The 144,179-nt window shown below is 43.9% G+C and overlaps 1 pseudogene; it reads right to left on the bottom strand.

Annotated features, from left to right (window-relative positions):
* Positions 1-6,107: 6,107 nt before the first annotated feature.
* Positions 6,108-120,033, bottom strand: LOC115083306 (annotated as a pseudogene).
* Between the last annotated feature and the right edge of the window lie 24,146 nt (positions 120,034-144,179).

The raw sequence follows: 144,179 nt of genomic DNA on the forward strand, positions 1-144,179 counted from the left end.
ATGGGTGGAGCGAGGAGAGAATATCTATAGGCTGCTCTTACCGGTCTGGATGGTGCATGTAGTCAAAAAGGTATGTTGAGGTCCAGTGGGATGAGGTTGTGAATGGATTTGTGTATGATAGTCAGAACTTTGTAAGTGATTCTAAACTTAATTGGGAGCCAGTGTAGGTTCATCAAGACGGGGGCAATATGCTCTCTTATGTTGGTCTTAGTCAGAATTCTAGCCGAAGCGTTTTGGAGCAATTGTAAAGGTTTAATGGTGTTAGTTGGGAGGCCGAATAGAAGTGAATTACAGTAGTTGATTTTTGAGAAAATGATTGCCTGGAGAACTGAGCAGTAGTCTTGGAAGTGGAGGAGCGGTCTGATCCATTTTAGGATTTGCAATTTATAGAAGCCTTCCTTGGTGGTATTATTAATGAATCTCTTTTGGTTTAATTGATTGTCTATGATGACTCTGAGGTTTCTGACTTGTGAGGAAAAGGATGGTTGAGTGAAGTGTGAGTTGGACATTGCAAATTTACCGTCTTGTGAGATGAGGAGTATTTCGGTCTTATTGGTATTAAGAATCAGGTTAAGGCTTATGAGCAGGCTTCTCTCTCTCTCTCTCTTTCTCTTTCTCTCTCTCAAGCAGCTTAAACTACTAAAAATGGTCCCTCCAGTGGTTGTATGTAAGAAATACAATTCTGGCAGTTATCACAAAGTGCAAAAAAGTTATTGCAATTTGTTCTACTACCTATGCGAAATGCTAAGATAGCACACTTTGCAATAAACTGCCTATTACCATAAAACACACCCCTTCTCCTATCGCATGCAATATTTAATGCATTTTGATAAATCCAGGCCTTAGATTGTAAGCCCTCTGGGGATAGGGAAATACCTACAGTAGCTGAATGTAATCCACTTTGCAGCGTTGAAAAAAAAGAGTGAAAAGCGGAATATAAATCTAAAATCTAAATAAAAAAATCTCTCCTCAGCCATTTCTTCCCCAAGCTGAAGAGGCCATAATTCTTTAGCCTGTCTCATAGGGGGGCCCTTTCATTCCTTTTATCATTTTGGCCACACGTCTCTGTACATTTTCCAGTTTCAATGTTTTTTGAGATGCAGCATCCAGAATTACACACAGTATTTTAGGTGAGGTCACAGCATGGAGCAGTGCCGAGGTGTTATGACTAAGGATGTGCACACTAATCATTTTCCAGGGCTGGTGCTTCCATCAGGCAAACTAGGTGGCTGCCTAGAACAGTGCTTCTCAACCTATTCTGTGAAGATTAATCTTTACCCTCTTATTTGCTCCATAATAAAATAAAGACAAGGATAATTTGTTCCAGTACAATGCTACCAAATTTATTTTACATGTAATATTACAATATTACATGGAGAAGGCCACACTTTGAACAGGCTTTCACTGGGTATTCCAAGTTCCAATTCATACAGTCAGACATATATTATTTCTACATACAATGTAGCATGATAAAGCACAATGTTTTATTTCATCTTAACCAATCACAGTTTTATCTTTGCAGTTTATTCAACCAACATATGTTTTAAGTCTTGATTAATCAACAGGTTCGCATGACCTAGGTTCTAAATCATTATCTACAAGCAGAACACATTTTGTAACTGATAGGAAAGGAACATATGTCTTTGTCTAATTAGGAAACCTTGACTTTTACTCTTATGTTTCTTCTGAAAACATTGTAAAAATCAGTTTGATGAGTATAACTTTAAAGAATATTATAAGTTAAATTGGACAGGCAAGTATAATAAAAATTTTAGTTTTCCCATGAATTTGCATGAGACATCTGTATATAATGGAAACCATGCGTGCAAAGCTATCTCAAGCATATTCATTGTGCAAATCCTGACAAACTGACTGGCTAGGTTTATTTATTTATTTATTTATTTATTTATTTATTTAACATTTTTTATATACCGAGGTTCTGGTAACAATGTTACCAATCACTCCGGTTTACATAGAACTTAAGGAATGACATAACACAAGTGTCTTACATATAACAAGGAAAAGCAGAACTGGGAGAATAATTAAATAAATTAATTTAAATTGCTTAAAGCATTAGGAGAAACAACATTTAACTTAAGGTTGCCCCAAGGATTGACAGGTTGCCCCAAGGATTGAAATGAAAAGCACTGGCTTAGAGCACCAATATTTTGGGCAAAATCTAGCCACTGCAAGGCCTAGAATAAATATTGCCAAACATGAGGTTGTGCTGGAGCCTCTATAACTGAAAGAATAATCACTGTTCTAGAGCTGTCACTGATAAGTAAGTTGGGTGAGGGGGTGCAAAATCAAAGTTCACCTAAAGCATCAGATTCTCTTTGCAACAGCCCTGTTCTTTTCATCTTCATTTCATTTTTTTTGTTTGTTTTCATTTTAGGGGTTTTTATTTTTTGGGGGAAAGTTCATATTTTTTCATTTTTTGGAAATAATGCACATAACTTACTAATAGTGCAAACTGTATCCCAAAAACAAAACACTGATAAATGTTTTACATTTTTGTTTACATTTTTTGGCTTATTTGAAACAAAATGAAAACACACTTATTCGTAACATTTTACACTTTTTTTTCAAAAGAATGCACATCCCTATTATGACATTTCCATTTTGTTCTCCATTTCTTTCCTAATAATCCCGAACATTGTTTGATTTTTTTTTTTTTTTTACCATTCCCATATACTGAGCTGAGGATCTCAAAATATTGTTCATGATAATGCACTGCTCCTTTTCCAGAGTGGTAAATCCTACTTTGGGATCTAACATTGTGTAACTACACAGAGGATTACTTTTCCTACGTGTTTACTTTGCATTTGTCCACATTAAAATTCATCTTCCATTTGGATGCCCTGTCTCCCAGTCTCACAAGGTCCCCCTGCAATATCTCACAATTCACTTGCATTTTAACAACTTGGAATACTTTTGTGTTGTCTGCAAATGTTATCATCTCACTTGTTCCCTTTTCCAGATCATTTATAAATATATTAAAAAGCACCAGTCCCAATACAGATCTCTCAGCTACTCCACTGTTTACCTTCCTGCATTGAAAAAAAATTGACCATTCACTTCTACTCTCTGTTTCCTTTCTTTTAACCAGTTTGCAGTCCATAAGAGGATATTGCCTCCTATGCCATGACTTTTTAATTTTCTCAGGAGTCTCTCATGAGGTACATTGTCACATGCCTTCTGATAATCCAAATATACTAATAAATCCACCAACTCACCAAAATCCACATGCTCTTTAACCCTATCAAAAAATGGAGCAGATTGTGAAGCAAGATTTCCATTGAGTAAATCCATGTTGGTCATGCCCCATTAAATCATGTCTATCTAAATGTTCTCTAACTTTATTCTTTACTATAGTTTCTATGATTTTTTTTCTGGCACTGAAATCAGCTTGGATTACCAAATTCAAATCTGATGAATACAAAATTGAGTACATGTGGCAGAAATCCCCAAGGTGGCAAAAGCTAGTAGAACTAATTGCAGAAGAAATCTGCTCTTTAGTTCACAGCTTTTAGTCAAACAGCCCCTGGGATTCTATTCTTTCTAATGTAGAGTAAAATAGAGCCATTTCTATGGATCTTAAAATCAGGTTGGGGATCTGAATTTCCAATCTATAGGACTTTATTTTTATTGACATTAAGTTACTATCCCTGCTTAATGAAAAATATGGCAATGGTTTAAGGGTACATTACTTGTAGTTTTGACAGGTGGGCATGCCCAGTTCCAGTTAAGCCCCACCCCTTTCTGCCCCTTGCCCTGCCCCTTTGTTGACATTTGACATAGCCCACCCATTACTGCATATGTGTGGTAGTGATGTCTTTTCTAGCCCATCCACAACAGCCCCCATCTTGGATACACATAATTTCCTGTTTCCAGACTTCCCACTACCATCTTGAAAAAATGTATTTCCAATTTCAATCTGTGCCATCCATAAGGGCCAGATAGGAAGTGCATCCAGAAGTGACATCATCAAAAAGAGACAAAAGGGGCTGGGCATAGGCAGGGCTATGATGGATGACAACATAGGGGTGGGGCTAGGGCAGGGAAAGGGACAAGGCTTTACCTGGAATTGAATGCTAATCGGCTGAGAGGGAGTCAGTGGATAGGGCTTAAGCCAGGAAGTGGGCGTGGCCAACTGCCAAAACAAAGTTTGACAAATATTGCACCCATAATCTATTTATGGCTATACATCATCTGCAAACAAATAATAGTGGAGACCTGTTGACCTATTCATTTGTACATAATGGTATAGTGTAAATATTAAATAGAAACAAAGAGAACACAAATCCCACAGGACAAATTACAAGACACAGAACAGTGTTGACTTAACTGTGACGCACGTTGGCACCACAGTAAAGTTAACTTACCTCTTAACTATCTATCTTTCCTCCACCTATCATTGTAATTTCCTTTCTCAGTTACATGTAAACCAACATGATGTTTTTTTTACGAATGCCGGTATATAAAAGTTATAAAATAAATAAATAAATAAAATTGACTTAACACTACATTTTGCAATTATCCAGTTAAAAGAAAAAGTACAGATTCCCACAGTCTTCTTGGATGACAGGTGCAGCCATACAATTTCTGTTAGGTCTGTACCATGGCCTCTCTATGCAGCTTTATCCTAGCATATTTGGAAGATTAATACAGCCATAATGCTGATTTTAGAGTTGCAACTATACCTGATTCATACAGGCTGCTGAACAACTTTCTTGGAAGCCTGATGCATCTATACCTACACTCTTTGATCAGTGGCTTATATTATCCTCTCTTTGGCCCCCTAAAGGTCTGTATGACTGAACAAATATTCAGTCCTCCCCTTCTTTTCTTCTATTATCCCCAGCTATCATTACCCTCACTCTGTGTCTATTCTAAGCATGTTTAAATTCCAATTCCAAAGCAAAATGTCAATTTCATATATTTTATTGAAGTCAGACAATTATTTGGATAATTCTATCTAATTTGTCCATGCCTTATTTCCTCCCAAGAGATTGAAGAATGCTTTGAGTGCATTAAATCCTTTTCTATTGTTTATGTTTTAGACCTTTTATAATGTGGGCAGCAATAATTTCTAATTCAGTCCTGGTTTTCTTGTAACCTTTGATAGTATTACACACAGTTTCATACACTGACGTGTTAGAAAGGATTTAAAGAAAGGACGATGATCTCAATTTCTAATGTATACTACTTCAGTTTTATTGATTATAAGATTGCAGTCCTTGCTTAATGGAAAGATAAAAGAATTCATAATTTGGGGCCACTGAAAGCACAATACATTTAACTTGAGAGAGAAATGAGAGAATTCCTTCTGGTGACAACAATAAGAGTTGCTGGGGAACCGGATTATGGGAAGAGCAATTTTTTGCAGTGGTCAGTGAGATTGTGATCCAACAAGTAATTTGTACCCATGCACATGCAAATCAGTTTTCAAAGAGAAATGTCCCAGGAGTTTTAAAGCTGAAATCCTCACGCATGCCTAACTGTACCCACCCTGGTCCCACCTACATCCTAAACTCACCTGAATTCTTCACATAGGAGATGGGGAAGTTTCAAAGTGGTTATTTCCATGGTATTTAACACCCATTTATTCATAGAAACCTCAAGGAAATTTTACCCCTTGATGAATGGATACCGGGTAATTACATAATACCTAAAAGGTTATTTTTAAATAGCGCTGGTTTACTTTTCCAAACAATCTCCAAATACAGTCTGCCCACAGTTGGATCTGGGAGAGGGAGTTGGAAAAACAGGAGTGGACCAAAACTTCATTATTCCATGAATGTGGCTTCACTTTATTGATTATAAAACAAAATATGAAATCCTGTGGTATTATATTCAACTCATCTATTTTCCAAATTATTCTAGCCTCTCTTTGAACATGTCCCCTTTCCTTCTATCCCAAAACATTATTCCTCATGCGAACAAACACAAAAGGGTTGAAATTGCACAAGTACTTTCCTCATGTGAGAAAACATAAAGGCAAACTGAATGTAAAATAAAATTACTCTGATTACCTAAAAGAGTAATTCTCATATTGTAAGGAGACAAGAACACCATGTTCATGATCATGAAGAAGAAATTATTTATCAATTAGTTTTGTTAGAATTTTGTTTACCAATTAAATGCTCCCTTGTGTTCAGGTCTGGTCTGAGCAGGATAATGTAGCACTTGGGGATGAATATACAACCCAGCAGTCCAGCACTGGAAGCCAAGATGGCAAAGATCTCCACTGCCACCATGTATTTGCCTTTGGTGCTCAGGTACGCTGGGATGTAGGAGACCCAAACACTGCAGAACACCAGCATGCTGAAAGAGATAAACTGGGCCTCATTGAAACTGTCAGGCAAATTCCTTGCTAGAAAAGCCACAATGAAACTTAAGAGAGCCAAGAAGCCCATGTACCCAATCACAGCATAAAATGCAATGGTGGACCCCTCGTTACACTGAAGTATCATCTTCCCAGGTTCAGATTGTGTGTCATAGTCTGGGAATGGAGGAGAGATGAGCAGCCATGCAGTGCATATCACAACTTCACCCAAGGAGCAGAGAAGGACTAGAGAGCTGGAGACTCTTCTCCCTACCCACTTCCTTAACTTGCTGCTAGGCTTGGTGGCACTGAAGGCAATGACAACTGTGACAGTTTTTCCCAACACAGAAGAAACTGCAGCTGTGAAAATGATCCCAAAAGCAACTTGTCGGAGCAGACAGGTCACTCTTCCAGGACGGCCAATAAATATCAAAGAGCAGAGAAAGGAAAGCATGAGGGAGAGGAGGAGGACATAGCTAAGGTCCCGGTTATTGGCTTTCACCATGGGTGTGTCCTGGTATTTAAGAAAGATTGCTAGCACCAGGGCAGTTATGATGGAGAAGAGAATAGCAATGGAAGCCAAAGCTGCAGCCAAGGGATCCTTGTAGGACAAAAAGTCTATGACTCTTGGGAGGCAATCATCCTTCTTCTCATTGGGCCATTGATCTTCAGGGCACTTCATGCAATTCTCTGCATCTATAGAAAACAACACATGTAAACTTTTATTTCCATACACAGCTTTATTCTAGGAATTCAGGCTTGTTAAGAAAAAGAAAAATACAAGAGAAGATTTTCAATATTATGTACATATGTAAGTTTCATTTTCATTTATAACAATTTTATATTCTGCTTTTTAAACATGTTATCCAGGCAGCAGTACAATTAAAAAAAAACCAGTCATAATTAGTTAAATAAGCACAAATGAACAATGCAAGAAAAAATACCTAAAATAATAAAATCACCAACAAATCATGTTAGCTCAGCAGCAGGGGCAGATTGCAGGAAAATATCGGCCCGGGGGATTTTTTCAAAACCAGCCCATGCCCTGCAGCACTTTTGTCAAAAGCCCCCAAAAGGATGCCAAGTCAGCCCTGGAGCCCGGCAGAATTGAACCAAAATATCTCCAAAATATACATCATCTTTCCTAAATTGTAGAATATGGAGGCAATGAATACGCATCAGGCAGCTTTCATGGCAGGCAGAAAAAAGACTGAGCACACCTCAGGGCCCTCTTTTATTGTACATTCATACAAAGGCAGATGATGTGTCATTACATGATTGGCTACTTTCCCCATAGCAACAGACGAGTCATTACACCATTGGCTTGGTTCAGGGGGTGTATACGGATCATTTCATTGGCAGCTGAATTCTATACCTCCTGTCTCCGTCCTGCCTCCGACCAGGGAACACCCAGCCCCTCCCCCAGGAATTCAGGGCCAAGCACAAGCCAGAGAAATACATGATAGTCAGGTATCCTTTCCTAGGCAGAGAGGCTTAAGCACAGGTGATGCTTTTATTCAGTGCAAGGCCAGGGAGAAGGGAAGATAGTGTAAAACCCTGACATGGCTTGCTGGCAAGCGCATATTTCCCACATCTCACCCTTTCTGTTTTTGTTTAGGCAGCTCAATAAAGCTTTAGACCCTTACTGAAATCTGTTATGTCTTGGTATGGGCTGGAAATAGGAAAAGGGGGATATGGAGGGAAAAAAGCTGATTCGGCGTGGTGTACCAGCCGCCGCTGAGCTCCTGAAGCTCCATATCACCCAGAGCTGGTGCAGCGTGGTGTGCCAACGGCTGCAGGGCTCAGGATTCCCTATTAAGCATCATACAAGACATCTTTGTATTCGGGCTGAGAGCAAGGTTTCAATATGGATATGAGGTTGGGTATGCACTGAATACAGCAGCACAGGCAAATAATTAAGACAATTACAGTAATTATAATAGAAATCACCCTTTTGAGACCAGAAATATCAGGGAGCCAGGACCATAGCCAATCCCATGGAGAAGTTGGTATTCTGCCTGAAAGTGGTGCATCAGCAACCATGGTTTCTATCTGCTCTATGGTATGTGTGGGGTTTGCTTTATAGTCTGATATGTACACACAGCAATGAGATCCAATTAATGCACAAACACCACCCTTTAAGGCTAAAATAGTGTCTAAGGTATAGCTGTTCTGAAATGCTACTTCTCTAATCTGAGAGACTTCTGTTGTGAGTAGTTTTAATGCATGGACTGTCTGATTAGATATGGCAGTCGTCCAGTTAGCTAGGATGTGTAAGTCTCTGTAATTCATATCATTTGGGTTATATAACTACAAAGGGTAAATCCCTCATCCCCTCTATACTTTCTGCACCTGCTTGGGTCTCCCACTGCACATCCTGAAATCTGCCAATTGCACATATATGTGGTATAATTATGTAAGTGTTCAGTGATTAATACAAAGGTTCAGTTACAATATGGATATTTCCCACCTGAAGCCCCTTTCCATCCCCTGTATCATAGTCCCAACAAAGAGCGGCAGTCTCTTGAATACAGCTGCCGATGTGTAGTATGGTATTATTAACTGGAGAGTTAATGAAAACACCTCTCTGTAAAGGATAATTAGTCCATACTGTAAGGTTAAATGGTACAGCATGCATCAGTCGATTCAACAGGTGTGAAAAGTTCTGTGCATCGAGGATGTACATGTTGTCCTGTCAGAGTCCTTGTTCTGAAATCACCATAGCTGGAGAAATAAGGCAAAGGAGGAGGGTGCAGAACACAATTGTTAATGAGTTGGCATTCAGGCAAGAAAAGGCGGCTAATAAGTTCTCTGGAGTTTTCTCAAGGCCTTGCTGTTCTAAGAGTTGTGCAGATTGGTTGGATAGGGCCTTGATCTGTCCCCAGGTCATGTGGTGCTGCTTTTTGCGAGGAGTCCGGTCTCTGTCCTTCTGAGGGCTGTGGAGGCTCAGGGAGAAGTTGGGGATCGGGTCCTGTAGACCTGGACACCTTTCCATCTTTTCACGGCTTGATATACCTGTGGAAGCAAGCAGAGAAACATATCCTCGTTCCCCATTTTAAGGGAACGGGACCGTACCAGACATTAAATATTCTATACAAAACTGATGGCTGTGGGTGACTAACCCTAGTCCCATAATGATTACTCATGGCTGTGGTCTTAAATTTGATATGTTTAGATGGTTTGTTCAGCCAGTCCTGTTTAGGGGGAAGTCCAGGGGCATTCCCTCCTTTTTGTTTTTGTTTTGTCAAGAGCTCTTAAGGGTATGGTTGGCTCTCTCCACAATGACTTGCCCTGTGGTGTTGTAGGGGATGCCAAATAAGTATTTAATGTTCAATTATTGACGAAATTCATGCAAAGGAATGGCTGCAGTAAATAGAGCCATTATTAGTTTTCAGAACAGAGGGTAACCCCATTATCAAGAAAGTTTTTATGCAGTGATCAATTTTCATTCAGTAAAATAGCATACATGTAAATTAATCGTTTAAAGGAAAAGTCATTTGCAGTAAGCTGAACCACAAACAAGTATTTCAGACATTACATTAAACATATGTTACACAAGACTGACACATATTCATATTCATTCATCCTGCAAATATTCATTTACACAAAACTGACACATTCATTCATCCTGCAAATGTTCATTCATAGTCTTCTTGGCATCAAGACAGACAACAGATAACACATAATATGAGCTAAAAATCTTACAAAAAAGGTATCAAAAACAAAAATAGATCAAGGATCAAAAATAAAAAGTCAAAAGGTGTTAGAAAAATGTTTGAAAAATGTTAAAATAAGCTGCAAAGTGTTCATCTTCACATCTCTCATGGCAGGAAGGCTGTCAATCTGGAAAATATTAAAAACTGGCATACAGCAAAAAATTTACTAAGGTAAGGATTAAAGTGAGATTCTTACTTTTTTAACCTTGGATAAATCAATTCCATCATTCAATTTAATAAAATCAATTTGGATTTGCAAGAAAAGGCTTGGGAGAGATTGCTTTAAATGTAGCAACCTCTGTCAGTAAAAATTTTAAGGTTCAGAATTCTGTATAAATTTTGTGAAAAAGAAAATAAAACTGAAGTTTCCTTAATACAGGAGGACCGCAGATCTGAAAAATAAAAACTATTATACAACAGAATTATTAAAACAATAATATAATATAACTGGTAGAATAGCATAGCGCCTCCTAGTGGAGACACCATCATTACTTTATAGCTTGCAACTATTGTTCCAGGTTGCAATCAATAATACTCTGAGCTTACTTTCAATGTGGAATATCAGAATAGAATTTCTTCTTATAATTATTAGAATAGGAAATTAAACACACTGTTCAGTAATCTCAGTTCAGTATTAAAGAAGTTTGAAAGTATTAAAAAGATTAACAACAGAAAGATGAAGGGCTAGTGTAGAAATGCATTGAAGGTTGAGGGAAAAGATTTGGATCAGCAGGAGATCTGATCTGTCTCGTGCCCCCCTTTGAAAGCTGCAAGCACAGTTTTAAAGAAATGTATCAAGAAATGTATCTCAAAGTTATAAACTAGGGAGAGAAACTGCAGTACTAAGTCCAGTTTTTTCTTTTCAAAAGTTCTTCCTCCCCCCATGAGTAGCAATCAAGAGTTAGTAAGAGGGGGAGGAACAGGGTTTCTCAAAAGAAAAGAAACAGAGCAGAGAACTCCACCCAACGAATTAATCCTTCAGTCAATAGGAACTGAAAGACAGTATTGTTTAACAATAGATAACATCAACCAGAAACAATGACTGGCAAGGACTTGCTAATTTCTTGTGGACTTGCTGATTCCTTGCAGACAGATACTATTTTTCTCCTATAGGGAAAATTACAATAAGAATACAAGTTCTGTGCACTGGCAATTCAAGCTATAAACTTAAATCTCAGAGAAATGGAGTCATTTTAAATGTGAGCCAAATTAACTTTGCAAAAGGGAAATTTTCACATGTAATTTACACAGTATATTGTTCAAATTTCAGTACAGTTTTAACATAAGGCTCTGCATACACTTTCTGTGGGGGAAATACTCTCAAAGTATGCAGATTTTTTGTAACTGAATTCAAAGACTAAGAGAAACCATTTTTTCCAAATCTGTCCTGTTTGTTCAATTACTCTGTTTAATCTGGTCTGCAATAGGTCATTAAAGTATATAATTAAATCATTTTTTTCATATTGATATTTTTTTTGCTTGTAACGCAGGAGTGCAGCTGCCTGGCCCAAGGTCTTATATGCTGATTTCTTTGAAGACCTGGGGGCATAGCCACTGCTCATGGCACTCCGGGTGGCACTCAAGTCTATTGCTGCCCCACCTAGTTCTTTGTTCCTTTCTGTAATGGGAAAGGCTTGAATCCCTTCCAATAATTCCTCCCTTGTGAGATTTCCATGTTCTAGGTGAAATCCCATGCTGACCGCGGCACATAAATTGTTACTGGGAGCAGCGGTTTGAGATGGTAATTTACCTGGACAAATTGGTGATGCAGAATTAATGACTGTCTCAGGCAATGGCAAATGAGGGTACAGGGAGTTGGTGATTGGTGGGGGAAGGGCTTGCAGGCAAGATGGAGGGAGGCTAGTTTTTCTGACCTCAGTGTTTTCAGTTTCCTGGGACCTTTTCTATGAGGTGGACGCAGAGGAAGCCACAGGAGCCATGGTAGGGGACGGTGCCTTGTGAGTGTGTGTCCCCAGATGTTCTATTTCATATTCTGTCCCCCTTAGTTCATGGGTCTTTTCTGTGATGAGAAAGGCTTGAAGTCCTTCTAATTCTTTTCCTGTAAAGTTTTCTTTCTGCTGTTTCTGCTGAAATTCATTGCTAATCACCCCACCCAGGCCAGGTTGTGGTTCAATTGTGCTCAAGGGCTGCTTTTCTGAAGAGGTGTGAATGGGCTTGGGTGTGGGTATGGAGAGCTGATAAAAAGAATTTGCTGTCTCTGAGGAAGATTGAGCATAAGATGGGGGAAGGATATTCTGATTGAGTCTGCCTGCTTCTAAAAGCACATGGTTTGGAAATGCTGTCTTGAAACTTTTTTTTCCTATGTGTTCTATGGCCTCTGTACATTTTTGCCATATTAATAATAGCTTTATGGGAGCTCTTGGAGCTGTATGAAGACTATTGCCTATTAAAATCCAGTCCTGGATATTCAGAGTTCCAGCCTCTATTGAATACCATGGGCAGCGGCAAGCTATTTCACTTATCAATTCTTCTAAATCCCCTATTATGACTTGCGCTATTTCCCCCCTGGTGACGAAATAATGATTCTTGATTATTTTCTGCAGCTTTCTTGCATGACACGTCTGCTTAGCTGACAGATTTCCCCCCATACTCACGATTGTTGGGAGCAGATTTGCTGAAAAATTACTTACGATTAGGGAGCAAAATTCTGCTGCTTCGGTAGCTACCTAGGCTGTTCCAGCCGAGTGAGCAGGGAGCATCACGGCGCGGGTCACCAGATGTAGAATATGGAGGCAATGAATATGGATCATTTCATTGGCTGCTGAATTCTATACCTCCTGTCTCCGTCCTGCTTCCGACCAGGGAACACCCAGCCCCTCCCCCAGGAATTCAGGGCCAAGCACAAGCCAGAGAAATACATGATAGTCAGGTATCCTTTCCTAGGCAGAGAGGCTTAAGCACAGGTGATGCTTTTATTCAGTGCAAGGCCAGGGAGAAGGGAAGATAGTGTAAAATCCTGACATGGCTTGCTGGCAAGCGCATATTTCCCACATAAATAACTAAGAAGTTGAGCACATTCTAGAACGGGGTGAGCAGAGCTGCAGCCCCAGTTTCATCCATGCACATTGGTTGGGCCCTCTACACATCTGCTTATATCTTTTACAGAGATATATCCTGGATTCCCTGTCTGGCTCTTGAACCAGTTGCAAGTAATGACACAGCCAGCCAATGTCAGACACATGTACACTCAGTCACAAACAGATTTTTAGATTGCAGAAACTTTATTGGCACATACACAAATACCTGCCAAGTACTTGGGACCTGGATTGGCCAGTTAGAAAATAAACAGGATACTGGGCTCGATTGACTTTTGGTCTGACCCAACATGGCAAGCCTCATGTTCTTATGTTAAGACATATACTCTTTCTCAGCACCAAAGATACACCCACGTACTGAGAGTATGTGCATCTGTGTCAGAGAGAAAGATACCCACACACATGCTCTCTCTCACAAATTGTGCATGGGTATGTATCTCAATCTCACTCTCCCTGACACAGACGCACAAACACTCTCCTTGACAAGCTAATGTTGTGCCGGCCATCCATTGCTCCTACCATGTGACAGGGGCCTACCAATGGCACTGGTAGCCCCTGTGACATCGTAAGGGCAAAGGGCAATCGGCACCATTTTGATTCGTAGCAGGCCGACAGCCCAATGGCCTGGAGGGAGAGATCGCTCGCAGGACCCCGCTGGACCACCAGGGCTTTTAGTAAGTCTTGGGGAGGGATCGGGATGGTGTGTGTGTGGGGGGGGGGGGGGGGGTTGTAATACAGTAAATTTGAAGGGTTGGGGTGGTTTTTTTTCCAATTCAGGTTTTTTTTTCTTTGATTCATTTTTCCTGGTTTGGGTCAGGTTTCAGCTTTGTTTTTACCGAAAAATGATCCGTGGGAAAAAGAGTTTTCCCATGAAGCGCCCGAACTGAAACCCGACCCCAACCAGAACAACAAAACTCATCTTTACTGCTTATGTGCTCACACAATGTGTGCCCCCAGTCCAGCAATGCTGCATCATGGTGTAAAGTTCTTGCTTGCTGACAGCAATTCCCCATTCTGCAGCAGCCCCTTCCCTTTCCTAATCCCATTCTCTAGGACAGTGGTTCTCAACCTTTTGTTGGCCGGGACACACCTGACAGATGGTTCTCACATGCGTGAAACACTGAACATGTGACCATCATGGGGCTAAATGTAAACATGCACTCTGCATCCACAGGAAACCCCTCAACCCCCCAAAATAGGTGCAGAGCAGAACTAGGGCATTATCCATTAGGGATGTGAATCGTTTTTTGACGATTTAAAATATCGTCCGATATATTTTAAATCGTCAAAAAATCGTTAGGGCCACGATACAATACCAATTCCCCCGATTTATCGTTAAAAAATCGTAAATCGGGGGAAGGGGGAGGGCAGGAAAACCGGCACACTAAAACCCCCCTAAAACCCACCCCGACCCTTTAAATTAAATCCCCCACCCTCCCGAACCCCCCCCCCCAAATGCTTTAAATTACCTGGGGATCCGGCGGTGGTCCAGAACGGCGGCGGTCCGGAACGGCCCCCTCAATAGAATCGTGTTGTCTTCAGCCGGCGCCATTTTTCAAAATGGCCGCCGCAAAATGGCGGCGGCCATAGACAAAAACGATTCGACGGAGGAGGTCGTTCCGGACCCCCGCTGGACTTTTGGTAAGTCTTGTGGGGGTCAGGAGGCCCCCCCAAGCTGGCCAAAAGTTTCCTGGGAGTCCAGCGGGGTTCCGGGAGCGATTTCTTGCCGCGAATCGTTTTCGTACGGAAAAAGGCGCCGGCCATACGCGTATGGCCGGTGCCATTTTCCGTACGGAAAATGGTGCCGGCAGGAGATCGACTGCAGGAGGTCGTTCAGCGGGGGTTCCAGACCGCCGCTGAACGACCTCCTGCACTCGATCTCCTGCCGGTGCCATTTTCCGTACGAAAACGATTCGCGGCAAGAAATCGCTCCCGGAACCCCGCTGGACTCCCAGGAAACTTTTGGCCAGCTTAGGGGGGCCTCCTGACCCCCACAAGACTTGCCAAAAGTCCAGCGGGGGTCCGGAACGACCTCCTCCGTCGAATCGTTTTTGTCTATGGCCGCCGCCATTTTGCGGCGGCCATTTTGAAAAATGGCGCCGGCTGAAGACAACACGATTCTATTGAGGGGGCCGTTCCGGACCGCCGCCGTTCTGGACCACCGCTGGATCCCCAGGTAATTTAAAGCATTGGGGGGGGGGGGGGGTTCGGGAGGGTGGGGGATTTAATTTAAAGGGTCGGGGGTAGGTTTTAGGGGGGTTTAGTGTGCCGGCTCACGATTTTAACAATTTTTCACGATAGTTTACACACCCAAACGGCAACAATACGATTCCCTCCCCCTCCCAGCCGAAATCGATCGTTAAGACGATCGAGGACACGATTCACATCTCTATTATCCATACAACTCACCATATAAAAAAAGATATTCTGGTTCTGATGACATCTCAGTAAAAGCAAAACAAACTCCCTTTACTTGCAGGCACAATACCCCTCTTATAAAAAGAGAGTAATTTACCACTAATGCATGTCCTGTTGAGAAAACACAACAAATAAGATTCATACAAATGCCTACATGCTAGTAAAATACCTCACTTCAGTCACACACCCAGAACTGACCTTCACCACAAATTATAAATATGGAGACAAACTGGAATGGGAAACTAAAACAACCACTCTGCATGCAGTGCAAACCTGGAGAAATGGAAAGAGAAATATAGCACCTAACATAGTCCCAGGATCTGCAATAATGCACACAAACTAACCTGCACAAAGTTACACCTGTATTATGGAACACACTCAAACAGTAACAACCCTACCTATGAAAAGGCAACACTACAAATATTTAACCAGGCCTTAAACACTAATACACCTCCTATTAGGAAAACAGAACAAGCCAAGCTGCTATAGATCCCTACACAAAAATAATTGTAAAACTATACTAATAAATGTTACAAAACAGCTGATGAACAGAATAACTCCACCAATTAAAAACTCATAAAAAGTATGAAAAATTGTCCAAATATCAATAAAATATTTCAAAACTGCAGACATATCACACAATACCCAATAATTAAAATGGCAGTCAGTCAAGAAAAATAAACTTAAAAAGCCACCTTTACTTACCCTCTCCAGCAACTCTCGTACTCCTTTCCCTTCCAGGCCAATAGCACTCACCAGAAGCAGCAGTGGCTGCTGAAGCTCTGTCCTCAAGGTCCTCTTCCTTAGGGCCCACAACCAGCCACTCATACACAGTCTCTAAGACCAGTCACATCCCTGACCAGTCTCTGTTTCACACACACACACACCAGTCACTAGGGATGTGCAGACCAAAAGTTTATGTTCATAAGTCCATAAGTCGAAAGGGGGGGTCATTTGCGGTCAATATGGACATATGGAGAATTCCATAAGTTGAGTCTATGTCCATATGTGCAAATAAAAATTTAAACCCCTCACCCTCCTTAATCCCCCCCCCCCCAAGACTTACCAAAACTCCCTGGTGGTCCAGCGGGGTCAGGACGCCATTTCTGAAGTCCTTTGCAAGGAGCACGTGACGTCGGCGCCTCGTCGGAGTGATGCAGCGTCACATGATTCCCCCCGGATTCGCTCCGGGACCCTCGTTCGACCCAAAAGGAACTTTTGGCCAACTTGGGGAGGTCAGGAGGCCCCCCCAAGCTGGCCAAAAGTTCCTTTTGGGTCGAAACTTTTGGGTCCCGGAGCGAACCCGAGGGGAATCACGTGACGCCGCGTCACTCCGACGTGGCGCCGACGTCACGTGATTCCCCCCGGGTTCGCTCCGGGACCCTCGTTCGACCCAAAGGAACTTTTGGCCAGCTTGGGGGGGTCAGGAGGCCCCCCCAAGCTGGCCAAAAGTTCCTTTTGGGTCGAAACTTTTGGGTCCCGGAGCGAACCCGGGGGGAATCACGTGACGTCGGCGCCACGTCGGAGTGACGCGGCGTCACGTGATTCCCCCCGGGTTCGCTCCGGGACCCTCGTTCGACCCAAAAGGAGCTTTTAGCCAGCTTGGGGGGGGGGGGTCAGAATTCAGAAATGGCGTGCTGACCCCGCTGTACCACCAGGGAGGTTTGGTAAGTCTTTGGGGGGGGGGGGGGAATTAAGGAAGGTGAGGGGTTTAAATTTTTATTTTGGATCAACAATCGCGATTTCCAACGTATTCAACATAGCTATGTTGAATAAGTTGGAAATCCGATCGTTTTCGCCTCATCACTTTTTTAAGTTAAAAAAAAAAAAGTAGCGTTTTACATTTAAGTTCAAAACGAATGCACACCCCTACCAGTCACCTCCCTGACCAGTCTCTGTCTCACATACACACACACCAGTCACCTCCCTGACCAGTCTCTGTCTCACATACACACACACTCACCAGTCACCTCCCTGACCAGTCTCTGTCTCACATACACACACACCAGTCAATCCCCTGACCAGTCTCTGTCTCACACACACACACACACACACACACACACCAGTCATCTTCATGACCAGTCTATCTCTCTCACAGAAACACATCACCTCCGACCATGGTCTCTCTCAATCATACACATGCTCTCTCACTTGTATACAAGCTCTTAATCACACATAAATACTCTTGTTCCCATTCTACCACACACCCACAAAGCTGCCACTCACATACTCAGGCACCCATTCTACCACACACACACACACACACACACACACACACACACACACAAAGCTGCCACTCACGCATCCAGGCACTCATTCTACCACACACACACACAAAGCTGCCACTCACATACTCAGGCACCCATTCTACCACACACATACTTACACACACACACAACTGCCACTCACGCACTAAGGCACCCATTCTACCACACATACACACAAAGCTGCCACTCATGCACTCAGTCACCCATTCTACCACACACACACACAAAGCTGCCACTCAAGCAGTCAGTCACACATTCTATCACACACACACACACACACACACACACACAAAGCTGCCACTCAGGCACCCATTCTACCACACACACACACAAGCTCTCACTCACGCACCCAGGCACCCATTCTATCACAGGCACACAAAACTGCCACTCACACACATATGCTCACATGGAGCCTCTTCTTATTGCTTGGCCCAATAAGCCTGGCCTCCGCTCTTCAGCCGCCGCCGGCCTGTCCTCCGGCGGTGGCACTCCCCTATCAACTGCATCGGCCAGTCCACCCCTGGGGCGAAGGGAAGCACAAGTGAAGCAGTGGAACACCGGGAGCTGCAACACACCTGCCGGTGCTTGGCGACACACTGGTGTGTCGCAACACACCAGTGGAGAATCGCTGCTCTAGGAGACTCACTGGTTCCACAGCCAACTGCTTCTCTCAGAGCTCTGAACAGTCACCTCTCCAACACTGCATAGGCACTTCGTCCTGGCTTACCCCTTCCTTCCTGTACCTGTAGCTTGCCTCCACTTCTCTGCAACCCTCCCACCACTCTAGTGCATTCCCATTGTCTGCAGGCTACACAGTCTGCTGCTTTTATGGTTCTCCAGAGTCTGCTCTATCTACTAACTCCAGTGGAGGAGGGATCAGAGATCACCTATACTGTTCCCTAGGCTTACAAAAAGAGAAAATTAAGCACTGGCTGAAATGGGGAGAGCCATTAACCCAAAGTAGCACAGCTCCAGATGGAATCTTGCTTTCTCTTGTGGAACCAGTGCAGCTAGAGCTGGTGCAAGGGTATTAGGTGTCATAGGTGAACCTTACAGCCTTGCACACACTCCTCGCCCCACCCTTCCCACAAAAATTTAAAAATATGCATTTATATAACGGATTTTACATAAAAAAGAACATTAAATGGCGGATTTTCTGAAGGCCACATGTGTAAAATCCCACTTTTACTTGCGTGGCTGTGCCTAGCATGTGCTGAACCTATTTTCAAAAAGGCCCTGCCACAAGCATAAAGGCTGGTATGTGCATAAGCGTGGGCCTTTCTGAAAGGGACAGGCTGGGGGGCATTTTCTAGGTGGGTGGGGCGGTCTGGGGGCATGGTGGGGCTAGAAGCACCCGGTACAGCAGCCATTTGCATAGTGCCGGCACATGCAACTTGCTCCTGCTCCTTGGTGGGAGCAAAAGGTAAAATAAAACAATTAGGGGTAGTTAGGACAAGGATAGGGGAAGGGCAGGATAGGGGAAGGGGAAGGGAGGTTAGGGTAGGAAGTTGGGAAGTTAATTGAAGCAGACAGGGAGGGAACTGGGGATGGCCCTGATGCATCGCTGCACATATTTGCAAAAGTAGACACCCCCCCCCTCTTTTATGCGCCGACCTGGCCAGGTAGCACACACACATGGACATGCACGTGTATGTTTTGAAAATCTACCACTAAGTGTTCTAAGGTAAAAATATCACTTATAATGTGTATTATTTATATGCATTGCTGTGGTACCAACCAGAAAATTCTGCAAAAAAGACACCTGCAGCCATATGGACTGTTGTAAAGCATGGTGGTCCTCAGAAAGCTTTAAATAAACTGAATTTACAGTACAGTAAAACTCCCATACAAAAACAGCACTAACTGCCAGCACTCAAACAGTAACAACTCTACCTATGAAGAGGCAACATTGAAGATATTACCAGCCCCTAAAACACCAATACACCTCCTATTAGGATAATAGAACAAGCCAGGCTGCTGTATATCCCTACACAAAAACTACTTGCTATCAGAATACCTCATCTCTGTCACATATGCAGAACACAGACAAACCTTCACCAAATATGGAATAAAGAGATCATAAAATATAAACAGAAACATGCAGACAAAAACTGAATTGGAAACCACAATAAGATACACTCTATATGCAGTGCAACAATGGAAAAACTGAACCATGCCATATAAAACATCTGTTACGGAAATATGTGGAACCTTGGCCGATGACCGCTTACCTTATCTCTCCAGACACGGAGGATGGGAATCTGGAGTCAGACAGCAGGCAGAATAGTTCCTCAAGCAGTCCAGCTCAGGACAGGCAGCAGACAACGAATACAACAAGGCAGTCCAGGTCAGGGCAGGCAGCAGACAACGAATCCAACAAGGCAGTCCAGGTCAGGGCAGGCAGCAGACAACGAATCCAACAAAGCAGTCCAGGTCAGGGCAGGCAGCAAACGAATCCAACAAGGCAGTCCAGGTCAGGGCAAACAGCAGGGAACCAAGAATGCAGCAAGCAGCAACCAAACACTACTTGTGGCCGAAGCAGAGAAAGAGAGAGAAGACTCTCTTTAAATCCCCAAGCTTTCCCACGTAGGACGACGCTCCTGTCGGCGTCTGACGTCATAAGGGGGCATGGCCGCATCCCGATTCGCGCGGAGCCGCGCCAAACAGGACGTCAGTCCCGGGAAGGAGCGCCGGCGCCCAGGAGTTCTCTTGCAGGTAACAGTACCCCCCCCTGCAAGGCCCTCCTCTCCTCTCTCTGGGTCTGGGCTTGAAAGGAAAACGCTGATGGAATTTCTTGAGTAGACGAGGTGCCTGGATATTATGAACAGGTTCCCACGTGTTCTCCTCAGGTCCAAAGTTCTTCCAAGAAATTAAATATTGTAATTGTCCCCTGCATCTTCTGGAATCCAAAATTTCCTCCACCTCAAATTGATTATCATTCTGTATAAAAGTGCATCCTAGCCTTCTTCCTTCTGGAAGGCCAAGAAAAAATTGCAGGTTTGAGCAGGGACACATGGAAAGTGTCATGAATGCGCAGAGAGGAAGGTAAACGCAGCTTGAAGGTGACTGCATTAATCTGCTTCTCAATAGGGAAAGGACCAATAAAGCGCGGTGCTAATTTTAAAGACGGCATGCGCAATCGAAGATTACGTGTGCTCAACCAGACGAGATCTCCGACCTGGAATCGAGGAGCCGGACTTCTCCTTTTATCCGCTTGGACCTTCATTTTACAGACATTCTTTAACAATAATGCTCGTGTCTCTGTCCATAAACGAGTTAGGGACTCAATGGTATCATTGACAGCCAGACATACAGAAGGCGTGGCAATGGGTAACGGGAGCCGAGGGTGTCTACCAAATACTACAAAGAAAGGAGACCTCCCTGTAGCTTGAGCCAGATGATTATTGTGACATATCTCCGCCCAAACCAACATGGAGGCCCAATTATCCTGTCGTTTATTGACATAAGAACGAAGGAAGGTTTTTAAGGATTGGTTTGTATGTTCCGTGAGTCCATTAGTTTGAGGGTGATAGGCGGAAGAAAATTCAAGTTTAATCTTTAGAAGTTTACACAGTTCTGTTCAAAATCGAGCTGTAAATTGCACACCCCTATCAGAAACAATGCTGAGAGGTAGACCATGAAGGCGAAAAATGTGTTGAATGAAAAGTTGAGCTAGTTCTGACACAGAAGGTAGACCTGGAAGTGGAACAAATGAGTCATTCTGGAAAAACGATCAATCACCACCCATATTACAGTATTATTATCGGAAGGCAGAAGATCAGTGATAAAATCGGTGGCAATGTGGATCCATGGTTTCGTGGGAACTTGTAACGGCTGAAGAAGGCCCAAGGGTCTCCGCCTAGGAGTCTTCTGAGCTGCACAAACAGAACAGGAATCTACATAAGCCTTGATATCCTTTTTCCATTGAGGCCACCAATAATATCTGGATACCAGATCACTGGTACATGAGATCCCAGAGTGGCCTGCCAATTGAGCATCATGTGCCCAACGCAGCACCTTTAACCTCAGACGTTTGGGAACCACAGTCTTACCAATGGGCACCGTAAAAGTAGCGGCCAGCTGAATCTTTGCAGGGTCTATTATGTACTGAGGAGGTTCGGGCATATCAGTAAGGTTAAAGCTTCTCGAAAGAACGTCCGCCCGCAAATTTTTTTGTGCAGGTCGGAAATGGAGGACAAAATTAAACCTGCTAAAAAAAATGCCCACCGAGCCTGCCGGTGATTTAACCGTTGAGCTTTCGCTAGATATTCTAAATTTTTATGATCCGTATAGACAGTTACAGTATGTCAGGCTCCCTCTAGGAGATGACGCCATTCCTCAAAGGCTAATTTTATGGCCAAAAGTTCCCGGTCTCCAATGGTATAATTCTTCTCAGCTGATGAAAATGTTTTTGAAAATAAAAGTGCAAATCATCAATTTCCCATTGTCCGTCGGCTGTAACAAAACCGCCCCAACCCCCACAGCAGAAGCGTCAACTTCGAGAATAAAAGGTTTGTTGGAGTCGGGGCGCCGAAGACAGGGATCCTTAATGAATTCCTTCTTCAAGTTAAGGAAAGCATGAACAGCCTCCTCAGGCCAACTCTGAATGGATGCCCCTTTTTTTGTGAGGGCAGTCAGAGGAGCCACCAATGAAGAAAAATCTGGAATAAAATGTCGATAGTAATTAGAGAATCCCAGAAATCTTTGCAAGGCTTTCAATCCAATAGGTTGTGGCCAGTTCAAAATGGCTTTAAGTTTATCCGGGTTCATGGATACCCCTTTATTGAAGATAATATATCCCAGGAATGGTAACTGGCTCTTATGAAACACACATTTCTCTAATTTAGCATAAAGTTTATGCTCTCTAAGGCGTTGAAGAACCTGTCGCACATGCTCCTGATGTTGTTCCATATTGTTGGAGTAGATTAATATATCATCCAAATAGACAATGACATGAGAATAGAGAATGTCACGAAATATATCATTGATCATGGCTTGAAATACGGCCGGGGCGTTGCAAAGTCCAAATGGCATTACCCTATATTCGTAATGTCCATCATGCGTGTTAAAGGCCGTCTTCCATTCGTCCCCTTCTCGAATTCTAATTAAATTGTAGGCCCCTCTTAAGTCCAACTTAGTAAAAACTTGAGCTCCTTTGATTCGATCAAATAGTTCTGAGATGAGAGGACTAGGGTATCTATTCTTCCTGGTAATGTTATTTAACTCCCGGTAGTCGATACAAGGTCTTAAAGTTCCATTTCTTTTTGACAAAAAAGAATCCCGCCCCAGCAGGGGATGTGGAAGGTCTTATAAATCCCCGAGCTAAATTCTCTTGAATATATTGAGTCAAAGCTGCTGATTCGGGTTCAGATAGAGCATAAATCCTGCCTCTGGGAGGAATCTTCCCTGGAAGAATGTCAATAGCACAATTGTAGTCTCGATGAGGTGGTAACGATTCCGCCTGTTGTTGGCTAAAGACGTCAGCGAATTCCTGATAAGGAGTGGGAATGGGTGAAGAAATCTGTAAATGTTGGATTTGACACTTCTGAACCTTCTTTAAACAGTTCTGAAAACAAAAAGGACTCCAACTAACTAATTGTAGCGAAGCCCAGTCCAGTCAGGGTTGATGTTTGCGTAACCAGGGTAGGCCCAATATCACTTGGTTGACTGAAGATGGGAGTACATACAGTTGAATACTCTCCTGATGAAGAACTCCGGAATTCATAAGAATGGGTTTGGTAATATGAGATATTCAAATGCCCAGCGGCTGTCCGGATACAGAGGTAACTGAAAGAGGTATGGGTAATGATTCCACAGGAATCTGATGACTCTTCACCAGGCTTTCCTCTACGAAATTGTCGGCCGCCCCTGAGTCTATGAAAGCCTGAAATATAATAGGTTCCTCCTTTATGGCGATGGTCACAGGAATCAGTAGCTGGGGAGAGGGAATAGTGGGACCCAGGGAGGCCTCTCCTACCCGTCCTAGGTCCGAGAGTTTCCCGGCTTGTTGGGACATTTGTTAATGAAATGACCCGCCCCCGCACAATACATACAGAGATTTCTCAATCTTCACCGTTGACGTTCCTCCGGGGATAATCGGAATCTGTCTATCTGCATGGGTTCCTCAATGTTCACAGGCTCCTCAGATGACCGTGGAACTACAATAGGTTGTTGAAAGGTAGGAGCCAAACGAAATGTTCTGCGATGGGCCGAATGTTCTCGAGCTCTTTCTTGAAACCGTAAATCCAAACGAATGGCTAAATGAATAAGCTCCTCCAAAGATTCTGGGGTCCCTCCCCACTAATTCATCTTTTATACCCTCAGACAATCCTTGTCGAAAGATAGCGGTGAGACTGTCCTCTCCCCAAGCAAGCTCCACCGCCAAAGTCTGAAATTGAATAGCATAATCGCCTACCAAGCGAGAGCCTTGTTTGATTTGTAATAAATCATTGGCCGCAGAAGTAGATCGTCCTGGTTCATTGAAGATGAGATGGAATTCTTTCAAAAATCTGTCCAGATTGTTAAGAATGGGGTCGTCTCTCTTCCAAAATGGCGAAGCCTAAGCCAAAGCTGGAACCTCCAACAAAGATAAGATGAACGTAACTTTAGTCTTATCTGAGGGAAACGAGGATGGCTGAAGTGAAAAGTGCATTCGGCACTGATTAATGAAGCCTTGACACTGTGCAGAAGTTCCGTTGAAATGTGGTGGAGGAGGTAGACGTATAGGGTTAGGTGAAGCGTCGACAGGGGTTACCGGAACCGCAGGTGTATGAGCAAGAGCATCCATGCGGGCGACTAGCTGGTCCAGAACTCCAGTAACTTGATCGAGGACCCCTTGCTGTTGTTGTAGCCGAGACGCCAAACCGGGAATGGCCTGAAGTGCGGTCAAATCTACAGGTTCCATGGCTTCGGCCAACTGTTACGGAAATATGTGGAACCTAGGCCGATGACCACTTACCTTATCTCTCCAGACACGGACGGGAATCTGGAGTCAGACAGCAGGCAGAGTAGTTCCTCAAGCAGTCCAGGTCAGGACAGGCAGCAGACAACGAATCCAACAGCGCGGTCCAGGTCAGGACAGGCAGCAGACAGCGAATCCAACAGAGCAGTCCAGGTCAGGACAGGCAGCAGACAACGAATCCAACAAGGCAGCCCAAGTCAGGGCAGGCAGCAGACAACGAATCCAACAAAGCAGTCCAGGTCAGGGCAGGCAGCAGACAACGAATCCAACAAAGCAGTCCAGGTCAGGGCAGGCAGCAAACAACGAATCCAACAAGGCAGTGCAGGTCAGGGCAAACAGCAGGGAACCAAGAATGCAGCAAGCAGCACCCAAACACTACTTGTGGCCGAAGCAGAGAAAGAGAGAGAAGACTCTCTTTAAATCCCCAAGCTTTCCCACGCAGGACGACGCTCCTGTCGGCGTCTGACGTCATAAGGGGGCGTGGCCACGTCCCGATTCGCGCGGAGCCGCACCAAACAGGAAGTCAATCCCTGGAAGGAACGCCGGCGCCCAGGAGTTCTCTTGCAGGTAACAACATCAAACTATAAAATCAAGGACATCAAAATAATAAAACCATACTTATAGAGCGATATTTCAAAACAGCTGACAAAAAAATCCAATAATTAAAAACTTATTAAAAATTATAAAAATTTCCCAACCACTAGTAAGATATTTTAAAACATCAAACATCAATTAACATACAATAATGAAAATAAATCAGAATAAAAAAAATCACTTGCTCTCCATACCTGTGAATGTTTTAGTTCCAGTAATCTTGAGATTGTTGCAGACTAAGTGGGGGAGTGGGAGGGAGGCATGCAGACTTTCTCCTGACACATATTAACACACTCATCTATTCATACATGCTCACAAGCTTTCATGCATGCTGTTGCATACACACACACACATGCTCCATTCTCTCTCTGTCCCTGGAATTTGCACAGTACATGTAGCAGTACTCGCCCTCTCTTCAGCAGCACAGCCCAGCTCAATGCAGCAGCCTACTCCCTTAGGCAGTGTGGCCTAGACTGAAGTGGCAGCATCTTCTCATGCACAGGGTCGAGCTGACACTAATCCTTCTCATTCACTCGATTTCATCATCGGCAATCAGTGGCACAGTGGGGCCCCTTCTTCTGCTCCAGGCTTCAGGGGAAATGCTGGCTGCACAGCGGGGCCTCCTCTTCTGCCGCCGGCTGCAGGAGAAATACCGGAAGCCCCGCTGGACCATCCTATTGCTGGCGGAGAGTGGGAACCCCTACCAGCATGTCATTTCGCAGCACTGCCACGGGGCCTCCTCTAGTGCTGATGGGGAGTGGGAAACCCGCCAACACATCATTTTGCAGCGCCATGGGTTTTCCTGTAAGTAGGGTATGGGAACCCCTCTGGCATTAAAAATGAAAAGGCATAATGAGGCGGCTACCACAGGGTTTTTTGGATGAGATACTTGGCTCATTATAGAATCTGGAAGGTGAATAAAAACACATGATGGGAGTGATTGGCCCACGGGGAAAAGCCCGATACCCTGAAAGGCTAATCCGCCCCTGCTCAGCAGAATGGTAATGCCAAGAAAACGAATGTTGGCCCAGACTATGAATGTTGCTTTTGTAAACCGTTGTGATCTTCATTTGGAACGACGGTATATAAAATGCCCAAATAAATAAATAGCCTATCATGGGAAAGAGAAACTGCTGCAAAACTAATGATGTTAATTTAAGTTTAAGTTAATTTAATTTAAGTAGACAAAGGACATTCCTTCTTATTAGTTCTGTTAGACATATCGGCGGCATTTGACACCGTCAACCACACCATCCTTCTGGATCGCCTAGAGGATATCGGCATCTCCGGATCAGCCCACAACTGGTTCAAGTCCTTCCTCAGCAATAGGACTTTCAAAGTCAAAATCAATAACAAGGAGTCACCTCTAACAAAATCTTCCCTTGGCGTACCGCAAGGATCCTCCTTATCTCCAACCCTCTTTAATATATACCTCCTCCCCCTCTGCCAACTACTTACAGACCTCAACCTAATTCACTATCTGTACGCAAACGACGTACAGATTCTAATCCCTATAACAGAATCCATCTCAAAAGCTCTCACCTTCTGGAATAACTGCCTTCTATCCATTACTAATCTACTCAACAGCTTAAACTTGGTCCTCAATGCCTCAAAGACGGAGCTTCTCCTCATCTCTTCAAATGAAAACAATCTTCCTCCACCTTCCCCACACAATGCTCACATCACCTGTACGCACGTTAGAGACCTTGGGGCAATAATAGACAATCGTCTAAACCTTAAAAAAATGGTCAACACAACTACCAAAGACAGCTTCTACAGACTATAGGTCTTGAAACGACTTAGACCACTCTTATTTTTCCAAGTCTTCAGGACAGTCCTCCAGGCACTTCTGTTCGCCAAAATAGATTACTGCAGTGCCCTCTTTCTAGTGTGAGGTGATCAAATTTGCGGATGATACAAAATTATTCAGAATAGTTAAATCACAAGTGGATTCTGATACATTACAGGAAGACCTTGCAAGACTGGCATTCAAATAGCAGATGAAATTTAATGTGAACAAGTGCAAGGTGTTGCATATAGGGAAAAATAGTACTTGCTGTAGTTACACAATGTTAGGAGCTACTATCTAGGAAAGAGATCTAGGCATCATAGTGGATAACACTTTAAAATTGTCGGCTCAGTGTGCTGCAGCAGTCAAAAAAGCAAACAGAATATTAGGAATTATTAGGAAGGGAATGGTTAATAAAACAGAAAATGTCATAATGCCTCTGTATCGCTCCATGGTGAGACTGCATCTTGAATACTGCATACAATTCTGGTCGCCACATCTCAAAAAAGATATACTTGCGATGGAGAAGGTACAGAGAAGGGCAACCAAAATAATGAAGGGGATGGAACAGCTCCCCTATGAGGAAAGGCTGAAGAGGTTAGGGCTGTTCAGCTTGGAGAAGAGAAGGCTGAGGGGGGATATGATAGAGGGCTTTAAGATCATGAGAGGTCTTGAATGAGTAGATGTGAATCAGTTATTTACACTTTCGGATAATAGAAGGACTAGGGGGCATTCCATGAAGTTAGCAAGTAGCACATTTAAGACTAATCGGAGAAAATTATTTTTCACTCAACGCACAATTAAGCTCTGGAATTTGTTGCCAGAGGATGTGGTTAGTGCAGTTAGTGTAGCTGGGTTCAAAATAGGTTTGGATAAGTTCTTGGAGGAGAAGTCCTTTAACTGCTATTAATCAGGTTTACTTAGGGAATAGCCACTGCTATTAATTGCATCAGTAGCATGAGATCTTCTTGGACATTGTTTAAAAATACAATCCTAGAGGCGCAGTCCATATGTATTCCGCGCATTAAGAAAGGTGGAAGGAAGGCAAAACGATTACCATCATGGTTAAAAGGTGAGGTGAAAGAGGCCATTTTAGCCAAAAAAACATCCTTCAAAAATTGGAAGAAGGATCCATCTGAAGAAAATAGGATAAAACATAAGCATTGTCAAGGTAAGTGTAAAACATTGATAAGACAGGCAAAGAGAGAATTTGAAATGAAGTTGGCCATAGAGGCAAAAACTCATAGTAAAAACATTTTTAAATATATCCAAAGCAAGAAACCTGTGAGGGAGTCGGTTGGACCATTAGATGACAGAGGGGTTAAAGGGGCTCTTAGGGAAGATAAGGCCATTGCAGAAAGACTAAATGAATTCTTTGCCTCCGTGTTTACTAATGAGGATGTTGGGGAGATACCAGTTCCGGAGATGGTTTTCAGGGGTGATGACTCAGACGAACTGAACGATATCACTGTGAACCTGGAAGATGTAGTAGGCCAGATTGACAAACTAAAGAGTAGCAAATCACCTGGACCGGATGGTATGCATCCTAGGGTTCTGAAGGAACTAAAAAATGAAATTTCTGATCTATTAGTTAAAATTTGTAACCTATCATTAAAATCATCCATTGTACCTGAAGACTGGAGGGTGGCCAATGTAACCCCAATATTTAAAAAAGGCTCCAGGGGTGATCCGGGTAATTATAGACCAGTGAGCCTGACTTCAGTGCCGGGAAAAATAGTGGAAACTATCCTCAAGATCAAAATTGTAGAGCATATAGAAAGACATGATTTAATGGGACACAGTCAACATGGATTTACCCAAGGGAAGTCTTGCCTAACAAATCTGCTTCATTTTTTTGAAGGGGTTAATAAACATGTGGATAAAGGTGAACCGGTAGATGTAGTGTATTTGGATTTTCAGAAGGCGTTTGACAAAGTCCCTCATGAGAGGCTTCTATGAAAACTAAAAAGTCATGGGATAGGAGGCGATGTCCTTTTGTGGATTACAAACTGGTTAAAAGACAGGAAACAGAGAGTAGGATTAAATGGTCAATATTCTCAGTGGAAAAGGGTAAACAGTGGAGTACCTCAGGGATCTGTATTGGGACCGGTGCTTTTCAATATATATATAAATGATCTGGAAAGGAATACGAGGAGTGAGGTTATCAAATTTGCGGATGATACAAAATTATTCAGAGTAGTTAAATCACAGGCAGACTGTGATACATTACAGGAGGACCTTGCAAGACTGGAAGATTGGGCATCCAAATGGCAGATGAAATTTAATGTGGACAAGTGCAAGGTGATGCACATAGGGAAAAATAACCCTTGCTGTAGTTACACGATGTTAGGTTCCATGTTAGGAGCTACCACCCAGGAAAAAGATCTAGGCATCATAGTGGATAATACTTTAAAATCGTCGGCTCAGTGTGCTGCAGCAGTCAAAAAAGCAATCAGAATGTTAGGAATTATTAAGAAGGGAATGGTTAATAGAACGGAAAATGTCATAATGCCTCTGTATCGCTCCATGGTGAGACCGCACCTTGAATACTGTGTACAATTCTGGTCGCCGCATCTCAAAAAAGATATAGTTGCGATGGAGAAGGTACAGAGAAGGGCAACGAAAATGATAAAGGGGATGGAACAGCTCCCCTATGAGGAAAGGCTGAAGAGGTTAGGGCTGTTCAACTTGGAGAAGAGACGGCTGAGGGGGGATATGATAGAGGTCTTTAAGATCATGAGAGGTCTTGAACGAGTAGATGTGACTCGGTTATTTACACTTTCGAATAATAGAAGGACTAGGGGGCATTCCATGAAGTTAGCAAGTAACACATTTAAGACTAATCGGAGAAAATTCTTTTTCACTCAACGCACAGTAAAGCTCTGGAATTTGTTGCCAGAGAAGGTAGTTAGTGCAGTTAGTGTAGCTGGGTTCAAAAAAGGTTTGGATAAGTTCTTGGAGGAGAAGTCCATTAATGGTTATTAATCAATTATACTTAGGGAATAGCCACTGCTATTAATTTCATCAGTAGCATGGGTTCTTCTTAGTGTTTGGGTAATTGCCAGGTTCTTGTGGCCTGGTTTTTGGCCTCTGTTGAAAACAGAATGCTGGGCTTGATGGACCCTTGGTCTGTCCCAGCATGGCAATTTCTTATGTTCTTATGTTCTTTTTTTTGGGTGATTTCCTGCTTCTTGTGGCCTGGTTCGGCCTCTGTTGGAAACAGGATGCTGGGCTTGATGGACCCTTGGTCTGACCCAGCATGGCAATTTCTTATATTCCTATGTTCTTTCTCTTGTGGCAGTATTCAGGAGTAACAGTAATCATTTCAATTGAATACTTGGAATTCCAAGAAGAGTTGCAAAGGCCAGTTTAGAAATGACAGAAGTGTTGGTAAATAAGTTCAGACCACTAGGATTTAACAGTGAGTGCCGATGATGGATGTATCTAAGATAAAAGAAAATTTCTGGACTATGAGTAAGATATAATGGACCATAGATAGCCGCACATCGAGTTGCACTCTTAAAGCAATTGCTTTACTTTTAGGAGGGATTGTAGTGCTTCACATAACTGGAACTATCGCTGGAATAGATGATCTAGTAATAAACCAGAGTGCTTCCAATATTGCAAGGTTAACTTGTAGGTTGTGGCTTAGTAGCCAAGAAGCCACACAGTCAAGAAAATAATTCAGAGCAATTAAGTCAGAGGCATGCTTAGAAGATAATTTTAAAAAGTGCACATGTGCGCCCATATATGTGTTTTTGTGGGCATGCACAGTTTACTACAGTATTCTATAACATGTTTATATGATGCCTGTGCAGTTTATAACAGGAACCTACATGTGTATGTAGGCTAGCATACATATTTCTGTAATCTATTAAAACCATGTATAGCAATGCAGTGAGCGCACGTACTTTCCCCCGTATTTTAAATATATTTATGCATAAAGTAAGATTTACTCACATAGATCGGGTTTTACATGCGTACATTAGCATATTTTAAAATGATACGTGCATGAGTGAAATTACCAGTTTAACCAATTAGCCCACCAGTTTGCCCAGTTCTCCTGCAGCTCATTGAAACCTCCTGGTTCTTAAGACTTTAATTCCCCCCAGTTCTCCCAGACCTCTCACCCGGCCATTAGTAAACAATAAATGCGTTCATTAAAAATTACACTTGATAATTAGCAGAGGTAAACTTATGCGAGTGAGTGCACAAATATTCACATCTGCATGTCTTTGAAAATATGAAATCTTGCACATAAGTGTTGCCCCCACCCTGGAACAACTCTTTCCTACCCCTTTGTACATGCATATAATAGCACATGAAAGCAGATATATGCACATTTTTTGAACCTTTTCTAAATACTGATTGCTCACGTAGAGGATACTTACGCATGTACATGCTTAATTTTACACATGTACCATTTTGAAAATTCACCTTTTAGTGTTTATGAAAGCTGTGATCTTTATGTCATCACTTAAAAAGATGGTCAGAAGCCACAATCTTGGATGAGAGTTGCTAGTGGAGATAGAAATAGGTTGAAAAGAAGATGAGAAAGAATGGAATCCTGTGGGACAGCAGAAGGCAAAAAGACTGAGTCTGACACCTGATGATTCCATTGTGCTAGGAATGAGCGCCCTGATAGACAGGAGGTGAACCAAGTCAGAAAAACTGAAATAAACTATCTTCTTCATTGTATTTACTTATTTATTTATAGAATGTATATCCCACTCTATCCACTGTACTAGACAGGTTACAATACAAATGTACACAATCAAAGTATTTAGAGTCTGTTAATCAATGTCCCTGTTTATCTAGTCATGCTGTCATTGAATGTCATACCCTGGTTTCAGAGGAGTTACGCTTTAATTAATTTCCTATATACTACCCTTTGCAAGCTGCAGTTTGGTTAATTTTGAGATGTTACAAAAACCTTAAGGAAACAAGAGAAATTTATGAATAATTAGTGATTAAAATTAATCTGGAAGGACTATATTTGAATCTGTAATAAGGACTTGCATGGACGTATCTAGTATTTTTGTGTTTTCTGTTGAGTTTGTATTATATCTGTAGCATGTGCATGTGTGTATCTGTTTGTATTGAGTGTAGATATTTCAGGTTTACCTGCTTTGTTGGAAAATTCTCCTTCAGAGCAAGGGATGCAATCAAAGCAGCAGATCGGCTTCTGACTCTGAAGAACTTTCCTGAATCCAGGAACACAACTTTCAGAGCAGACAGAGCGGGGGGTCTGAGGAGAGACAAAAAAGAGAAATCCACTCATATTCCATGTTTAGCACTTGATTCTCTTTTTGAGAGACTCTGGGCCTGATTTATTGGGGCTTTTCTCCCATGTTGAGTCCATGGGAAAATATCTTAGTAAACAAGGCTCACCATTCTTTCTGCTTTCAGAAATTTTGGGGACTGATTTTCAGTCATTTATGTAGAAATTACCCTCCTATGGGTGTAAATGGCTGTTCTAAACATTACCAGGGCTCAGTACACATAAAAGTACACGTGAGACACAGCTTTAAGTGAACTTTACCCCACTGTGCACTGATATAAAATTACCCTCCCAGTGTACTTATTGCAACATCCTCACATTTTCCACAGTGAAAAGAGAAGCTCTTCTAATGATGTGCAGGTAAGAAAATTTTGGTTCAATTTGTTTTGTTCATTAGTTGCCCATTTTATGGATGAATTTTTGGTAGGGTGGGATGGGTTTCATCATCATCATCTTTATTTATTAGCTGCCTTACCATAGGAGTGCTCAAAGCCATTTACTATAACAAAAATAAATTTCCATAAATCAATAAAATTCAAACACAAAACAGTAAAACAAATGCCCATAACAATAAAATGAATAAAAACCTTTCTCCTCAGGTCAGTTCATGAATGGGTGTCCTGTCTTGTGTGTATTTTGCATGCTGCCATTGCAGTTTGTTATACTTTGAAAATGATAAAACTCAGTCTTTTTGTTTGGAACGTATTGTACTGTTCTTGTGTATTTGTATTGGGATCTCATCAGATAAATAAAATTTAAAAAATTACATCTAAAAGGCGAATTTTCAAAGGGTTACTCACAAAAAAAGTGCCATATATAAGTGTATGTGTGTGGCCTGAGTGCAAGTAATCCTTATTTTAAAAATGGATCACATATGTGTGAACATGTGCATGCTCATGCACTTGCATAAGAGCAAAAAAGGGGTGTTTCGGGGGCGTGGTTATGCAAACACATTTAATGGCCTATTTTTAAAGCAATGTCTGTGTGTATGTTTATACACATATATGCATATCCGCATTTACATTTGCTACAGCTTATTTATGCATACTAATGCTAACTTTCACTTTGCTTAGCAGCTTGGCATTTTGTGGCTTGGCTTCTCCAGGTGAGTGGCTTGGCTTTTCCAGGCCAGAGAGTATGAGGAGGTATATCTGGGACAGACTGGGACTTTCTAAGGGGACAGTGGGAAACTGTAGGGCATACAGAGGATTTTCAAGGTTAGACTGGGGCGGGGGGGGGAGTTGTACAGATCAAACCTGGAATTGTCAGAGCCATACTGCCTGCAACCTAGGACATATATGTTTATACTGGGGTTAGAAGAACACATTGGGGGCATACAGGGACAAGATACAAGGGTTAGCTAGTTAATGTTGCAGAGTCCCTTTTCAAGACGACTCTACTGACACTATGGGTTCCTTGCTCTATACAGCTGAGGAGGAAAACGTACCCCCTTACACAGGGTATACAGGAATAGAACATAGTTTATGGATCTCTCAGAGGAGCAAGTCATGTGTAGGTTCAGGTTCAACAAGGAAACCATAATGTACCTATGCCAGCAGTTAAAGGGGGATCTGGAACCTACCACCCTACACATCAAGGTTACAACTGCCTTAGCATTTTTTGCTACTGGTACTTTTCAAACACCTCATGAGGCCATGGTTGGAATCATACACTTAAGTCTTAGCTGCCTTGCTTAGGAGAATACACCAATCTATATTCTTCCCTCTGAGAATACACCAACAGCATGAAATTATGCATGATTTCTATCAAATTGCCCATTTCCCCTCTATCTCAGGAACTTTTGATTGCACTCTTGTCCCTCTAAGGGCACCAGGGGAGGACGAGGCCACCTATCTCAACTGCAAAGGCTTCCACTCCCTAAATATGCAGGTGGTCTTCAACGCCAAGGACATCATCTTGGACATAGTGCCCAGGTTTCCATAATCTTCTCATGATGCCTATATCCTCTCACAGTCAGGAATACATGACCGCTTCAAGGAATGATAAATTACTATGGGCTGACGTCTACACTACACCAATAATCTCTTCTTATTGTCTCCCTCATATCTAGGTGGACTGAGAGTATTTGACTTGGAGGACTGCTATGACCTTCTCCATCAACTGTCATGCTCACTGCCAAACCGTATATTATGTTTAACTCAGCTCTTCTGCTTTCTTCCCTATAGGTGACAGAGGATATCCACTCAAAACCTGGCTCCTAATCCCCATGGCTTGTCCACAGACCACTGTGGAAGCTCACTCCAACAAGGTCCACCAGCAGATTAGGGTCGTCATCAAGAGAACCTCTGGCCTAATCAAAACCCAATGTCTAAGAAATCTTTCTTGCCTGCTATACACTACATAACCTAGCCAAAACCAGCTGCCTGCCTCCTCTAGAGAAATTGTAAAAAAATTATAATGAAGAAGAGGAGGAAAAGGAACAGGAGCTGAATCATGGGGAACTGCAAGAGATGCAGTGCATAAGTCAATGACAGGCTACAGAGGAAAGGAACACTCCTATACAAAGAGATTTTCAAATTGATTGTGCATTTATTTCTAGGGATGTGAATCGTTTTTTGACGATTTAAAATATCGTCCGATATATTTTAAATCGTCAAAAAATCATTAGGGCCACAATACAATACCAATTCCCCCGATTTATCGTTAAAAAATCGTAAATCGGGGGAAGGGGGAGGGCAGGAAAACCGGCACACTAAAACCCCCTAAAACCCACCCCCGACCCTTTAAATTAAATCCCCCACCCTCCCGAACCCCCCCCCCAATGCTTTAAATTACCTGGGGATCCGGCGGTGGTCCAGAACGGCGGCGGTCCGGAACGGCCCCCTCAATAGAATCGTGTTGTCTTCAGCCGGCGCCATTTTTCAAAATGGCCGCCGCAAAATGGCGGCGGCCATAGACAAAAACGATTCGACGGAGGAGGTCGTTCCGGACCCCCGCTGGACTTTTGGCAAGTCTTGTGGGGGTCAGGAGGCCCCCCCAAGCTGGCCAAAAGTTTTCTGGGAGTCCAGCGGGGTTCTGGGAGCGATTTCTTGCCGCGAATCGTTTTCGTACGGAAAATGGCGCCGGCAGGAGATCGACTGCAGGAGGTCGTTCAGCGGGGGTTCCTGACCGCCGCTGAATGACCTCCTGCACTTCCGTACGGAAAATGGCACCGGCCATACGCGTATGGCCGGCGCCATTTTCCGTACGAAAACGATTCGCGGCAAGAAATCGCTCCCGGAACCCCGCTGGACTCCCAGGAAACTTTTGGCCAGCTTCTAGCGTATAGTGTTTGTATAGGGATCTATAGCAATCGGGTTTGTTTTGTTTCCTCAGTAGGTGATGTATTGGTATTCTAGGACCCAGTGTAATATTTACCCTTGCTTATTCACAGGTAGGGTTATTGTTGTTTGAGTCCTTGGTGTTATTACTGTTATGTTACGATGGGATTGCAGTATAGATTTTGAGTGTCTTTTTTGCGGGGTTTTGTGTTAGTTCACAATGGTCTGGCAGTGGAAGATGTTTGTGCTGCTGTTACTGTGAGGTGACACCAGAATTTGAAAATATGTTTTAGTATGATGAGCTGTAAGGGAAACATCCAAGCTCCATTGTTTGGGGGAATTTCAGTGGATGCACAGAGTTACAGAACTGGAGGTGCAGGATTTGTATTGACATTCTGTCCCTTCCTATATATTCCAGGCTTCACTTTCATAGCCATATAGAATTAGTTGAATGAGGCTATCAAAATAATTTTATAGTATACTAGAAGTGTGAAACTGGCCAGCTTTTAAAAATTACGCAGAAGACCCTTTGGACTTTTTTATTAACACTTTTTTTTATAACCAATTTTAAGCAGGATCCATGCTATGGAGGTGGGTGTGATAAAGAAATGTCATTTTGGCTCCCCCCCCAAAAAAAAAAAATTCTTCTGTCTAGAGATGTCACTGATTTTCTGTGACCTTAAGCATTAGTACAAGAAGGATTATGGGAGGGATGCTGGAGAGAAACATAAATGCATTAGCCCCCGGGCGCTGGAGACCCTTGGTGCGCCACTGGGTGTGAGCCATATGGGGCCGCAAGCGATGGCAAAGAGGAGTGGAGATTTGGCGGGCCGCAAGCAGTGTCCAACCTGCTCGCGACCCAGAAAACCACACAGTCAGTGGGCGAGATCGAGAATGAGGTAGGAATCGGGGCCAATGGGGGGGGGGCGCAAGGGAGAAGGCTCGCCTAGGGCGCCTAATCCCCTTGCACCGGCCCTGTCGGCCGCTGTCCGGATCCTTGGTCGCATAGGATCCCGCCTAAGTCCAAGAGGTCCGGGTTCCTATGGGCTCCTCCTGGGGGGGACCACGGACTTCCAGTGGTGAAGTTTTCTCCAGAGTCTCTTCAGCGCCGCCTCCCGGCTGTGACGCTTCCTGTGGTTTCCCACAGTTTACCATCTACAGTCTCAGCCGGCCCAAGGGTCCAACTGTAACACCTCCACTATCTCTCCCTGTCTCTCTCATCTCAGGGAGTTTCGAGTTCCAGACACTTGCACTCGTGGATTCAGGTGCTGGCGGGAATTTTATTCTGAAGAGATTAGTAGAGCACCTACGGATTCCCACTACGTCCATGGCTATTCCACTGCTGCTGTCTTCAATACATGGCGAGCCTCTACCAGGAGAAGTCTTCCTTATTACACAGCCCATATGCTTACACACTGGGGCTCTACACACTGAGACTATTTTCTTTCTGGTCATCGACAAAACCATTCACCCCGTTGTGCTCGGCTTACCCTGGCTACAAGAGCACACCCCCCAGTTCAACTGGGCTACGATGGAGCTTTCGCCCATTTATCGTCAAAGTCGATGCATCCAATGTCGGCGTGGGAGCTGTGCTGACCCAAAACAGCGATACCAACACTCTTCATCCTTGCTCATTTTTCTCTCGGTGTTTCACTCCAGCCGAGAGGAACTATAGAATTGGAGATAAAGAGTTGTTAGCTATTAAGCTAGCTTTCGAGGAGTGGCATCCATGGTTGGAAGGGGCTCAACACCAAATAATGCTGTATACAGGCCACAAGAACCTGGAATATCTGCGGCATGTGCAGCGGCTTAATCATCGGTAGGCCAGGTGGTCATTATTCTTCAACCAATTTGACTTTCTGCACAAATATCGTCCTGCGGAGAAGAATGTCTGGGCAGATGCTCTCTCGCGTTCCTTTCTACCCAAGGATGTGCCCGACGAACCTTGCCACATCATCAACCCTGAGAAGGTGGTCTTGGCTGCCACTCATGTGGTCCCTGCCGGTAAGACTGTGGTGGCTCGGGGAATGAGGAAGAAACTATTGAGATGGGCTCATGACTGTCGTTTGGCCAGTCACCCTGGATAAGCCCGCACGTTAGCCATACTTTAATGCTTTTATTAGTGGCCCATGATGAATTCAGATGTACAAGCATATGTAGCTTCCTACGCTACCTGCGCGAGACAGAACCCTTGCCAGTGCCTGAAGAGCCATGGACACACATCACCACCGACTTTGTGGTGGATTTACCACCTTCCAGTGGGAACAACACAATACTGGTGACTGTCGATCGCGTCTCGAAAATGGCACACTTCATGGCACTGCCTGGGCTACCTTCCACTGCTGAACTGGCTAAACTATTTGTGAAACATTTCTTCTGTCTACACGGCATGCCCAAGCATATCCTGTCGGATAGAGGTGTCCAGTTCACTGCTAAATTCTGGAGAGCACTTTGTCGAAAATTCGACATCTTGTTGGATCTAATTTCAGCCTATCACCCACAGTCCAATGGACAGATGGAGAGAATGAATCGGACACTCAAACAATTCATACATTCATATGTAAACTCCAGGCAAAGCGACTGGGTAGATTTACTTCCCTGGGCTGAGTTCGCCTTGAACTCTCATCCTGCTTCCGCCACTGGATCTACTCCATTTCAAATTGTTTATGGTCGCCAGCCGTTACCTCCATTGCCTCTGCCTCTATCTGTAGCTTTTCCGGCAGCCCAAACTACCACAGTAGAGTTTTAACAACTTTGGAGGAAAACCAAAGACCTACTGCTTAAAGCAGGGCAGAGGGCCAGGAAGATCTATGATGCTCACAGAATGGCGCCTTAGTTCCAGCCAGGAGATAAAGTATGGCTCAGTACGAGATTCCTTCGCCTCAAGATGCCTTCTGTGCGTTTCGTGCCACATTTCGTCGGACCTTTCTCCATTCTCCAATGCCTAGGAGCATTGACATACAGTTTGAGATTGCCTCCTTCTATGAAGTTACACAATGCCTTCCATGTGGCACTCTTGAAACCGCTTATCCTTTCAGAGTTCTCCACCAAGACTCCTGAGCCAGTACCTCTTGATGCTGAGGAAGATATCACATATCAAGTTAATGACATCCTGGATGTACGTAAGAGAGGAAAACACTGGGAGTACTTGATTTCATGGGAGGGATACGGACTGGAGGAGAACTCCTGGGAACCTGCTGTCAACATTCTTGATAAAGACTTGATCCGACGATTCCATCAGGCCCATCCTAGGAAACCAAAACCCTCTGGGAGGGGCCCTAAGAAGGGGGGTACTGTTGCGCCCATCGGTCGCAGACAGCTGCGCCCTCTCTTGCTCACCTCTCTTATTCTTAATCCATTGACTCTGGGTAAGATGGCTGCCTCCGCCTCTATACGCCAACCTCCCCAGCATCCCTGGGACAGCATGGGCGATTGCGTTCGCCATTTTGTTCCTGGAATCACCTAGGGCACACGCACGTGCGCCAGCCCTCATCTTATGCGCGTCATGGCGGGAACCTCGGGGGCATCCCCTCCACATGACATCACTGCCTACATGTATATAATCTCTTCTCTCATTTCCTCCTACGAGTTAGCAAGGATTCCCTTCCTGCTGATTTTACTTCACTAACAGACGGTCTTAGCTCTGTGTTCCTGCCTTGGACGACTAAGGTACCCAGTCCTTGGGGGCCTTGCCATGCTCCGAATCTGCCCTTCAGGGTTACCTTGTTTTCAGTTCGAATGCCTAGGGTACCCGCTCCTCGGGGGCCTTGCCACGACCCGGTCCTCCGCTCCACAGAGGTTCCTCTCTACGACTGCCTACTGCTATCAGAGTAAGTACCTCTGCTCTCCAGTCTGTCCGTCTCTCTCACTATCTACAGTGTGGATTCACGGCATACCCCACTCTGCGGATCACTACCGGATCTACCTCTCTCTGGCCTTCCATCTACAGTGTGGATTCGTGGCGTATCCCGCTCTGTGGACCACTACCGGATCTACCTCTTTCTGGCCTTCCATCTACAGTGTGGATTCACGGCGTACCCCGCTCTGCGGACCACTACTGGATCTACCTTCTACTACCACTTGGTGAGAGTACATCTCCGCGTTACCCACGCTGCGGAGTACTGACGAGACAATAACATCTGGGACACTCCTCCTCTGTGCAGAGGCTCTTTGCCCGCTCCTCGGGTCATTTCCATCGCTTGCTGTACAATAAAGACTCTCTTGAATCTGTGTGTGTGCTATTGGGAACCAGCCTATTGCATCAAGTCCCCACAGGGCTCCGCCATGTGGGAGGAGCCATCTCTTGTTGTGACCAAGAGCCCACGATTCAAGTCAAATGATAACAGACTGTATTTGAGGTGTGGTTCATGGGGCCTTTATCCAGGACTATCAGCCCAGGTGTTACATATATATTTACAATTTAATATTAAAATCACCCTTGAATTAAGTATTAGTTTAGTATTATGTGCATATTATTATTATTATTTTTTAATTGTTTTCATTTGTACTATTATAAATATAGGATAATATTCAGAAAAGATGCGATCAGACATGATCTGCAGCTAAAGTTACCTGGAAAACTTATCATGGATATTCAGCAGGATAAGTCTCCAGATGAATGTGGTATGTTCACCTAAAATTATTTGTAAGCCCTGAGGGGATAGGAACATACTTATAGTACCTGAATGTAATCCACTTTGATGTACACTTTGAAGTGCCAAAAAGCAGAATATAAGAACCTAAGGGCCTATTTTTAAAAGGCCCGGCGATGTGCGTAAAACCCCGGGACGCGTATAAGTCCTGGGCTTTACAAAAGGAGCAGTCAAGGGGCGGGGCGGGGCAAAAGGCCTCCGAGAGAGCGGCCATTGCCACTGTGTCAGAGGATCGCATGCCAGCAGGCAGGCGCAAAAGGTAAATTAAAAATTTTGGGGGGGGTTGGAGAAGGGCTAGGGGAAGGAAAGTTTAGGGGAAGGGGTGGAAAGGTCAGGTTAGGGGGAGGGAACGTGGGAAGACAGCGCGGCTCGGTGCACACAAGGTGCATAATTGTGCACATGTTATAAAATCGGGCGTACATGTGCACGAGCTGGGTAGCGAGCGCACATGTAGGCCACACGCGCTTCTTTTAAAATCTACCCCTAAATAAGTAAATAAATATATAAATAAATCTGGGTAACATTAGCTGGATAACTTTCAAATCTAACTGGCAAGGTCTGAATATAATCCATTAGGGCTACAGTTATCTAGGTATGTGTAATGGAGAACTTTAACCTTAATTGGCTGTATTCAATATATAGCCACTTAAGAGATGTAAAAATAGTAAACTGAAAAAAATTCCTATGGGCCTGCAGGCCCAAACCCCAACCACCTCCCCAGCTAAATCACTCAAACTGTCAGTCATAGTGCCTAAATTCCAACCCCCCTTCCCCCCCCCCCCCGATAAAAAATATTAATAAATTATTGCAGTCCAATTGGTTCAAGAAAAATCCCCACCTGTAACCCTCGAATTTTGAAATAAACCTTGCCTTCTAGGCCCTTTCTAATCCACACCCTTTTTCCTACTACCTAAAATGTCATCTCAAACCCTCCCACCTCACCAATCACCTCAAAAGGCCCCTGGCTGCTGTGAACACAGTAATTGGTACCAATCCTGGTGCATTCAACATTGATGTGAGGCTTCAAGTCTAGCATCTGAAAGAGGACCCTAAATGTGTGAAATACTCTACCACCTTACATCAGATCTATCCACCAGAAAACTGGTGAAAACAGCTATTTCAAGTAGTAATTGGCTAAAACCAGTATTATAAACCATATTTAATCTCCATATATATATCTAAGCCCTACCAGCACGCTATTAAACTCGCTCTCTTCACATACTGCAACTGATGTTCCTGATGTGCTTCTGTAATATCACCTGTACTGTTTGTTAACTCTGATTTGTACCTCTACTGTACTAAATCGTTCTGTTTTGCTTATTGTATGGGAAGTATTTGCTACAGGCCCTATAACATGCTTTGGATTCTGGTTGGAAAAGCATAACATAAATAAATTATGGCTTGTCTTGCCTTAACAGCAAAGCTGATAGCTAATGATGCTATCCTCCTCCACTTCCTGGTTACTTTCATGGAATGTAATTCATAATCTCCGGTTCGTCTCCCAATCTGTAGTTCTTTCTGCACTGCATTATGGTAATGCTCTATTTCTAGGCCTCCCACATTGACATCGGAAAGTTCTGCAACAAATTCAGAATTCTGATGAACAGCTGTTCTCTGGCATTCCTTTTCATGGACATAATTTCATAATTACTGATGTCCTTACACTGGTTTCCTATGTCGTGGAGGATCAGATTTAAGGTCCTCTTTACTGTCCATAAGGCCTTGCACAACTTTACTCCCCCTTGTCTCCAACTTGCCATCTGCCGATATGTTTCCATGTGCACCCTCTGCTCCTCATCTCAGCATCTCCCTGAAGTGCTTATGATGAAACATGCGCACCTGGCTTCTGCCAGAGAGCAACTGTGTAGTGTAGCTGGTCTGATTCTAGGGAATGAACTTCCTGAACAGCTTAGAGATGAAAATAACCTGCTTCGCTTTAGGAAACAATTTAAATCTCAACTTTTTGCCATGGCTTTTGCGGAAAGAGAACATTGACTGTAGTCTAGGACCCTCTAAGCTTGGTTAAGCAGCCACTTTGTTTCATTTTGGCTTTGCTTTACTGTATTATGTGCTGTTATGTTTAGTTGTTTATTGCTGTTTGATTGTATTTTATGTGTATATTTTGTGGTACCCACTGAGATTTGTGGTTAGAAATTGTATAAATAAATAAATAAATAAAACCGAATATAACATGCCAAACCTGGTTAAAGGAAGGATGCCACAAGATGGCACTTTGGTTCACAAAGAGCTGTTGCCCACTTGAAGGTGAGAAACTGAATTTTCCAACAGTGATGCTGTTTAAGGAACCATTAGGGTACACGATCCAATTTATGATGTCATAGTTAGCTGGACCATTCCCTTTATCATCAAAGAAGATTTCATATCCATCAGGGGTTTTAAAGTGAACCTCCTTGATGTATTGGTTGAGCTACAAAGAGAAAAAAATAGAAAATTCTGTCTTAGACTAGACCTGAAACCTTGACAACTTGTGCTACTGCTCCCTTGATTCAAGCTTTTGCTAATTCAACCATTTGTCTTTTATCATATATCCAATACATGTGCAAATATAATAGACCCTACGGTCATGGTACCAGTAAGCCCTAGGTAAATCCTGATTCAGATTGTCAATGCATGTTAGTGAGTTAGGGGAAAAACCATTCAAATTCAGCTCCCTCCCTTTGATGGTGCTGGAAAAGCCATCCCCTTTGCAAGATTTTTAAAGCTGCTCTTTCCTGAGAGCTCTGGGGGCAGTGTGAATTGTTTTTGAAGTTAGAGGAGGTGTTTGGAGGAGTTCTGCCTGAGTTTTAATTTTGGGCCTGCTCTGCAGGACTCCAGCAAACCCTGCTGGAAGTCAGTGAGACTGGTTGGGGATCTGCCCTGCTTATCTACTTCCTGGAGTATAGGGACTTTTTCCCAGGTTAATTTTAGGCTTAAAGAGACTTTGATTTGTAGGAAGCCTGGTGAAACCCTGTGCACCACCTGGACTCAGGGAATGGGGAACTCTGTTTCTAGGTCTGCTCGTTAGGGAAAACCTGCCCCTCTTCACTTCAGCAAGAATGGAGGAAGGTGGTGATCCGATGCCTGGATATTCCAGTGTTCATCTTAGTTTTGGGGAAGAAGATTTTGTTTAGAAGATGATGGTGGAAGTTTGGAGGCCCCTCTTCCTTCCCTACTCAGGTATCTGAGAGCTGCATGCTCCTTACACTGAGAGCTGCATGGTCCTTACACTGAGAGCTGCATGGTCCTTACACTGGTTTCCTATGTCGTGGAGGATCAGATTTAAGGTCCTCTTTACTGTCCATAAGGCCTTGCACAACTTTACTCCCCCTTGTCTCCAACTTGCCATCTGCCGATATGTTTCCATGTGCACCCTCTGCTCCTCATCTCAGCATCTCCCTGAAGTGCTTATGATGAAACATGCGCACCTCTCTGCCAGAGAGCAACTGGGCTTTCAACAGATAGTGAACTCTCCCACACACAAAGCTGGCCACACCCTTGATCTGATTTTTATCAACTCCCCCATCAGCATAACCAATCCTCCATTATGTATGGCAGTACCATGGTCTGATCACTCCTTAATCAAGACTAAACTTACACTTCCTCAAAGCTCCATTTCTGCGCCCCGTCAGCCCATATCTTTCAAATTTCGTAAATCCTGCGATGTAGAGACCATCACACTAGCATACTCAGACATTAGGGATTTGAAAGAGACCGAGAGAAACCGAGAGACCGAGAGAAAAAGAATGAGCTGTCTCTTAACTGTACGAACAACATTAAAATAGTTAACGACACCCAAACATGTTCTTTGTCCCTAGGGAGAGAGAGGATTTGGACTCTCTGTGCTTAGACAATCTTGCCCAACAATTTGGTCAGGGTTGGAGGAGTATTCCTGCACCACCAAAGGATATTCCAACCACCTGGGGTTTACACTTTTTCCCACTTACCGGAGGGTGGAAGTAACTCTGGTCCCTGGTAAGGGGACCCATGAACAGACAGAGGAAAAATGACTGTAACCAAAAGTCACTGTGGTACTGAGGACCAAGTCTGTTATGCCATTTACTATTTGAAATATTCATCAGTAAAGACATTTTAGTTTTTGGTCACTTCCTCATAGTCTCCAGTGTGGTTCTTGGGCACTATAGCACCCAGTGGGAAGTTACACTTTGCCCAGGAATAGGTAAAACACACCAGGAAGTCATTCCTGTCACTCCAGGCCCTGAAAGTTAAATTCTTTCCCTCACCAAAAAGGACCCAGTCCCTGGGGTAAGAGACTGTGATCCAGCTAGTCTGAGGTTCCAGCCCCAAAGAAACAATCAATATTTTTTATGGCCCCACCAGAATTTAGTAAACTCCCTGGGGTGGGGTTGCACAAATATTTTTGAGCCTAAAATATGAATAGATGTGATACCTCATTGAGTGAGAACAGTAAGAAAACATCAATTTTGAATTTATGAATGATATATCCTTGAATTGTATCCCATCCCTTACTGCTAAATATGTATACTACCTAATCCTCTGAACCATTCCTATCCTCCCTCCCCTTACGAAAGTTAGATTAACAACTTAACTGCTCCTTCCTAAGACCTATCATGCTAGTCTTGCTATTCATTACAACATTAGCTTTTTTGTAAATTGCATATTTTTGGTGCCTTGTGTTTTGCATTCATACCGGTACTCTTACCTGTATTCATACCTGTGTTTTGCATCTGGTTGTTTTGCTTTCATTCCTGTTCTCGCCTAACCCTGCTACTAGCTCTACTCTGTAGTGCAACAATGCCTCCTTTTCTCGGAGATTGCGCCTTAACATATCAAACAGAAGTCCACCCATATGTTTCCCTCTCATCCACTCATCAAACCACACACCACAAAACCCCTCACAAAAACAGAAGACTCATCCCTATACACACCATCACTCGCACTCAAGCTATCAGCCTCTCTCTCATTTCCATTATCCTTTTCAACGCACAATCTCTTCAAAAGAAAACCCATCTTCTACAAGACATTCTCACTGATTCTAATCCAGAAATATGCACTGTCACTGAAACCTGGTTCAAACAACATGACACTCCCCTCATCAACCAATTACCCTTAGATATCTATGATGTTTTCTCAATCCCGAGGAAGAAGAAGAGAGGAGGCGGCTTACTCCTGGCTGTAAAAAAGGACCTCCAACTTTTGTCCCATAAATGTGACATCCCATATCAATACGAAATTGGCTTCTTCAAATCAAAATCACTCCAACTGTGTCTCATTTACCCCCCCCCCCCCCCCCCCCCCCCCCCCCCCCCCCCGGTCTCCTAGAGAAAGATTCATCACCCCTTATTGAATTCTTTGCAAACACACTATCACCTGACGTACCCACGATCCTCCTAGGAGATTTTAATTTACACGTGGATACCTCACCACAATCCCCTGCCTGTGAAGCTTTCCTTTCTTCACTCGAAGCTATGGGCTTTCAACAGATAGTGAACTCTCCCACACACAAAGCTGGCCACACCCTTGATCTGATTTTTATCAACTCCCCCATCAGCATAACCAATCCTCCATTATGTATGGCAGTACCATGGTCTGATCACTCCTTAATCAAGACTAAACTTACACTTCCTCAAAGCTCCATTTCTGCGCCCCGTCAGCCCATATCTTTCAAATTTCGTAAATCCTGCGATGTAGAGACCATCACACTAGCATACTCAGACATAGACAAGCAAATTGACCTATCATCCCCAGATAATGCATTCTCCTCCTGGGTTAACCTCACCCTCAGCATTGCCAATGAACATTGCCCCCTAATAACAAAAACTGTCAACCCCAACCGTAAAAATAGGAAACCCTGGTACACGCCTGTCCTCAGAAATCTTAAAATCCAACTCAGAGCTGCGGAAAGGTCATGGCGCAAACACCAATCCCACGCAACCAAAACTCTCTACTATCAACGTATGCACGAATATAGAAATTCCATCCTACAATCTAAACGGGAATACTACGCCAAAAAAATAAATGATCTGCAATATAACCCCAAGGCTCTTTTCGCTATGGTTGCTGACCTGACTTCTCCCACACACACGCAACAACCGGCTAACTCCTCTAAAAATCGTTGCAACGAGTTAGTACAATTTTTTAAAAACAAGGTATCTTCCATCACGGCACAATTCTCGCACAACAACCTCAATATCTGTCTTCCCAATATCAACTCTCCAGTCTCCCTCTCCTCTTTTGAATCCTCATCCTCCCTAGAAGTAGAGAACATACTAAAGAAAATGAAACCCTCAACACATCCTTCTGAAACCATCCCTTCTAAACTCCTACTATCTATACACAATGTGATCGCCAAACCTCTTTCAAATATTCTCAACTGTTCTCTAGAGCATGGCATTGTCCCTAATTTTCTTAAACAAGCAATAGTGAAACCGCTACTCAAAAAACCGAATCTTGACCCCGCCACCCTTTCTAATTACAGACCGGTGTCCAACCTACCCCTCCTAGCTAAAGTTCTTGAAAAGCTAGTTAATTCACGCCTCTCCGATCACCTTGAACAAAACAACATCCTCCCTTCCACCCAATATGGTTTCAGGAAGCATTTAAGTACTGAAACATTGCTCATCTCCCTACACGATACTCTTATCAGAGGAACCGACTCAGGATCCTCCTATCTGATCGCCATGCTTGACATCTCGGCTGAGTTCGACACAGTCAATCACGATGTCCTACTCAACATCCTCAGAAGTATTGGGATCACTGGCAATGCCTTCGCCTGGATTCAATCGTATCTCCAAAATCGCTCTTTTACTGTCCTAGTGGACAACTATGAATCTGATCCCATCAGTCTTCCCCAAGGTGTGCCCCAAGGTTCTTCACTCTCCTCGACGCTATTTAATATATACATGATTCCCCTTACCACGCTTCTCACTAACCTGCACATCAAGCATTTTATTTATGCTGATGATGTGCAACTCATCTTCCCTTTCTCTGACTCTATCCAAACTGCTTTACAAAACTGGGAATCCTGTCTTTCCTCCATCAACCAACTCCTAAAGGACATGCACCTAGCTCTAAATTCCAACAAGACTGAGCTATTAATCATATCTAATAGGCAACCGCTCCCAGACATCCCACTTGCTTACTCATCCACCAATTTCCCATCGCACACTCGTAATTTAGGAGTCATTATTGATAATCACCTTTCTTTTAAACCATTCATTAAATCCATCATAAGGGATTGCTATTTTAAGCTACAAACGATAAAGAAACTCAGACCCCTACTACACCACTGATTTCCGTACAGTACTCCAGTCTATTATTTTATCGAAAATTGACTATTGCAATGCACTCTTCCTTGGCATTCCCGCAACACACACTAAGCCATTACAACTCCTACAAAATGCCGCCGCTCGGATACTGTCAAACACAAAGAAAAGAGATCACATCACTCCCACACTTATCGAACTACACTGGCTCCCTATACAGTCACGAATTCTATATAAAACACTATCTATCATACACAAGAGTCTATTAAATTCCAACCTCAACAGGCTTAATCCCCCTCTCCTACCTCGCACTTCCAAGAGATCTACCCGCCCAGCCCTCCAAGGAACACTTCGTGCCCAATCTATCAAATCTTTTAAACTCTCCTCTACTATAAACAGAGCCTTTTCTCTTGCCGGCCCCACCATATGGAACTCCCTGCCCCATGATATTCGCATGGAGACATATACCCCCACTTTCAAAAAGAAACTTAAAACCTGGCTCTTTCAACAAGCCTACCCCATGTCACCCCCTATTACATAAAACCCCTCTGTGAATTTTACACTGTTATTTTGTTATGAACGCCTTATGTCCGCTGATTTTGTACTGTGCACTCTCATGTACATAGTTATAGTTACAGTTCTATTGCATTGCATCTACCCATTGATGTTTTTTATATGTAAGGGCTCCTCCCAAAAGTTAATTGTATTTTTCCTAGTTCACTAAGTTATCTGTTACATGTAAGGGCCCTGCCCAAAAGTTTTTGTTTATTGTGAACCGATGCGATGTGCGAACGGATATCGGTATAAAAGAGATGTTAAATAAATAAATAAATAAATAAATAAATTTCAGAAGATGAACACAGTGTAGAGATAATCACCACAATATAGTCTGAACCTTCATAAAAGCTTGTGAAAATAAAACATTACAAGGGAACACAGGAAAGAAAAGAAATGGGTCTGCAGGGCCTCTCCCACCTGAAAGTAATGGTGATCATGCTGTATACCCTCCATAATTAGAGTCAGGATTTCATAGTCCATGGAAATTAACTGCCCTGGACACAAATGCCAAGTTTACAATCAAGGACCGCACATCTCTTTAGATATAATCAAAACCTTTCTTTCTGAGGTTACCAGCCAACAACTATGTACATAATATAGAGGGTAGAAGAATAATACTGTTGCGTCGGTCGGTCTTCGACGGCCTCTATCTCAGCTTCTCCCACTTACCTGGACAAGATGGCTACCGCACTTCGTCAAGCCGACCTCTCTGGTGTCCCTGGAATGGCTATGGTGCAGCCGTACACCATTGCTCTTCCCAGGTACCTGCTAGGGTGTGCACGCGCAACCCATGTCTAAGTACGTCCAGTGGCGCGAACCTCGAGGGCGTTCCCTCATCTGACGTCACGCTAATCCGGGTATATCTACTTCTCAAGATTGCTAGTTCCCTGAGTTGGCAAAGGCTCGAATAGATTCGTATGGACCCGAACTGTTCCTGTCTGCGCTACTCTGACGCTTCCCTGCTGCCTGCGGGAAGCTCTCCTTCTGCCCTTCTGGGTTTGCTACTAACTTGGGTACCCGCTCCTTGGGGGCCCTCTGTTCTATTTTCAGGTGCCATTCAGGGAACAGGTACTCGCTCCTCAAGTACCTTGAGGCTCTCCCTACCTCAGTGCCTGTACCTATGACAACTATCTGGTGGAATCGCAGCCATAACAGCTAACACAGAGTGAGTACTCTAATACCTCATCTGTCTCATCCATTGTAACTCCTTGCTGTGGAACCTCCTGACGTCACCTGGGAGAGAAGGACTCCCTCTGCCGAGGTCCCTGAGACTACAACTCCCCACTGCCACCTGGTGGCTATCTTCAAGCTGTATAATAAAAGAGTTCAATTCCGGTGTTTTGTGTATAGAGTCTAGCCCAATGCTGTGGCTCCACACGGAGCTCCTCCCCGTGGTCATGGTCATCTCCACAGCACCCAAGGATCCACTAAAACACACGTAATAACAAATACTGAATAGATCAGAGTTCACAGTATACTCTGTATCACAAGGCTTATGATACTCTCACCAATAAAGGCCTCCCTTCTCTTGCTCCAGTCCTGTCTTTATTCCAAATTTCCTGTGGTACATATAAATCACATCCCCCAATTTTTCTCTTCCTCCTGCATACAGATTCCTTTATGGGACTCATATCTTTAAAAATGTTCTAGGGGTCACTCAATATGCCCCAACAGCTCTATCCCCATATTCTACTCACTGATCCCTGGACCCACAGGCACCTCTCCTCAGTGGTCCTGTGTCCCTCATTGCAGCAGTGCGCAGATTTTCCTAATCTCCTCCACACTTTGTTCCTCCTCGAGGCATTCTCCTAATGGAAAACCTCTTCTTCATTTCCTGCTCATTTCCTCAGTAGAGGGGGAGGGACCATCTTTTCCATTGCTTGGCCTCAGGCCTCTCCCTTTAAGGGGAAGCATCTCTACAGGACTCACTCCCCATGGAGGGTCTCTGGGCTCATTAGCCCACAGGTTGGATCATCCTACATCCTAGATGTTCCGCTATCTCCTGAGATCCACATTCAAGAAGGCATTTCCCGCCAAAGGAACCCAGGTTTTATGTTTGAAATTTTTAAACAACGATGAAATACAGTACAATATCCATGTATGGTGTGTCAATTGTACCAGTACAAGCAACAATCACATAAACAATATATGCAACTCATTTTTCTCTTTCCCCTTTTCCTCCCTCCCCCTCTTAACGTAGAGGAAGACCCCTCTGCCAAGTCCAAAGTAAGAGATAAAGCCCCAGGGAGCATTGGTTCCTTATGCCTCCCTGAAGCTAAAGTTAATGAGCCCATCAAAGCAGAATAATCCATAACACCCACCCTCCCATATTAGCCCAACCTTCTCAACCACAAGAAGAGAAAATAAATAAGCCACTTGTTAACATCGATCCTCCCAGTAGCTCAGCTATTCTAGCAGGGTACTATCTCAACAATTAAGTACCCAACCTCTAACATGAGAGGAAACATTTTGCACATATTTGTGCTAAACATTCAAAAAAGATCTTCTATGTGCAAAACAAGAGCGGCTTGATAGATTTTCCATTTGCATCAACTAATGAAGTTTATTTTGCTAGTGCCAAAATGAGGGCCCATCAAAACCCTTCCAGACAGATAAGAATGACTTTGTGCCCATAAGAAAAGCTTTCCTCACAAATACCTTTTCCCCCTTGTTTCTGAATTGCAGTTCTGAGGAAAAGTCATCAAATAAAACTATTTTGACAGTGCAGGGAACACTTTGGCCTAGAATTTAATGACGATAATGAGCCACCTTACCCCTTGTTCCTCTGTTTATCCTCCTTGCTCAGAATTGTGTTTGTGATACTTTCATTGAGCTCACTCACGATCCTCTCCTCTTGATTCTTATTTAAACAATTGTTCAGCTCAGACGCTGTTCTTACCTCCTTGTAATTGATCCAATAGTGTCGCTCTGGAATGACCATGAACTGCTGTACATTTTGTATTATAGTTCACCTTATCTAGCATTCTAGCTCATTAGCTTTATATGTAACACATAGCTCCTCAAATTTAACATTTAGTTATTCTACTGTTCCTTATAATTGTTACTGTTCCATGTAAGGGCTCTGCCTATATGTAAATGGCTCTGCCTAAATGTTCCTAGTTATATGTAAACCGATACGATGTGCAAACGGCTATCGGTATAGAAGAAACTCTAAATAAAAAAAAAATAAAATAAATAAAAAAGATTTTATCTGAGGACAAGTCCAAAATACATGTATTAAATAACCTGGGACTGCCATGCTGAGTCCTTCCTTGTCTCCAACACCGTCAGTTGGGTAACACTTCTGCAAAGACACTGCTGCTGCGTCCCACGCCCAAGATGCCTTTATGAGGGCCACATTATAGGAATGTGCAGAAGGAAAAAATTTGTTGCGAATCGGAATTTGTTTCACTGGGACCCAAATCCATTGCATTCATTTCATAAAGGGAAAACCAATTCAATGATTAGTTTTATTCGTTTTCCGATTTCCCATTAAAGTCAATGGGGTAAGTATTTGCAGCCTATTTTTGGCTGCAGAATTGGAGTTCTCATCAATTCTGATGAACCTTCTGTGGAGCAATCATCAGAACGAGAAAAGAGCTCCAAGATACTTAGACTGTGGCAAAGTGGAACCAGAGTGGCATGAATAGCCTAAGGCACTGTAAAGGAGTAAAGGGGTACCAGAAGTGACAAGAGTGCTTTAACAGAGGTGCAAAGCAGCAGCGAGAGTGTCAAAAACACACCACAGCTTCAAAAGAGAGCACCGATAACAGATGCATGAACCGTCGAAGGCAGCACGACAGGCAAAGCGGCAAGACAAGTGGCATCAACATCCTACAGCACAATGAAGGGGGAACATAGCAAGCAGAAAGACTAGCACCATTACCAACACACTGAGGAACCATGATTGTGGCAAGAACACCACAAGGAGATGAGTGAGTCATCTAGTGTATGGCAGCAAGGCAGAGTGGCAGAAAATTGATAGGGGAAAGACAGGCTGGCAGAGTGGAGGTAGTCTGGTCCCTGTAGTTATGATAGGGCCAAGACAGGCTGGCAGAACTGAGGTAGTCAGGTCCCTGTGGTTTTGATAGGGGCAAGACAGGCTGTGTTGCGGCCCCGGTCTCGAGTGCCGCGACCAGGACCTTACCTTCTGTGTCGGGCTCCGGTTCGGGGGGCGCTGCGATAGGCACCGGGTTCCGGTCTCGAGTCTGGGCAGCTGCCGCGTGGCGCTGGCGGGCCGGCAGGATACATCTTCGGCAGCTTCTCCATGAGCGAGACACCGTCGTCTCGCTGAATTAGCCCATCCTTCCTGGGTACGCGCGCGCGTGTGAAAGGCCGGGAGTTAAAGGGCCTCCTCCCTGGGTGTGTGCGCGTGCGAAAGGCCAGGAGTTAAAGGGCCTTTCCTGCCTTGGGCGCCCCACCTCCCTTTCTGATGTCAGATGCCCCGCCTCCCTTTCTGAAGTCAAATGCTGGCAAATACTTAAGGCTGGTGTCTGCCTCAGCTTACTGCCTTGCAACAAGTTTGCTTAGCGTTACAGTGTGCCTCTGGAGTTCCTGCTTGTAATTGTTCCAGTTGCCTGCTTCAGTTCCAGTCTTGATCCCGGTTCCTGTTCCAGTTGCCTGCTTCAGTTCCAGTCCTGGTTCGTGTCCCCTTCGGTGCCAGCCTTGGTCCTGTTCCAGACATGCCTGCCTTGACCTTGGATCTTCTCATCGGATTCTCCTCTCGCCTAAGTCCCAGCGGCCCGGCTCCTATGGGCTCCTCCCGGGGGAGTGCGGGCTTCCAGGTTGAAGATCCTTCTCTTCAATCCGTCCAGTATCTGCTTCCCGGCCTGTTCCGCTAGTCCGGAGACTATTTCCATCTTCTCCGTCAGGCCGGCCTAAGAGTCCACTAAACCGCTCTAACAGTTTGCAAGGCCATGGACTTGGCGGATTTGTCAGGTCTCCAGGCAATACCCGGAATTGCCCAGCGTGTGCAGCAACAGCAGCATTGCATGGATGCAGTTAAAGGCCTTAATCTCTCTTGCACCTGCTCTGCAAAATGTCCAGACAATGCAGCACCTCATCTGCCATTCCCTCTTCCTGTTTAAAGCTCTCCAAATTTTCATCCAGGAAATTAACTATAGGGATGATGTCAGCCAAGGTGGCACTTCTGGAACTCAGCTCCTCCATGACATCCTTGAAGGGCTGCAAGAGTTTTTCCAGCTGACTCATGACTAACCAATCATGATGCCCTAGGGGGTTCTGCACACCTAGGTCCATTGAACCAGAAAGTTCATGAAGGGGTGTCTGCAGCTCCACTAACCTCTGCAGCATTATAAAGGTGGAATTCCACTGGGTGGCAATGTCTTGAATGAGATGCTTGTGAGGCATCTCCAAATCAGTCTGCTTTTGTCGGAGAGCCTGCCCTGCCTTCACACTTCTGTGGAAGTGCGCTGCTATATTCCTGCATTTGTGTGTTAACATATGCAGGAATTCATTCTCTTGGTGATTGGACTCCAACTCCAGAGCTGACTTCACTACCAGGTGCAGAGTGTGTGCAAAACATTGGATGTTCTGAAAGCACCTGTCAGTTATTGCCTTTACCATGTTTGCACCATTGTCTGTGACAAAGAACCCTGCCTGAGGATTCTTGTCTCGCTGGTATAGTTGCCAGCCCATCAACATATGTCTGATGCATGCTAGAATATTGGTTGCGGTATGGGCCTGGTCCATCAGGTGGGTGTGCAGTAAAGCCCACCTCCACCCTGATACTTGTTCACCAATAGAACTGCTGCCTGCCCCTGCCTCAGCCAGGTCCCATCAGTGTGCTGTCAGGAGGGGTAAGAGTGTGCAGCATTCATGGCGGTCCAGATATCGCAGGTGAAATGCACACTCCCCTGTGCCTTAGCTAGCATCGCTTGGATGCGACTGCTGGGGATAACCTTTCTGCTAAATGTGGTTCTGGAGGGGACTTTGTAATTTGTAACTATGACCTTCAGAAAATGCTTGAAACTCACATTCTCCATTATCTGCAAGGGCTGGTCATCAAGGGCAATCATTTCCCCAATGCTCCTAGTTACAACTTTTGAGGCTGCTTGCCTCCTCCCCCGGGATAGTGTTACTGCACACCACCCCATTTTCTCCATGGTGGGTTGTCACTTCTGACACATGGCAGGGGGCTGCTGGCCTGCCACCTGACTGCTAGAAAGGGCTGAGGGCGTGGGTGACTCTGCTCCTTTTCAACCACTGTACGCTGCCTGGAAAAAGGGGTCCCCTGACTAGTACTGCCACCATCCCTAGATGGCAGTACTGTTGTTGGGTGTTGCCTCTTCATATAATGCGTCATGCTAAAATGAGATAGATGTCCCATTTGCTTGCCTCTGCTAATTGCCTGCCACAGTAATTACACTGAGCAAAATGCGGGTCCTCTGTCACTTTAAAGTGGCTCCAGATCTCATATGTCTTTCGTGATCCCTTCTCTATAGCCTTCGGGATGGATGCTGGCACTGGAGCTGAAGTAATGGGTGCACCCTGAGAAGCAATGCCAGGGGCACCAGTCACATTCTGTGCCTGCGCTGACTGCTCTTCCTTCTCCTCATCATCAGTTTCATCTCTCCCTCTGCAGCACTGAAGTGGAGGGTAAGACAGGACTAACAAATCCTCCTAAACCTTCGTCAGCTATTACTTCTTCCATTTCTGATTATGAGAATCCCACACAAGATGATTCTTCATTGGAATCAGAAGTAAACAGTGCCTGCGCTACATTTTCAATGCTAAGTCGAGTCTGCTGTTGCACTGCTGCTTTTGGGTCTCACTCTTTTGTCTTGCATGACTCAGCCTTCCCTTCCCTCACCTCCAAAACTACAGATTCAGAAACAGGTGGTGGCGATGCATCATTTTTAGATTTCATTTTTTTCTGGATGGAACTGCCTGCCCCTCCAGAGATTTTAGATTGGAACAGGTCCCTTTTTAACTTTAATGGGGGACTGTCAATCCCTTTTGAGGTGCCTCCTCTTCCAGTCCCAATCAGTCAACCACGTCTAGCTTTCCCTGATATTATGGATTTCATGTCAGTGCCTACTAGGGATTTCAATTAAAAGAATTATTTCCAAAAGAGGCCCACTGGGGATTTGGCTTCAGAGACCACCGCTGTCCCAATATGCATGAGTCTGCAAAACTGGCTGCCCACAGCCCCAGTGCCTTGATGTGTGCACTAATGTAATGTATGTGCACACAACAAAGTTGTAACTACAAAAGAGGCCCACTGGGGATTTGCCTTCAGAGAGAACTGCTGTTCCAATATGCATGAGTCTGCAAAACTACCCAGTGCCCACTGTACTGATGCCCACTGCCCAGTGCACTGCCTTCTTAGATTAAAAGTGCACCGAGAGACAGTGAGTTCAATAAAAAAAAAAAAAAACTGCAGTTATGCCACTTAACAAAAATGTCTGGCTTGGCACAACAGCAAAATCGATGAAATATCTGTTTCAATGGCAATTCTACCAAACTAGCTAGAAATTGAATATATCTCCCACCCACAACACCCAAATGCTGCTTGCAACCTACCCCAGAGGGTAAAAGAAGAAGCAAAATGCCACTGCTAGTGCTAGCAGCTTCGCTCAGTGGCACTGACAGAGAGACCATCTCAAATCAATTTTTAAAAGTGAGGTTAAAAAAAACAAAACAGGGCTAGCTGGCACTGCAGCCAAATCGAACAAATATCTTTTCTATTGAAGTAGCTAGCAACTGAATACAGATTTGATACACTCAGACTAGTTCTGAGTTCAGCAGCCACCTCCTGGACCACCTCCCCACCATCCCCACCAAGAAAGTGCGTGGCACACCGCGGTCTTCACCAGGAACAGCATCACAGAGCACTGAGTGAGAGCGGCGATTGGCTCATTACAAAAACTGCTTAGCTCTGATAGGTTGCATTCTGGCCTCCTTGCCAACCTGTCTGACCCACTCTATGACAGGGCTGTGAGGTCCCTTATGACTCACAGGCAAGGGCTGGTTTTTGCTATCTCCTATTTCAAATGGCTGCTAAGAAATCACTGTGAGCCAAAAGAATGAAACTAATGATATGTTTGTATTCATGGGGGATCGCGATACCACGAATAGAATGGATAGGGATGTATACGTTGTGGATTGCCAATAAGTTGTAAATGAATGCACATCCCTACCACATTATATCCAATGCTGAGTACCACTATAAATAAGAATACTACTGCTGCCTCTAGGGCCTGAGATGCCATTTCAAGGGCCAGACCACACTGAATGCTGTACCCTACTATATCCCTAACTCCATTATTTGGGCCAGGCATATCTCACTTTATCCTGCCATGTCTTCAAAAAAGGCACTGGGGCCAACTTGCACTGATTCCTTCTCCCTGTCTTACCCTATATACCACTACTGGAGCCAACATGCATGCATACCATCTGCCTACTTGCCCTGTGTACCACCAGTGGGGCTAACATACACTCCATCTTCCTGCCTTGCCCTGTTTCTCACCACTAGGACAAATATGCACTTATACTATCTGCCTGAAGACTGGAGGATAGCAAATGTAACCCCAATATTTAAAAAGGGCTCCAGGGGCGATCCGGGAAACTACAGACCGGTTAGCCTGACTTCAGTGCCAGGAAAAATAGTGGAAAGTGTTCTAAACATCAAAATCACAGAACATATAGAAAGACATGGTTTAATGGAACAAAGTCAGCATGGCTTTACCCAGGGCAAGTCTTTCCTCACAAATCTGCTTCACTTTTTTGAAGGAGTTAATAAACATGTGGATAAAGGTGAACCGGTAGATATAGTATACTTGGATTTTCAGAAGGCGTTTGACAAAGTTCCTCATGAGAGGCTTCTAGGAAAAGTAAAAAGTCATGGGATAGGTGGCGATGTCCTTTCGTGGATTGCAAACTGGCTAAAAGACAGGAAACAGAGAGTAGGATTGAATGGGCAATTTTCTCAATGGAAGGGAGTGGACAGTGGAGTGCCTCAGGGATCTGTATTGGGACCCTTACTGTTCAATATATTTATAAATGATCTGGAAAGAAATACGACGAGTGAAATAATCAAATTTGCAGATGACACAAAATTGTTCAGAGTAGTTAAATCACAAGCAGATTGTGATAAATTGCAGGAAGACCTTGTGAGACTGGAAAATTGGGCATCCAAATGGCAGATGAAATTTAATGTGGATAAGTGCAAGGTGATGCATATAGGGAAAAATAACCCATGCTATAATTACACAATGTTGGGTTCCACATTAGGTGCTACAACCCAAGAAAGAGATTTAGGTGTCATAGTGGATAACACATTGAAATCGTCGGTTCAGTGTGCTGCGGCAGTCAAAAAAGCAAACAGAATGTTGGGAATTATTAGAAAAGGAATGATGAATAAAACGGAAAATGTCATAATGCCTCTGTATCGCTCCATGGTGAGACCGCACCTTGAATACTGTGTACAATTCTGGTCGCCGCATCTCAAAAAAGATATAATTGCGATGGAGAAGGTACAGAGAAGGGCTACCAAAATGATAAGGGGAATGGAACAACTCCCCTATGAGGAAAGACTAAAGAGGTTAGGACTTTTCAGCTTGGAGAAGAGACGACTGAGGGGGGATATGATAGAGGTGTTTAAAATCATGAGAGGTCTAGAACGGGTAGATGTGAATCGGTTATTTACTCTTTCGGATAGTAGAAAGACTAGGGGACAGTCCATGAAGTTAGCATGGGGCACATTTAAAACTAATCGGAGAAAGTTCTTTTTTACTCAACGCACAATTAAACTCTGGAATTTGTTGCCAGAGAATGTGGTTCGTGCAGTTAGTATAGCTGTCTTTAAAAAAGGATTGGATAAGTTCTTGGAGGAGAAGTCCATTACCTGCTATTAAGTTCACTTAGAGAATAGCCACTGCCATTAGCAATGGTTACATGGAATAGACTTAGTTTTTGGGTACTTGCCAGGTTCTTATGACCTGGATTGGCCACTGTTGGAAACAGGATGCTGGGCTTGATGGACCCTTGGTCTGACCCAGTATGGCATTTTCTTATGTTCTTATGCCTCCCTTGCCCTTTATTCCGCCACTGGGGTCAATATGCATTGATACCATCTTCCTGCCTTGCCTTTTTTACCACCACTGGGGTTTCAGTCCTCCTGCTCCTTCCTGTTACACCCCAAGAAACAACACTGGGGCTTCATTCCTGCTTACTCCTGGCATGTCCCCAACAACACTGGAGCTTCACACCTCCTGCTTACTCTTGACGCATTGTGTTAGGTAGTAAGGAACAGTCTTGTGGAAGTCATCTCGATGGATCTCACAAATGGTTAGTTTAGTTCTTTATGAGAAAGAAAATACAAAAATGATTTATTTGGGTTTTTTTTTTGTCAAAATCATTTTTATTAAAGAGCATCACAGGTACAGTTAAAGATACATTCAAGAACTGAACTATGGGATAAAGGAGCACATTACAATATTAATCAGATATTAGCAGCTATATACATGACTAAAACAAGGTAAACTTGAACAATTCCCCATGTACCTTCTTTTTGGAGTCTATGAGACCAAAAGAAACAAAGAAAATTCCAATAATAGCCCACTGCCCAGTCACAACCCAGATAACCACACACAGTCCACACACTACACACAACCACCTCCCCCCCCCCCCCCCCCTGCCCTGGGGAAGACTCCTTCAATGACTAGTATTGCTCACCGTTTAAAACTTAAAAGACATCAACTGCCCTCTTAAAGTGCAGTCCCCACTGCAGTAGTCAGGTCACATAACAAACCAGTTAGCTTAGAATTCCAGTCAATTCCAAGAGGAATGATATCCAGCAACATTTAAAGTAGACTGAAGATCCAACGGTAGTAGGTCATAGCAAGTTGACCAACAAGACTGGTATATCAAATCTCTTTCCTTCTCACTGCTTATGGCAACCATCCGTTCCATTTGCATTGAAAATGCAAGCCGCCCATACCAGGTCTGCAAGTTGGGAGGCATATCTGGTGTTATCCAATCAGCTAAAATAGTACGGCAAGCCAGTAATACGGCAGTGTGGCCAAATTTATCCAAGGACAACTTATAAGAAGGAAGGGCTCCTCTTAAACCAGATAGAAGCAGCTTGCCCGTCCAAACAATAGAAGAACCAGTACATTGAGCGACTACTGCAATCACCTTCATCCAAAAAGGTCTCAGCACCGGGCACAGAAATAACCTGTGTGCCAAAGTACCTGTCACTTGATGACATTTAATACATTTAAGGGAAGATAATCGTCCCATCCGACATCGGCGAACATCATCACAAAAAATATGGTGCAAAATCTTAAATTGCAACTGCTTTTAGGCATAAGTTTAAAACACGAAAGCAAGTATGAAGAAGAAATATCCATAGTCCACGCTTCAGTCCAGTATCGAGCTAAAGAAACTATATGCGGTACTGAGCGATACGTTCTGCCAAATTCACTCCAACCTTTGATGGAATTACCCATTAAAGTCCTATCAAAAAAGCGCTGTGCAAAAGCTGACTCCCTTGTATAATTCTCCGCAGTCCAATGAAAGGATTGAAGATAATGACGGGTCTGTAAATATGCATAAAAGTGCTTAGCGGGTAAATTATAGTCTTGGCCCAAAGATGTAAAGTCCCGCACTACCGGTGAGTCAGTAACATAAAAATGAAAAATGAATGCTAAATATTTCTGTAACCAGGCATCAAAAAGATAATAGCTGTCTTGACTTGGTGAAAAATTCAAATTACCCATTAATAACATGAAAAGAGAAGTGAGACCAGACAGGCCTCCACGGGACCGTACCCAGCGCCAAGCCTGGCGACAAGTTTGCACCAAACTGCGAGGGATATGGAAGGTCCGGTAAGCCTTCGGACTAGCTTGGATCAGGTACAAAGGAGACCAAGGTGCAACCATGCTAATAACCAGTCCATCATCACAGTATGTATATTCATCAAGGATCCATTCCCCCACATATCGGAGTTGGCATGCCGCATTGTATAGCCTAACATCCGGCAAGCCAAGGCCCCCTTCTCCCCGTTGAGACATCAACACCTGATATCGTAACCTCGCTTTTTTTCCCACCCAAAGAAATTTTTGGAAGGAAGACTGCAACCACTTTACATCCCTGCTAGTTAGCCAACAGGGCAACATATGTAATTTATAAAGTAATTTAGGCATGATGACCATTTTAAGAATAGCGCTTCTACCAAAGAGAGATTTGTAATGAGTTACATTTATTAGAATGGAGCTTTGAGCTTTGTGCTTAAGTTCTCAGTGAACATGTCTCACAGCCAACCCTCTTCCCCCCTAGTATGATTAGAATTTAGTTAAGATGGTGAAATATATAGTAAAATGGAGAAATAGGATATTAGAGAGAGAAAAGGACACATTTAATTCCATATTATGCACAAGGTCAGCACGTAACTTGCTTTCAAAGTAATGTTTCTATCAGAAAAGGTAATGGACACACAATACTGCTTAAAGCATTAAGACAAGATTCTGGGCTGTTAGATAGCCCTCCCTTCTCAGCAACCCATAGCCCACAGCCCTTGTCTCCCTTTGCTGCTTCCCCACTAACCCCCTCACTCTCCCTTCACAGCCCATAGTTTCCCCCTTTCCCCTCTCTTCTTCTAGTCTATTAAGCTTGGACTCTAGGTCACATACAGTCAGAGAAGTGCAAAGTACAAAATGGAGACAAGACCTGCTTAAAAAATAAGAAGACCACTTAAAGCCAGCTAGCAGATAGGGAGTTAAATCTCAACTTTGAATAGCAGCAATGCTTCTGACAGAGAAAGAGCTGAAACTGAAAACATCTGGAAACTGCCCAGATTTAGTTTATGGTAAAACATTTTATTAAGTAATGGATTACAGACACAGGATAGACTTCACACGTACCTTATGGTTCCAGTATACTTTTAGCATTTTGGGCACACATATTTTAATATTGTTTTTGACAGTAATGTTTTCTTATTATCTGAGATATCTGGTACACTGTTGATGTTTATAACAGAATGTGTTCAGGTTTAGAGAAAGTGCAGAGTAGGTTATCTTACACGTGGGAGAGAATTTCTGTACAAAATGTCTTTTAGAGGTAGTGAATAAACCACAAGGAATCCACTATTTTAGTTTAGCATTAAGACATGCAGACATTTATCTTATCACTTAAGTTTGGCAATATTTCAGGAGAGTTAGTAGACAAAGAGATTCCCCACAGTGCATGTGCAAATAAAAAGACATATAACTCTGGCACACACAAGGATGGGAGGACTTCTGCTGAAGAGTTATATATAGAGAGAATAGCAAGACCAATCTCAGCAATTCAAAGGGTCCCCTGCATAGTCCAGTCTTCCCAAAAGAGATCCTGCTTAGCTGCCATTGCCTGAGAAGTTGGGGAAGATGCTTCTTTCAGGAAAGTGACAGATTTTCACTAAGCTTTTGTATATTATTAACTCCTTTTGGCTGGGGGAGTATATTTACCTTAGTAATTATGCTCATATATATATATATATATAAATTCTCTGAAATGCTCCCTGTTCCACGCGCAGGTCACCAGAGGCAGGCATAGCTCCGGAGTCTCAATGCGTGGATGAGACGATGGTGCAAGGAAGAGGGATTCAGTTTTGTTAGGAACCGGGGAACCTTTTGGGGAAGGGGGAGTCTCTTCCGAAGGGATGGGCTCCACCTTAACCAGGATGGAACCAGCCTGCTGGCGCTAACCTTTAAAAAGGAGATAGAGCACCTTTTAAACTAGAACAAAGGGTAAAGCCGACAGTCGCTCAGCAGCGCATGGTTCGGAGAAAGGTATCTTCAAAGGATACTAATGATGCATTAGAATTAGGGCATCCCGACAGTGAGGTTCCAATAATAAGAAAAGTAGTCCAAGTGCCTGTAACTAAAAACTCACTTGAGCTAAAAAATTCTAACTTATCCCTATCAATTAAAAAGCAGAATGAAAATACAAACAAAAACCAAACTTTGAAATGTTTGTATGCTAATACCAGAAGTCTAAGAAGTAAGATGGGAGAATTAGAATGTATAGCAGTGAATGATGACAGACTTAATTGGCATCTCAAAGACTTGGTGGAAAGAGGACAACCAATGGGACAGTGCTATACCGGGGTACAAACTATATCGCAATGACAGAGAGGAGCACCTGGGAGGCGGTGTGGTGCTTTATGTCTAGGATGGTATAGAGTCCAACAGAATAAACATCCTGCATGAGACTAAATGCACAATTGAATCTTTATGGGTAGAAATCCCTTGTGTGTCGGGGAAGACAATAGTGATAGGAGTATACTACCATCCACCTGGTCAAGATGGTGAGACTGACAGTGAAATGCTAAGAGAAATTAGGGAAACTAACCAAATTGGTAGTGCGGTAAAAATGGGAGACTTCAATTACCCCAATATTGACTGGGTAAATGTATCATCGGGACACGCTAGAGAGATAAAGTTCCTGGATGGAATAAATGATAGCTTTATGGAGCAATTGGTTCAGGAACCGATGAGAGAGGGAGCAATATTAGATCTAATTTTCAGTGGAGAACAGGATTTGGTGAGAGAGGTAACGGTGTTGGGCTGCTTGGCAATAGTGATCATAATCTGATCAAATTTGATTTAATGACTGGAAGGGGGACAGTAAGCAAATCCACGGCTCTCGTGCTAAACTTTCAAAAGGGAAACTTTGATAAAATGAGAAAAATAGAAAAAAACTGAAAGGAGCAGCTACAAAAGTAAAAAGTGTGCAAGAGGCGTGGTCATTGTTAAAAAATATCATCCTAGAAGCACAAGCCAGATGTATTCCACACATTAAGAAAGGTGGAAAGAAGGCAAAAGGATTTCCGGCATGGTTAAAAGGGGAGGTGAAAGAAGCTATTTTAGCCAAAAGATCTTCATTCAAAAATTGGAAGACGGATCCAACAGAAGAAAATAGGATAATGTATAAACGTTGGCAAGTTAAATGTAAGACATCGATAAGACAGGCTAAGAGAGAATTTGAAAAGAAGTTAGCCGTAGAGGCAAAAACTCACAGTAAAAACTTTTTAAAATATATCCGAAGCAGAAAGCCTGTGAGGGAGTCAGTTGGACCATTAGATGATCGAGGGGTTAAAGGGGCACTTAGAGAAGATAAGGCCATCGTGGAAAGATTAAAGGATTTCTTTTCTTCGGTGTTTACTGAAGAGGATGTTGGGGGAGGTACCCGTACTGGAGAAGGTTTTCATGGGTAATGATTCAGATGGACTGAACCAAATCACAGTGAACCTAGAAGATGTGGTAGACCTGATTGACAAACTGAAGAGTAGTAAATCACCTGGACCGGATGGTATACACCCCAGAGTTTTGAAGGAACTAAAAAATGAAATTTCAGACCTATCATTAAAATCATCCATTGTACCTGAAGACTGGAGGATAGCTAATGTAACCCCCATATTTAAAAAGGCTCCAGGGGCGATCCGGGAAAATACAGACCAGTTAGCCTGACGTCAGTGCCAGGAAAAATAGAGGAAAATGTTCTAAACATCAAAATAAATGATCTGGAAAGAAATAAGACGAGTGAGATAATCAAATTTGCAGATGACACAAAATTGTTCAGAGTAGTTAAATCACAAGCAGATTGTGATAAATTGCAGGAAGACATTGTGAGGCTGGAAAATTGGGCATCAAAATGGCAGATGAAATTTAATGTGGACAAGTGCAAGGTGATGCATATAGGGAAAAATAACCCATGCTATAGTTACACAGTTAGGTTCCATATTAGGTGCTACTACCCAAGAAAGATCTAGGTGTCATAGTGGATAACACATTGAAATCGTTGGTTCAGTGTGCTGCGGCAGTCAAAAAAGAAAACAGAATGTTGGGAACTATTAGAAAGGGAATGGTGAATAAAATGGAAAATGTCATAATGCCTCTGTATTGCTCCATGGTGAGACCGCACCTTGAATACTGTGTACAATTCTAGTCGCCGCTCTCAAAAAAGATATAATTGCGGTGGAGAAGGTACAGACAAGGGCTAACAAAATGATAAGGGGAATGGAACAGCTCCCCTATGAGGAAAGACTAAAGAGGTTAGGACTTTTCAGCTTGGAGAAGAGACGGCTGAGGAGGGTTACGATAGCGGTGTTTAAAATCATGAGAGGTCTAGAACGGGTAGATGTGAATCGGTTATTTACTCTTTCGGATAGTAGAAAGACTAGGGGGCACTCCATGAAGTTAGCATGGGGCACATTTAAAACTAATCGGAGAAAGTTCTTTTTTACTCAACACACAATTAAACTCTGGAATTTGTTGCCAGATGTGGTTAGTGCAGTTAGTATAGCTGTGTTTCAAAAAGGATTGGATAAGTTCTTGGAGGAGAAGTCCATTACCTGCTATTAATTAAGTTGACTTAGATAGCTAATAACCACCGCTATTACTAGCAACGGTAACATGGAATAGACTTAGTTTTTGGGTACTTGCCAGGTTCTTATGGCCTGGATTGGCCACTGTTGGAAACAGGATGCTGGGCTTGATGGACCCTTGGTCTGACCCAGTATGGCATGTTCTTATGTTCTTATACTTCCAGCTGCAGCATGACATACTCCTACCATAATCACTGTGGACTGACACTTCCAGCTGCAGCATACTCCAACCATATCCGCTGAGAACTGACATATCCTGCATAAGCCTATCTTGCTCCAACCACAAACCCTGGGGCCTGACACTTCCAGTTTCAGCATGCCATGCTCCAAGCATATCAAAAAATTCTTAAAAAGGCTCAGGATCCTTAATAATTTTAAATAATAAGAATGCTACATTTTCTGCCTAACAAGGATGGTATTTTCCAAAAGCCATAGAAAACTAACATATATTGCTTTGAAAACTTACTGAAACACTCCTCAAATTTTTAATACCATTCTTATTTTCATCTATGGTACTCATCGTCTTGCTATCTCTTCCTCTTGCCACAGTTATCTGTTGTTCTGCACATTTTCTGCACTACTCCATGAACCATAACTGATTTCATGGCCCATTCGCAGTTCCACTGTACTGTACATGTGGGTAACCATGATATGCGTGGCTTACTCCATGACACAAAAATATATTTCTGGACTGGTGGATCAGCCAAGTTCAGCCATACTTGGATAGGGAGAAGCATACCCCTCTCCAGTTGTCTGTATGCTTGAACAAAATGACTCAAACAAAGTGAAGAATATTCTGTTATATATGTACAGGCTATGCAAGATTTATATAATGATAAGAACGATGACCATCATTTGATGCCCTTTACAATCTTGTGGCTTACGTGAAGCCTTTTAGAGTGCTGGGATTGTCTAATCATAGGTCTCGTTCTTATATGTATAGTTCAAAATTCCCTTAACAGGGCTATTATGTGCACTTATCTTTGAAATTGATTTTTCACAATGCAGTACTTCTTGATACTTCCAGGAGCTTTAAAATGAAAACCACAGAGGATCAATCTATGATATTTAAAAAAAGTGTGGTCAGGTAGTTGGCGGGTTGACATCACTGAATGTGTTTTCAGTGCTTGTCAAAGTACTTCCCCATTGCTGATGGTCATCGTTCTTATCGTTATATAAATTTTGCATAGCCTGTACATACAGGGGCGGATTTTCAGAGCCCTGCTCGCCTAAATCCGCCCAAATCCGGGCGGATTTAGGCGAGCAGGGCCCTGCGCGCCGGTGAGCCTATTTTACATAGGCCTACCGGCGCGCGCAGAGCCCCGGGACTCGCGTAAGTCCCGGGGTTTTCGGAGGGGGGTGTGTCGGGGGCGTATCGGGGCGGGACCGAGCGCAGCGGCGTTTTCGGGGCGTGTCGGCAGCGTTTTGGGGGTGGGTATGGGGGCGTGGCTACGGCCCGGGGCGGTCCGGGGGCGTGGCCGCGCCCTCCATACCCGCCCCCAGGTCGCGTCCCGGCGCGCAAGAGGCCCGCTGGCGCGCGGGGATTTACGCCTCCCTCCGGGAGGCGTAAATCCCCCGACAAAGGTAAGGGGGGGCTTAGACAGGGCCGGGTGGGTGGGTTAGGTAGGGGAAGGGAGGGGAAGGTGAGGGGAGGGCAAAAGGAAGTTCCCTCCGAGGCCGCTCCGATTTCGGAGCGGCCTCGGAGGGAACGGGGGTAGGCTGCGCGGCTCGGCGCGCACCGGCTATACAAAATCAATAGCCTTGCGCGCGCCGATCCAGGTTTTTAGCAGATACGAGCGGCTCCGCGCGTATCTACTAAAATCCAGCGTACTTTTGCTTGCGCCTGATGCGCCAGCAAAAGTAGGCCAATTCGCGCTATTTGAAAATCTACCCCATATAGCGGAATATTCTTTACTTTGTTTGATTCAAGTACTATTTACCGGGTATTCAGTTTTCTGATGAATAAAATGCCTGGCATCGCCCATGCCACTCTGTTTTAATTCTATACCCCTCATTCTACACCTTTGTATTCTTATGCCACTCAGACTTGCTGCCATGTAGATATTTTACACCTTGGGATGTTTAACTTCTTTCTGCCACCTCACCTTCCTGGCATACTCCAGCTCTTACACCTTGAGATCTCCTTGCCAGTCTGGGGTGCTGCAGTGCACCTCTCCTATGGCTTTGAAATCTTGATACCACTCTTTCTAATTCTTGGTCCCTTTATCTATACCTTGGGATTTTTCCTGCCACATTTTCTGCTTCATTCCCCCTTCATGGTGCCTTAGGGTGCTCATGCCATTTTTTGTGCCACTTTGACTCTCATGGTGCCATCAGGGGTTCATGTCACTATTGCTGGCATCTTCTTTTTGCACCTTGGGGTGTTCTTCCTCCTCTTGCTGCTTCTTTGCTCCTCTCATGGTGCGTTGGAGAACTCCTGGCAATGATGGAAGTCTGGTACTCCTTTACAGAGCCTTGGGCTAGTATTTATGCCACTTTTGATGTCACTTTACCACAGTCTAAGTACCTTGCAGATCTTTTCCCCTTCTGATGATTTCTTGTCACAAGTTTCATTAGAATTGGTAAGAAAATCACTATTCTGGAGCCCAGAATAGACTGCAATGCTTCCCCTATAGTTTTTAATGGCAAATGAATAAACTAATGAAATGAATAAAAAAATGTCATTTTGAAGCTAATGAAATGAATTTGAGTCCTAACAAAATGAATACATATTAATTTTTTTCTTCTTTTTTTTTCAAAATAATTTTTATTGCAAGGAGAACAACTTACAGACTCAGGGATCATAAGTAATACAGTAAATAAACAGTCATCCACAGAAAAAACCGCAACAGGGCTAATACAGAACATCAAGAGATCCCTCAGCAGGCGTGCACCTCCGACATTTTCCCATTTACTTGCCCCCCCTGCCACTTTTCCATATCCACGAACCCCAAGCAATCCCCAAAACCAACTCCCTTGCACACCACATCCATACAACAGACTATCGTCATTCATACACTCCCCCCCCTCCCCCCAAACCTCCACTTAAGACCAGGTCGGTTTGTAGCCATTATTACTCCACCCTGCCTGGACGTCATTAGGGAGCAGAGTATAGTATGCATGCCAACAGGCACTGTAGATTTTGTCCGGTCTCCTCGTACCACTGAGACAGTCTAGAAATTCCATCTGCAGTAGAGAGACCATTCTGCCAGACCACGCAGTAATGGTGAGTGACACCGCCGGGTCAATCCAAACTGCCAATATAGTACGACAAACCAACATTACAGTAAGTCGCTCAAATTTCACCTTAGATCTGCTACCAGGAACACTACTTGTGTGCTGACTGGCCAGTAAAATGTGCTCTGTAAAAGCCATATCCAGGTTCATGCACTTACTTATTGTCTGCAGCACAGATGCCCAGAAGGCCTGCAACTTTGGACAAGCAAACAGTCGATGGTATAACACACCGACCACTGCACCACACTTGCTGCAGAGAAGAGAGTGAGTCAATTTCATTATGTACCGGTGTACATTGTCACAATAGAGGCAATGAAGAATTTTGAATTGGAATTCTCGAAGACCAAGGTCTGGTAGCAATTTATAAAGAGCCGTAAAACTGGTTTTCATGTGTGCCGGGGTAATCAGTGTGCCCAGCATAGCAGACCAGCGAGTTGCCAAGGAGTCCAGGCAGTTAGCCTTGCAAAGCAGTTGTCCCAGCTTTTTCTATCCAGTAATATTATTCATGAGACAAGCAGTATCAAAGACTTTAGTAGCATAGACCATAGATTGTTTCAGCCACCATCGCCTCTGAGGACCAAGGAAAGGATTTCAAATAGTGGCGAGCTTGTAAATAGGCATAGAATTGCCTAGCTGGTATTTGAAAGGTACGAGCCAGGGTATCAAAGTCCAATATCAAATGGGACTCAGGGTCAAACAGATGGAAAGCAAACATCACCCCATTATTTGCTCATGACTGAAAAATAACTTTACTATCCAATATCCATACCTGGCAAAAACCTGACATTACCCAGAAAAAGCGTTAGGAGAGAGGCCATCCCGGTCAAGCCATAAAGCCTGCGCAGCCAGCAACAAGCTCGAACACAAGGGTTTAGGAAGACCTTGGGATAAGTGAGGGTGCACCATAGCCCGGGGTGCAGCTGAATGATGCTTAAAGGGGAGCTGAAGCCTGACATGCTATCTAGCATGTCAGGCACATAGTAGTGGTAGGATCCAGTGATCCATTCGCCTATGAAACACAACTGGCAGGCGACATTATATAATCAAAAGTCTGGCATATTGAGCCTGCCCTGTTCCCGGGGGTGCTCCAGAATGGTATAGGCTAGACGGGCTAACTTTCCTTTCCAAAGAAAATTTTGTATACTAGCACGGAGCCTTCTAAGGTCTCCAGCCTTCAGCCAGCAAGGAATCAAGTGCAGTAGATATAAAATCTTGGAGACAAGCACCATTTTAATTAAAGTGCATCTTCCAAAAAGCGACAATGGGAGAAGGTTCCACACTTTCAGCTGCCCCCCCAGGCCAGCGAGACAAGGGGAGATATTCAAGTCGTATAACCACTCCAACCTCCTTGGGATCCAAATGCCTAAATATTTCAGCTTATCCGGGGCCCTTTGGAAGGGAAAGGGTTCAACACAAGTAGCGGGCAAGTGATCATTCAGGGCCAGCGCCTCAGATTTGGCGAAGTTTATTTTTAAACCCGCTACCTGTTGGAACTGTTCAAAAAGAGTAATAATAACAGGTATGCTGGTGTGTGGCCGTCCAACAAATAAGAGGACATCATCAGCAAACATAGCAGTCTTTAACGGATGCCCATCCACACTAATCCCAGTAAACTTTGGCTCTCTCCACAGCCTGATAGCGAGAGGCTCTAAGGCCAGTACAAACAACAGGAGGGAAAAGGGCAACCCTGCCAGACCCCACTGTGTAAAGAAAAGGAATCCGTGGGCTGCCCGTTGAGTAAAATAGAAGCACTGGGGTTACTATAAAGAACCTTGAGCCAATGGAGAAAATCACCAGAAATGCCATATCTCTGCAGTGCCCAAAACAGGTAATCCCATGATAAGGAATCGAAGGCCTTTTTGACGTCCAGACTGAGGACCAGTGCTTCTGCTTCCGGCTTATGGCTAAGCACCACCAGAAGACGACATACATTATGGACCCCCTGTCGCCACTTAACAAAGCCAGTCTGATCCTCATGAATAAGAGAGGGTAGGACGGTGTTTAGTCGGGACACAAGAACGGCGGCTAGGATTTTTACATCAACATTAAGCAACGATATTGGCTGATAGGAGCCCACTTCTAAGGGATATTTTCCCGGCTTAGAGAGGACGACAATGACTGATTGGTTGGATGCCTCAGAGATATTATTAGTTAGCAGCAGTCCATTATAGTATTTGGGTAATGGGGACAAGACCAGAAATTTCAAAATCTTATAAAACTCAGATCCTAGTCCGTCTTGACCCGCTGCTTTACCCAATTTAAGTGTCTGAATCACAGAATAGATTTTATGCTCAGTAATAGGGCCATTGAGGGCAGCCGTTTGCTCCACCGTCAACTGGGGCCATGGGAGGTCTCAGAAGAGAACATTTGCACCATCCAAATCCATAGGCTTAGGACCATATAATGATGTGTAATAGTCCAGGAACCTATTCGCAATAGCTGCAAGTGTAGTGTGGTGCACCCCGTGACCATCTCAAATACCTGCTATAGCTGCTCGATGGCCTCTGGGCCGGATAGGTCAACTCACTCTATTGCTGTGCTTATAGAACTGATCGTGGTAATACCAGAGTGATTTGGACACCTGTTGGTGGAACAAACAGTTTAGGGCTTCCCGGGCTCTGTCCATGTGGGCTTTAGCCTCGGATGTCATCCCCGCCATGTGGTGCTATTGGGCAGCTTTAAGAACAGCAGTCAGCCGCAATATTTCCACATTATGTAGCTAAGCTGAACAAAACACGTAGACTATGATAGCCCCCCGCATAACCATCTTTCCTGCCTCCCACACAGTTGCTGGAAAAACGTCCTTGGTGACATTAAACTCGACGTATTCTTTCCAGCACCCCTGTAAGTATGTATGAAACTCCTTGTCTAAGTATAAATCAGGACGCATGTGCCAGGAGAAGGGGGGGTGAGGGGGTGGGTGGGCACTGGGGCTGCACTGCAAAGTCACCGTCACCGGGGCATGATCGGAAACAGAAATAGTGCCAATACTAGCATCAGTCACCCTGGAGAAGCACTGGTCCAACACCAGTAAGTAATCTAGCCTAGAATAAGTCTGTTTGGGAAAAACGTGTATTCAGTCACCTGGGTGCAAAACCCGCCAAACGTCCATGAGCTACAATTCTTGGCATAACAGGTTAATTCCCATTGTTTGGTCCCTTGTCGAAACTGGTTTGGAGGGGCGGTAATCTAGTAGCTTATTTGCGACCAGGTTAAAATCACCCCCCACCACCAGGCTACAATCAGAGAAATCAGCTATATGACTTACAAAGGAAGTAAAGAAGGCAGGAAAATACACATTAGGAGCGTACATATTACAAAACACCAGTTTCTGCTGGTATAGCTGACCCACAACAATGACATATCTCCCCTCTAGGTCTTGAAGGGTTTGTGCAGGATGAAATGGCAAATTTTTATGAATGAGGATGGCCACTCTCCACTTTCTGGAATTAAAAGAGTAGAAACATTGGCACACCCATTCTCCCTGTAATTTAGCATGTTCTTTATCGCCCAAATGAGTTTTCTGCAGAAATGCCACGTGGGTGTGCACACATTTAAACAAGGTAAATATCTTCTTCCATTTAATGGAGGAATGTAGGCCATCCACATTTAGGGAAACAATTTTAACCTGCGCCATAACATTCACATAGCATAAGAAACAATTCAGAGAAGACATAAATATACCTTTCCCCGAGGCCCCCCAGCCTGGGCCGCAGAGAAGATCGGATCAGACCCCTTGCATATCCAAACAGATATGCCCAGCCTAGTCCCGTAGAGGTTCACCATGTGTTCTTCCCTCCCCCCATCCCATGATCACACATACCAGACATACCAACATGCATTCCAAACATCCACTCCCCACTCACCCCTATCATCACTGTGCACCACCTCTCCCAGAGGCTTAGGGCCCACCCCAAGTCACCTATTAGCATCGGGGTTTGAGGACGCCCCCCTCCAGCCCCACTCCCTCCCCTCATGGTCCCATCAAGCAGTGCAGATACAAGTAATAGGTATCAGAGTCCCAAATTAAGAGAGCAATCGAAAACCTTCAGCTCGCCCCAGAAGAGCCACTCTCATCACAATCAACAAATGCCCTAAGGAGCAAAAGTAAAGAAGATCATCAAGAAAAGTCCCAAGTAGTAGTGTGCTCCAAGCGCTAGCCACGCCACAGGTATCATGGAGCAATAATGCCGCCATTCAGAACACTAGCCCCAAATTAGCTGCTCCGCTTCGCAAGGATGGACAAGAAGGGGCCCAGTGAACCCACCAAGGTACAGCTCATTGAATAATGAGGTGCCAAAATAGAGACAACTGTGGCCCTTCAAACTAGGCCAGAACAAGCTCATTGCGCTAGGAATCGTAGAGCCAGACCTCTCGATCTCACTCCGTGCTGCGTCTCGTAAGTTCATGATGAAGCGGTCTGCTTCTTCCTTGGAGGTTAAGAATAGAACCCGGTTGTCATGATGTATGCATAATTTGGCGAGGTAGAGCAGGGCAAACGATGCCTCGTCTGTAGAGTTCTGTGTAGGCCGGCGCGAGAACCTTTCTCTGAGCCACGGTGCTTGCCGAGAAATTGTTTAACAACAAGATTCTGCAGCTGTGGTACTCCACAGTGGCTTTTTGGCGGTAGGCCATCAGCAGTTGGGTTTTGTGTTCCAAATTCAAGATACATGCCAAAACAGGCCAAGGCCAGCCACTGTCCTCTAGCATGGGGCCCACTTGGTGAACCCGTTCACATTGTAGTCACTCGGCATCAAACTCCAGGCACTCTTGGCCTGGGAGCCATTTTTCCACAAAGTCCCTGAGCTCTCCCTCTTTCACCGTTTTGGGCAAGCCAATGATTTTTAAATTATTTCGCCAACCACGGTCCTCTTGCTCCTCAAGGTTTGTTAGAAGCTCTCACTGCTGGCTCCTGAAATCAGCCACATATCACTCCGACTCAGCCAGCTGGTCTCCAAGGTCAAAGAGATTGGCTTCCGCCGTATCCAGTTGCTTGGAGTGACCTTCCATAGCCGACTTGATATCTTCCATAGCGGTCTGAAGTTTAATAAGTTGGCCATCGAGTGCCTCTGTAACCTGCTGGGATAGTTGTTGCAGCACATCCTCTGTAAAGGAAGTCAACACTTTTCCCCCTGCAGGGGCCTCCGCCATTTTGGTCACACGCAGTCATCGGGCACTTCGGTCTGGGGCGCAGGGTGAGCTGTGATTTCGCATGACCCTCTCTCCCTGCACCGTGAAACAGTGAGGGGAAGATCAAGCAGCCAGCAAATGCCCAAAATTTGGCCGGCAAAATAATTACTTTGTCTGCGTTAGGATCGCTGTGCCCCCGCTATTTTGACTGCACACAGGCGGCAGACGCAGCATCTAGGAGCGCGAGAAGCACTCAGATCACCCCTCTCCTGTACAATTTTGCAGCCTCAATGCCGGACAGTAGCAGAGCCAAGAGCCTTTGGTGAGTGCGGGATCCGAGTTTGGCCAGCGAAAACGGTGTTTTTACCCGATTTTTGGGAGTGGGGCCGCGGAGCTCTGTCCCGATGCTTCCGTATCCCTTATGTCATCGCCAGAAGTCCAATTTTTTTCTTCTATACATCCCTAATTCTTGAGAGCTCTCTGTTGGTCTATAACAGCCACTAGGCCTCAAGATATCTAAACAAAGCACTCCTGATCCCATCCAAAGCTTCCATGGAGTCCTTGATATCTAATGACCTAGTCAAGCTCTTGGTGGAATCTAAAATATCGGGCATGCTAATAACTGCTGCCTGTTGATGAAACAGCAAAACAAAGGGTGATAGTGCAATGGGGGTCCCAGAGATAATCATGTAGACTGGAACTGATCTGTCTGACCCTGAACCAGCTGGCAGCTGAGACAAGAGGTGATTTGGCAGATGAAGGTGTGGAACAGCAAAACCAAAGCAGCAAAAGGAACAGGAGAGATGCTGTAAAGGCACTTTCTCACCAAATCCCCTCTTCTCCTACTATTCCTATTATTCTTAATTGTGAACCTGTCTTTTTAGAAACAGGCAATGCTTTTTTAAATATATATATTGTATAATATTTTAGCTTATCTTCATTGAAACAGATACATGGATATGTTTATTTCTGTAAATCATTATCCAATCATTTTAAGGGGAAAGGCAACCAAAGAGAGCAGTAGAGTAGAGGGAGAAGTGATCTGTTTGCTCAAGAGACAGGGAATGAAGGGAAGGAGAGATGAGCTTCCATCTATCTTTAAAACTCTACCTCCCCCTCCTGCAGCATTCCAGTGATTGGTCAATCGGATCATGGGCTCCAACAGCATTGAGTACCACATAACATGCTGGGTAAAAGATCCAGAAATTGTTGCATGGTCATGCAGTTCTGACAAACATGCAACCAAGTCAAACACTCCTACACCTGACTGGTAAGTACAGACTTAGGGCTTGAAGGGGAGAAGGGAACAGGTACAGGAACAGGTATCAACAACTGCTTGGGCACTTCTAGTGGAAAGGAAGGATCGGTTGTGTCAGACAATCCATAATAGTCCTGGTTCTGCATAGGGATCTATTTTACTCTCCAATGTTTACCAATTTGTACTTCCTTCATCTATGTTACACAAAATAAATATTACAATAAATAAAAAATGTATTATAGTTATTAGAAAAGAATCAATCAGGAGAGTTTACCTGCCATGGTTGAAATTCCAATTTTAGAAGCCCACTAAGTTGAGACTTGGCTGTGTACATGTTGTGCAAAGCATGAGCCAGTGCATAGACTGAGACGTAAAGACTGTAAGTGAACTGAAAATTATGCAAATCAAACTGCCAAAGTGAAAGGTTAGACAGCGACTCCTGCCCTGTGCAATTGGGCAAATTTGAATTTTCAGTCCTGTACAGGAGCTCACATTGGAATGCATCCTTCCACAGATACTGCAGAAAGGAGGGATCTGGAAATGTGGATGGATGGAGATTATAGAGGAAATCCTTGAAACCTGGAATTTTCCCTTTATGAATGGCAAATGCTATGGAGCCGTTCAGTGTGCTACAAGCTAAAAGGGTGCCCGGGGAAGAGATGGCAGCAGAGATGAGCCACACTTTTTCAGCAAACATTTGACACCATATGTAGCAGAAAAATGATGCCATTTCATTCCGAGTACTGTAGATGATAACCACATTGGCTAGTGACTTATAGACTGTGTCTGCAATCCGGTTAAGTCTTGCGAGCTGCTCAGCTGTAGAGTCTAAGATCACAGGTATCATTTCCAGAAAAGCAACACAGCTGCCAGTCCTGATAATCTCCCTCTTCAGTTCCTCACTGCTCCTCTGATCACTCGGGTCATCTGATGTGAGAATCCCCACCCAGTTCCATCCGAAGAGGTTCAGGAACTGAATCAGACCCTGCAACTGAGAATGATCATTAGGAACAGTGCGATAAAAGGATGAGAACTCAACCCGGTCATTGAAGAGCTGGTCCATAGATCCATAACTGATCTGTGATTTAAAAAAATAAAAATAAAGCAGAGTCAAACATTAGAGCTCTTCTGTTTTCTTACTTTAACCATTGTCTCAACCAATTTGTATGCTGCACACAATTTTGAGGTTCAAACTAGGGATGTGAATCGTTTTTTGATGATTTAAAATATCGTCCGATATATTTTAAATCATCAAAAAATCGTTAGGGCCACGATACAATACCAATTCCCCCGATTTATCGTTAAAAAATCGTAAATCGGGGGAAGGGGGAGGGCAGGAAAACCGGCACACTAAAACCCCCTAAAACCCACCCCCGACCCTTTAAATTAAATCCCCCACCCTCCCGAACCCCCCCCCCAATGCTTTAAATTACCTGGGGATCCGGCGGTGGTCCAGAACGGCGGCGGTCCGCAACGGCCCCCTCAATAGAATCGTGTTGTCTTCAGCCGGCGCCATTTTTCAAAATGGCCGCCGCAAAATGGCGGCGGCCATAGACAAAAACGATTCGACGGAGGAGGTCGTTCCGGACCCCCGCTGGACTTTTGGCAAGTCTTGTGGGGGTCAGGAGGCCCCCCCAAGCTGGCCAAAAGTTTCCTGGGAGTCCAGCGGGGTTCCGTAAGCGATTTCTTGCCGCGAATCGTTTTTGTACGGAAAATGGCGCCGGCAGGAGATAGACTGCAGGAGGTCGTTCAGCGGCGGTCCGGAACCCCCGCTGAACGACCTCCTGCAGTCGATCTCCTGCCGGCGCCATTTTCCGTGCAAAAACGATTCGCGGCAAGAAATCGCTCCCGGAACCCCGCTGGACTCCCAGGAAACTTTTGGCCAGCTTGGGGGGGGCCTCCTGACCCCCACAAGACTTGCCAAAAGTCCAGCGGGGGTCCGGAACGACCTCCTCCGTCGAATCGTTTTTGTCTATGGCCGCCGCCATTTTGCGGCGGCCATTTTGAAAAATGGCGCCGGCTGAAGACAACACGATTCTATTGAGGGGGCCGTTCCGGACCGCCGCCGTTCTGGACCACCGCCGGATCCCCAGGTAATTTAAAGCATTTGGGGGGGGGGGTTCGGGAGGGTGGGGGATTTAATTTAAAGGGTCGGGGTGGGTTTTAGGGGGGTTTAGTGTGCCGGCTCACGATTTTAACGATTTTTCACGATAGTTTACACACCCAAATGGCAACAATACGATTCCCTCCCCCTCCCAGCCGAAATCGATCGTTAAGACGATCGAGGACACGATTCACATCTCTAGTTCAAACCAGTAGACATACTAATGAATCTGGTCACAAACCTAAGTACAAGAGCTCAACTGGGGAAAATAAGACTTCTGTTTTCTTCTTTTCTGCAAATAGAGAACTTGGAAGACAAAAGTGGTAAAACCAATAAATTACAATGTGTGTACCATATGGAAGCAAAGACCGGAAGGCTACCACAAATGTATTAAGACAGTCCGATAGAAAAATATCCAAGTTGTATATTGTGGCAGACGTTCTACTGATTTCCCAGACAATGCTGAAGTTATAAGTCCCTATATGCAGTGGGGTAAAACAAGTATAAGACTGCCCTGAAGTGAAAGGAGACAACGGTTAACCCTGTCTGCAGTTGTGCCAGTATATTTCAGAGGCACTTTGTGAGCATGAAACAAAACAATTATTTATTTTTCTGTGCTATTTTTTTTCTTTGAGCCAGTGATATGTTAATATTCTTATAATGATCTGTTGAGGTAAAAGAATGTATTATTTGCTTTAACAAACTTGAGGCAAGTAGTTTATACTTCTTGCTTTCTTTCAGATAGACACAGTGCTGGATTGCCGGGAACAGTTCAATTGAGACCTTGCTCCTAGCAGGGGGTTGGCTTATTGTGACTAAGAATGGTTGGGAGGGACCAGGGAGTGGAAGCAGGATTAATACATGTTAATAGAAATTGATTGGGAAGGAAATAATCTGCTGACCACTGCATGTTTGAATATTTTAGGAGGGAAGAATATTTAAAAAGTTATGAGTTATCCATCTAAATAGCTTTGAATGCTGATATCTTCATGTTCTTAGATTTATTTATTTTATTTAATAGCTTTTGTATACCGTCATTCATAGACCATCATAACGGTTTACATGGTATTAGGTAAAAAAACAATAAGTGCTAAAAGAATACAAAAGGCAATGTATAACAGTAATAAAACAAAAGATAAAAGGAGCAGGCAGCATTAAAAGGAATACAATAATAATATTTTCAACAGAAAATAAAATAAATCATAATTTAAAACATATCTGAATCCTTAGGGAGACATAAGTTGGATCCTGATAGGCCTTCTGAAATAGCCAAGTCTTTACCTCCTTTCTAAATAATTTTAGGTCTGATTGAAGCCGCGTTGCCGTTGGAAGGGAATTCCAAATTCTGGGGCCTGCTAATGATAAAGCACGGTCTCTGACTTGGCTGAGATGTGCTGAGTAGTGAGTACACAGAGGGAATAGTTAGGAGGCCTTTGTTAGCAGAGCGGAGATTGCATTGAGGGGTGTGTAGTCGAATAGCAGTGTTAAGCCAGTCTGCTTGTTCACCAAATATAATTTTGTGTAGGATAGAAAAGATTTTGTATTAAATTTGATATTTAACTGGTAACCAATATAGCGAGATTAAAATCGGGGTTAAGTGATCATGTTCTTGGTTCCTGTTAGAATTCTCGCTGCAGTATTCTGTAAAATTTGGGCATATAGTAGAGGTTGGTAAACCAAGTAGGATAGAATTGCAGTAGTGAGTAATTGCAAAGATAGGGCCTCATTTTCTAAAGTATCGCAGGCCTGCGATACTTTAGAAAATCGCGCTAATGGGGGGCGGGGGGGGGGGTTCGAAACGGGGGGTGGTCCTGCGCTAGCCGGCAGCGATCGCACCGCCGCGGTGCGATCGCTGCCGGTTTCACACCCAATAGCGCCACCGTGAAAGGTGGCGCTATTGGGTGTGAAATAGGATATGAAAATGCTCCTTACCTTTTCGCCATCCGCGCCTTCTTCGTGGGTCGGCCCTGGTGATGCCCTGACTCCTCCTCTTCCGGGGCCGACTCCGCCCCGATGACGCTAGAGCATGTTTGCGCTAGCAGTGCAGGCTTGCACTGATAGTGCAAGCATGCGCTAGTGTTAGAAAATGAGGCCCATAAGTAGCTGGAGTACCATTCTGAAATCGGATGGATTGAGTAATGGTTTTAAATGTTTTAAAATTTGAATTTTGTTGAATCCTTCTTTTAGTTTAGTAGATATGTATTTTTTGAGATTAAGTTCAGTATCAAAGATCACCCCTAAGTCACAAAAATGTGATACAGGGTTTAGTGTAATTAAGTAATCTTCTAATACTAAGGAAGGTGGTTTGTTAGGTGTGGATCTTCTATCTAGTAGGATGATTTAGATGTCTGTGTTTGCTGTGTTCATGTTGACTAATCTGGCCAAGGCAAACCTCCATTCTGCTGATATATTTTGTGTTATCCTAGTCATGCTTTTCTTTGGTGTTCACCAAAATGAATTCCCTGTGAGGTCTGTACCAAGATTAATAATAGCCCTAAATCTAGGTGGTAAATTATTGCAATTTACCACCTAGATATGTGGTAAATTACCTAGTTAGGTATGATAGCTTGCTAAAGATGTACAACTTTAGCGAGCTATCATACCCAGAATTCATCAGCAATAATGCAGGCTATCAAAACAAGGACAGAACAAAGCAGTCAAGGATTCAAACAAATGCTAGAGATTATACAGGGATAAAAATTCTGGCTATACCTGCGGGTACCTATAGATTCCTGTAAGTGTTGCAATTGCATGTGATACCACTGAAGAGAGGCTTCCAATGAAAGCAGCAACTTGTCCTTGATGGTGACAGCTAAATCCAGGAACAGAGTCCATTTCTCCTGATAAGATAGTTAGAGTAGCACATAGTGATAAACCTGTATCAGAGCAAGAATCAGCAATATGGAAGCCTAGGGTGATGTTTGGTAATATGTCCACATTTTGGTTGATCTCCTGAATGGCAAAATAAAAGGCCAACAGATTCCAATAGTTATGTAGATCCCATCTGTGAATAAGTAAAATATATCTTTATCAGATATTAGTAAACGTCATGATTCACTTATATATTCAAAAGGAGAGAAAGCATAAACTATAGAAATGTATGCAAATTCACCATAATCCTGAGCTGTAGCACTCTCTTCTATTTTACTACAGAAACCTAATATCAAAGTCTGCCAGTGTTCGTCAAGCCTCTACTGCAGCATGTTGTGTTTTTTAGGTTTTAAGGCCCCCTCCTCCACCCCTCATATCTGCGGATACATCCCAGTCCCGACCTGCCTCGCCCCTTGTTATTCTGTTTCTAGAACCTTCAAACACACAAGGATTCAGTCCTGATCTGCAGCCCCTCCCCCCTTGCTAGTCCCACTGAAGGACCTAAAATCAATCCTTGTTCCTCAACTCACATCCCAATCCAATCCAATGTAATCCAGTCTGTTTTTAATAGCCCGCTAATCCAAAGTGCCCAACATGTTCAGCATAGCAAATCAGGAAACAACACCTGATCTCTAATGGCTTTCTTAAGATATCTGACCCAAGACTGCTTTTAGTGAATGAGGTCAGAACTGTATTAGTTATTTATTTAAAACATTATTATTCTGTTTTATTCAACTTTCAGTTATTCTAAGCAGATCACAAATTAATTCATACACAATATTTTATGAATAAACATGTTACATTGATTCACAACATTATTCATTCAGACAGAAAAACAATGATCTTTGAAAATGCAATCAGAATGCAGAATAAAATCATTTGATAACCTTTCATAATCTGTTACAAAAAAGGCTTGTCTATACAGGCAAATCTTTTATCTTCCTATCAGCTTCTGCCTTAAGTTCTAGTGGGAGCTTATTCTACTGTGAGTGACACAACTGAGCATGCTTAGCTGTGAGTTGTTTGCAATCATCACTTTCTTGCAGAGGGAACTGATAACAATGACATATCAGTGGATCGTAAAGTCTTGTGGAAAATATATTTCTGCCACAAGGAGAAAGAATATATGCTTAAACTCTTGGACTGTTCGTCACAATAATCCATTTATTGAAAAAGGGTTATGGCGTTTAAATTCCACAAATGTTTTGAAATATATAATTCTTCTAATTCCTTGACTGCTGTGTTTCGTATGACTGCTGCATTAGGAAGAAAGTACAAAGTTCTCATATTTACAAAGAAACAGGTATAAGTTAGAACAGTAGCAGCTACAAAACATGTAAATAGAGATTAAATGTGATTGTTAAATTACAGAAGGAGAGCACATACCAAAGTTTAAGAGTAGAAACCATAAATAAATGGTGCGCTGAGCTGTGGAAGAAACAGGCAGATTGCTATTGAATTAAGCCAGCAAAAATCATAAAGAATAATAAGCTCTCATAAGTTACACAAAAGAAGTACATACCATAATACAAGAAGGTCAAAATAAAATTCACAGATATTTTCAAAGTTTATAATTCCAAAGTATACAATTCTTTGCGATTTGATGGTACACCGTTCTGCAGGAGTGTGATGCCCTTGGAGCAGTCTGTGGCTGGAGTAGGCCGCTGAACAGACCAGGCTAGAGAATGGTCTGCTTTTCATCAGTTTATTTTAAAAATCACATAACAGAAAAGAAGCAAATGGCTGCTTACCTCAGCAGACTGACATGCAAAGCAAAATGTCCAGAACAAATACAGCATTGGATTGTAGCTTCCTTCTCCTTCCTGGGACCTCTCTAACTCTCTCAGAGCCTCGCCTTTGTATCCCTTACCTCAGGGAAATGCCCCCACCCGAGGATCCCTTTCCTGTTTGTCTTAAGGTGGACCGGGCCAGATAGCTGGAGCCGGTCCGTTAAGGCAGTCTGAGGCTTTCTATCACATACTTTATCACAAGGATAAAAACAGGAAGTGGATTACGGAAACAAACTGTTTCAATTAAAATGAAAAATAATAATAGACAAACTTAAAATACACTATTGGACAAACTCCATACAGAGATTTTGAACTTTGGGTTAAGTATGTTCCCTTATTTTACTTATTTTTTGTATCTTATGAGAGCTTATAATTCTTTATGATTTTTGCTGGCTTTCTTCAGTAACAATCTGCCTGTTTCTTCCACATCTCAGTGCACAATTTATTTATGGTTTCTACTCTTAAACTTTGGTATGTGCTCTCCTTCTGTAATTTAACAATCAAATTTAAGCTCTATTTACATGTTTTGTAGTTGCTACTGTTCTAACTTATGCCTGTTTATTTATAAATATGAGAACTTTGTACTTTCTTCCTGATGCAGCAGTCATATGAAACACAGCAGTCAAGGAATTAGAGGAATTATATATTTCAAAACATTTGTGAAATGTAAACGCCATAACCCTTTTTCAATAAATGGATCATTGTGACGAACAGTCCAAGAGTTTAAGCACATATTCTTTCTCCTTGTGATTTGACGCTGCATGTGTGCGTTGCAGACTCCACTTATTGACTGTGCATAAATATATTCCAGCAAGATCTCCTTCAGGTTGAAAGATTTCTCATTGTGTAATGGTTTTGAGACAACTTTATTATTTTAAAACATATTAAAAAACATACTGGGAGCCATAATTATTATTTGCCAGTCTATAAAGCATATCTCTCTAAGGAGAGATATGCTTTATAGACTGGCAAATAATAATTAATCTGGCTGAAGAATTTTGGTTTATTTGGAAAGCATGTTACTGACCTTTGGCAAGCCAACATAAAGCAAATTACAGTAGAGCAATTTGTTCAAAACCTTTAAAGTAAATTTTCAAAAGGAAATATATGTAAAATTAGCACTTAAGTATGTAAAATAGCATGTGCTTATGTGTATATAGTATTTTATATACTCTAACATACATGTGTAGGTAAGCATAGGCGACCAAACGTATGCGAGTAAAAAGAGATGATCCAGGGTGCTCCTGAGCATGCTCAACATTTATGCATATAAGCTGCTATTTTAGATCCTGCAAAGGCGACGCAGGCAAGTCCTTTAATTGTGTATATTTACACCTGCTAATTATCTGCTGTAAGCAAGAATAACATTATTTATTTCCTAATATGGATGGAGTGAGGGGTGTGGGAAAACCTGGGGGGAGTTCAGGCTATAGAATCAGGAGGGCCTCAATGACCTAAAGATGGATTGGGCTAACTGATAGGCTAATTGGTAAAACTGGTAATTTCCTTCCTACTAATAGAATATCCTGACTTACACATGTAAAACCCGACATGGGGGGGGGGGGGGGGGGGAATGAATGTAAATTGCGAAATAAAATATCCACCTAGATATTTTAAAGTTAGAAGCAAAACTACATGAGTATAGGCAGTTATGCATTACTTATCTGGATAAAAATACAATTTATTTGGCAAAGCCTTGAAAGTGACACTTATCCAGACAAGACCCAACTTAACCAGATATGAAGTAGCACTTATCCAGACAAATTCTGTTGTATCCAGCTATTTAGTGGCAAAGTTTATTTGACTAAATAGCACTATTAAGACTTTTCTGGCTATCCAAAGAAGGCTTAAAAGCACTACTTAATCCGGATATCTTACTTATTTGGACAAGGCATTTGACAAAGTTCCTCATGAGAGGCTTCTAGGAAAAGTAAAAAGTCATGGGATAGGAGGTGATGTCCTTTTGTGGATTACAGACTGGTTAAAAGGCAGGAAACAGAGAGTATGATTAAATGGTCAATTTTGTCAGAGAAAAGGGTAAACAGTGGAGTGCCTCAGGGATCTGTACTGGGACCCGTGCTTTTCAATATATTTATAAATGATCTGGAAAGGAATACGATGAGTGAGGTAATCAAATTTGCAGATGATACAAAATTATTCAGTCGTTAAATCACAAATGGATTGTGATGAATTGCAGGAGGACCTTGAGAGAATAGAAAATTGGGCATCCAAATGGCAGATGAAATTTAATGTGGATAAGTGCACCAACCTATATGATATACATTCCATCCCCAGACACAAAAAAAGAGGAGGAGGCCTCCTATTAGTAGCCAAGAAAGAACTCAAACTTATTCAGCAAGTAGTCAACATTGACAATAAATACGAAGTGGGTTTATTTAAATCTCCTCAGTTCTAAATCTGCCTGGTCTATACCCCTCCAGGCCTCCTCAATAACAATGCTTCCCCTCTTATCGAATTCATTGCAGATAAGATTGACATGGACATACCTGCCATCATACTTGGGGACTTCAACTTACACGTTGATTGTATCCCACAGTCACCCTCATGCGAAGCCTTCCTTTCTTCCATCTCAGCTATGGGCTTCACACAATCCATATCCAGCCCCACCCATCTTTACCCTAGACCTGATCTTTACAAACTCCCATCTCCTCACAACTGCACCCCCCACCTGCACCCCCATACATAGAAACATAGAAACATAGAAATGACGGCAGAAGAAGACCGAATGGCCCATCCAGTCTGCCCAGCAAGCCTCACACATTTTTTCTCTCATTCTTATCTGTTACTCTTAGCTCCTTGTTCTATTCCCCTTCCACCCCCACCATTAATGTAGAGAGCAGTGATGGAGCTGCATGCAAGTGAAATATCAAGCTTGATTAGTTAGGGGTAGTAGGGGCAGTAACCGCTGCGATAAGCAAGCTACACCCATGCTTATTTGTTTTACCTAGACTATGTTGTACAGCTCTTGTTGGGTTTTTTTTTCTTCTCCCCTGCTGTAGAAGCAGAGAGCCATGCTGGATATGCCTTGAAAGTGAAGTATCAGGCACATTTGGTTGGGGTAGTAACCGCCGTAACAAGCCAGCTACTCCTCGCTTTGTGATTGCGAATCCTTTTTTTTTTCTTCACCCCTGTCGTTGAAGCTATGCAGGATATGCGTGAAGCATCAGTTTTTTGTTTTGGTTTTTTTTTTTTTTTTTTTTCCCCCTGCCGTTGAAGCAGAGAGCTATGCTGGAAATGCGTGATGTATCAGTTTTTCTCCCATGCCGATGCAGCAGAGAACCATGCTGGATATGCATGGAAAGTGAAGTATCAGGCACATTTGGTTTGGGGTAGTAACTGCCGTAACAAGCCAGCTACTCCCCGCGTTTTGAGTGCGAACTCTTTTTCTTCTCCTTTGCCGTTGTAGCAGAGAGTTCTGCTGGATGTGTGAAGTATCAGTTATTCTTCTCCCCTGTCATTGAAGCAGAGAGCTATGCTGTATATGCATTGAAAGTGAAGTATCAGGCATATTTGGTTTGGGGTAGTAACCGCCGTAACAAGCCAGCTACTCCCCTCTTTATGAGTGCAAATCCTTTTTTCCATTACCTCTTGCTGTTGAAGCTTAGAGCGATGTAGGAGTCACAGTAAGCATGTGTATGTTTATTTAATAAGGGTATTGTGTCAATAGCCATCATTCTGGCGAGTCACCCACTCTTCATTGGCGGCCTCTTGACTTTATGGATCCGCAGTGTTTATCCCACGCCCCTTTGAAGTCTTTCACAGTTCTGGTCTTCACCACTTCCTCCGGAAGGGCATTCCAGGCATCCACCACCCTCTCCGTGAAGAAATACTTCCTGACATTGGTTCTGAATCTTCCTCCCTGGAGCCTCAAATCGTAACCCCTGGTTCTGCTGATTATTTTCCTACGGAAGAGGTTTGTCATTGTTTTTGGATCATTAAAACCTTTCAAGTATCTGAAAGTCTGTATCATAACACCTCTGCTCCTCCTCTCCTCCAGGGTGTACATATTTAGATTCTTCAATCTCTCCTCGTACGTCATCCTATGAAGATCCTCCACCTTCCTGGTTGCCCTTCTCTGTACCGCTTCCATCTTGTCTTTGTCTTTTTGTAGATACGGTCTCCAGAACTGAACACAGTACTCCAGGTGAGGCCTCACCAAGGACCTGTACAAGGGAATAATCACTTCCCTTTTCTTACTTGATATTCCTCTCTCTATGCAGCCCAGCATTCTTCTGGCTTTTGCTATCGCCTTGTCGCATTGTTTCGCTGTCTTCACATCATTAGACACTATCACCCCAAGGTCCCTCTCCTGCTCCGTGCACATCAGCCTTTCCCCCCCCATCGAGTACAGTTCATTCGGATTTCCACTCCCCATATGCATGACTTTGCACTTCTTGGCATTGAATCTCAGCTGCCATATCTTCGACCACTCTTCCAGTTTCCTTAGATCCCGTCTCATTCTCTCCACTCCTTCCGGCGTGTCCACTCTGTTGCAGATCTTAGTGTCATCCGCAAAAAGACAAACCTTACCTTCTATCCCGTCCGCAATGTCGCTCACAAAGATATTGAACAGGACCGGTCCCAACACCGATCCTTGCGGCACACCACTTAAAACCGCTCTCTCTTCAGAGAAGGCTCCATTTACCATCACACATTGTTTTCTGTCCGTCAACCAATTTGCAATCCAGGTCACCACATTGGCACTCACTCCCAAGCTTCTCGTTTTATTCACCAGTCTCCTGTGCGGAACCGTATCAAAAGCTTTGCTGAAATCCAAGTAGATGACATCTAGTGCTCTTCCTTGATCCAATTCCTTGGTTACCCAGTCAAAAAAGTCAATCAAATTTGTCTGACAGGATCTTCCCCTGGTGAATCCATGCTGCCTCTGGTCCATCAATTCTCCAGACTGTAGATAGTTGACTATTCTCTCTTTCAGCAGTGACTCCATTACTTTTCCCACCACCGAAGTGAGGCTAACCGGTCTGTAGTTGCCTGCCTCTTCCCTGTTCCCACTCTTGTGAAGCGGGACCACCACCGCTCTTCTCCAATCATTCGGCACCACTCCCGTTTCTAGGGATCTATTGAACAGGTCACACAGCGGACCCGCCAGAACATCTCTGAGCTCCCTCAATATCCTTGGATGAATCCCATCAGGCCCCATGGCTTTGTCCACTTTCAGGTTCTTTAGTTCTTCCCACACATTTTCTACTGTAAAAGGATTTTCATCTATTCCCCTTCCCTCCAGTTTCTTGTTGTTTAGAGATGGTCCTTCTCCAGGGTCTTCTTTAGTGAACACAGAGCTGAAGTATTCGTTTAATATTTCTGCCATTTCTTCGTCTCTCTCTACACATTGATCATTACCACCTTTCAATTTCACTATACCACTTTGGACCTTTCTCTTTTCGCTGATGTATCTGAAAAATGTTTTGTCACCATTTTTTATCTCCTTGGCAATCCTCTCTTCCGCTTGACTCTTTGCCAACTTGATTAATTTCTTTGTCTCCCTCAGTTGATTCAAATATTCTTCTTTGTGCTCCTCCCTTTGGGATCCTTTATATTTCTTGAATGCTGTTCTTTTAGCTTTAATTTTGTCAGCCACCTCCATTGAGAACCAGATAGGTTTCAGTTTTCTTTTGCTTTTCTTTACATTTCTAACATATAGAGCAGTTGCCTTGGTGATTGCTCCTTTTAGATTGGTCCACTGCTGATCCACATCTCTCTCGTTCTCCCATCCTTTAAGTTCTTCCTCCAGGTAGTTCCCCATTTCCTCAAAGTCTGTGTTTTTGAACTGTAAAACTCGGGTCTTTGTGGTTCTTTTCCCTATTCTTTTAGTGATATTAAACCATACCGTTTGATGATCACTGCTGCTGAGGTGGGCGCCCACCTGGACATCTGAGACATTATCTGCATTAGTGAGCACTAAGTCGAGTATAGCTCCTTCTCTCGTGGGTTCCAACACCATTTGTTTGAACAAAGATACTTGCATGGCATCCACTATCGCTCTACTATTTTTAGTTTCTGCAGATGGGATTTTCCAGTCTACATCTACATGGTCAGACCACTCACTCATAAATTCTACCCTCACGATAAACAAAACTCACAGTTCCAACAAAAAACAAAACAATACCATACACTATAGAAAACCCTGCGCTTTAGAGGAACTTACCTTATCCCTTTCGAAGGACTTACAGAATCTAGACCTCACCGATGAAGTTACGGCCTACAGCTCTTGGAAGAACATTACAAAACATATTGCCGATGAAATATGCCCCTGTATCACCAAAGAAATAACGCCTTCCAACCCCAAGAAGCCATGGTACACCCCTGAACTTAAGGCTCTCAAACTTCAATTACGAGCTAAAGAAAATAATTGGCATAAGAACCCCACCCCAGCCCTTCAATTATCCTCCACACCTACAGAACTTCCATTTTGAAAACAAAAAGAGATTACTATGCTCGAAAAATCCACAATTACCAATATGATGCTAAAGCCCTCTTCGCTTATGTAACTTCCCTCACAAATTCGAACCCTCCTCCCATCACAGATACTGATGCAAAAAACAAATGTAATGAATTAGCTAACTTCTTCCACATCAAAATTACCAACCTTATCTCAACTTTCCCTCCTCCCTCCCCTCTCTCTTTTACCATCCAGAAGAACCCCAACACCACTCTTAACTCTTTCGAACCTACATCCGCCTCTGAGATAACTAGATTCCTAAAGAAAATGAAGCCCTCCACACATCCTGAAGACTCCATCCCTACTAAATCCCTCTTGGCTATCCCTGACATCATAGCCAAACCCATTTCAGAAATCATTAACCGCTCCCTCACTCTTGGGCAAGTCCCCTCTGAACTGAAACAAGCCATTCTCAAACCCATACTAAAGAAACCTAACCTTGACCCCGCAGTTTCTTCCAACTTCAGACCAATATCTAATTTATCATTCATAGCGAAACTTATGGAAAGGGTAGTCAACGCTCAGCTCATAGAACACCTAGAAAATCACAGTCTGTTATTCCCATCACAGTTCGGTTTCTGAAAGTTCTTTAACACCTAAACTCTCCTAATCTCCCTTACCGACACCATTCTCAAAAGTCTGGATAAAGGCCAAACATGTATTCTGGCCATGCTAGTCATCTCTGCGGCTTTTGATACCGTTAGCCACAATATTCTAATCAACCGGCTTTCGGACATCGGTATCTCAGGCCCAGCACTGAAATGGTTTACTTCCTTTCTGGATGATCGCCACTTTAAAGTCAAAATAGGCAACCACGAATCAAACCCTGTTAAGCTATCCCATGGGGTCCCTCAAGGCTCTTCCCTTTCCCCAACCCTCTTCAATATTTACCTTCTTCCTTTATGCCAACTCCTTGCAGACCTCGGACTTACACACTACGTCTATGCAGATGACATACAGGTTCTCATCCCTGTCACCGACTCCGTGACTAACGCCCTCAAAACCTGGGATAAATGCCTCAATTCAATCAACAGCCTTCTCACCAACCTCAAGCTCGCCCTAAACACCTCAAAAACAGAACTACTTTTTATCTCACCTGCCCGCCACATCCCCACCCCCCCTATCCCCTCCCACCCCTCCCACCCCTCTTCAAATCATGTCAGAGATCTTGGGGTCACCCTGGATAACCACCTCAATCTCCAAAAACACATATAGCAAGCGACTGCTTCTTTAAACTTCATATACTGAAGAAACTAAGACCCCTCCTTCACCTCAGTGACTTCCGAACAGTCCTCCAAGCCACCATATTCACAAAGTTAGACTATTGCAATGCCTTACTCCTGGGTCTACCCTCAACCACAATCAAACCGCTGCAGATGCTACAAAATGCAGCAGCTAGAATCCTCACAAACTCACACAGATCGGACCACATAACCCCAATTCTCAAAGAACTTCACTGGCTTCCAATCCCAGCCAGAATCCAACACAAATGCCTAACAATTATCCACAAAACCCTACACAATAAAGAGATGCTTTGGCTAAATGGTTCACTCCAATATCACTCCCCCAACAGACCGACCAGATCCGCCTATTTAGGAACTTTGACAACCCCTTCTCACAAACTCTCACAGCTCGCCTCCACTTGAGAAAGAGCCTTTTCCATAGCAGGACCATCTCTATGGAATTCGATAGGGGTGTGCATTCGTTTTGAACGCATATGTAAAACGCAACTTTTGTTTTTTTAACTTAAAAAAGTGATGAGGCGCAACGATCGCGATTTCCAACTTATTCAACATAGCTATGTTGAATAAGTTGGAAACCGCGATCGTTGATCCTAAATAAACACTTAAACCCCCCACCCTCCTGACCCCCCCAAGACTTACCAAAACTCCCTGGTGGTCCAACGGGGGGTCCGGGAGCGGAGGCGCGGTGAATCACGTGATGTCCGTGTCACTCCGACGTGATGCCAACGTCACGTGCTCCTCGCAAAGGAATACAGGAATGGCTTCCTGACTCCCCGCTGGACCACCAGGGAGTTTTGGTAAGTCTTGGGGGGGGGATTAAGGAGGGTGAGGGGTTTAAATTTTTATTTAGGGAACCGGTGCACATATGGACATAGCCTCAACTTATGGAATTCTACATATGTCCATATTGACCGAAATTGACCCTCACCTTCGACTTATGGACTTATGAACATAAACTTTTTGTCTGCACATCCCTAGAATTCGATGCCACCTGACCATTGCACAACAACCTTCAAAAAAAAGTTGAAAACCTGGTTGTTCAAACAGGCATTTACGTAATCTTAGCATTCCCTGGACTTCTTAGCCTTGTAATAAAGACTGTAATTGTAATGTAATATAATGTAATATACCTACGGATAATGTAATACAATACACTGCTATTGTACCGCATTATAATGTTGTTGTAATGTAATATAGTTTCGATCTCTTAATTTTTTAATTTTTCTTTCCTAAACTCTGTATCTATCTTCCTCTCTCTAGGTCCCTCTGACCATTCTGCTCTCTATCCTGTTCCTTTTGAATCCCCTGTTAGATGCAACTATTATTTTCCTTTCCAACTGTTATAATTGTTACCCCTGTTATTATGTAAACCGATGTGATATCCATTTGAATGTCGGTATATAAAAAAAAATTCTAAATAAATAAATAAATAAAGGTGATACATATAGGGGCGGATTTTAAGAGCCCTGCTCGCGTAAATCCGCCTGGATTTACGCGAGCAGGGCCCTGCGCGCCGGTGCGCCTATTTTACATAGGCCTACCGGCGCGCGCAGAGCCCCGGGACTCGCGTAAGTCTCGGGGTTCTCCGAGGGGGGCGTGTCGGGGGCGTGTCGGGGGCAGTCCCGGTCGTCGCGGCATTTTCGGGGCGTGTCGGCAGCGTTGTGGGGGTGGGTACGGGGGTGTGGCTATGGCCCGGGGCAGTCCGGGGGTGTGGCCGCGCCCTCCGTACCCACCCCCAGGTCGCGGCCCGGCACGCAGGAGGCCCGCTGACGTGCGGGGATTTACGCCTCCCTCCGGGAGGCGTAAATCCCCGGAGAAAGGTAAGGGGGCGGTGTAGACAGGGCCGGGCGGGTGGGTTAGGTAGAGGAAGGGAGGGGAAGGTGAGGGGAGGGCGTTAGAGGATTCCCTCCAAGGCCGCTCCGATTTCGGAGCGCCTTGGAGGGAACGGGGGTAGGCTGCGCGGCTCGGCGCGCGCCGGCTATACAAAATCGATAGCTTTGCGTGCGCCGATCCAGGTTTTTAGCAGATACGCGCGGCTCCGCGCGTATCTACTAAAATCCAGCGTACTTTTGTTTGCGCCTGGAGCGCAAACAAAAGTAGGCCTATTCGCGGAGTCTGAAAATCCGCCCCATAGGGAAAAATAACTCATGCTTTAGTTACTAGAGATGTGCTTCGTTTTTAGGTATTGGGTCGGGCTTTGGTCGGCTTCTTCGTGCAAAAATTTAGTTTTTTCATGTGTCGGTTTTTGGTTTTTTTTTAAGAACTGCATTAGTGCGCACTAACGGGATGTAATGCGCACTAATTCGGTGTTAGTGCGCACTATCCCAATGTTAGTGCGCACTAACAAAAAGTGCAACTTAGAAATGAAAACATATCAATTTATGAGGAGTTCGTTAGCTAGAGGTATGGTTCTGGGTTCCCACTGGTTCGCTCCACCTTGAAGACAGCCAATGGGAATGTAGAATCATTACTTTAACTCATCCGGCATAGTGCGCACTAACGTGAGTCAGTGCGCACTATGGCATACTGTGTGCGCACTAACTAAAGTTAGTGTGCACTAACTTGAGCATGCTCTTTGGTGTCCCCAGGGGCCATTTTGCTTCTACTACATGCACACTAATAAAGCTACAGACAGTCACAGACAGACACAAGTGCAGCAGTGACATAAGTAGCACAAGCAGGACCAGGAGACTCTACAAGTACATAGTACGTAGTACACAGCTCAAATTCTACCACTGTAAGTATATAAGGTTTTGTTTTAGTTTTTCTACAGTATTTTATAGTTATACTTTACTAGTTACTTAGTTAGTTTAGTTATATAGTTAGTTATAGTTAATGCACTTTTTTTCGGTAAAGTAGAATAAAATAAAAATAATATAAAAATAATATTAAATGAAGTTACATTAGGGGAAATTAAAAGTTTAATCCACAAAGTACTTCATTTTATTTTATGCTATTTTAGTGAAAAAAAAAAGTTTAACACAGCAGAGATTGTCAGTGTCACCAGTGGGGGGGGGGGGGGGGGAGGATGGTGAAGGGTGAGACAGCTCCCTCCCTGCATTACTAGTGTGAGGCTGGCTTCTGGACAGACAGCTTTCCTTCACAGAAGGGGGGGGAGCTGCCTGGCCCCTCACTCCTCCCTTCCCCCATGTCCCAGCCAGTGAATGGTGTGTAGGTGAGGGAGGGGGAGGATTGTGAAGGGTGAGACAGCTCCCTCCCTGCATTACTAGTGTGAGGCTGGCTTCTGGACAGACAGCTTTCCTTAACAGATGGGGGGGGGGGGAGCTGCCTGGCCCCTCACTCCTCCCCTCCCCCATGTCCCAGCCAGTGAATGGTGTGTGGGTGAGGGGGGGAGGATGGTGAAGGGTGAGACAGCTCCCTCCCCGCATTACTAGTGTGAGGCTGGCTTCTGGAAAGACAGCTTTCCTTCACAGATGGGGGGGGGGGGGGAGCTGCCTGGCCCCTCACTCCTCCCCTCCCCCATGTCCCAGCCAGTGAATGGTGTGTGGGTGAGGGGGGGGGGGAGGATGGTGAAGGGTGAGACAGCTCACTCCCTGCATTACTAGTGTGAGGCTGGCTTCTGGACAGACAGCTTTATTTCACAGATGGGGGAGGAACTACCTGGCCCCTCACTCCTCCCCCCCCCCCCATGCCCCAGCCAGTGAATGGTGTGTGGGTGAGGGTGGGGGAGGATGGTGAAGGGTGAGACAGCTCCCTCCCTGCATTACTAGTGTGAGGCTGGCTTCTGGACAGACAACTTTCCTTCACAGATGGGGGGAGGGAGCTGCCTGGCCCCTCACTCCTCCCCTCCCCCATGTCCCAGCCAGTGAATGGTGAGTGGGTGAGGGGGAGGGAGGATTGTGAAGGGTGAGACAGCTCCCTCCCTGTATTACTAGTGTGAGGCAGGCTTCTAGACGGACAGCTTTCCTTCACAGATGGGAGGGAGCTGCCTGGCCCCTCACTCCTCCCCTCCCCCATGTCCTAGCCAATGAATGGTGTATGGGTGAGGGGGGGAGGATGGTGAAGGGTAAGACAGCTCCCTCCCTGCATTACTAGTGTGAGGCTGGCTTCTGGACAAACAGCTTTCCTTCACAGATGGGGGGGGGGGGGGGGGAAGCTTCCTGGCCCCTCACTCCTCCCCTCCCCCATGTCCCAGCCAGTGAATGGTGTGTGAGTGAGGGGGGGAGGATGGTGAAGGGTGAGATAGCTCCCTCCCTGCATTACTAGTGTGAGGCTGGCTTCTGGACAGACAGCTTTCCTTCACAGATAGGGGGGGAGCTGCCTGGTCCCTCACTCCTCCCCTCCCCCATGTCCCAGCCAGTGAATGGTATGTGGTGAGGGGGGAGGATGGTGAAGGGTCAGACAGCTCCCTCCCTGCATTAGTGTGTGAGCTTCTGAACAAACAGCTGTCCTAAAGCACATACTTTTTTTTTCAATTTATTTTTTATTTTCTTATGGTAGGATGGAACATCAAAAGGATGATGATGACAGGGATAGGGAGTCTGATTCCTCCCCACCATCCTCCTCCAAGGTGGCAGCTGCAAAAAAAGACAGGTCCAGGAAGCCCCGCTTTACCCAGGCTGATGTGGACCTCCTGGCTCGGCTCATCCTCTTGGATGAGAGTAACCTATACACCCCTAGGCAGCAGGCCTAACCTAGAAAGGGAGTCTGCTGCCTGGGCCTCTCTCCAGGAGGAGTTTTTCCGGCAGGACTCCTACCCTCATGAGGTTGAAGACCTCAAGATGAAAGGTGAGCGATAATAATGTGGGTCATATTATTTAATTATTATGTATATTTTGTAATTGAAAATTGAATAGAGTATGATAGTATTACTAGCTACAGTAGCTAGTAGCATAGAGTGAGTTATATAATTATAAAGTAATAACTACTATAACTAATAACAGTTATAATTTTAAATAAATATATTTTAAAAGAACAGAAATACTAGTAGCTAGCTAGCTACTAGTGTACCACCCTTACCCTAAACTATGCTATTACTTACTAATAACTAGACTACAAAGGAAAGAAAATTATCTGTGGAATATTATTGATATTTATATTTATCATTTTGAAATGTTGGTATTTGGGATTTTGAATGCCACATTGAAATATAAATTAAATAGTATTTTGTTATTACTAACTTTTCTATGTTGCATAAAAAATAATCTAGTAGGTCAAGGCAAAACGTGGTCATGTTGTAATAATTAATCAATGTTATTCTTTTTCCTGTATATTCCTCTAATTCTCAGGTCACCATTTTCGACTGCACCAGGGTAGGTGGCTCGAGGAGATCCGCAGAACCTTGTCCCGTCCCTTCCCTGGTAGGTTGTTTTCAGAATACTACACAAGTACACAAATATTATTCAATTAATTGTAATGGAATTTGTGTTTAATTATGTTTGTTTACTATAACAGTGAATGAATCCTTGTGTCTGATCTCATTCTTGTTTTTAAAATTTTAACTGTTGTTCTCCGAATTTTGATCTGTCTTGTACAGAACCACACCCTGGCAGGGACGAGGCGGGGCTTCCTGGGCCTAGCAGGAGGCAGAGCTGCCACCAGAGGAGGACGTAGGCACCAGCGACAGCTAGTGGTCTAGGTAATAATATATCTGGGCCAGTAGTATATCTGAGGCTGAAAAACAAAATCATTTTTTAATATCAGTCAGTTATAGTGGCTGGGGATGTGTGTATTTATTTATTTATTTGTATATATTATAAATGACACTGAGTGACTACAAGAGAACACTAAGGAATTGAAGGAGAAAGAGAAGAAGAGATTTGTTTGTAGTGTACCTCCTACCATCATATTCTGTCTAGCCTGAGAGTGACTCCATTATTTCTCCTTCCAATCCTTCAAATTATGAACTATCTCTAATCTATGTAGATTGATTTGATATCCCTCCGCTCTCCCCATCTCTCCTTCTCCCCGTGATGGACTGCTCATTTTTCTATAACCCTCAAGGTTAATAAACTAAGGGGTAGATTATTTTATAAACTTGCTCGCACGTGTCCAGTATTTGCTTATTTATTTGCCATATATGACTATGTATGTAATGTATGTATTGTTCTGTGTCTCATGTTGAATTTTTTTTTTTTACATTTCTTTACAGGACAAGAGGAACAACCGGCGGCAGCAGCCCAGCCCAGCACCAGCACCAGTACTGCCGTACTTCCTCCAGGATCTCCTCCTAGCTGTAAATGCTGTGCACAGTTTTCCAAGCTGGAGGAGATCCTGCAGGAAGTAAGGCAGTTCAAGGTGAAATATGATGCCGACTTCATGATGTTGCAGCAGGAGGTCACAGATGTGAAGGACAGCGTCAGAAATGTGGAGAGGAGGTTGTCAGCCCTGGAGGAGGCCCCTCAGGAGCAGAGGGAAATGGCTTTTCCTCCTCACGAGATGCCTCATGAGGAAGAGATGCCAATTCCCTCTGCTCCAGAGCAGGCTCCTCTGGGGTTGGCACCCTCCTCTCCACATGATGATCAGTCTGACTCTGCTGCAACATCATGAAGTCAAGGCATCATATTTCACCTTGGCCTGGACTCCTCCACTCATTTTTTTTTAATAGAAAATTAAAAAATATATATTTTTTTTATTTTAGTTAAATTTGTAAAAATAAACAAGATATTTGTTGTTGAAAATGTTTGTTTGTTCTTTTTTATATATTATTTCTGAGTTATTTAACTATTAATAATTAATTATTCCAAAATTAAATAGTATGGTACTACTAAATTACAGAGAGCAGACATGTACAGATGTACGTCGTATTATAATCCAACAAATTTCAGTGTTTTTGTACTAGTATGGCACTCGGTCAGTCATACACTTCCATAAAACATTCAGTCTGGTTGAATTAGCACAAGTTGTATACTTGTGAGCAGTAGCGCCAACGTCAAGGCTTCAACCATGGCTGCAGACCATTCACACATCTTTCAACCTGGCCAATGCTATATTGTGCAGTGTGCAGCACTCAAGCTACTGCAACGACTCACACTTCGATGCCAAAAATTGCTGCATGACCAAGACAGCCATTTGAAGCAGAAAATGTAATGCTTGTGATACTAAAGTAGGAGTAAGAAGAAAGCAGAATCATGAAAAAGAAATCCTTCAGAAATGTACAACTGCTGGGTGCTCAGTTTTCTTTTTTTATTATGATTTCTTAAGGTCTTTTGTTTGTTCCACATGATTCTGCTTTCTTAGTCCTAGTACTAGTAGTTAGTTAGTTACTGTAGTCTGTTAGTACTTTACTATTAGTCGTATTGCAATGAACAATAATACTGGGACTGGCAGAATTACAGGCATTAAAATACATTCTCTGCTTTAAATGGGCTCCTAGGATACATGGAAAATTTTGGTATCAAAGTGTATCTATTCTGCAATCTGCATACATTACCAGTACACACACACTCGAGGGTGTGTATATTTTTTTTAATCAATGTATTGTTACAGTAGTGGGATATAACAGGCATAGCTAGCTACTACTAGTAGTAGCTAATATCACATTAGTAGCCACTAGCTAGCAACCTCTCTGTGCACTGTAAGTGCAATTTAATATTGCATTGGCCTGAAATTCTTTCATACTTCATTCACACAATCATGCCATCGGAGATGGATGCTGAGGCAGAGGAACCCAGCGAGGACTAGCCTGCCTCAGAGGTGGACACTGGGGAAAGGAGCCTGGGAGTGAGAAGCCTGTGTGTGTGTGTGTGTGTGGGTGCCATGTCTGTTGGAGAGAGAGCCTGGGAGTGAGAAGCCTGTGTCTGGGACACAGCAAGATGGAGTGTTCATGTCTTTTGACTCCCGGACTGGCTTCTCCTGGGGGCCACAAGAGGCATCAGCGGCAGTGTAGTGGTAGCGGTACTGCCGGGTGCCCCAGCGAGCGATGCGGGGAGCACAGCTGCATAGAGCCAAGCCTCTCTTCCAGCCCTTGACCTTGGATCTCAGGCCTCGACAAGATGCTCACTCCTCCCAGTCACAGGGAAAGTCCGGATACCCAAGCAGTGGAAAGTTCATTTTGATGAAAACCAATTGCTCTACTAAGTCTGGAAACAAATGTGCACGGTGTGGACTCACTATGTTCCCTGTCATTGAAAATACTCTTTCACTTTGCACACTGGTTGGCGGGCAGTAAAGAAAGTGCTGTGCTACTATTGCAAGATCAGGCCACATTGAAGCTTTCTGTGCCCAATATCTCAAGAGATCTGAGTCCATGCTCTGAATTGGCTCAGACAGAAAATGCTTAACATGCATTTCTGAAACATTCTCTTGCAGGTAGGTCTCAGTAGTCACTCTTCTGCCAACAGCTGATACGATTGCTTGTGACATGGCAGCCAGTTCATTAAACTTGGAATGACTAATAATTGTAATTGTCATGGAAGGGGTAGGGGAGCAGCTGATACTAGTACTTGAGCAGGATGGTGTTGGAGACTGAGAGGATGATCCTAATTCTTTTTTATCATTTCCAGTGGCACAGACCCTGTTTGACATTATGCTTTCAACCATTGTAATCAACTTTTTTTTCCAGTGTATAAGAGCATTGCACTTGAGAGCAATATTGCCTTTCACATGTGGGTCACACATTGTGGCTAACATATAGCAATCCCTTTCCATGAGAGGTTTCAATCTTTTTTGAACTTGCTCTTTTAAGCATTTAACAAGCAGTAACACTTCCTTAGAGAAATCTGGCTGATGCAGAAATTCCTCTAATACCTCCTCCAGATAGTTTATTACAGGGATGACACCACCCAACGTGGCCATAGCTGAACTGAATGTATCAGTATATACTTTGAAAGGATTGAGGACATGCACCATCTGTGCAATGTTTGTCCAGTCCTGAAATCCAAGAGGATTTTCCAATCCAATTTCAGTTGCCATTGCCAAATCATGAAGAGGTGTCTGCTGTTCAGACAACCTCTCCAACATAAGATAGGTGGAATTCCATCAGGTAGGCACATCCTGAAGAAGGTTGTGCAAAGGTGCGCCAACTACTATTTGCCTCTTTCTGAGTTGCTTCCCACTTTTCACACTGCGGTTGAAATGCCCAGCTATTTTGCGACACTTTTCAATCAACCGCTTCATCTTTAAAGATAGCGCTGGCCATCCAGTGCTCCTACCATGTGACAGGGGCCGGCCAATGGCACGGATACCCTGTCACATGGTAAGGGCAAAGGGCCATCGGCACCATCTTTATGAGTGGCAGCCGATGGCCCGAGAGCGGGAGATCGCTCCCCGTGCCCCCCCCCCCTGGACCACCAGGTAATTTTAAAAGGTTTTGGGGGGGTCGGGAGGGTGGGGGAGGCTAAGGGGGTTGGTTTAAAGGGTCGGGTGGTTTTTTTTTTTTATCGGGCCATCGGCGCCATTTATATTAGTGGCAGCCAAAATGGCGCCGATGGCCCGAGAGCGGGAGATCGTGCCGGGACACCCCCCCACTGGACCACCAGGTAATTTATCATTTTGGGGGGGTTCGGGAGGGTGGGGGAGGGTAAGGGATTGGTTTTAAAGGGTTGGGTGGGTTTTTTTTCTCAGGCCATCGGCGCCATTTATATTAGTGGCAGCCAAAATGGTTCCGATGGCCTGAGAGCGGGAGATCGCGCCGGGACCCCCCCCCCCCCCCCCCCACTGGACCACCAGGTAATTTAACATTTTGGGGGGGTTCGGGAGGGTAAGGGATTGGTTTTAAAGGGTCGGGGTGGGTTTAGGGGTTGTTTTGGTGTGCCAGTTTTCCCACCCTCCCCCAAAATAATTCCCGTGCCCGATTTAATGATTTTTGATGATAAATCGGGGGAATTTGTATTGTATCACGCACTCTAATGATTTTTGACGATTTAAAAATTATCTGACGATTTTTTTAAATCGTCAAAAAACGATTCACATCCCTACTGCTTACAGGTATTAATGCCTCATCCAGCTGCCACCAATGTGTTGTTAGAGACTAATATGCATGTATTGCATTCATACTAGTCCAAACAGCAGTGGTGAGTTGGATGCTCCTCCCCTTTGCCCTTGCCATCACAATCTGCATTTCAGCATGACATTTTCTGTATAGGGAAGGAAGAACCTGGCGGCTAAATGTACTTCTTGAAGGAAGTTTGTCGTAAGGGGCAAAATAATGAAGCATCCGCTTAAATCCCTCATTTTCTACAATCTGCAGTGGCTGATCATCCAAAGCAATCATTAGAGCAATATGTCGTGTACCTCCTTTGGACATTGCCTGCTTCCTACTCTGTGACATTGCAGAAGAACACCACTCCATCTGCTCAATGGTAGCTTGCCGCTGCTGCTGGGGATGAGGAGGAGGAGACTGCTGCTTCTGCAGATGCACACAATCTGTATCTTCTTTAGTACTACTACTTTCCTTCTGTGGCTGCTTCCCTGTTGCTTTACTTGAAACCTGGGCAAACACGGTGGGACCAGCTTCTTCTGCAAGCAACAGTGCTCTATGTTCTCTTTCAAGGTGATATTTCATGTTGCTGTTAGTAAGATGTCCAATAATTCTTCCACGGCTCACCATCTTTTTACAATGGATACATTGTCCAAATCTCTGGTCAGCCACAACATGATAATGATTCCAAATCTTTGATGTCCTTGTACTGTTCCTTACTCTAGGCTGGATACTTGTTGTCATTTTCATACTAGTAGTAGAAATAGTAGTAGTAGTAGTAGTTTTGTCACGTGCAGATGTTCAAATGGTGTAGGGGACAGGGTATTATCAATACTGCTGGCACTGGCAGTAGTTGTTTGTTTTGCAATCTGACTAGTAGCAGTACTAGTCATTCTCATTGGTGTTTTTGCAATCTGACTAACATTGTCATTGCTGGTGTTCTCCTCCTCCTCCTCAGAATGTTTACTAGCCAAGAACCCCTGATCATCAACATCCTCCTCCTCCTCCTCCTCATCAATATCTGATTCATCATCATCATCATCATCCAAGACTTTCTGTAGCACCATTCTTTCATCTAAGAATTTCACCTTCTCACATTTAACTCGTTCCTTCCCTTGCAACAGGTAACCTTGTGCTTCTACATCCTCTTTCTTCTCAAAAAAATCGCAGTTTTTTCCTAGGGACTGGCAGACTGCTCTTTCCAGTAGCACTAGTACTAGCGCCACGTTTTTTTCCAGAGGGTACTGGTAGTGGCATGATGATCCTGTGGTCAAAGAAGGATATAATGATACTATTTTAAGAGGATTTGATAATGGAAAGCAATATCTACTAGTAGTCCTTGACCTCTCTGCAGCTTTTGACACAGTTAATCATCAAATTCTTCTAGAATAATTATCTGAAATTGGTTTAGCTGAGACTACATTACAATGGTTTTTATCTTATCTCTCCAACAGAACTTATCAAGTTTAATTTAATAACATCTCTAAAAAAATTACCCTTAATACTGGAGTTCCTCAAGGTTCAGCGTTATCTGCGACTTTATTTAACATATACCTCTTACCAATTTGCCAGCTATTAAATGATCTGCAAATCACCCACTACCTTTATGCTGATGACATACAACTTTTAATTCCCATTAAAAAACTCCATTGATGATACCTATAAAGACACGTCTTTATTACTTGAAACAATCAAGCAACTCCTTACAAAATTAAAACTCATAATCAACATTGATTAAACTGAAATATTTATAGGGGTAGATCTTTAAAAAATACGCGATCGTGTACTTTTGTTCGCGCACCAGGCGCGTATCTTATAAAATCCAGGGTCGGCGCGTGCAAGGGGGTGCACATTTGTGCAACCTGCGTGCGCCGAGCCCAGCGTGCGCTGCCTGTTCCCTCCGAGGCCGCTCCGATTTCGGAGCGGCCTCAGAGGGAACTTTCCTTCGCCCTCCCCTTACCTTCCCCCCCTTCCCCTACCTAACCCCCCCCCCCCTCCGGCCCTATCTAAACCCCCCCTACCTTTGCGCGCGTCAGCCGGCAGCCCCGCTCCATCCTCCGGTCCTGGGGGCTGGTCTGGAGGCCTCGACCACGCCCCCGGGCCGGCGCCATGCCCCCCGGGCCCGCCCCCGAAACGCCACGGCACGCCCCTAAAACGCTGCATCGTTTCGGGAACGCCCCCGGACATGCCCACTCCCGCCCCTTTTCAAAAGCCCCGGGACTTATGCGCATCCCGGGACTTTACGCGCGTTGGTGGCCTATGCGAAATAGGCGCGCCGGCGCGCAGGGCTTTTAAAATCTGCCCCATAATGAACAAAAAACCCATTGTATTACCACCACCATTATTCACAACTAGCAATCAAATTAAGCCAATATACCCTGTCAATCACGCTAGAAACCTTGGAGTAATAATTAACAATAACCTATCTTATAATAACCACATTACCACCAAAATCAAAGAAGGTTATCACAAACTCCTAATTCTACGGCGGATAAAACATTTTCTAAATTTAGTAGATTTCAGAACAGATTTACAACTAATTATTTTCTCAACCATTGACTACTGTAATTCCCTTATGATTGGCCTTCCATATATCAACATCAAGCCTTTACAGATTTTTCAAAACGCTGCAGCAAGAATTTTAACTGGAAAAAAAAAGAATGATCACATTACCCCTATATTATCTTCACTACACTGGCTCCCTATTAAATCACAAATTGATTATAAGATTTTAATAATTATACACAAATTAATTCATTCTGATCACCACAAACAAACAAGCTTAAAAATCACGTTATAGAAAAACAACAGGAATCTTCGATCAAATAATACCTCTCGTCTAATAATTCCACCCATCAAAGATGCTCATCTTTCAACAACAAGAAATAGAGCTTTCTCAATAGCCTGTCCTAAAAAATGGAACTCCTTACCACCTTATTTAAGAACTCAAACAAATATCAAAACTTTCAAAAAAGATCTAAAGACTTTCTTTTTCATAAAGTCTACGTTAATGATTATTTATTTCAACAATCTAATTTTAACCAAGACTACCAACCATACTCATGCAAAAGAGATAATGAAATATCGTCTGGCAACGACCATCATAATAGCAGTATGAACATAATTAACAACACTAGAAGACCATCCCGAATATGTTTAAATACCAATACCGTTACCACTATCCTTTTCCCTTCTTTTCCTTATGCTCCTTTTTTCACCACCAACCTCTCCCCGATCCCTTCTTCTTTTCCACTATTAATTTATGCATCAATGTTTTTAAAGGTTTATTCTCTGTTTGATTTTTGTAAACCATTATGATGGCTGAACCGAATGACGGTATATAAAACTGAACAAATAAATAAATAAACAAATAATAAATCTAGTAGATTAAACAAGTTAATAAATTAGTTTGGTATTTATTTTTTAAACTTTATTGAGATAATAGCTAATAGGCTAGCCCCAGACCACAGGACAAAGAAGGATATAGTGATTATTTATTAATAGTCAGTGAGTGACACTGACAATTGATAATTTGATATAGTATATATATTATATTGCAATTGCAGTATTATATATTTACCATGCAATGGCCAGAGCATCAAATTGTAGCAGACTGAAACTAGGCTGCAGTAACTCACTCATTACATTAGCCTCCTGGCAGTGGCTAGGCTACTGGCTGCTAATGCTACATGCAAGCATTGAGGTTAGCAGTTGTGGCACTGCAATCCTATTCCTATTTCCTATCCCTTTTAGGCCTATTCTGTTCTTTGGACTAAAATAACTTCTCCCTCCCACTTCAAGTCTTACCCATAAGGGTTTCCCTATCTAACACTTCTCCTTACCTCCCATCCCCCAAATCTCACACACAGGGGCAGAAGCCAAGCACAAGCATCAAAGGGATGACAGGCCATGCATGGTTGGTATCCAGGGAAAGTCTGCAACTTCCAGCCTCATATTTCTGGAAGAATTTACATTAAAAAGCAAGAGTCCCTGCAGACTTCTACAATAGTGGGAAAAAATACTGAACTGGGACATGCCACCCCCCAGGAATGGAAACCAGATGATACACCTGAGAGCAGAGCCGAGACATGAGCTGGAATCAGACTCACAGGACAGGAAGGATACTAACATATATATATAAAAAAAAAAGAGCCAGCTCCTAGAACATGTTAAGATGAAAGTATTATTAGATATATGGCCCAAGACAACAGGGCAGATACATAATATAGGATATTGGATGTATAAGATATAGGTGTTAGGAAAACAAGAAAAAATAGATGCCTCGATCTTTTTCCAATATTTTATTATAGCAGAGACGTGTTCATAAAATGCCCGATTCAGGCCAAGTTTCGCGGCTGACAGCCGCTGCCTCAGGGGCTTGAACACTTCAAATTCAAAGGAAAACTCAGCAATCTTAGTTTCATCCAATGAGCAATAATTGTTAGACCAACTTCCTAGGTAGCATAGCACGCACGGTCTAGCTTTGCATGCTATGCTACCTAGGAAGTTTTATGTCGGGCATTTTATGAACACGTCTCTGCTATAATAAAACATTGGAAAAAGATCGAGGCATCTATTTTTTCTTGTTTTCCTAACGGCTATCATAGATCGCCTACCTCTTTGTTTTCTAAGATATAGGTGTGACACTACACCTATTGGCCAATTATAGGTTTAGTACTAGAATTGATATACTATACTAGTAGTGGCTCACTGGCTTTAATAGCTAGCCACTAGCCAGTGACACTAGGCTAATAGCTTAGCTAGCTATAATAAATCTAGTAGATTAAACAACTTAATACATCTATATAATATTAATAAATATAATATATATATATAATATGATATAATATAAATCTACTAAAACTCTACTGCTGCAATGCACAGAAAGCACCTACCTTTACCTTGTCCTTTACAAGCACTGCTGCTGGTGCCTAGGCTAGGATAATGCTGCAAAATACTCACTCAATTAGAAACAGAAAAAGTAGCAGTACTAGCTAGCAAGCTCACTGGTAGTGGCTACTACTGGCTGCTAGCTATATAGGCTACTGTGGCTACTGGCTGGCTAATATCAGCTAGCTAAGCTAGCTAAGCCAGCTATCCCTTAACAATAAAGACTGCATTAACTATTAGGGATGTGAATCGTTTTTTTGACGATTTAAAACAATCGTCAGATATATTTTAAATCGTCAAAAATCATTAGAGCCGCGATACAATAGCAATTCCCCCGATTTATCGTCAAAAAATCGTAAATCGGGGGACGACCCGTATGACATAGTGAGGGCAAAAGTAGCGCCGGCGCCATTTTGAATATTGGCAATACGGCCCGAGTGCAGGAGGTCGCTCCCGGACCCCCGCTGGACTTTTGGCAAGTCTTGTGGTGGTCAGGAGGCCCCCCCAAGCTGGCCAAAAGTCCCTGAGGGTCCAGCGGGGGTCCGGGAGCGATCTCCTGCACTCGTGACGTCGGGTGACAGGAACCAAAATGGCGCTGGCGCTACCTTTGCCTTTCATATGGTAAGGGCAAAGGGCCACCGGCGCCATTTCTATTAACGCAGCCGTGGCCCGAGAGCAGGAGATCGCGCCAGGACCCCCCCCCCTCCACTGGACCTCAGGTAATTTAAAACATTTTGGGGGGGTTTGGGAGGGTGGGGGATTTGTTTTAAAGGGTCGGGGTGGGTTTTATGGTTGTTTTGGTGTGCCGGTTTTCCCGCCGATTTATGATTTGACGATTTTTTACCAAAAAAACCCATGACGATCAGATTTCCCTCCTCCCCCAGCCAAATCGATCGTTAAGAGACGATCGATCACACGATTCACATCCCTATTAACTATCAATCAACAGCTGCAGCTAATGATTGATTGAATAAAGAGCTGATGTTTTCTCCTCAAACCCACAAAACAAAAGCAACACACAAGCAGAGTAAGTTGAATAGCTATTATAGCTAGTGACTAAAAGTAGGAGGGAAAATAAACCTATAATTGGCCAATTAAAAAATGATGCATATTAATAATGCATATATAATGCAACAACAACCCCCTTTCTAAAATGCAGCACAGGAATTGGCAAATTCAAAACATTTCATCTGCCAGTGCCTGGTAACAGAAGAATAAACAAACACATTCTAGTCACATGACTGATGACATAATCACAATAATCAAAGACACACTACAGTAGGATTAGAACTTTTTTCAAGCTATCCCCCATTCCCATTCCCAATCCCCCCATATAAAACAATCTGTAAAAAACAGCACCTCAGCTGTTGGTAACCTTGGTAACATGAATAAATAACAAGAAGATAACCAATAGGAATACATATTCATCCCTAAATTGACAAAAAAGTGTCAATTTACTATCATTTTATCTTGCTGCGCACTAACATATATCAATGCGCACTGTCATACATATATTGCGCACTGACACAGAGTCACTGCGCAGTATAGTTTGGCGGCATGTACTGCGCAATAAGTCCCGGTACTGCGCACTATCGGATATTCAATGCACACTATTGTCCGTTAGTGCGCAGTAATTCAAAACCGACTTTAGCCTGAAAATTCATTGAAATTTGATTCTTTTTTTGCGATTGCCGAACAATGACGAATTAGACAATGTCGTTGACATTGTCTAATTCGTGAAAAATGAATGCACATCACTATTAGTTACACGATGTTAGGTTCCTTATTAGGAGCTACCACCCAGGAAAAAGATCTAGGTTTCATAGTGGATAATACATTGAAAGCGTCGGCTCAGTGTGCTGCGGCAGACATAAAAGCAAACAGAATGTTAGGAATAATTAGGAAGGGAATGGTGAATAAAATAGAAAATGTCATAATGCCTCTGTATCACTCCATGGTGAGACCACACCTTAAATACTGTGTACAATTCTGATCGCCGCATCTCAAAAAAGATATAGTTGTGATGGAGAAGGTACAGAGAAGGGTGAGCAAAATAATAGGGGATGGAAATCTCCCCTATGAGGAAAGACTAAAGAGGATAGGTCTGTTCAGCTTGGAGAAGAGATGGTTTAGCAGGGATATGGGTAAATGGGAATCTGTTATTTACTTTTTCGGATAATAGAAGGACTAGGGGGCACTCCATGAAATTAGCATGTAGCACATTTAAAACTAATCGAAGAAAGTTCTTTTTCACTCAACACACAATTACCACTCTGGAATTTGTTGCCAGTGTAGCTGGGTTTAAAAAAGGTTGGATAAGTTCTTGGAGGAGAAGTCCATTACCTGCTATTAATCAAGTTGACTTAGAAAATAGCCACTGCTATTACTAGCATCAGTATCATGGGACAGATTTAGTTTTTGGTACTTGCCAGGTACTTATAGCCTGGATTGGTCACTGTTGGAAACAGGATGCTGGGCTTGATGGACCCTTGGTCTGACCCAGCATGGCAATTTCTTATGTTCTTATAAAATGCTATTTAGCCAAATAAGCTGAATAGTTTAAATTTCTCCCCTCACCAGGGCTTACCTGAATATTATAGCAGGGGAGAGTTCAAATAGCCCTTTTCTATAATTGTCCTTCTTGATGCATATATAAGAATGCTCATTCTTTCACAAGGTTTGCACTTTTAGCCTCATTGAGAGGAGGTATACATGGGGTGGAAAGAGAGCAGGGCAGGAATACAACGCACACTAATTTGATTTATTCTGCAAGGAGATTTTGCAATTGCAAAGTCTAACAAGGCAGTTGACTTTGAAAATTAGGTCCAAGATCCATAGGAACAAAAGTATCTATGAAAGGCAGAACCAAAGCAATGAATGGAGAAAATCTCTGGAGACAGTCCACCACTACTGCATATTCATTGCAAGAGCTTCCCAAACCTGACCATTGGACCTCACAGTCACTCAGGTTTTCAAGATATTCACAATGAATATGCATGAGGTAAATTTGCACATCATGAAGATTCAATATATGCAAATCTTTCTCATGCATATTCATTGCTAATATCCTGAAAACCAGGGCCTGTTTGTGGCCCTTGAGGACCGGAGTTGGCCAGCCCTATGTTATTAAGTAACTCCCATATTTGAGAGCGAGAGAGTGCTCTTGGTCACATGAATCCTATGAAATCCTCTCCTATGGCTGTGTTCAGTGTAGCACAATTAATCATGTTATTTCTGTGATGCCCTTCTTAGGTCTAGATTTTTCATTTTGCTATAAAGTTTGCAAGAATAATGCCCGCCATAGAAAAAGGGGGTGTAGTTAATTTCCAAAATACTACAATGTGTGCTATTTTAACACCTGCATAGGTATTTTACTACAACATGCATTGAGAGAGAGAGAGAGAGATGGAGAGTGAGAAAGAGAGAACCTCTGTAGAGGCTCTTAGAAAAACAGAACTATTTATACCACTGTTGCGCGCCGGGTTGCGTGCACAAATCTACCCCCGCACATAGGTATTAAAATCTGGCCCTATGCATCTTAAACTGTGCTGTTTGTATGTCTCACTGTGCATTTATTTATTTTTATAATCTGCTTTTTGGCACTTCAAAGTAGATTACTTTCAGGAATTTCCCTATCCTCACAGGGCTTATCAGGTAATAAGGAATGGAGAGTAAGGTGACTTGCCCAAAGTCACAAGGAGAGTCAGTGGGATTTGAATAGTGACTTTTCTGGGTTATAGTCTTCTGCTCTAACCACTAGGCTATTCCTCCACCCAGATCTCAAACTGCCCCCTAAACCCCAACTCAAAACACAAACCTCACCCTGAATTACTAATGTCTCCTCTTACAGTGGTATATAAAGTTGAGAAGTCAATGGCCTTCCACAAATTATCTCTCTCTTAGATATAAATCCCCTCTCGCTGCCTGAAATGGCATTTGTGATAAATATTTCAAATGCTCTTTCATGCATAATGCACACTATCGCAGGGCATAACGCTTGGGGAAAAGGTGTAGTTATTTCTGGCATTTCTGGCATTAAATCCTGTGATATCATAACGCATGCAGTGTTCTGGACTCCTCATTTTCCTAAAACCCGCCCAAACTCCTTCTCATCTCCTCTCCTTTTCCAGATTTGCATGTGTTTTGCAAACTGTGAAAAATAATGCATGCATTATGACGTTAACATGGGTGTTAGGGCCCTAACGCCCACAATAACGCCCTCAGGACACACTTGGCCAGTCTGGTTTTCAGGATCTTCCACTGAATATGCATGAGATAGATCTGCATACAATAGAGAAAGTGTATGCAAATCTATCTCAATCATATTCATTGTGGAGAGTGCTGAAAACCAGACTGGCTAGATGTGTCAGAGGACTGGGTTGAGAACCACAGTTTTAATGAAATGAAAGTATTTAAAAATTAATGCCAGTGAGGACAACAAATAAAGTTAGAAAACTACTTACATAATACATTCCAGGGTATCAGGGGACGTTCTACAATCTTCCAAATATCCCTCTGTGAAATCAGCTATCTGAATTATCCCACCCAAGATCAGGTCCCTCCACTGAAGTAGGTCTTGGCTCTATTACCAGTTGGGATACAGATAGGTCTGGGTCTCTTATTTTGAGTAAGAACTGCAGAAACTGTCATCAAGACCCCACTCAGTCACCAGAAACATGAGATGTTGAATCATTTCTTCTTTCTCCCAGACTCTGCACTGGTTCCAGTTTCAACCTATGGTTTTTATCATATCTTTGGCCTTTCATGAAGCACAGGTGACAGTAATGCGAGCAGAAAGATATTTGAGGAGACTGTTTTAAAATATGTTTGCCATCTCTCATATAACCAGGGATGTGTTTTCTTGATCCTTATGGATATATAGTTCAGACAGCTGGCTGCTATATGTAGCTTTGGTCCCTGCTGTACTATAATTGCAGGGCAGAGGCAAATAAGGTGCACAGCTGTGATGATATATTTCTTCACATCTCTTGTGTATTGGAGATAAATTGTTAGTTGGATGAACCAATGCAATGATATTATTTCAGAAAAATTTATCAGAGAAGAAACTGAACTTCAAAACATGTTTATTCTCTAAAGTCTGTTTGAATCTTGCATTCTCCTGGATTATGTTTGCGTGCTGAATGACATTGTGACCTTGAAATTGGAGGCAAACACTGTAAACCGGGGATTCCCAAACTGAGTCAGGACCCCCAAATGGGATAATAAAACCTTCAAATGGGATCACAAGTGCCTCAAATGGTAGCATTCTTCAGGCACCAGCAGCAGCAGCAACAGCATTAGTAGTGGAAGTCAGCATGAGGCTTTGATTTGTGATGTGGAAAGGTAGTATATTAAATATTATAAACAATTCTAAACTAAACTAAGCCCTGCAGGGATACTGCCTTGCATGAGTATCTGTGGTAACAGGAGGCCCTGCATGAGGAGGGACTGGGGCCACTGCAGCACCTGGGAGCTTGCACTAGCTCATAGGCCCCATGTTGACTTTCATGATTAATAACTGCTGCCTCTTGCAGATCACCATTGGGCTTGAGATCAGCCATGAGGGGAAGGGAGAGGAGGGCTGAATGTGAATGGGCCAGTGGCGATTGCCATTGCTCTGCTCTCCTCACCCACCACTGAATCTATCCAAGAGAAAATTGTCGCCTCTCAACCGCCTGCCCTCTCTTCCCAGCAGTTGTAATCCACCTTTAGCCTAAGGCCCAAAGGAAAATGTCGCTGACCCCGGCCAGGGGACTATTTGGAAGTTGGGCTGGTTGACGGTAAGGATCAGAAGAAGGAGGGGTTTGAAGGTTGGATCAGGTGGGTAGGGAAGCTGAGATAGGGGAAATGACAAAAGATTGTCTGGGGGATGTAACTATAGGAGCTATAGGTGAGAGAGGATCAGCTTGGGGATTGCCAAAATGGGCTGGAGGGGGTAAGAGGGATTGGATGGGTGATGTAAAAAGGTATCAGCAGGAGAGGCAGATTGAGATAGGGAAAAATGCAGGATAGGAGATGATTAAGAGAGGGGATGGAGGTTGAGAGAAAGGATAGATAGGAGAGGGTAGAGACTGAGAGAGGAGGGGGCTGATATAATAAGCCGCACCAAGCCATCCACATGTTTTTTCTATGATTTTTGCATGGGATTTTCTGCATTAACCCTACTCATGTATTTAATATAGATTTTAGCAGCAAAAATCCCATGCAAAAATCACACAGCTGGCTTAGCATGGTGCATGCAAATGCTATGCCAATGAAACAATTAGCTATTATCAGGTAATGCAGAGAGCCGTGGTAGCAGGGAGACATGTTAGTGCCTATTGTTTTACATGGGATTTTTAGAACTTGGAGCAAAATTAAAGCACATGCCTGGTGGCCATTTTACTCCATTGCTGGGATTTGTGTGGCTGTGTCTGTAGGTGCTCTGTGTAGTAATCATGGATTACGTACATTTTTTTTGATGCTTTTCTACATTTCACAGGCCAGCCAAAGAATAGCAGCGGCAGATTTTTTACAGCAAGGAAGAGAGAGGGAACAAGCTGAGATAATGCAGTTTATTGCTGAAGAATAGAGGAGGGCCTGAGAGCAGCAAGATGTTCTGGCTCAAGGTTTACAAGACTGGTCTTGCAAATATCTGGACCAAGGATGCAGGCCTGGACCACCCCCTGACAGACCCTAAAGAAAAAAAACAGAAGACAAGTAAAATTTTCAGACTGATTATTTGATTTCAAAAGCAATTGCACAAGTAAACATTGGAATTGACTTCGAAGTGATTGCATATGTGATGAGAAGTCCAAGCCATCACTAATATTGCTCCTGTAATTTCAATATTCAGTGGTTTTAGGAGGGTTCAGTATTATTGATTCCTCCTGGTGTGATTACCGCCACGTTTTTGGGAGTATGGCATCTGGGTATATATTGCCAGGAGGATTCTCAGAACTTTGGAGGGTTAGACAAGGCTAAAGAAGCCAGGAGAAAGCAGCTATAGATTCCTTCAGGATCTAAGGCTAGAGGAGATAGTATCTTGATATTCCCCCAGGGTTTCAAATACTTTTTGGAGAGCTTCGGATCCCCTCAGGATCTATGAGTAGGAGAGAGAAGTTTTGGGACTTCTATAGGGTCTTAGAAGGATGAGTGCTGAGTTCTTTTTTGGATGGGCCTCTGTCAAACCCCCGGTATCCCTGAGAACTTGGGACAAGCATGAGGATTTGAAATAAGATTCTGATTGCTGAGTGATCTGAAGAAGCAGGGGTAAGAAGCTTTGATATTTTTGGATACAAGGACTCAAAGGGCTACATCCATTGAGATAATGATACAATTTTTTCCAGTTTGAAGAAAAGTTAAAACTTTGACCAATTGAAATTGGATGTTTTTCTTTTTTTTTCTTTTTATTAAGTTTAATATATTTGAAAGAATACAATATAACAGAAAGAAATGAAAATTCATAAAGTATGCAATTTAGATAAAATTATTTAAACAAATACCTCTTTCTGTAAGTATTGATCACTACATCATAGGAAACTAGAAGCATTTGGAGACTAATCAAGACATAAATGGAGCAGTTATAAAGAAACATTTATCATACTTTCATTATATTGGATGTTTTTCTATGTGAGGGACCATTACCCTACAGGTTTTGTGCTTGGGGATTTTCTTCTATTTGCTGAGTGACTTTATGATGGAACCCTATTCCAGTGTTTCAACATTGCAAGGGGAGCAGTTTTTTTTCCCATGTGTAATGATGCAAGAGAAGGGAGGTAACACCTAAGATAGAGAAACTAACAATCATCTTCATTGCTATTATATTTTTGCTGCTGTTCTGTATTTTTGGCATTATTCTCATTAAGCTGCAGTAAAGACTATTTTATTTGAACTCCATTCTTGGACTCCAGAGAGTGTTATTCCTGATTTTCCTACCATTGTTGCTGTTATTGCCTTCATTGCTCCTCTGGACTGTTTTGCCCTGTTGGAGGTCCTCTAACTTCAGTGCAAGCATTGAGAGACAAGAATGGATAGACAAGTCAGACGGCTCCGTAAAATTATTCTTCCTCCCCGTCCAGATTGAACCTGGACCCATACCACCCCAAACTTAAAGATAAAGCACCCAACTTGAGGACCATTTACACATAACATGCAAGATTGCATGTGCAGAAAAAATTCACAGATGGAGAGACCCCTGCTGAAAGCCTGATGAGGTGGACAAAGCATCCCCATTTTCAAGAAAGATGTAGTCAGCATTTTTATATTTTGCTGCGAGGAGTAACAATGTTGCACCCATCTGCAAAAGAAAGGGAAAAGAGAAAAAAAGTGAGAAAAAATTCTGTAGCAATCCAGCATGCACCGGGAAACCAGAAAGAATGGTGTTGAGCAATGTTGGCATGTAAATACTCACATAATGAGAATAACATCGGTGGCGGGTCAAGCGATGGCAGAGATGATGAGGAGAAATATTCATGCCAGAGGAAAAGTAGGAGTGTAGCTACCATTTGTGCATACTGCAGTGATGAGCAACTACGATGCACCATTTGAAAATAAAGCTTTTCCCACCATGCAGCCCAAAGAAGACAATGCAGTGGGGTTCAGTGACAGTCATTGGTGGTCAGGCTTAGCAGATGACATTGCAGGTCCAACATGGGCCATGTGGAGTTCAGGGACTGCCATTGGTGGTCCAGTGTGGCAACAGAGTGCCAGTGTTTTCCTTTTTTCAGATGGGGCTCACCCAGGAAACATGACGGACAGCTATGTGCCAGCCATCTAGAAGCAATGAGTGAGCTGGGAGCGAGCCACCATCTCCGCACACTGCAGTGATTAGGGGTGTGCATTCGTTTTGAACGCATATGTAAAACGCAACTTTTTTTTTTTTAAAACTTAAAAAAGTGATGACGCGCAACGCATCGCGACTTCCAACTTATTCAACATAGCTATGTTGAATACGTTGAACCGCGAGGCGCGCGCTTTTCTCGCCGCCATTAGCTGTGAGCTCGGAGCCCCGGATTAGCACAAAATGGCGGCGCCCCTGCGGTAACCATGCCAACCTGTCTGACCCTTTCCTGTGAGTCGCAGTGACTCACAGGAACGGGTCGGACAGGTCGGCATGGATACCGGAACGCAGCGAATCTGCGTTCATGTTTTCAGAGAAGCACTGAATGCAGCGAATCGCGCTGTCATTCAGTGATCTCTGAGGATTTTACTGACGAGCCAGCACTATATAAGCAGCAGCACGAGGACTCACGCACATTTCCAGCGATTCTGTGGGGAGGTGGTGGGCTGGGTGGCAGGCTCAGGCAGGCAGGCAGGCAAGCAAGCAAGCAGAAATAGAACCAGAAGCAGAACCAGAACCAGATTTGATAGACAACACAGAACAGATTCTGTGTTAGGCTAGCAAAGGAAAGAAAAATATTCCTGGTCTTGCATTAGTGGCAGGGGTCAGCTACAGTCACTAGTATTCCTATTCCTGTTTCTTTCAAGCAGTGTAGTGGTCTAGTCAGCTAGCAGTGACCAAGTATTCTATTTACCATTGAGGGTGTTGTGCTGGCTTGGAGAGAGATATTAATATTTTCAATGTCATCCATGTTTCTCGAGTGAAAAAAATTCCTGCTTTATTAAATTCCAATTAGTCTGTCAGTGCAGTGGGCATTTTAAACAGACTGAACATTGTCCTTGAGTGGGTCTGTTCATTTGGGAATTTTAAACAGACTTAACAACATTGTTATTGAGAGTGAGTCTGTTCATCTTGGTATTTTCAAACAGACTCAACGCATTGTCCTTGAGTGGGTCTGTTCATTTGGGAATTTTAAACAGACTGAACATTATTATTGTGGGACAGTGGGCACTGTTACCACTAGTACTCAGTGACATTAAATCCATAATGTCAGGGAAAGAGAGATGCAAGCGACTTATTGGGACTGGCAGCGGAGGCACCGCAAAAGACACAAGTGCAACACCACCAGTACAGCTAAAAAGGCAACTGTCACAATCAAAACTCTTTGCAGGGGATGGCAGTTCCATGGCAAAAAAACCGAAATCGGACCATGAAACTTTGCAATCGCCACCACGTGTTTCTGGCCCTGTAGTTTTGGAGGAGAGTGAAGGGGAGGCAGAGTCAAGCCAGACAAAATTTAGACACCCAAGAGCAGCCAGGGGACAGAAGTTTCCAGTAAAACTTAGCGGTCACAAGGTAGCGCTGGCACTGTTAGCTTCTGATTCAGAAGAAGAATCTTCTTGGGTGGGATTCTCATCAGAAACGGAAGATGTAATACCTGACGAATCTTCGGTAGAATCATCAGTTAGTCCTGTTTTAGCCTCCACCTCCAGAATTCTGCAGCAGGGGAGACATTACAGTGATATCGAGGAGGAGGAAGAGCTGTCAGAAGGGAGACAGAGGGTGACTGGTGCCTCCGCTGGCATTGCTTCTCTGGGTGCACCACACCCACTAGTACCTCAACTCCAGTGCCACCATCCACCCCCAAGGTGGTAAAGAGAGGAGGATCACAAAAGAAATCTCCGATCTGGACACATTTTAAAGTGACAGAAGACCCGCGTTATGCTCGGTGTAATTACTGTGCCAGGGATATTAGCAGAGGCAAGCAAATGGGACATCTATCAAACTTTGGCATGACCCATCATATTAACAGGCAACACCCAACAAGATTACTGCCATCTGGGGATGGTGGCAGTTTCAGTCGGGGGACCCCTTCCAACCAGGGTGCAGTTGTAGGAAAGCAGCAGAGTCAGCCCACGCCCTCATACCCTTCTAGCAGTCAGGTGGCAGGCCAGCAACCCACTGCCATGTGGCAGAAGCGACAATGCACCATGGAGGAAATGGGGTGGAGTGCGGTAACGCTATCCCGGGATAGGAGGCAGGCAGCCTCAAAAGTTGTAACCAGGAGCATTGGGGAAATGATTGCCCTTGATGACCAGCCCCTGCAGTTAGTGGAGAATTTGGGTTTCAAGCGTTTTTTGAAGGTCGTACTTCCAAATTACAAAGTCCCCTCCAGAACCACATTTAGTAGAAAGGTCATCCCCAGCCTGTGCAAGCAGTGTCGCAGTCGCTTGCAAGCACTGCTAGGTAAGGCAGACGGAAGAGTGCATTTCACCTGCGATATCTGGACCGCCATGAATGCTGCACACTCTTACCTCTCTCTGACAGCACACTGGTGGGACATGGCAGAGGCAGGGGCAGCCAGCAGCTCTATTACTGAACAAGCATCAGGGTGGAGGTGGGCTTTACTGCACACCCACCTGACGGACCAGGCCCATACCGCTGCCAATATTCTAGCATGCATCAGAAAGATGCTGGAGAGCTGGCAACTACACCAGCGAGACAGAAAACGTGAGCAGGCTTTTTTGTCACAGACAACGGTGCAAACATGGTTAAGGCAATAAGCGATGGGCGGTTTAAGAACATCCGATGTTTTGCACACACTCTGCATCTGGTAGTGAAGTCAGCTCTGGGCTTGGAGTCCAAGGACAAGGAGAATGAATACCTGCGTAGGTTAATACATAAGTGCAGGAACATAGCAGCACACTTCCACAGAAGTGTCAGGGCGGGGCAGGTTCTCCGACAAAAGCAGACTGATTTGGATATGCCTCAGAAGCGTCTCATTCAAGACATTGCCACCCGGTGGAATTCCACCTTTATGATGCTGGAGAGGTTACTGGAGCTGTAGACACCCCTTCATGAACTTTCTGGTACAATAGACATAGGTGTGCAGAATCCTCTAGGGCATCACGATTGGTTAGTCATGAGTCAGCTGGTAAAAATCCTGTAGCCCTTCAAGGATGTAACGGAGGAGCTGAGTTCCAGAAGTTCCACCTTGGCTGACATCATCCCTATAGTGAAATTCCTGGATGACCATTTGGAGGCCTTTAAACGGCAAGAGGGAATGACTGCTGAGGTGCTGCAGTGTGTGGACGTTTTGCAGCAGCAGGTGAAAGACAGATTAAGGCCTTTAACAGAGGACAGCACATACATGCTCGCCTCTGTCTGTGATCCCCGTGTGAAAGGTAAACTTGCCCTACAGACCAATTGTCTGTCATTTGTGAAGGAGCTGTTGTTAGCAAAGGTCCGTGAACAGGAGCGCCATAGGCGGAGACAGATTAGGCTTCAAGCAGAGGTGGAAACAGCAGGCACGTCACAGAGTTGTGCTGCTGCTAGCCCAGGCAGGAGAAGCACTGTGTCAGTTACAGATACTATTATTAGTACCTCCTCCTCCACGTCAGAACGCCCAAGGCATGTTGGCCATAAAGATTCATCAGTTGTGCAACGGGAGAGAGAGAAAGTAACTGGATTGAGTGACTCTCAGCCCTCCCAAGCACAGTAGGAGACAGCAGCACAGGTGTCAGTGATACGGAATCTCTCAGAGCCGATAGAGAACATGGAGACAGATCCGCTGGCATATTGGGCACACAAGTCCACTGTCTGGCCACACCTAGCCAAAGTGGCTGAATGATATCTGTCATGTCCACCAACCAGTGTGCCCAGTGAATGTGTCTTTTCAATAACAGGGGATATCATGAGCCCTCACCGCTCAAGGCTGGCACCAGAGTTGATGGAAATGCTAGTGTTTTTGAAAGTAAACCTGCCATTGCTTGGCTTTCCCAAATTTTTCCTTGTGAATGGCAAGATGAATAAAAGCTATTGAAAGCCTTGCATAGCAGCTCCAATTGCCTCCTATGCTCAAGATAATGTAAGCACTGCAGCACATGCTCTTGACATGAATCGCTGGTGCCTGACCGGCGTCTACTGTTGCAGCCCTTGTGTTCCTACAAGTGTTATACCTCGATTGCTGTGCCTGTTCATCCAGGCCTTGGTGTCCCTAGCTGGGATTGACCTCTCTCCTCGAATGATGTGCCTGTTCATCCAGGCCTTGTGTTCCTACTGGTGTTTTAACTCAATTGCTGTGCCTGTTCATCCAGGCCTTGTGTCCCTAGCTGGGATTGACCTCTGTCCTCGAATGATGTGCCTGTTCATCCAGGCCTTGTGTTCCCACAAGTGTTTTAACTCAATTGCTGTGCCTGTTCATCCAGGCCTTGTGTTCCTCTGGGGATAGGGAAATACCTACAGTACCTGTGTGTAATCAAGTATGAAGTGCTAGAAACGTTTTAAAATAAGAATATAAATACATTAAAAAAAAAAATTGCTATCCGAGTATCCGTGTTCATCCAGGCCTTGTGTCCCTAGCTGGGATTGACCTCTGTCCTCGAATGATGTGCCTGTTCATCCAGGCCTTGTGTTCCTACTGGTGTTTTAACTCAATTGCTGTGCCTGTTCATTCCAGGCCTTGTGTCCCTAGCTGGGATTGACCTCTGTCCTCGAATGATGTGGCCTGTTCATCCAGGCCTTGTGTTCCCACAGGTGTTTTAACTCCATTGCTGTGCCTGTTCATCCAGGCCTTGTGTTCCTACTGGTGTTTTAACTCAATTGCTGTGCCTGTTCATCCAGGCCTTGTGTCCCTAGCTGGGATTGACCTCTGTCCTCGAATGATGTGCCTGTTCATCCAGGCCTTGTGTTCCTAGAAGTGTTTGACCTCTACGGTACAAAGTCAACATAGGTTGATATTGCAGATTTTGACTGGAGTAGCAGTATTCTTATTTCTGAGAGATTTTCTTCAATTTCCTTTGTCATCAGCTGAAGTGCGTAAGTACAGTCGGAATTCACTAGACGCCAACGGAATTCACTAGATGCCAACGATATTCACTGGACGCCAATGTAAACATCGGGTACACCCAACTCTAGGGGTGGACCCGTTCCAGGGAGTCCTTCCCTGCACAAAGGAAAGGGAACTCTCTCCTGGGCCAGCCTGTCTTTCCCCTATCAAAACCACAGGGACCAGACCAGACTACCTCCACTCTGCCAGCCTGTCTTGCCCCTATCAGCTTTCTGCCACTCTGCTTTGCTGCCATACACCAGATGACTCACTTAACTCCTTGTGGTGTTCTTGCCACTCTCATGGTTCCTCAGTGTGGTGGTGCTACTCTATCTGCTTGCTATGTTCCCCCTTCATTGTGCTGTTGGATGTCAATGCCACTTGTCTTGCCGCTTTGCCTGTGGTGCTGCCTTTGATGGTTCATGCATCTGCTATCGGTGCTCTGTTTTGAAGCTGTGGTGTGTTTTTGACATTCTCACTGCTGCTTTGTGCCTCTGTTAAAACACTCTTGCCACTTCTGGTACCCCTTTGCACCTTTCCAGTGCCTTAGGCTATTCATGCCACTTAGGTGCCACTTTGCCACAGTCTAAGTACCTTGGAGCTCTTTTGTTGTTGTGATGATTGCTCCCCAGATGTTTCATGACAATTGATAAGAAAACCCCAATTCTGCAGCCAAAAATAGGCTGGAAATCCTTCCCCCATTGACTTTAATGGGAACCGGTCAACTTATGGACAGACCCTCAACTTATGGAATTCTCCATATGTCCATATTGAACGAAATCGACCCTCAACTTCAACTTATCAACGAAACCTTTTGTCTGCACATCCCTATCAGTGATCAGGGCTGCTGACAAAGATGCACCCACCTGCAAAAGAAAAAGATAAAAGATAAAAAAGAAGAAATGAAGTCTAATGCTGTTCAGTCCAAATTTGAATCCATAGGAAGAGTACTATGGTATTTGGGAGTATAAATACTTATGGGAAGAGAAGAGATGAGCATCGTTGTGCAGTGGATCAGGCAATGGCAGAGATGAGGCATCTGAGTGGGAGAAGCATGTGCACCAGAAGGAAGAGCGGGAATGCAACCATCATCTCTGCACACTGCAGTGATGAGCAAAGACAAGGCATGGTTCAAAGACTGTCACTGGTGATCAGACAGGGCAGCAGACTGCAGGATAGTCAATGGTGTTCCGGCATGGGACTAGGATGGGACCAGATGGAGTCAACAAATTGTGCAGAATAGTGTTGAGTTCAGAAAAGTCTCAAAGGTTGTCTGGCCTTGACATAAGAACATAAGAAAGTTCCATACTGGGTCAGACCAAGGGTCCATCAAGCCCAGCATCCTGTTTTCAACAGTGGCCAATCCAGGCCATAAGAACCTGGCAAATACCCAAAAACTAAGTCTATTCCATGTTACCATTGCTAATGGCAGTGGCTATTCTCTAAGTGAACTTAATAGCAGGTAATGGACTTCTCCTCCAAGAATTTATTCAATTCTTTTTTAAACACAGCTATACTAACTGCACTAACCACATCCTCTGGCATCACTGCTTGTATCCACTACCTCTACCTCTGAGTGAGGGGTTGCTGCCCTCTGATTTCTGAGGAGGGGGATATCTTGCCTCCTGGGAAACATGAGCCCAGTCAGAACATTTGGTGTCTGATTTACATCCTGCAAAGTGGAGTCAAGGACATGTAGGACACTAGCAAAGTCATCAGAAGTAGCATGAATGCAACACAACATCACATTGGCTGCAGCTATGCTCTTTCTCGCTGACATTCTGGCCTCTCTAATCATATGGTGCATTTTCTTTAACATGCTCTCCATCTTTGTATGTATAACGCTCTCCATCTTTATATGTATAGCACTCCATCTAGTCTTCATATTGGGTTCAACAAGTTCCTGCCCTACGATCAGTTGCACTGCCAGCTGGTCCGTCATCACATCCAAGGAGGAGGGTGGTGCTTGTATCAGTGAAACAATACTGGCATCTGTAGACCCACCATCAGACACAGCATCGCCTGGAGACCCCACCTCTCACACAGGTGCCAGGTATCACTGATACATCTGAGATTTCAGGCAACAATGTGTCTGGCCACATAAGGTGGAGCTCGAGTAACTGACTGTCCTCTTGTGAGGCTACAGGTGTCTCTCTTAATGATTGCACACTTATGGTTGGTTCTTCATTTATACCCATAGGTGCATTCTGGACCTGGCTCCTTTTTGCCATGACAGACCCCTCTGCAGCAGGTGCCTCTGTCTCCAATGTCTGCTGACCACCTCCTTCCACAGCATCCAAATCCGTGCCCTCAGTATGGACACTGTCACATAATCCTGCTGTAGAGTTGCCGTTCCAAGTCTTTTTCAGCATCAGCTGCCCCTCACATGGGGGGCTCCCTACCTTTTGGTTCTTAGATAGCTCAATCTGTGCCAGCTTGGCCTTGAAAGCCAACCAGGTGTCCCACCAATGGTGCTTGAGTTGCTCCATTGAGAGTCTTCTGACATCCTTCGCAATGCTCTCCCAGATCTTCCTCTTTATCTTGTTGGATGTCTTCTGACCAAAGATCACAGTGCACTTTTCACAGATCTGCCACTCAAGAAGGTCCTTGTTTTCTTCCGAGACGTGCAAATCACACTGTCATCACTTCTCCATCTGTTAACTCCCACCTGTTCGTCGCTATCAGATGAATGGTACTAGATCCTATCTTCTTGGGCACTACTGCCACTTCCAGCTCCTATCCCCCTCCCCTTCTCCTTGTTTTAGCATCTTCACTCACCTTTCTTTTCCTCCCCTTTCTAGCTGCACCTACTACTTCATGCAAACCCCTCTCCCGCTCCATCTCCTCTCCCTGGATACGCACAAATGACTCATCCACCACACTCCTCCTATCTACTCCATCACCACTCACCTGCACGTCTTGCTGATCTTCTCCCCAGCTCACACTCCCTCTGTTGCATTCCATTCTTACTATAGCCACGAACAATCACTCCACTCTTTCAAGAACCTAAACAAGTAGACAAGAAAGACAGACAATTTGTTAAAGTTACAATTGCTGTACAGCCTCCCCTCCACCAGGGGATCCCAGGGAGCATTCCCTTCAGGCTGGGCAGGCCTCTTTCTTTCTGCCTGCATCACACCCAGACTCCAGCTCTACTTAATTGTTTGACCTTTACTTCAGTGCTTCTGCATCGAGTCTCCATTGGCTCCTTGCCCTAGCCATTTTTGCCTTGTAGCCTTCTCAGGCCTTTCCTTGTTTTGCTTTGAGGCCTAAGGGCCTTGTGGCCTATAGGCCTTACCTTGTCTTGACCCTCATGGCTTTCCTGCAATGCTGCCTTTAGGTCTTTATGTTTTAAGCTCTGTGTTGTCCTTGTCTTGTTCTGTCCTGTCTTATTCCATTCCTGTCCCAGCCTGAGTTCCAGTCTTGCCTGCACGCTTTCCTGAATTCCAGCCTTACGTGCACTCCATTCCACTCCAAGCCTTGATTTCAGCCTTACCTGCACTTTGTTCCAGTACAAGCCTTGCCTCAGCCTTGCCACACTGCCCAATCCTTGTTCCAGTCTTGCCCTGCATCCTGCGCCACATCACCATGTTCCCTACGATTTGCCTGGATCAGAGCCACAACAGGATGCAGAGGCTACCATCATCTTCCCGAGTGGGGCCAAGACCCCTAACCAGGCAGGTGAGTCCTATGAACATTTTTCTATTTTTAACTGCTCCTTAGCTATAGCCAGTCCAATTTCAAAGCTGCTAAAGAGAATCCAGAATCACCCAATCCAGCCCTATGGGAGTGCAAGGGGTGCAAAGGTATAAAGCCCATATCTATAAGGACTTGTCTAACTATGATGTGCTAAACCAGTTTTCAATAAAATACCTGCTCTTCCAAAAGCTTTACAAGAAAAACCTGTTTCAATATTGTTCTCATGTAGCATGCACTCATGGAGATCCCTAGTTCACCCAGTGAATATTTTACAGCACCAAACACCAAAAGCAGTAGTGATTTCGGTTCAGCCTTCGTTATCGGCCTGCCATGGGAAATTTTGTTTCCCGTGGTTCGGGACGATTTTTTTCAGCTGTCCCGAACCAAAAAAAAGAAAAATCACCCCAAACCTTCAGATTTAATTAGTTATAATCCCCCCCAAAACTTGCCTAAAGTCCTTGGTAGTCCAGCGGGGGTCCTGGGAGCAATCTCCCACTCTCAGGCCGTCGGCTGCCAGTAAACAAAATGGCGCCAGTGGCCCTTTGCCGTTACCATGTGACAGGGCTATCAGTGCCATTGGCCGCCCTATGTCACATGGTAGGAGCAATGGACAGCGGGCGCCATCTTAAAAAATGCACGTATTGTCGGTTTTGCACGCACATTTACCTGCGCAAAGAAAGCGGTCTAGAGACGTTTCAAGGTGGGACCAGGAGGCATGCATATAACATGCTATTTTATAAGAGATTTACATGAAAACATTAGGTAACTTAATTGTGCAGCTTTACACCTGCTAATTTACTGTTCGATTAATAATAGACTTATCTGTTTTCTGCTATTTTTGGGTGGGATTCTCTGAGTGAAAAGGAGAAATTTGTGGGAGTAAGGTTTAGCCTGTCTAAAATTGGCTCTTTTCCAGAATTATAATTAGTACAAGTAGGGTAAAGTTCAGTCGGGCTAAACACCAGACTGAATACTGTCAGATCGGAACTGCTGCACCTGCGGCAGGGCTCCAGACCCCTGATGGATTACGCTACCGACTTCTGCACGATGGCCACGGAACTAATTTAGAGGGTAGACAGTCTTCAGAGCATTTCTTTAGAAGGATTATCCTTCCAAATCAAAGATGAGCTAGCTGCCAGAGGACTGCCCAACTCCCTAGAAACACTCATTGATCTGACCAGGAGGACTGACTGGCATCTTCAGCAAAATGCTTGGGAGTTGTGAGCACCACGCAGGCAGGTGCCAGTGGCCCCATCCTTCTCGCATCCCCATCATCAGCTCCTTTGACAATGCCTGCTTCAGCTCATCCGGAGGAACTCAAGCAGCTTGGATGGAGCCACATCATGTTGGAGGAGATGAACAATCGCCATACTAAGGGTCTCTGCTCTAATTGAGCAGGAAAGTGGCAACTTCTGGCACAATGCCCAGTGAAACTGGGAAACTGCTGAACTTAGAAGCCAGTGGGGAGATGTACCTAGGCTATACTGTTCCTACTCGCCAACTCACTCTTCCTGTGGAAATCACCTTGGAAGATTGCATATTCTCCACCCTTGTACTAGTGGACTCAGGTGCAGGTGGGAACTTCATCATGAAGGTCCTTTCAGATCACCTGAAGCTACTGACGGTTCCCAGGCACTCACCATTAATCATCTCCTCTATCTATGGGGAACCTCTTCCAGGCTGGATCACTTCGACGACTGCTCCATTACGTCTCCGCATTGGTGCCATAAAGATGGCACTTGATGAATGGCGACAATGGTTGGAAGGTGCACAACACCACATCATACCGATCATGAAAACTTAGAACACCTTCATCCTGCCCAGTGTTTGAACACCTATCAAGCCCGGTAGTCCCTGTTCATCACCCACTTCAATATGATGGGAGAAATAGGCCGGCAATTAAGAATAAATGGGCAGATACCCTATCCCGGTCATTCAAGGTAGAAGATACATCTGACCCTTCTTGTCACATAGTTGACCCAGCACAAATCCTTCTGGCTATCACCATGACCGTTCCTCCAGGAAAAATGGTCGTTCCACAACAACTCCATCAAAAGATTTTGGAATGGTTCCACGATTCTATGGTCGCAGGCCATCCTGGTCGAGCCAGGACTCCTGCACTTCTCCAGTGCTATTACTGGTGACACCAAATGCAAAAAGATGTCAAGGCCTATGTGTAAGAGATAACCTTGTTCATTATTGAGAAGGCTGTATACCCGATCATGCTGGGGCTGCCCTGGATGCAGCTTTGTTCTCCCAGTTTTGACTGGGGAACTCTGCAAATAACAAAGTGGGGTTGTTGCTGCCATACCTCTTGCCTCATTGCCATACCTCTTGTCTCCATCCAGTTCTTCTGTTCCGCTAGCCATGGCCTCTGTGGGAATACCACCACAGTATTCTGATTATGTGGATGTGTTCTCTAAGAAGAAGGTGGAGACTTTACTGGAGCATCGGTCCTTCGATTGTGCATCAACCTTATACCAGACACTGTCCTGCCTTGGGGAAGGGTATACCTCGTCTCTACCTGAAACTAAGGCTATGTCTCAGTACATTCAGGAAAACCTTGAGAGAGTGTTCATCTGACTATGTCCCTGGCCGGGTCCTTATTCTTCTTTCTGTCTAAGAAGGATGGTACACTATGACTGTGCATAGACTACCGGGATCTAAATGCTATAAGAAAGAAGGATCACTACACCTTGCCTCTTATTTCTGAACTTATTGATTATCTTCAAGGAGCCAGGATATTTACAAAACTTGACCTCCCTGGAGCGTACAACTTGATCCGCATTAAGTCAGGTGATGAATGGAAAACAGTGTTCATCACGCGGGATGGCCACTATGAATACCTGGTAATGCCCTTTGATCTGTGCAACACCCCTGCTGTATTTCAAAATATGATGAACGAGATTTTCAGAGACTTCTTGTACGTCTGCGTTGTAATCTACCTTGATGATATTCTCATTTTCTCCGAAGACCTTTCTTCTCATTGTCAGGACGTTTGGCAGGTTCTCCAATGCCTTTGCTCTAACAAGCTGTTTACTAAACTCGAGAAGTGCATTTTTGAAAAGGAAAGCTTACTCTTCTTGAGATATATGATTTCTAGAGATGTGAATCGGAACCGGAATCGGTTGGATTCTGGTTCCGATTCACATGTGGGGTTTTTTCATCGGGCCCGATTGTGGTTTTGTTTATCGGCTGCGCCCGAGCCGATAAACAAAAAACCCACCCGACCCTTTAAAACTAATCCCTTTGCTTCCCCCACCCTCCTGACCCCCCAAAAAACATTTTACAGGTACCTGGTGGTCCAGTGGGGGTCCTGGGAACGATTTCCCGCTCCCGGGCCGTCGGCTGCCACTAATAAAAATGGCGCCGATGGCCTTTGCCCTTACCATGTGACAGGGTATCCATGCCATTGGCCAGCCCCTGTTACACAGAGGGAGCACTGGATGGCAGGTGCCATCTTTAAAAATGGCGCGGGCCATCCAGTGCTCCTACCATGTGACAGGGGCCGGCCAATGGCAAGGATACCCTGTCACATGGTAAGAGCAAAGGGCCATCGGCACCATTTTGATTAGTGGCAGCTGACGGCCCGGGAGCGGGAGATTGCTCCCGGGACCCCTACTGGACCACCAGGTACCGGTAAAATATTTTTTGGGGGGTCGGGAGGGTGGGGGAAGCAAAGAGATTAGTTTTAAAAGGTCAGGGTGGGTTTAGGGGTTATTTTTGTGTGCCGTTTTTCCCGCCCTCCCCCAAAACGATAAGAGAACCCCCACAAACAATATCGTGGGGTTTTCCTATCGTTTTGGGGAGCCCCCGATTTCTGACGATTTTGAAAATATCGTCCGATATTTTCAATCGTCCGAAGCCCGATTCACATCCCCAATGATTTCCAGCAGCGGCTTCCACATGGACCCTGGGAAGATAAAAAGTATTCTAAACTGGCCACAGCCCTCAGGCCCTTGTCCCCTGCAAAGGTCTCTGGGATTTGTGAACTTCTACTGACATTTTATTTCTAATTACTCCAAGATCACTGCACCCCTCATGGCTCTCACCATAAAAAATGTACAAATACCAAGGATTGGCCCCCAGAAGCAGTCAACGTCTTCCTCAAGTTGAAGGAAGCTTCCCTTCGTGAACCCTGCCTCCACCATCCTGATCCCACATGTCCTTTTATTCTTGAGGTGGACGCTTCCTCCGTGGGAGTAGGGACAGTATTGAGCCAACACTCAGATGCAAGGTCTCTCTGTCCCTGCTCCTTCTTCTCTCAAAACATTTCCACTGCTGAACGAAACACTGGCATTGGGGACAAGGAATTAATAGCCCTAAAGATGGCACTTGATGAATGGCGACAATGGTTAGAAGGTGCACAACACCACATCACGGTTTATACCAATCATGAAAACTTAGAACACCTCCATCCTGCCCCGTGTTTGAACACCTGTCAAGCCCGGTAGTACCTGTTTATCACCCACTTCAATATGATGAGAGAAATAGGCCGGCAATTAAGAATAAACTGGCAGATACCCTATCCCGGTCATTTGAGGTAGAAGATACATCTGACCCTTCTTGTCACGTAATTGACCCAGCACAAATCCTTCTGGCTATCACCATGACCGTTCCGCCAGGAAAAATGGTCGTTCCACAACAACTCCGTCAAAAACTTTTGGAATGGTTCCACGATTCTACGGTCGCAAGCCAACCTGGTCGAGCCAGGACTCCTGCACTTCTCCAGTGGTATTACTGGTGACACCAAATGCAAAAAGATGTCAAGGCCTATGTGGATTCTTGTCTGACCCGTGCCCAACAAAAAACAATGGTGGGACAACCTTGGGGGCTATTACAGCCGTTGCCAGCCCCCAAGAAACTATGGACCCATTTGTCCACCGACTTTGTGATAGATCTTCCCCTTTCAAATTGCTTTCGTATTATCTGGGTTGTGATCAACCGGTTCTCTAAAATAGCCCATGTCATTGCCCTTCCTGACCTACCATCCAAAGCTGAATTGGCAAGATTGTTTATCACCCATGCCTCACACCTAAATGGATTATCAGAGCACATTGCCTTGGATCAAGGTGCCCAATTTACCTCCAAGTACTTGTTATGGTTATGAGGTATTGGAGTGGATTCTTGGGTACTGCGGTGATGGCCACTCCCATGGGGAGGAGCCCCATGAGGAACCACAGTACTAGGCTAGACTCTATACACGCAGACACAGAGAAGTTGTATTTATTGTACAGCTGGATGGTACTGCCTGGGGAGTGGGCAGCAGTGAAGGTAACTCAGTAAAGTAGTCCAGGGGTCCTCAGCAGTGGAGACCAGTCTCATACTAGAGTAGGTGATAGGCAGCATGGTTTAGAAGGGACAGGTCCTGGATGTAGACACAGAGCACTGAAGCTGAAGGTGAGACAGACTGAAAGAGTACTCACTGAAGCAGAAAGCTGAATTGTTGAAGGTCCTGGCAGGCAGAAGTTGTTCAGTGGCAGGCACCAGAATAGGGAGAGCAGGCGCTCTAGGAGTGAGTACCCGGTATTCCAAGATAGGTACATGAAATAGAGCAGAAGGGCCCCCGAGGAGCGGGTACCCAGGTCTAAGCTGCTTCCCAGTTTAGACCGGAGGCAATCCAATCCTTGCTAACTTAGATTGTTAGCAAAGGGCAGGCTAAATACCAGGATATAATGATATCACTCGGAGGGGACGCCTCCAAGGTTCTCGCCATGATGTGGATAAAGACGTGGGTGGCGTGCTCTCAGGAATATCATGGCAAACCCTATCGCCGTTGCCGATCCGGGGCACCAGAGAGAGCAGCATAAAGACACGGCAGCAGCCATCTTCCCAAGGCTTGAGGAGAAAGAAAGGTGAGGCACAGAGGTCGAAGCCGTCTGAGACCAACGGATGCAACAGTACTGGCGTTCCTTATGCCATAAATTCAATATTATGCTGGATTTTACCATGATGTACCACCCGCAAGCCAACGGTCAAGAGGAATGGACCAACTGCATTCTAAAAACCTTCCTCAGGTCTTTCATTATTGAACAACAGGACAATTGGGCCACTCTTCTCTCATGGGCAGAATTCTCACACAATTCCCATATCAACACTGCTACTGGATCATCCCCATTTCTGATAGTATATGAGAGACAGCCTTCTCTTCCCCTACCAATTCCACTATCGGTCATGTCCCCAGTGGCCCAATTAATAGCGCATAAACTTCAGAAATTGTGGATCCGAATGGAAGCAATGATCCAGAGGGCTGCTAGAGAGTAAAAAGGACAAATGACATCCACCAATGACCTGCCCCACAATTCAAGAATGGGGACAGGGTTTGGTTAAGCTGTATCCAGCTCAGAGAACCCTCTACGAGATTAGCACTGCGCTCCATTGGGCCTTTTCCCATTATCCGCCAAATAGGGCCTGTCAGCTATCAACTACATTTACAAGTTTTCATGAAGTTTCACAACATATTTCATGTTTCCCTCCTCAAGGCCCTGGTTTTGTCTTGGCCAACCCAGAAGATTCCTGAACCACCAGAGGTAGCTACAGAAGAGGATCAGGTTGGGGAGATACTAGTTGGGGAGACGGTTTCCAGGGTGATGAGTCAGATGAACTGAACCAAATCACTGTGAAGATGTAGTAGGCCATATTGACAAACTAAAGAGTATCAAATCACCTGGACCAGATGGTATGCATCCTAGGGTTCTGAAGGAAGTAAACAATGAAATTTCAGATCTATTAGTTAAAATTTGTAACCTATCATTAAAATCATCCATTGTACCTGAAGACTGGAGGGTAGCCAATGTAACCCCAATATTTGAAAAGGGCTCCAGGTGCAATCCGGGAAACTATAGACCAGTGAGCCTGACTTCAGTGCTAGGAAAAATAGTGGAAACTATTCTAAAGATCAAAATCACAGAGCATATAGAAAGACATGGTTTAATGGTACATGGTCAACATGGATTTATCCAAGGGAAGTCTTGCCTCACAAATCTGCTTCATTTTTTTGAAGGTGTTAATAAACATGTTGTTGCGACTGTCAGTCTACGATGGCTTCTCCCCGCCTACCTCACTCTTCTTGCGGCTCCTCCCGCTCACCTCGGACTACTGGCTGCTGTGGCGTCTGTCTGCTGACCTCTCCAGTGTCCCCAGACAGGCTTTGGTGCTGCTTCCTGCCATGCTCCTCCAAAGTACCATAGGGCGTACACGTGCACGCCACCCTCATCTTTATTTTCTCGTTGGCGCGAACCTCAGGGGCATCCCCCTGAGATGACGTCACGTTGCCCTGATAATTAAGCCTACCACGTTTGCTATCTAATTGAGTCAGCAACTCCAGGAATACTATGGATGGGATTCACTCTCCATACCGAAGCTACTCTGCCACTCCAGCGTTATTTGGAACTCTTATTGTTAATTGGGTACCTGCTCCTCAGGGGCCTCTTCTGCTTCTTTCAGGTGCTATCGGGAAACCGGTACTCACTCCTCGAGGGCCCATGCTCCCTGAGATGCTGCCTGCATCTACAACCCTTTCTACTTAGAAGACTTCACTAACAATTTCCATCTGTGAGTACACCTACCATCTATTCCACAGTATTGCTTCCCTGGAATCAGGTTTTCGCTCCTCGAGGGCCTGCCCTCTGTTCCAGTGCCAGACCTCTCGTCTAGTGGAATCGCTGTGTGAGTACAATACCACTGACTCTCTCCACTCTAAGGGATCAGGTACTCACTCCTCGAAGGCCTGCTCTCCCTGTCTCGGAGCTTCTCCTATTCTATCTGGGACTCTGTGTGATTCTCACTGTGTACTCATAACTATCAGTCTCTTTCCACTACAGCACAGCCAAGCAGAGGATTTGCTGTTCCAGTATCCTGTGGGATACTCCCCAGCCGGGCTCAAGATCTACAGTAGTCTATGGGTACATGATCAATCAAACTGATTGACAGACGAGGTAAGGATGACAGCAGCCAATCAGCATTCACTTCCAGTCTAAGTCCTGCCCACGCCCCGCCCACTCCCCACAGAAGTGAATGGGGGTATAGCCATGCCCCCTCCCACCTCCTCCCACCCTTGACCATGTCCCCTCCCACCCCAGGCCACACCCTTCCGCCCCTGTCCCTGCCCCTAGCTCCACACCAGTCCCTTTACTTTGTTTATATCATTTTTATCAATTTTCTATTTTTGTTTATTTTTATATAAAGTCCCAAACTTGAAAAATGATGGAAACTCCAAAGTTTTTCAAAACATAATGAACTTAACAGTTCTTTTATCCAGCTAAACTGGTAAACGCAGTCACAGAACAAGTAATAGAGATTACACTCATTCAATTGCAATCACATTTTATTTTTATTATTTATTTATTAAAGGCTTTTATATAGCGACTTTCTTGATACAAATCAAATCAACTCGGTTTACATCGAACAAGCAGTAACTATAACCAACCAATAACAAGAGACAGTTTGAAGGAGTATAAAGTTACATTATAACAAGGATGTGTTAACTTGGAGTAGGAAGTAAGAAGGGGAATGAAGAAAGAGTATAAAATACACAGGAGTATATGAGGGAGGCAAGGAGCCGTCCTCATGATAACTTGTAAAAGTCCTTATAATAATTTATATGCATGATTTAGCGCTTGTTTATTTACATGATTGCTGGAACAATACTAAGTCAGGCTGTTGGACTAGTGGCGGGGAAGGCTCGGCACAACAGCCATGTCTTTAGTTTCTTTTTAATAGTTAGTAGACAAGATTCCTGCCTGAGGTCCGGAGGCATGGCGTTCCAGATGGAGGGACCTGTGATGGAGAATGTCCGGTCTCTGATGTTTGAATGTTGTACAACTTTAATAGGAGGTACATGTAAGGATCACTTGTAGGCATCCCTTAAAGGTCTAGCCGTCGAGTGCAGTTTGAGGGGGTGTAGCAGATCAAGGGGGGTCTGATGGTGAACATATTTGTGGATAATTGTAAGTGATTTATGAAGAATCCTGAAGTGTACTGGAAGCCAGTGAAGATCTTTTAGAATGGGAGAGATATGCGCTCTCCGATTGGTATTCGTCAGAATTCTTGCCGTTGCAATTTGGAGTAACTGGAGGGGTTTTACAGTAGAGGCCAGGAGTCCTTGTAAAATGGAATTACAGTAGTCGATTTTGGAAAACAGAATGGCTTGGAGGACAGATCTAAAATCATAATGGAATAGGAGCGGTTTGAGTTTTTTGAGTACTTGTAACTTGTAGAAGCACTCCTTTGTAGTGTGTTTTATAAATTGCTTTAGGTTCAAGTGACTATCAATAATGACTCCAAGATCTCTAGCATGGGATGTTTGTATGTTGGTTTGCAGTTGGAATTGAAAGGGACTGCCTTCTGGAGTGATTAGCAGTAGTTCTGTTTTGGAAGTGTTGAGCACCAGATTGAGGCTTGGGAGGTGATGATTGATCATTTGCAGGTGAGAGTCCCATAACTTGAGTGTTGCTTCGAGGGAATTGGATATTGGGATTAAAATTTGAACGTCATCTGCATAAATATAGAACTTGAGTTTCAGATTTGTGAGTAGATGACAGAGAGGGAGTATGTAAATGTTAAACAGTGTAGGCGATAAGGAGGAGCCCTGGGGAACTCCAAATGGGGCGTTAGTGTGAGAGGATTCCTTGTTCTTGATTTTGACCTTATAGCCTCTATTGCTAAGGAAGGAGTTGAACCAACTAAGGGCTGCTCCTGTAATACCTATGTCTGATAGCCGGTTTAGAAGGGTATTATGATTTACAGTATCGAAAACTGCAGAGATGTCGAGGAGAGCTAAGAGGAATGATTGTCCTTTATCTAAGCCAATGTAAACTTGATCAAGGAGTGAGATGAGGAGGGTTTCGGTATTGTGATCTTTTCGGAAACCGTATTGTGATGGGTGTAGAATATTATGGTCTTCTAAGTAATTTGAAAGTTGTTTATTTACAATTTTCTCCATGATCTTAGCTACAAACGGGAGATTTGATATAGGGGGATAGTTGTTGAGGCCGTCCGGATCCAGGTTAGGTTTTTTGAGTATGGGTTTGAGTGTGGCCATTTTGAGAGCATCCGGGTATATTCCTTGTGAGAGGGAACAATTGATAATATCAGCTAGATATTTGGAGATGTATTCTGGTATGAGAATCAGAGATTTGGAAGGTATTTGGTCTAGAGGGTGGGTCGAAGGTTTCAATCCTTTTTTCAGGTTTTCCACCTCTAAAGTGTGAGTAGGATCGAAGGAATCCAAGCTTATGTCTGTGTTCCATGGGTGGAGGGTATTCGGAGGCAGTGAGTTTGAGCTGGTTGGTAATTTAGCCAGGGTATTGGAAATTTTGTTCTGAAAGAATACAACAAGATCGTTGGCTTTTGCTTGGGCTGTGTCGTCTGGAATAGTAGGGGGAGCAGTTTTGGTGAGTTCTGATACATATGGAAATAGTGCCTTCGTGTCAAACATCATATCGTGGATACGGTGGGCATAGAATTATCTTTTTGTTCGAAGAGTTGTTGTTCTGTAATGGTGGAGAGCGGCTTTGTATATTGTTAGAGAATGTGGGTTGGGATTCTTCCTCCATTCTTTTTCTTTCCGTCTTAGATTTTGCTTCAGGGAACGGAGCTCATTTGAGAACCATGGCTGCTTGTTTTTTTTAGAAGGATTTATGGGTTTTTTTTATAGTGGGCATAAGTTATTGGCTATCATTTCTGTGATGTTTTGCCACGAGATAATAGCAGAATTGAGGTTAAATAGATCCAGGTTAGAAAGTTCTTTAATCAGCGAGTTGCCGAGGTCTTCTGAAGGGTGGTTTCCTGAAGTACAGAGTGGTCGCCTGAGGGGGCACAGGAGATCTTGTCAATGACCTAATATTGGCGGTAATCATGAAATGGTCTGACCATGGAACTGGGAGGCATAGCGGAGGTGAGAGTGGAGTGAGGTTGGAGTTTGTAAAGATAAGGTCAAGAGTATGACCTGCTTTATGTGTGGGCTGGTTAATGTATTGTTTGAAGCCCATGTCCGAAAGGGCTGACAGGAAAGCTTCACAGTTAGAAGATCTGGGGTTGGCATCAATGTGAAGATTAAAATCTCCAAGGATTATGGCTGGAGAGTCTAGTTTTAGGTATTTTCCTATGGTTTCCACCATAGGAGAAGCATCTTGATCTAGAGGTCCAGGGGGAGCGTAGGTGAGGAGGATTTGGAGCGACTTTGATTTGAATAAGCCTACCTCCAATTTAGGTATTGTATTGATAGGTTGTAACGTGAGATTGAGAGATTTTTTGGCAGCTATGAGGAGACCTCCCCCTTTTTTCTTTTTTCTAGGTATGGAGAAGACGTCATAAATCTGTGTAGGAAGTGTTGCGATTCCGGGCTGCCCCCGGAATCATCACCTACCTCGTCGGCGCTCCGCTTGGGCCCCGCGCGCCCCGGGCCTCCGGGGACCTCGGCTGCCGCGGGCCCGGCGTCTCCCCACCTCGCCCGGGCCTGTAGACGCTTCCCCTGTTGCCTCCTTGCCGCGCCGGAGCAGCCGGCGTCTCGCGGCGGTAAGCCCCGCCCCTTAGACGCACGCGCGCGTCCCGGGTCTATATTTAAAGGGGCCAGCGCGGGAATATTCGGGGACGCCTCCTGGTGATGTCAGACGCTGCAGGGTACTTAAACCCTGCAGCTGGGCCTAGTCTTCGCCTTGCAACGAGGTTCCCAGGCTTGCTCCTGTCTTCTGTTGCTGCGTTTGTGCTGTCTTGTCTCCTTTGGGCTTCTGACTCGGATTGGCTTACGTATCTTCTTGGCTCCTGACCCCGGACTGGTATTTGGTATCCTCTGGCTTCTGACCCCAGACCGGCTTTCGTTGACCCCCTGGCTTCTGACCCCGGACCGGCTTACGTTGATTCTCTGGCTCCTGACCTCGGACTGGCTGACAGCGATCCTTTGGTTCCTGACTCTGGACTGGCGAGCAACGACCCTTCGGCACTCAACCTTGGACCACAGCTGACCAGGCCCCCGCGGGCCCTCCTAAGTCCCAGCGGCCGGGTCCCTACGGGCTCCTCCTGGGGGGACTCCGGCTTCCAGGGTGAATCTCCTAAGTCCCAGCGGCCGAACTCCTACGAGCTCCTCTCGGGGGAGGATCGGCTTCCAGGGCGAAGGTTCCCTCGACACAGTGCCAGCGCTTTCATCACCTCCGCCCTCGCCAGAGCTCTTGGTCGCATAGGGCTCCCAGAGTTCCACCTTCGGCCAGCCACTAGTCTCTCCTCTCCGCCTCCCGGTCGGGGTCGCTGCTGCAAACACCTACAGCAGCTCCTCTTCAGGCTCCAATCGGCCCAAGGGTCCACGAACTCAACAGGAAGTTGATTTATGAAAGCTGTGTTTGAGGGTTTCAGCCAGGTCTCCGTAATAGCACAGATGTCTGGCCTGACATCAAGCAGGTAGTCATGAAGGATGTGGGGTTTTTTTTGTAATTGACAGGGCATTGAATAGTGTTAAAGTGAAAAGGGCTAGCCCAAGTAGTTGAGTAAAGGGGGAGATCATCACCGGAGTTAAATTTCTACGGGTTATAGGTTGGTATCGTATCGAAGGCTTCATCTTGAGGCAGGTGTTGTGATGCAAAATGTGTATTGGGTATCCTAGCCTCATGATGGGATTAAAGAAATCTCTTTGACGGGATTTGCTGGCAGATGATGTCCTATGGCGTGGTGGAAGTGAAGGATTTTGGGAGTATGCTTTGTGGTGATATAATTATAGTAGAATGGCAGTGCCGATCCTTAGCTGAATGAAAGGTGGGGAGGCTGGATGAATGTTGAGGTGGCTGGTAGAACCTTGAGGTGGTTAGATAAATGCTGAGATGGCTAGGTGAATGTTGAGGTAGCTGGATTGAATGCTGAGGAGCCTGTGTGAGTGCTCATGATCCTGGATGAATGCTGAAGTGGCTGGATGACTGCTGGTGAATGCTGGAGGAATGCTAGTGGCTTAGAGGGTAGATGTAGGTTGTTGAGGGTTGTCTAGCAAGCACCAGCTTGAGGTGTGGCAAAAATTGAAGAGTGGGGAGTTGAAGATGGTAGTGAGGCTTTTCTCTGGGGCTGCACGAAGGGGCGCACAAAGGGGCCGGCCCCTTTGTCGCACCCCTTCGGCGCGCGACGCCGGCAGGAGCTGATTTTTTAAAGGCCCGGTAGGGACAGCCTGATTGGCTGTCTGAAGAGTGTCCCTGATAGGCCGGATGATCTGCGGGCGGAGTGCTGTTGCCGGACGGAGGAGGCTCGATGAGGGACGGAAGGAAGGAGCCGCGTGGTCGGCCGGGTGGACCCGCTGGGGTAAGAGATTGAAATCTAGGCCTTACCCCGGTGGGTTCCTTGCGCTGATTGCGCAGGCCTGCGATCCCCTCAGGTCGGGTCGTCTGTGTGGAAGAGGAGGCGGCGCTGGCAGGAGCTGATTTTTTAAAGGCCCGGTAGGGACAGCCTGATTGGCTGTCTGAAGAGTGTCCCTGATAGGCCGGATGATCTGCGGGCGGAGCGCTGTTGCTGGACGGAGGAGGCTAGACGAGGGACGGAAGGAAGGAGCCACTTGGGTCGGCCGGGTGGACTCGCTGGGGTAAGTCACATGTGACTTAGAAGGCGTGATTTACGTCATTCAATGTCCCTGTAGATTGATTTATGTTGGTAGAATGAAGAGACAGATTAGAACGAGATTGATAGAGCATAGGAGTTGTATAAAGACATCCAAGGTTACTGCCCCATTAGTACAGCATTGTATACAACACCAACACATGTTTACAGATCTACGCTGGTTGATTTTGGAAAAGGTACAATTGATTCACCGGGGTGGAGATATCCAATATTGCCTCAACAGATGGGAACATCATTGGATTTATACATTGAATTCTATGGATCCTTTTGGTCTGAATGAAAAGATCAATTGGTACTCTCTGATTTGAAAGGTCTTCTGGGGGGTTCTAGCTAGAAGTTGTTTGTGCAAATATAACAACGCCTGGAAGATGACTTGTTTGGATATCTGAGACGACTTGTTTGGAAACTGAGGAGGTGTGCTGTCATTTCTGGGACTTTTATAATGCTGGATCTGCTAGAAGATTGTTGCACCGATGTAGTTATGACTGATTGTTTGTCAGTGTTTTTTCGAATATAGTTTCATATAATAAGATATCTACAATGTTGGATCTTCTAGTTTTTTGCGTAAATAAAACAACACCCGGAGGATGATTTGTTTATAAACATGGGATGATCTGGTTGGAGACTTAAAGGACGTACCATCATTTCCGGGATTTGTATGATGCTTGACCTGATAGTAGACTGTTGTGCCGAGGGAGTAATGCCCATTTGACAACCTGGTTGAAAGCTAAGACGACCTTGTTGGAAACTTAGGTCGCTGTTCTAACTTCCGGTTTTCAGAGTTTAAAGGGTCCGGTTGGTTGCCATGTTCTTTAAGCAGTGCGAGTCTAAATGTAGACCGCGAAAACAGCCTTGGATTTAAGGAATAGCCGTCGGTGAATATGAACTGAACATTGATGGATTCTTTGCTGGATGTCACAGATGAATAGTTGTGAAGGAGTTACTCCCCTGAGGCAGGACCCCTTTTTTGGTGGTCCGAAACACGATCGTGTCACACCATTATAATTTTGTGATTGCAATTGAATGAGTGACATCATTATTATTTGTACTGTGATTGTGTTTACCAGTTTAGCTGGATAAAAGAACTGTTAAGTTCATTATGTTTTGAAAAACTTTGGAGTTTCCATCATTTTTCAAGTTTGGGACTTTATATAAAAATAAGCAAAAATAGAAAATTGATAAAAATGATATAAACAAAGTAAAGGGACCCAATACCACAAAAAGAGTCTGGTACATTTCATTGTCTCTATGAGTAAGGGTCTTACAAAATTTATATATATATTCTTTTGAAGTTTGTTGGCTTGAATATGATCGTATGAATGAGATACCAGTTTTAACCACACATTGTGATTTATTGTTTACAACTAAGGTTACTGGAATACATGGCTTGTGTTTGAGGGCTTTTTTGTGTGATTGATATCGCTTTTTTAATGACGCCAGAATTAATGGACTGTGGCTGTTTTTGATGATCTCACCGGAAGTACAATACAAAACCCCCCAAAAATGTGCTCCTAGAATATCCTGATGTCTTTTAATGATGACAGAGCCGGAAGTATGCTTTTAAAATGCGCCCCTAGAACATCCTGATGTCTTTTAATGATGACAGAGCAGGAAGTATGCTTTTTTCTAGCCCCCTCTTTTTTTAAAAAATTACAAGCAGTTAGGTGGCAGAAAAACTGTGGCTCATTCTGTAGACAAGGATTTGATTTTTAAACAAGTGATTGCTTGGAACTACATGTGGTGAACTGTATGAACTGCAGGCAATGTATTTGCCTGCAGTTTTGCCTGTATTTTCACACAGGCACGATCAAACTTGCAAGACAAGTTTTTGCAAGCCCAGGTAGTATAATGGGTATGCTGTCACTCAAACCCCCAAGCCAAACCCCCAGTGATGTCACCAGAAGTCCACCCCTCCCCTCCAACCTCTCACTGTAGATACACATGCCCCAATAAAGGTTACCAGTGAGTTGGCAGGAAGCTGTGACTTATTCTGTACATAGAGACAGGGAGAATCTTCCCCATACCCCTTCCCTCCTCCCCTCACTGATTATATGCATGCTTCAACCCTCACTGCCCAGCCCTGAACCTGAGCAGAGGATAATTGACAGCAGTGGGGGGTGTTAGGTGTGGGTCTGCAAAGGTAAAACACAAGGCTTTAGTTTTGTTTAAAAAAAACCAACTGATCTCTGTATTTAAAGCCATATAAAAAACAAGAATGCACCAGCAGACCTTAAAGAAAATTTATTATGACCCAGGCTCTATAGGTAGCTTTGCCGGTATAACACCTCTTTTTCAGACGGCTAAAACATGTACGCCGGCTGTGACCAAGAAACAGGTGATTGATTGGCTTACAGAGCAAGCCTGCTAGGGTATGATTTAAAAGAAATAAAATCCAACCTTGTCTGGTTTATAACAGAGGCTACAAATACATTTTGATGGTGATAGATGTTTTGTCAAAATATGCATGGGCTATGAGCCCATCTGTATTTACAGCCATATAAAAAAACAAACCAAGAATGCACCAGCGGATCTTAAAGAAATTTTATTATGACCTAGGTTCTATAGGTAGCTTTGCTGGTATAAAACCCCTTTGCGTAGGCATGCCCAAACATGCAAGACCGGATATAGAAGTAAGCATGTGATAGTGATCACATGAGAACAATCTTCAGGCAGAAGTGTTGTAACTGTTCCTGAAAAAAGCTTTTAGCTTTGTGATCCTGAAAATAAAATAATGGCTGTGTATGAGACACCTAAATGGCTGGAAATGGAAAGCGAGCAGCAGCAGCCAAAACTAAAGAGGTGCCATAAACGAAAACGGAGGGCAGAAGAAGAAAGCACTGAGCCAGATTTTGATGAGCTACTGTTGGGACAAAAGCTTTTTGATTCACAAGATCCAGACCTGGTCAATGAAAATGCTATGGACTTTGCAGATATAGAGCTGCACCAAGCCGCTTTAGATGCTGAAGCAGATTATTTGTTCGAAAAGCTTGAGTGTAAGGTAAGAAAAAAAATCTCTTTCCTTGTAATTATGCATTTTAAGGATGGTGTATTTGGGAGCTATCTATAATAGAGAGTTTGTTTAGAAGAGATTTTAATTTAATGTTTACATTATGTTTATAGGAAAATGAAGGATCTTTACAAACAGAAGAATATGGGGACACACCAGATATCAAAATGAACTGTATGTGTTGTTTCTGACCAAACAACAAAGAACCACCAGACTCAGAAGGCTATAAAAAAAAAAAAAAATCAAACCTGAAGATGTGGACGATTTCAGCTGGTGGAGCTATATAGGGTTTCCAAAACCCCCACCGGTACACGATCTTTTTTGAAAAATGGCATTTAGATCAATCGTAAGGATGGCTGTGTGTAGCATTCTTACAAAGTGTCTGGCCGGCATACGGCACGATAATTGTGAAGGGCGTCTTATCGATGAACCAAGTCAGGATGACCAAGTTGCGTTTATTGGACTGCCTCTGACACCCAGGAAAAATTAAGAGCCGCTTGTAACAAGTTGTGCCTAGAATATGTTTTGAATCTTATTGTATTAGCTGCATATAAAAGAGGCGTATTAAGCCTAAACAATGACAATTTGAATCTGGTCATATATCTTATACACAGCGTGGAAACTGCTGAAAATCCTGTTCAAAAACTAAACAACTTGCTTAAACCTACAGATGAGGTTTTATTGATAAAATATATAAATGCCATCATCTAAGGGAGAAAGCACCAGTCCTTTTTTAAAAATGCATAATAAAACAGTCTTTGTTTTCTAGTAATGTTTTTCTTGTCTGTATTTTCAGAAGCATGTATTGACAATGAAATACTTTGTAATATTTAATAAATTTTTCCCTGTGTATAAATTAGTTAATAAAAACAACTAATAAATATATCAGAATTAACAAACTGTGTCAATTGTGATTTAAGGATCTATGGACATTTTGGGGGGTTATAAAGGGGGGATATCTTATGGTTTTATTAAGTCTCATTGATAATAATGCACAGCCTGTACAATGTTTGATACAGCAACTATTTCATTAACTAAGGAACAAACATTGCAATGAGCTAAGTGTGGGGGAAGTTGTCTGGACTCAAGATCTGTAAATGGATAATCTAATCAGGATGAGACAATGTTTGGAAGGAAAAAAAAGAGACCAGGATGACAAGACATTCAAGAGAGAAAGGCCTTTCCCATAAAGTGTGGCTGTTGTAGACAATATATGTGTTCAAAACATGACAGTTTAGGGCAGACAGTTTTGTGTTATAATACACAATGTTTGTTTGTTTTTAGGATTGCTGTGTGGGTGATGTGAAGGAATACACAGAGGGTGTGGCTCTTAAAGCACATCAGTCTACATTTTGTAAAGTGCCCCCAAGACCTAAAGAGGGCATTGATACCACACTACCTTTCATGAACAAAAGGGGGGTGGATATTGTAATGACGTAGGGGTGGGTAGATGTCTGGACTCATGTTCTAATCAGGGAGAAACAATGGTCAGGAACCATTAAATCATAAAAGATTCAACAGACTGTAGTTTTGTGAAAGGGCTTCAGATCTAAAGGGATATTGATAGCACACACAAAAGGCCTGTAAATGATAACCCAAGCAAGAGAACTATCTTATTCTATAAGGGGGTGGGGGTTTTCTGTGGGGGGTAATTGTAGCAGATGTCCATCACATGACAGAGAGACCAGGTAACTTTTTTTTTTGTTACACTACACATGTTTTAAGGTTTGTTCGTGGTTACGCCCTTATGATGGTGATAAAAGGGTATAGCCAGTGATAAGAAAAGGTTCAGCAGTCTGTAGTTTGAAACAATAATGGATTTTTCAAACAGAAAGGTGGAAGTCTGTGTTTATTAATAAAATGTCACTTACTAAACAGAGGCAACAAAGAAAACTGAAAGGTAAGTTAATAGTTTAATGTATCTTTTTTTTTAGATATGATTTTAAAAAGCAGTGTTAAAAATTGTTTGTCTGTTTTATCATTAGAAAAAGAAAATATTGCAAAAACAGGCACAGAGTTGAGCATAGACTAACAACCGGGATACAGCAAGGCCTCAGAGCAAAAAACAGAACCCCATGACATTTCTGACAATAATACAAATGAAGGTAAGAAACAGTTTTTTCCTTAATGTCTTTGCCCCAAATGTCTCTTTATCCTTCATAACAGCCAACGAATCAGAGATCTATGTTACAAAGACATCAAAAGCATGTGTGACCCTGTGTTTTTTTATTTGTAATTTTTTAGAATGTGAAAATGATGCAAATGAAACTATTTCCAAAAGCAAGAGAAAAGAGTCTGAAGATACAGATGAAGGTGTAAATCAATTATTTACACTTTCGGCTCTGGAATTTGTTGCCAGAGGATGTGGTTAGAGCAGTTAGTGTAGCTGGGTTCAAAAAAGGTTTGGATAACTTCTTGGAGGAGAAGTCCATTAACTGCTATTAATCAAGCTGACTTAGGGAATAGCCACGGCTATTAATTGCATCAGTAACATGGGATCTTCTTGGTATTTGGGTACTTGCAAGGTTCTTGTGGCTTGGTTTGGCCTCTGTTGGAAACAGGATGCTGGGCTTGATGGACCCTTGGTCTGGCCCAGCATGGCAATTTCTTATGTTTTTATGTTCTTAAGGTAAGAAACAGTTTTTATATATGTATGGGGTAAACCGCCAATTAGTTCACAGCTGTGTAAAAAGAAAAAGGTATTACCATGTTTGTTTGTTTTTTTTACACAACACACCATGAGCAGCATATGCCAAAGAAATCTGACAAAAGACCATACCAAAAGCCAAGAGATAAACAAAAGTGTAAGAATTTATACTGTTATAGTTTAACAAAATTCTTCTTAAAATATTGTAAAATCAATAAAAAGTATGACACCCCCATGTTCATTTTTTATTATTATTTTTAATTTTTAGACCATGAAAAGGCTACAAAAAGGTCTATTTCCGAAAGAAAAGACAAGAAACTCAGAGACAGCAGCAGACCTGTGCACAGGGAGGAAATAGAGAAAGCATGACCTTAGATAATTGTACAGGTGACAAATGTTTCAGGGGGAATGATAAATAATTGTATATCAGGGAGCTCTGAAAATGCAGCTGCAGAAAATGAACCGGTTAATTTTGTGCAATTTGTGAGAAGGTGGAACCGTGATTTAGAAAAATTTAATGGTGTGCTTTATTGAGAGGAATTTCATTTTATTAATTTAGATAGAATAGATTCATTCATAGATGCACAAAACATTGTGAGACAAGGCATACAGCATGTTCTAAATGAAATAAGCCAGAGAGTTTTGCCTCATGATTATATTCAGGTACATTTACATTCTATAGGTTTTCATAATTCTTTGTATTCGGGAAAGTTAAACCCTCAGGATCTGAATGCTGATGATTTCTTAGATCAAGTTAGTAAATTCCTGCAGAGTTATAGAGAGATACAGTTTGGTGATACATTCTGCATAGTCATTCTTGTTATGAGGAACGGGGGGGCACGAATGGTTTTAAGGTCTATTCTATACAGTCAAATCGTACATAAAATGAGAATGCATTTGATAGACTTGAATAACACAGGTAATGCCTTATGCTTTGCAGGGAGATTTACAGCCCTCATGTCACCAATAAATCTCACAGATGCAGAGCTATTAGACTGTGCTAAAAAACTGCACATGGAGCCAGGGTGGTCAAAACATAAAAAGATCATGCTAGATGATGTCTCAACATTTGAACAACATTTAGGTATAAACATAAGGGTTGTTCTTTTTACAAAAAAATGGGGTTGCTTTAAGACAAAGGACAGATCTGAATTCCAGAAAACTGTTTTTATATTGCTACATGATGACCATTTTTATGGAATATTAGATGCAAAAAAACTCTATGGGGAGTGAAACTTCTGTAAATTTTGCCAGAAGCTGTATAGTCACGATCATAATTGTACATTATGGTGCCTTCTCTGCTTAATAGCAACATGTATAGAAATGTTGGTGCACAACAGAAATGTCCTAAATGCAGACTGTATTGCCGTTCTAAAGAGTGTTTAGAAATACATATGGTTCTGGCTTTAAAAAAAGAAGCTGAGTGTTTGCTTAAAATACTGTGTGAAAAGTGTAAAGCATATGTGGATAAGAGACATAAGTGCCAGGGCAGACAATGTAAGCTTTGTTCTGAATCTTTGACCGCTGGCGACAAGCATTTGTGTTTTATGCCCCCTATTGATCATGCACAAATATCTGAAAAATTTATATATATTTTATGATTGTGAATGTGTGCAGGAAACAGGCTTTCATGTTCCAAATTATATATATGCAACCGATTTAAACAACACAAGAAACTGGGAGTTCAAAGGTCTTGAGAGTATTTCTGAGTTTGTTAAGATTTTTTGTGACAAAAAGTTCAAAGGATACACCTTCATAGCACATAATTCTAAAGGCTATGATGGTTTTTTGTAGTTATAGAGCTACTAAAGGAAAAAATGGTTGTGTGCTTTTTAGCTCAGGGTGCTAAGCTCTTACAAATCACGATAGAACTCCTTTTTAAATTTCCTGCCCATGAAGCTTAGCAAGCTTCCGCAAGCCCTGGGGTTTCAAGGCTGTAAGGGCTATTTCCCGCATTTTTTTTAACACCAGGGTTAATCAGAATTATGTGGGGCCTATGCCCAGTGTTGGGTATTATGGAGATGGGTATATGATGCCTGGAGAAAGAGAGGAATTTTTAAAGTGGTACAGGGACAATCAAAATAACATCTTTGATTTACAAAAGGAACTCACCTATTATTGCCAACAGGATGGAAACATTCTGAGACAGGCATGTATCTTATACAGAACTGAAATCATGGCTATGACAGAGAGAGAAGCGGTTGTAGAGCAGGATGGCGGATCTAAAACTGTGAAAAGATGTATAGACCCCTTCCAATATATAACTCTGGCATCTGTGTGCATGGCTATGTACAGGTTTATGTTTTTAGAACCCAAGACTGTGGCACTCGTCCCTCCAGACAACTATCACAGACACACAAAGAGACATTCAATGCCCTCTATCCAGTGGCTGATGCATACAGAGGCCGCAGAGCAAATACAGATCACCCATGCTCTAAAGGGGGGTGAAAAGCAGGTGGGTTCCTATTTTCTTGATGGTTATGCACTTATTGATGAGATACCAACTGCTTTTGAATTTAATATCAGTTTTTTCCACGAGCTGTTATAACGATAAAGACCAGAACCCCTTAACGGCTACAATCTTTGGGTTTTCTCAATTACAAAACACAAATCAAAGCAGATTTCCTGAAAAGAAGAGGGCTTAAGGTCATAAGCTTGTGGGAATACGAATGGAAGAGAATGGTAAAAGAAAATATCAGGGGTTGTGCAGACTTTCTGGTTAAATCAGGCCTACCACAACTGTTAGTGCCCAGAGATGCCCTCTTTGGTGGTAGAACCAATGCTATTTGTTTGTACTATAAAGCCAAGCCTGATGAAAAAATACATTACTATGATTTTACCAGTCAGTATCCCTTTGTCAATAAAACTAAGGAATACCCGGTTGGCCACCCACAAATAATTTATGACAGTTTTGGTCCCCTCTCAGACTATTTTGTAGAGATGTGAATCGTTTTCCATATCGTCTTAACGATAGAAATCGTGTGGCAGGGTAAGAAAATCGTGTTAGGCACGATTTTTTAGTTAAAAAATCGTTAAAAATCGTTTTTTCCGATTAGTGCGCACTAACTCGAGTTAGTGCGCACTAACTGGGAGTTAGGGCGCACTAACTGAAAATGATACAATTTGACACTTTTCAGGTCAGTTAAGGTCAGTTTAGGAATGAATATGTATTCCTATTGGCTGCCCTCTTATTTATTCATGTTACCAAGCTTCCCACTGACAGTATATGGGGGATGGGAAATGGAAACAGTTGGTAGCTTGACAAAACAAGTAATGTGATCAGTCAATGTGACTAGAACTTGTGCCCTAACCCTGATACCAGGGGTATTGTGATCTTCCTGCACACAGTGCCCTAACCCTGGCACCAGGGGTGTTGTGATCTTCCTGCACACAGTGCCCTATCCCTATTAATACCAGGAGTGTTGTGATCTTCCTGCGCACAGTGCCCTATCCCTATTAATACCAGGAGTGTTGTGATCTTCCTGCACACAGTGCCCTAACCCTGGCACCAGGGGTGTTGTGATCTTCCTGCACACAGTGCCCTATCCCTATTAATACCAGGAGTGTTGTGATCTTCCTGCACACAGTGCCCTAACCCTGACACCAGGGGTGTTGTGATCTTCCTGCACACAGTGCCCTATCCCTGGCACCAGGGGTGTTGTGATCTTCCTGCACACAGTGCCCTATCCCTATTAATACCAGGAGTGTTGTGATCTTCCTGCACACAGTGCCCTATCCCTATTAATACCAGGAGTGTTGTGATCTTCCTGCACACAGTGCCCTAACCCTGACACCAGAGGTGTTGTGATCTTCCTGCACACAGTGCCCTATCCCTATTAATACCAGGAGTGTTGTGATCTTCCTGCACACAGTGCCCTATCCCTATTAATACCAGGAGTGTTGTGATCTTCCTGCACACAGTGCCCTAACCCTGGCACCAGGGGTGTGGTGATCTTCCTGCACACAGTGCCCTAACCCTGGCACCAGGGGTGTTGTGATCTTCCTGCACACAGTGCCCTATCCCTATTAATACCAGGAGTGTTGTGATCTTCCTGCACACAGTGCCCTAACCCTGGCACCAGGGGTGTTGTGATCTTCCTGCGCACAGTGCCCTATCCCTATTAATACCAGGAGTGTTGTGATCTTCCTGCACACAGTGCCCTAACCCTG

The sequence above is a fragment of the Rhinatrema bivittatum genome, chromosome 2 (genome assembly GCF_901001135.1).
Source record: "Rhinatrema bivittatum chromosome 2, aRhiBiv1.1, whole genome shotgun sequence".
Taxonomy (NCBI): Eukaryota; Metazoa; Chordata; class Amphibia; order Gymnophiona; family Rhinatrematidae; genus Rhinatrema; species Rhinatrema bivittatum.